Source organism: Staurois parvus, unplaced genomic scaffold, assembly GCF_062004578.1.
Source record: "Staurois parvus isolate SC_StPar_1 unplaced genomic scaffold, SC_StPar_1.0 ptg000092l, whole genome shotgun sequence".
NCBI lineage: Eukaryota > Metazoa > Chordata > Amphibia > Anura > Ranidae > Staurois > Staurois parvus.
The window spans coordinates 156,956-301,134 of record NW_028317888.1 but is presented as its reverse complement, the minus strand read 5'-3'; the positions used below and the strand labels follow the sequence as shown (position 1 = coordinate 301,134).

The following is a 144,179-nucleotide window of genomic DNA, read 5'->3' as shown; positions in this document are numbered from 1 at the left end:
CTCCCATCTCCTGAGACTGCACTCAGTGACTTGGGTCTGAGACACTACAGACATATCCCTCCACCCGGCACAGCCAGCAGATAACAGAGCAAGGAACCCTGGGAGAATTGTTCTGTCAGAGATCTTACTGGACCCGAACATGGGGGAGAAGATCCAAATCACATGTCCCAGGAGCCTAGGTCAAATAATGCTGCCAGCTGAACCCCAGAACCTCCATAAATCCAGTCTAGATACATAAATTGTGTCTGCAGCACAGAGAAGGAAGATTATCTGAGAGAAATCCAGGAATACAGGACGGGGAACACAGCTCAGGAAAGTGACCAGGGGATTACAGGCTGGGTGTAAATAGAAAATACCATCTTATTACCTCCTCTGCTGCCACTTCCAACAATGTCTCCTCTCTGCTTCATACCACATGGAACTTCCTGTCTTTATTCCAGATGACTTCCTGTTTGTACCTGACATCACTTCCTGTCTGTACCTGACATCACTTCCTGTCTGTGTTCCAGAACTTCCTGTCTAGGTATAAGTGAGATCACCATCTTGTGGAGTTCAGAGGAACTGCAGCCCCCAGAAACATCTCATAATAACCATTCCTGCATTGTATCTACCTTACAGGGATACTACAGAAGTTTAAAAATAACTAAAAAAGTAAGAAAAAATAAATATGGCCCTTATGCAACAAGCAGTTTAACAAAGATATTTTATTACACATAGAGAAGTCTTAAAGACACAGAACAGAAGATAACAATAAAGGTACACATAATAAAACAGATCTTTTGGGTAAAGAAGATGTAGAAATAAGCCCTAAAGTATAAAAATATCTATCAATCCACTGATAATGAAGATGTTAGACATAAATGACAAGGATGTAATGGTCACAGAGGAATGGTGGTGGAGATCTCTCACAGTAAGAACACTTCCTTGAATGGTTCTATAAATAAAGAATGAATCCTGGAGGGAATAAAGCTGTAAAGCAATAAATAATATATAAACTGGGCCATCCACTTCATCCATAAAGACATTGTGATTGAAGATCTTCTAGATCACATAGAAGGAGGACTCATCCATGATTTCATACATTTGTTTGGAAGGATAGAACAATCCTCAGAAGGGAACATGTAGGATGACAGGAAAGGCTCCTGACTGGTGAGATCCTCCAAACATAATGATGACATCCATGAACTGGAGCGAGCTCGTTGGGGTGATAAAGCCAATCTGGAAACACTGTGTAGACGTTCTCCAAGAACTCAGCACACTCCAGGTGTGGAGAAAGTCTCCAGGTGGGTTTAGCCTGTCATTTATCATAGGTAGAAATGTCCACACATGGACTTCCACAGGGACCCCAAGACTACATATATAACTTGGAGGTACTTGTAACATGGAATATATAACTTGTAGTGTCCCCAGGTCTCCAGGTGGGTTTAGTCTGTAATTAATAATGCACAAATGCCCATATATATGGATTTCTACAGGGACCACCAAAACCATTCTGCATAGCTTGGATGTCACCAATATTACTAGGAGCCCATAAAGCAGATGACTATATAAATATATAAAAGTCCAATCACTGTCATGGAACTTTAGATTAAAGGAACTTCGTTCCAGTCACACCATTCATTTTTTACACGTAAGGACCAAGTTGGTGTTGGTGAATAACTAGTAAAAAATAGGAGCATGGAGGAGGGGAGAGGGGGAATAGAAGAAGCAGGAAAACAAAGAGATCTTAGTCAAGGAGGGGGTATAGGAAGGGAACGGGTTGGGGAGGGAGGTTCTCCACAAATGGGGTAGAAAACAATATACTAGAATAAGAGCAGGATGGATAAACAATAGATGAAAGTGACTATAAAATTGTTAACCTTTCCAAGGTGATTCGTTTTCTTTCTAAGAGTTTGAGGTTTTGCTCTGTTATGAAAGGTTCGAGCTTGGAAGCAGTTAAAGATTTCTATTTATTTACCAGTAAGTTTGTCTTGAAAGCATTACATTCCACAAACAATAGACAAGATGATCCTTTAATGGACTGATAAAAGATTGGCCCCATCTCTCCAGAAAGGAGTACAGAGCTTTAGGAGATGTTGTTGCCCGATGACAGGAAAGTCATGTAGAGGATATTGAAGATGATTTAGCTGACATGGCTTTAGAACTGGTGGAGGAAATTCAGAGATACGAGAATGGTGAGGAACACATGGTCCTGTCCAGAGTAGATGATGAGGGGTTTTATGTTAAATCTTTTTCTTTTCCCCCTTGTTGGCAGTAGCTGGAGTTCAGTGTTCTGTGGCTGCAGTTACCAGAGAATTAAAAATGGTGAATTTTGGAAAGATGGCATATGATAATCTTATTTTTTTTTTTATTTAAATATTTATTATTAATTTTCACAGAAATAACAATAGAAAAAAGATAACAAAAAGACATTTTCATCTCTATCATCATAAATATACGATTATTTCTTATAATTTCAATAACCCCCCTCTTAAAACCTTGACCCCCCCCCCCACTCTGCATTTCCATGTCTTGTATCCAAAGCAAGCATATCCTACCCGATTATTCTCTATGACGTTCTACTTTTCACTTTCTCATACTTGTTACAAAATTTTCCCATTTTTCCCATTTCGCGAGATAAATCTCCAGCTTATCTTCCTGTATATAATATGTCTTCTCCATCTCCCTAGTCCAGTTTACTCTCTCTATCCATTCCTCCTCTTTCGGTATTTCATTTTTCTTCCAATATTTGGGGATCAGGCTTTTTGCTGCGTTCAAATAGTACCCTAAACCTAATTTCTTATATTTACTAACTGATAGCTCTGAGCTATGTAACAGGCACATCCCAGGGTCTAACCCAGCAATGGGCAAACTACGGCCCGCGGGCCGTATACGGCCCGGCGGACCTTTTAATCCAGCCCACGGAGCTGGCTCCTCTCACAGTCCGCCCTGAAGACCGGTGTAGCATGAAAATCTGTCTCCTATGAGGATCTGTCCCTCTCGACGTATCTGCGTATGTGCTGGAGATCGCCGATCGGCTGCTAATGCCTGAAACTGGCACATGCGCAGATACGTCGAGGGGGACAGATCCTCATAGGAGACAGATTTTCATGCTACACCGGAACAGCGCGGGAAGACGGTGAGAGGAACGCACGGAGCAAAGGTAAGTGAATTGACACAGGGGGGTCTTGGGAACTTAATATGGGGGATGAATTACTATATGGGGGATGAATTACTATGGGGAATGAATTACTATATGGGGGATGAATTACTATATGGGGGATGAATTACTATGGGGAATGAATTACTATATGGGGGATGAATTACTATATGGGGGATGAATTACTATAGGGGGGATGAATTACTATATGGGGGATGAATTACTATGGGGGATGAATTACTATAGGGGGGATGAATTACTATGGGGGATGAATTACTATGGGGGATGAATTACTATATGGGGGATGAATTACTATGGGGGATGAATTACTATATGGGGGATGAATTACTATGTGGGGGATGAATTACTATATGGGGGATGAATTACTATAGGGGGGATGAATTACTATATGGGGGATGAATTACTATGGGGGATGAATTACTATGGGGGATGAATTACTATATGGGGGATGAATTACTATGGGGGATGAATTACTATATGGGGGATGAATTACTATGTGGGGGATGAATTACTATATGGGGGATGAATTACTATATGGGGAATGAATTACTATATGGGGGATGAATTACTATGGGGGATGAATTACTATATGGGGGATGAATTACTATGGGGGATGAATTACTATATGGGGGATGAATTACTATGGGGGATGAATTACTATATGGGGGATGAATTACTATGGGGGATGAATTACTATATGGGGGATGAATTACTATATGGGGGATGAATTACTATGGGGGATGAATTACTATATGGGGGATGAATTACTATGGGGGATGAATTACTATATGAGGGATGAATTACTATATGGGGGATGAATTACTATGGGGGATGAATTACTATGGGGGATGAATTACTATATGGGGGATTAATTACTATGCTTACTATGGGGGAATATTACTATACTTACTATGGATGACACATACACATCATTCATCTACTCTTGGTCCGGCCCCCAGGTCCAATATATGAACCCATTGCGGCCCTCAAGTCAAAAAGTTTGCCCACCCCTGGTCTAACCCGATGTTCATTTCAATGATGTTCTCTATTAAATATATATATTTTTTTCCAGAATATTTGAATCTTTGGACATTCCCACCAAATATGATAAACTGTCCCCACTTCACCGCACTCTCGCCAACACCGCTGTGATTTCTCCACACTTATCTTACCCTCCACACTCGGAACAATGTGCCATCTTGTCAAACATTTATAATTTAATTCCACATCCCTCAAACTTACATTTCCGTGAACTAATCTATTTATTTTCTTCTGTTTTCCTTCATATAATACCACCCCCATGTCTCTTTCCCAATTCACAATGTGCAATGGTTTAGTGTTTGTGTCTAAATCTGTGAGGATTCCATATACTTTAGCTATTCCATGTTTCCCATCACCCCGTGTATCCAACAACCTTTCAAACAAATTCCAATCCTTTTTCGTTCTCAGGGGTTTTTTGAGATTTCCCCAAAAACGTTTTAATTGATAATAACGCCACTCATCTAGCCTTGTGAAAATATTTCCCTTTTCCTTTTCCAGCACTTTAAAGGTCTTCAATTTCCCATCCCCCATTATATCTCTGAGTTGGACATCCTCCTTTATAAACCATCTACCTGTTATCTCTTCTCTACCTGGTGGAAAAAATTCTGTGTTTCTTAGTGGCATAAGTATAGAATTAAATTCCCATTTCATATATTTGTGTATTTTATCCCATTCCCTTAATACATTTACAGTGTACAAACTTAAATCCTCCTTCAATCCTCTATATTGTGTCGGTAACCATATTATTCTATTCAATTTAGTTCCACTAAGTGTATTCTCAATTTTTACCCAACTTTTCCCCTCTAAATTGAACGTCCAGTCAAAGATTATCCCTAATATTACTGCTTTATAATATCTCTTTCTATCTGGAACTCCCAGACCACCCTTCTCTTTATCTCTACTTAATATTTCGTGGTACACCCTCGGTTTTTTCTTCCTCCAGATATATCCCGTTATCATTCTTTTTATTACTTTAAAAAAAACTTCCGGGAGTTTAATTGGTATCATTTGGAATCTGTATAAGATTTTTGGTACAATTATCATTTTTACCAAGTCTATACGTCCTAACCACAATGGGATTCCTCTCTCTAACGAGTTTAATTCCCCTTTTACTTCATTTAATAATGAAATATAGTTCAGCTTATACAAGTTTTTATATGACGCGCTGAGCCTTACTCCCAAATATTTTATATCTCTTTCTTTCCAAATAAAGGGAAATTCTTCTTGTATTTTTTCTTGTTCACTCTTTGGGATGTTTATGTTTAAGATCTCAGTTTTTGTTGGATTGATTTTTAAATTTGATAATTCTCCATATTCCTTCAGCAGTTTCATTAGATTTGGGAGTGTTATCCTGGGATTCCCCACATAAAACAGCAGATCATCAGCAAAAGCTGCCAGTTTATGTTCTACACTTCCTATCTGAATTCCCCTTATATCTCCATTTTTCCTTATTGTTGATAAAAGAGGCTCTAATGACATAACATATAATAAGGGGGACAAAGGGCAGCCCTGCCTTGTTCCATTTGACATCCCAATGGGCTCTGTTTTTTCCCCATTTACTATTACCACTGCAGAGGGTTTACTGTCCAGTTTTCCAATCCATTCCCTCATTCTACCTCCAATTCCCAGGTCTTCTAAGGTGTCCATCATGAAGCCCCAGTCTACTCTATCAAAGGCCTTTTCTGCGTCAATTGAAAGGGCCACCACCGGTATCTCCCCTTTTTTACTTCTCTGTATCAGCATCAGGGATCTCAGCCCATTGTCCCTGCCCTCTCTTCCTGGGACAAAGCCCACCTGATCTCCATGTATCCATTTAGGCATAAACTCCTTCAACCTATTCGCTAGGACCTTTGCATATATCTTGGTGTCTAAATTCAACAGTGAAATGGGCCTATAACTTGAACATTGCGAGACATCTTTCCCTTCTTTATGTAACAGTACTACATGAGCCTGCAAAGATTCTCACCTCATGTCCATCTCTCCTCCCAGGGCATTCATATATTTTTCCATTTTGGGGTTTAATATTTCACTAAATTTTTTATAGTACCCTGCTGTATAACCATCTGGTCCTGGACTCTTCCCCATCTCCATACTTTTTACTACTACCTTTATGTCTTCTTGTGTAATCTCTGCTTCAAGGGAATTTAGTTGGTCCTCTTTTATTTTCGGTAATCCCGCATTTTTTAGATAAATCTTCCTTTTTTCCCTTTTTTCCTTTTCCATATTATTTACTTCATCGTATGGGGTGATATTATACAACTTCCTGTAATAATCCACGAACATCTTTGCGATCTCTTTATTTGAGTGGACCAATTCTCCCTTGGGGCGCTTTATTTTGTCTATATAATTCCTATTTTTTTTTTTCCTTAAGGTTCTCATTAGATATTTTCCTGGCCTATCTCCCCATTTATAATTTTCACTTAACACTTTGTTATACACTCTCCTTCTCTCCTCTTCCATCAGAGTATCCAGTTCCTCTTTCTTTTTTGTTATCTTCTGCTTAATTTCTTTTAGCATTCTATTTTTGTGTAGCTGTTCTAGCTCTGATATATCCTTTAAGAACCTACTAATTTTTTCTCTTCTTTCTCTTTTGTTTCTTGCCCCAATTGCAATCAGAATTCCTCTTATATATGACTTGTGAGCCTCCCATACTGTTGCCTTAGACACATCCTCTGTCTCATTCTCTTTAAAGAATCTCTCAATTTCCTTCCCAATCCTCTGTGCAATATCTTTGTCCATGAGAAGTGCTTCATTCAGCCTCCAACCTACCCCTTCTGTTGTCCTCTTTCCCCATCCCATCCTCAATACAACAGGGGCATGATCCGAAAGCATCATTACTCCTATATCTGCTTTAACCATTGAGTCTATAAAGTGATGTTCTATCAATACATAGTCCAACCTTGAATACATCTGATGTGCATTTGAGAAGAATGTGTAGTCTCTATCTTTCATATGCAAGATTCTCCATGCATCTACCAATTGGCATTCATGGATCACCTTCTTTAATAGTCTCAAAGATCTACTCCCCTCTCGCTGCACTTTAGAATTTGTATCAATTTGTGGATCCATACAAAAATTAAAATCTCCCGCCACTATTATACAACCCTCTTTAAAATCCATCAACTTTTTTAACACACCCTTCAAGTACTCCTCTGGTTTTTTATTTGGACAGTATATATTAGCTACTGTGCACTCCACCCCTTGTAATTTACCCTTCAAAAACAAATATCTCCCCTCTGGGTCCACTTTTCTGTCCTTCAGTTCAAATCTTATATTTTTTCTGAACCCTATTGCCACCCCTTTAGCTCTCTTAATCGGGGAATCTGCATAATACCACGTTGGGTAATCTCTAGATTTCAGCTTCACCTTAGATTCTATCTCAAGATGTGTCTCCTGCAAAAAAGCCACCAAAACTGCTTGATGATGTAATTCCTTAAATAACCTAACTCTCTTCCCAGGACAATTTAACCCCTTTACATTATAAGTGATGACTTGTAAATCTTCCATCCTTTTTAAATCCTTCTTTTTTCCCTTCTAACTAGAGATCACATAACTATCCTCCTTCTCTTTACCCTTGCTTTTAATACCTCTCTCTATCCTGCAGAGTATTACCCTTATTATCCATTTCCCTCCCACCCTCACCTCCCCCCAACCCCCACCTTCCCTAACCCTCCCCCCCTGCCAGCTCCTCCCCCCCCTCCCTCCCGCCTCCCCACCCCCCCAGGCCTCCCATGCCTTTGGATCATATTCCACTTTTGATCTCTCTATAAGGGTTCGACTCTGCCCATGACCGCTTACCTCCCCCCCCTCCTCCCCAATGTCCCCTTATCTATTGATTCTCTATTTCCTCTTTTAACCAGCTGCCACTTTCCTGACCCACAAGTGTCCAACTCTCCCTCCTCCACTTCCCAACCAGATATCACTTGTCTCTGCAGTCCAAATTTGTCACAAAATTCTTCCATATCCTCCGGGAATCTTAAGGTAGCTGTAGTTCCATCCCTCCACCCAATTAAACTTAAGTCACGGCCCCATCTGTATTTCACACTTTGTTTTTTCATCTCTTTTAATTGGGGTTTCAGTGATCTCTTCCTTCTCAGAGTCTCTGCTGTGAAATCTGCAAAAATTTGGATATTTTATGATAATCTTATGGGAGAAGAATGTGTTACTTTGGAACAACTTAAGAACTGCCGTGACATTGTGATCAAGCCTGCCGACAAGGGTGGAGCCTTGTCATCATGGAGCGAGAAAAACATGTATTGATGCGTCAAAAGATTTTTAGATATAAGGAATGGTACACTAAGATAACATCCATCAACATGGAGAATGGTCAGAAGATCCTCTTTGATGTGGTTGAGGAACCTGTAACCTGTATTTTTTACCATAAATATAATTTGGATATTTTCTCTGGCAGTGGGGGGCTATCAGGTATGCTGTATGGGGCCCCGTGATATCTAACAGTGCCCCTGGGTGTATGCTTGTGTCTGTGCCACCTGTATAGTTAGGAAGAACAATAACGTCTGTAGCAATTGTACATACAGAGATGGACGCGGTCATCCATCTTGCTAAAGATCCTCCATCTTGTATCATTCTCTCTCCCTCCAATCCCCGTCCCTCAGGAATGTGGTCTGTGTGTATGCTGAGTTCACAAGGCATCAGGCCCAGCTGGACAGCTTCATGGTTATAAACCCCAATTAGCCTGGGCCCAGTATGTCTGTGAGACTCTTATTTGGAGGTGATCGTAAAGCTATAAACCAGTCCTTCACTGGACATGAAAGACATTCCGAGATAACAGTAAAACATACATCCTATTTAAAAGCACTTTTCCCTACAATTTCATGTCTTAAGATAGAAAATACTTACGATGAAACCAAGCATATATTCAGAGAGGTCACTTTAATACAAGTCACCTGATACCTTACACCCCTAGTTAAAGTCTACAGGAGAGAAGAAAGCCATATAGTTCTAGCTGAAATAGTAAGATATGGCATATTTGATGTCTGGATATTCAGGATATCATTCTGCATATAAATCTACTAGTGGCTAGGCTGCTACATGCACCTAGGCAAGGTTATTGACCATGATATAACTTGGGAGGGATTTTGGTTCTAACTTGGGTCTCTGCCTAGACCCCCCTCCCCAAATGAGGCCATTGGCCCTTGGCTTCAGAGACACCCCCTGCTGGGGGACTACAAAATAGGCTGTCAGGCCTGAGAGAAGTAAGATGAAGAATTCTCCCTTTTTAACATCAGGAACCAACTTAGTAGAATGGTACCATTTTGCTCTGACACTTGATCTGCTTAAACCAAGGCTGACGGAAAGTCTTCTACCTCCCTAAACTTCTTTCTGTTATCTCTCTGTTGTGCTATTGCTCTCTGTATTTATATATATATATATACAGTTGCAAGAAAAAGTATGTGAACCCCTTGGGATTACGTGGAGTTTTGCATAAATTGGGCATAAAATGTGCTCTGAACATCATCTAAGTCACAACAATAGAAGAACACAGTCTGCTGAACATAATACTACACAAACATTAGATGTTGCCATGGTTTAATTGCACATAACATGTAAACATTCACAGTGCAGGGAGGAAAAAGTATGTGATCCTTTGGACTTAATAACTGGTTGACCCTCCTTTGGCAGCAATAACCTCAACCAAACATTTCCTGTAGTTGCAGATCAGACCTGCACAACGATCTGGAGTCATTTTGGACCACTCCTCTTCACAAAACTGTTTCAGTGTAGCAATATTCTTGGGATGTCTGGTGTGAATCGCTCTCTTAAGGTCATGCCACAGCATTTCAATCGGGTTGAGGTCAGGACTCTGACTGGGCCACTCCAGAAGGCGTATTCTGTGCTGTTGCAGCCATTGTTTTGTTGAATTACTTGTATGCTTTGGGTCATTGTCCTGTTGCATCCCCCATCCTCTGCGGAGCTTCAGTTGGCGGACAGATGGTCGTACGTTTTCCTGCAAAATGTCCTGATAAACTCTGGAATTCATTTTCCCAATGACAACAATCCGTCCAGGCCCTGAGGCAGCAAAGCAGCCCCAAACCATGATGCTCCCTCCGCCATGTTTCACAGTGGGGATGAGGTTTTGATGTCGGTGTGCTGCGCCTTTTTTTCTCCACAGATAGTGTTGTGTGTTCTTCCCAAACAACTCAATCTTGGTTTCATCTGTCCACAGTATATTTTGCCAGTAGTGCTGTGGAACATCCAGGTGCTCTTTTGCAAACTTCAAACGTGCTGCAATCTTCTTTTTGGACAGCAATGGCTTCCTCCGTGGTGTCCTCCCATGTACTCCATTCTTGTTTAATGTTTTCCTTATTGTAGATGTGTCAACAAAAATGTTAGCATGTGCCAGAGATTTCTGTAGGTCTTTAGCTGACACTCTGGGATTCTTCTTTACCTCATGCAGCATTCTGCGCTGTGCTCTTGCAGTCATTTTTACAGGACGACCACGCCTAGGGAGAGTAGCAACAGTGCTAAACCTTCTCCATTTGTAGACAGTCTGTCTTACCGTGGACACATGAACATCAAGGCTTTTGGAGATACTTTTGTAACCCTTTCCAGCTTCATGCAAGTCAACAATTCTTGATGGTAGGTCTTCTGAGAGCTCTTTTCTGCGAGGCATGGTTCACATCAGACAGTGCTTCTTGAAACCAGTAAACCCAAAACAGGTGTGTGTTTTTTAAGGGCAGGACAGCTGTCAGCAACACATCCAATATCATCACACTGATTGGAGTCAAGGTTGGCTCACTCCTGGCTGCAATTAGCTCTGGGAGAAGTCATTAAGCTAGGGCCTCACATACTTTTTCCTCCCTGCACTGTGAATGTTTACATGTTATGTGCAATTAAACCATGGCAACATCTAATGTTTGTGTAGTATTATGTTCAGCAGACTGTGTTCTTCTATGGTTGTGACTTAGATGACATTCAGAGCACATTTTATGCCCAATTCATGCAAAACTCCATGTAATCCCAAGGGGTTCACATACTTTTTCTTGCAACTGTATATATATATATATATATATATATAAAAATACAGTTGTGTTCAAAATAATAGCAGTCAGACATCACTAACCGGATCAATCACTGTTTTTGGTAGAAATGATATCTCTACATGGCAAATAATTTCCTAGCAGGTGTAGTAGAGTAATAGAAATCCCACAGACCCAACAGTCATGACATGCATGCTGCTGATTCTGTGTCATTGAATCACTCATTGAAAGGGGCGTGTTCAAAATAATAGCAGTGTGGAGTTCTATTAGTGAGGTCATTCATTCTTTGACAGAACAGGTGGCAATTATTGCCCTTATTTAAGGAAGGAAGGCAGCAAATGTTGTACATGCTGGTTACAGTGCATTTCTCTCTGAAATTCTGAGGAAAATGGGTCGTTCCAGACATTGTTCAGAAGAACAGCGTACCTTGATTAAAAAGTTGATTGGAGAGAGGAAAACATATAAAGAAGTGCAGAAAATGATCGGCTGCTCAGCTAAAATGATGGCAAATGCTTTAAAATGGCAACCAAAACCTGAAATATGTGGAAGAAAGCGAAAAACTACCATTGGAATGGATAGAAGAATAGCCAAAATGGCACGAACTCAGCCAACAATCAGCTCCAGGAAGATGAAAGAAGGTGTGACGTTCCCTGTGAGGACTGTTACAATTAGAAGACGCCGATGTGAAGCCAAGCTATCTGCAAGAAGTCCCCGCAAAGTCCCACTGTTGGGAAAAAGACATGTGCTGAAGAGGTTACAATCTGCCAAAGAGCACATTGACTGGCCTAAAGAGAAATGGGGCAACATTTTGTGGACTGATGAAAGTAAGATTGTTCTTTTTGGGTCTAGTGGGCGGAGACAGTTTGTCAGACGACCCCCAACACTGAATTCAAGCCACAGTACACTGTGAAGACAGTGAAGCATGGTGGTGCAAGCATCATGATATGGAGATGTTTCTCATACTACGGTGTTGGGCCTATTTATCGCATACCAGGGATCATGGATCAGTTTGAATACATCAGAATACTTGAAGAGGTCATGCTGCCTTATGCTGAAGAGGAAATGCCCTTGAAATGGGTGTTCCAACAAGACAACGACCCCAAACACACCAGTAAACGTGCAACATCTTGGTTCCAGACCAACAAGATGGACGTTATGGAGTGGCCAGCCCAATCCCCGGATCTTAATCCAGTAGAAAACTTGTGGGGTGACATCAAAAATGCCGTTTCTGAGGAATAACCAAGAAATAGAGAAGAACTGTGGAATGTGGTCCAATCATCCTGGGCTGGAATACCTGATCACAGGGGCCAGAAGTTGGGTGACTCCATGCAACACAGATGTACAGCAGTTCTCAGAAACAGTGCGACTACAACCAAATATTCATGAAGTCATTCAAAGGAAAGCAAAATCTTCAAATATTTCTCAGTTTATATAGTGAATGTTTGAGTTTGTAAAGAAGAATACAAACACTGCGATTTATTTGAACCGTCTAATATTCACTTTTCTTCCATTTTTTTAGAGGAACAACACAAATTTGATGTATTTTTCTTCATGTTGTGATTTGGAATAGAATGTGTCGTGTTCTCAATGCATTTGTGTGGATGGAAATAAAAGCTATTAGAAGGATTTTCAGCTTTATTCACTTTTTTCAACACACTGCTATTATTTTGAACACAACTGTGTTCCAACACAGTTATATATATTGGGTATATCTTTTTCTGTAAATATTTTTATTGCACCATTTTGACATTTTTAATTATAAATCCTGTTTTCTGAAAAGTGTTGAACTGTTTCTAAAGCTCTTTAATGCAAACTAAGAATCCCTGTCTCTGAAGAGCGCTACTGTGTGTTTTAAACTTCTGCATACATTTGCCTGCGGTGACAGTGTGTATACAGATGCTTATTCCAACATCACAGTGTTATTGCTAATATTGGCGAGTTTCCTCCTACTCTGTACAAAAGGTGGTGGTGGCAGTGTGAAGGGTTAATTGCGTAATTAACCTGACCCAGTAACAATCGCTCTGAGGTTGCGGTACATAGATTGTGGTCCATTGGCTGGAAAATCTTTGTGCAGGGTGCAGCTGAGCGTGGCATTGTTATGCACGTGACAGCGCGGTTTTAGATTGGCTAGTCCTTTGGTCACGAGTTGGGGAGAAGGGCTGGGGGTCTGACACTGTGACCGTCACAACTTCTTCTATGGATTACCTTGAACCTGTGCTATGTACCTTAATGTGTCTAGAAATTGGACATGTTTTCAACTGAAAATACAATTATTAGTAATATTTCCCCTGCAAATGAGGATCAGCTCCTCGGTGGAGAACAGCGATCTCGCCATGTCCAGATGTGGTCTGGAATTCCACAAAAGAACAATTCACAAAGCTAAAAAATAGACTTGCAAATTACCACTAAACTCTCCTAACTACACTCCCATCCACTCACACTCCCCACTACCACTTCCAGGTGTGTGCAAACATCCTTCCGCCAACATAATGACGTATTTCTGGTATGACAGCTGCTCCAGCGCCTCCTCCAACAGCCGTCTTGGCGTTTATTTGTGCACCATAGCAATTTTCCATGTGGCTCCATTGTGTATATGACATTCGCAAATATATGTTTGCGGCTCTATTGTGTATATGACATTGGTGAATGTATGCTTGCAGCTCTACTGTGTATATGACATTGGTGAATGTATGCTTGCAGCTCTACTGTGTATATAACATTGGTGAATGTATGCTTGCAGCTCTACTGTGTATATGACATTGGTGAATGTATGCTTGCAGCTCTACTGTGTATATGACATTGGTGAATGTATGCCTGCAGCTCTACTGTGTATATGACATTGGTGAATATATATTTGCCGGTAAAGGCACAAAGTCAACATAAATTGGGGGTCCAATGTATTACTGTTAAGAGGATTGTAGAACAAGAATAGCTAGATGCACATTGAACACGACCTATTCATTGGTAAATAACATGGTCTTGTGGTGCAATAGGGGGCTTTTGGTTGGTTAGTTTGGACATACGTGCACATGTGCGCTCTAACAAGCTAGATTTGGACGTATTATATCGCTCGCAAAATATAAGTGTTAGGGTTGCTAGTATATTGAACTTGAACATGGAATAACCCCCCCAAAAAATAAATAAACATAGTCCAAATGTTTATTGATCAAATACATGGTCCACATTTATTTGGACAGCAGAAACAAGTAGGTACATTCAATTTCTTGGTGGGACAAAAAAAAAGCAGGATTGATGTTGCTAAAATAGAACGGTCCTGCTTATAAGAGCTTACAATCTAAAAGATTATACTTCTAATGAACTGTGCTTTCACAGGTTACAGCAGAAAACAAACGATTAATATGAATCATGTAGTAGGCTTATCTATCCACAAAACAGGCTGCAGATCAAAAGATCAATATAAAAATACATACGTGCCAGAATAAAACACCTCCCACCTCCCCAAATCCCCCACACATACATTTCTCACCATGTTTGTCTGCAAACTGCATTTCAGTCTAAATAAAGCAAACTATAGCCAAGTGTAGATTTGGAAGAGCAGAGCAATGGACATGTGTTAGGATTACAATACAAAGATAATAAACACAATCATTGTACAATAACACACAAACACACCTTAGAAGGAAAAAAATGCAAAACATTTACAGCCCACATCAAAACACAGCGTGAGTGTGGCCTGGGGCAATTCACCACAATATCTCTTCCTCCCCAAACACAGCGTGAGTGTGGCCTGGGGCAATTCACCGCAATATCTCTTCCTCCCCCAAACCACCACAGACAAGGACTTGCAGAAAATAACGTGGCCTGTACAAGGAAAAATTTTGCCACTACTGCATCTTTTTACATAACATAGGCCACACCCACCACTGTCATTCATTGGGTCAGAGAAAGTGTTTGCACCTGATGAATCCTCTTCCCACCTGCGGTAACCCTTGGTATACAGGCCCCACAAATCAGAGTCAGAAAGAAAGCCACAGTGAAGTGTACCTGTGCAGCATACAACAGAACATTGAACAGGGATGTGAAAGGGAACCCTATTGGCAATATTTCTTGGCCCTATGGGCACAATTCACTGCAGATTATCGCATGAGTTAAGGCAGTCACATGACCACATCTCACATGCAATACTGAAAAAGGCCTTACACCGCGGTCACATCAAAGCCGATTTAGAAATTGTGCGACATACAGTGAAGATGCCTATTTCCTTGCAATTTGCAAGACATCTGACACAGATATCTATGCAAATCGTCACAAAAGTAGTACATGTACTACTATAGAAATCAGTGTCGGAAACGCACCCATGTGACCGCTCTAATAGCAGACAATAGGGTGCAACTTGGCATATGATTTGCAAGTCGATTTGTCATGCAAATCACATGCCAATTCGCACTCAATGTGACCGCTATTAAAGAGTTCATATTGGTGTGGTTCAAACTTGGCTGGAGCCACAACAATTTCTAAAGTAATGAATACACTACTTTTCATGCGCCTATCAGTGCCGCCTAACAGTGCTAGTCAGTGCCGCCTAACGGTGCCATATATCAGTGCTGCTTTTCAGTACCCATCAGTGATGCCTGTCAATGCCCATCAGTGTCACCTACCAGTGCCTCCTCATCAGTGCCCATCAGTGCCACCTATCAGTATCCATCAGTGCAGCCTATCAGTTCCCATCAGTGCAGTCTCGTTAGTGCACATCAGTGAAGGAGAAAATTCACTTAGTTACAAAATTCGATAACAAAAACAAAGAAAAAACGTTTTTTTCCCAAAATGTTCAGTGTTTTTTGGTTTAAGAAAAATAAAAAACCGAGGTGATTAAATACCACCAAAATAAAGCTCTGTCACAAAAAAAATGATAAAAATGTCATATGGGTACAGTGTTGCATGACCGCGCAATTGTCAAAGTGTGAGAGCGCTGAAAGCTGGAAATTGGCCTGGACAGGAAGGGGGCATACGTGCCCTGTAGGCTTGTGGCTAAAGGACTTGTCAAAGACCCTGTACTGTGGTTTTTTACACACTTTTTTTTTGTGAATTAGTAGCGGTACCATGTAGCGCATACTCATTCATGTAGGGGGATGCTGGGATCTGGGGGCCCCCTTGTTAAAGGGGGCTTCCAGATTCTGATAAGCCCCCCACCCGCAGACCCCCACAACTACCGGCCAGGGTTGTGGGGAAGAGGCCCTTGTCCCCATCAACAGGGGACAAGTGCTCTGGGGGGGGAGCCCCCCTGCCCCAAAGCACCCCCCCATGTTGAGGGCATGTGGCCTGGTATGGTTCAGGAGGGTGGGGCACTCGCTAATCCCCCCTTTCCTGACCTGCCGGGCTGCATGCTCGGATAAGGGTCTGGTATGGATTTTGGGGGGACCCCACACCATTTTTTTTTTACCCCTTAATATTCATACAGACCCGAAGGGCTTGTTATGGATGGGAGGGGGGACCCCACACTGTTTTTTTTTTTTTTTTATTGCAGACGTTTATTTTTAGATTCAGCTGTGAAAATAAATATTATCTAGACCTTCTAAATAAGTAAAATCATTACAGAAATAATTATAAAGGATAAGAAACAAAAAAAGAATCAATAGAACTAAGGAAATCAAATTAGATTACATGAAGATCTGCCTGGCTACAAATGGTGCTGGTTGTCACACACAGGAGACGTGACCGAGTGCCGGCTATCAGAGGACTCCACACACAGGAGACGTGACCGAGTGCCGGCTGTCAGAGGAATCCACACACAGGAGACGTGACCGAGTGCCGGCTGTCAGAGGACTCCACACACAGGAGACGTGACCGAGTGCCGGCTGTCAGAGGACTCGACACACAGGAGACGCGACCGAGTGCCGGCTGTCAGAGGAATCCACACACAGGAGACGCGACCGAGTGCCGGCTGTCAGAGGACTCCACACACAGGAGACGTGACCGAGTGCCGGCTGTCAGAGGACTCCACACACAGGAGACGCGACCGAGTGCCGGCTGTCAGAGGACTCCACACACAGGAGACGCGACCGAGTGCCGGCTGTCAGAGGACTCCACACACAGGAGACGTGACCGAGTGCCAGCTGTCAGAGGACTCCACACACAGGAGACGTGACCGAGTGCCGGCTGTCAGAGGAATCCACACACAGGAGACGTGACCGAGTGCCGGCTGTCAGAGGACTCCACACACAGGAGACGCGACCGAGTGCCGGCTGTCAGAGGACTCCACACACAGGAGACGTGACCGAGTGCCGGCTGTCAGAGGACTCCACACACAGGAGACGTGACCGAGTGCCGGCTGTCAGAGGAATCCACACACAGGAGACGTGACCGAGTGCCGGCTGTCAGAGGACTCCACACACAGGAGACGCGACCGAGTGCCGGCTGTCAGAGGACCCCACACACAGGAGACATGACCGAGTGCCGGCTGTCAGAGGACTCCACACACAGGAGATGCGACCGAGTGCCGGCTGTCAGAGGAATCCACACATAGGAGACGTGACCGAGTGCCGGCTGTCAGAGGACTCCACACACAGGAGACGTGACCGAGTGCCGGCTGTCAGAGGACTCCACACACAGGAGACGCCACCGAGTGCCGGCTGTCAGAGGACTCCACACACAGGAGACGTGACCGAGTGCCGGCTGTCAGAGGACTCCACACACAGGAGACGTGACCGAGTGCCGGCTGTCAGAGGACTCCACACACAGGAGACGCCACCGAGTGCCGGCTGTCAGAGGACTCCACACACAGGAGACGTGACCGAGTGCCGGCTGTCAGAGGACTCCACACACAGGAGACGCGACCGAGTGCCGGCTGTCAGAGGACTCCACACACAGGAGACGCGACCGAGTGCCGGCTGTCAGAGGACTCCACACACAGGAGACGTGACCGAGTGCCAGCTGTCAGAGGACTCCACACACAGGAGACGTGACCGAGTGCCGGCTGTCAGAGGAATCCACACACAGGAGACGTGACCGAGTGCCGGCTGTCAGAGGACTCCACACACAGGAGACGCGACCGAGTGCCGGCTGTCAGAGGACTCCACACACAGGAGACGTGACCGAGTGCCGGCTGTCAGAGGACTCCACACACAGGAGACGTGACCGAGTGCCGGCTGTCAGAGGAATCCACACACAGGAGACGTGACCGAGTGCCGGCTGTCAGAGGACTCCACACACAGGAGACGCGACCGAGTGCCGGCTGTCAGAGGACCCCACACACAGGAGACATGACCGAGTGCCGGCTGTCAGAGGACTCCACACACAGGAGATGCGACCGAGTGCCGGCTGTCAGAGGAATCCACACATAGGAGACGTGACCGAGTGCCGGCTGTCAGAGGACTCCACACACAGGAGACGTGACCGAGTGCCGGCTGTCAGAGGACTCCACACACAGGAGACGCCACCGAGTGCCGGCTGTCAGAGGACTCCACACACAGGAGACGTGACCGAGTGCCGGCTGTCAGAGGACTCCACACACAGGAGACGCGACCGAGTGCTGGCTGTCAGAGGACTCCACACACAGGAGACGTGACAGAGTGCCGGCTGTCAGAGGACTCCACACACAGGAGACGTGACCGAGTTCCGGCTGTCAGAGGACTCCACACACAGGAGACGCGACCGAGTGCCGACTGTCAGAGGACTCCACACTGAGATTTACTATTGAAGAGCGGCTAAAAAGCAAGCGCCCACAGAGGACGTCTAAAATGTGTTCTGCACATGCTCATTTATATCTGCCATAGACCATGGAAAAGCGTCTAGTTCTTCACTGTCACAACTTTCTTTGAAAAACTATTTTTTATACATTTTACAATTTTTTGGAAATGTCAGATATTGTTTAAAGTGAAGTCCTGATAATTGGGAAAGCAAATTTCGATGTGAACGTCTCTGCAGTGATTTTTCATGGTGTTAGACGTGCTTCTTAGCAAGTCTGCTTTGTGAGTCTGATTCCTGGTTAGTAAATTTGATTTGGCGTCTACTCGTTGATGCTTCTCTTTAGTAAATGTCTTTGCAGTCTAAAAGTAGACGGTCGCTATTAAAAGGTAGACGTTAGCACACGGAAATGTGCCTAGGCACAATAGTAAATCAGGGTCTTGATGTCTCATTAAAGAGAACCCGTCACCACAAAATGCGATCATACGGGGGATATTGGTTCCTTATATGTTGGCATTACAGTGAAAAAATGAAAGGTGCACCTAAACACCTAAAACCCCGCCCCCTAATCATTGAATTCCCACATACATACTAACCAATATTCCAACTGTGCCTACATACAAGATCATGGATTGCACCACACATTACATCACGCCATACATGCCAGAGTGAGAGCAATCATTCTCCATCCATGATTCAGGGTCACCTCTATATTAAGGACCCGGAAAGGCTTTTATAGCGCCCCCTAGGGGCCATTTCTGAGGACAACGTTTGTCATGGTTTCATCATCACACTATTGTAGGGCTGGGCGTGTTGGGTATCTAGTTACTCAGCACAACCTCCTTTGTTTCCTGTTTTTGGGTAAAATATTACATTTGTTCACTAGATGACACTAATTCCTATAAAACGTTGTGCCATCTAATGGCGGAATGCACATTTTCAGCTGTAAATGAATGGTTGGTTTATTATTGCAGCTTGGATGACCTTCTATCCTTCAGTGTGTTCTGTACTCACAAGTGATGAGGATGACCTCAGTGATGGAGATGAATCCATGCCTGATGAAGGGAACTAAGGGCTCCACTTATAGAACATTCATTGGACAGAAGAGACAAGTGTCCATCCAGACATGACAAATTCTGGACCTATGTGATTTAACACAGTGATTTCCTCTGATTGTCAGCTCCATCTAGTGGTCATAATGCAGTATGTTCCTGAAATACCTACATCAGTAAAAGTTGCAGAATATGAAATGATGGTCCCTATTTGGAGCCAATGATCACATGAAATAAAATGTGGCCAAAAGATGTCACAGCCGGGTGAATGCCGGTCACAGTTATTAAACTTTTATTTAATAGATCTATACGTGTTTGTGAAATCTCCCACCACAAAATGTACTCAGCCAATCACAGGGCAGGACTCCATTTTTATTCTTTTCCTGCTATCAATGGCCGACCCGGTCCCACACTTCATCCATGTTTTTGGGGACCTCTGATCTCCTTATGAACTGTTTCTTCCATGACAAAGATCAGCCATGGAGTATATCTGAGGTGTATATCAGGGTGTGCTTCTTCCCCACATGAGAGCTGGGATGTCCAGCAACATTCCCACACTCAAGGCACTAATACACCTCCAGGGTTGTGTGGGACCCCTGATGTACAGGAAGACAGGACTTCAGTGAAGAACATTTCCCTCACTCAGGACAGGAAAGTGTCTTCTTCACCGTGTGAGATCTCTGATGTCTGGAACGACTGGACTTGTCTGAAAAACATTTCCCGCACTCGGGACAGGTATAAAGCTTCTCCTCCATGTGAGATCTCTGATGCTTGTAAAGATGGGCCTTCTGTGAAAAACATTTCCCACACTCAGGACAAGAATATGGCCTCTCCCCCGTGTGAGATCGCTGATGTCTGGAAAGGTTTGACTTGTCTGAAAAACATTTCCCACACTCAGGACAGGAATACGGCTTCTCCCCCATGTGAGATCTTTGATGTGTGTAAAGAATGGACTTCTGTGAAAAACATTTCCCACACTCAGGACAAGAATATGGCCTCTCCCCTGTGTGAGATCGCTGATGTGTTTCAAGTTTTGATTTTTGTACAAAACATTTCCCACACTCAGGACAGGAATAAGGCTTCTCCCCCGTGTGAGATCTCTGATGTTTATGAAGACTGGACTTGTCTGAAAAATAGTTCTTGCACTCAGGACAAGAATAGGGCTTCTCCCCCGTGTGACATCTCTGATGGCTGGAAATATGGGACTTCTGTGAAAAACATTTCCCGCACTCAGGACAGGAATACGGCTTCTCCCCTGTGTGAGATCTCTGATGTTTGTGAAGATCGGACTTCTCTGAAAAACATTTCTCGCACTCAGGACAGGAATACGGCTTCTCCCCCGTGTGAGTTCTCTGATGTCTGTAAAAATTGGACTTCAGTGAAAAACATTTCCCGCACTCAAGACAGGAATACGGCTTCTCCCCTGTGTGAGATCTGTGATGTTTGTGAAGACTGGACTTCTGTGAAAAACATTTCCCGCACTCAGGACATGAATACGGCTTCTCCCCCGTGTGAGATCTCTGATGTATGTAAAGATCGAACTTCTGTGAAAAACATTTCCCACACTCAGGACATGAATATGACTTCTCCCCTGTGTGAGATCTTTGATGTATGTAAAGAGTGGACTTGACTGAAAAACATTTCCCGCACTCAGGACAGGAATACGGCATCTCCCCCGTGTGAGATCTTTTATGCACATTAAGTTTGGATTTACAATAGTAACATTTTCCGCACTCAGGACAGGAATACGGCTTTTCTCCCGTGTGAGATCTTTGATGCCTATTAAGATAAGATTTATAACGGAAACATTTCCCGCACTCAGTACAGGAGAAGCTCTTCCCTGTTGGAAGGCCGGCCTGGTCCTGCACCGTCTGAGGTTCCTCAGGATACGAGGAATCTGATGGTCCATCTACACTGGGTGGTGCCGGATGGACATTGGAGGGAGCCGGGTTTTCTCCTGGACTATACTGTGTGATGTCCTCATCTTCTACTTTCCAGTCTGGAGACAAAGTGAGACAATCCTCGGAGGTTTTCCTCATCTCCCGGCCATGGACTAAAATACAAAGACAAAGAGGATTACTAGACAGGAGCTGATTGGTTCCCCCAAACCAGGACTCCGCCCACATCAGGCAACTTGGTCTCTGAGGAGCTTACAAGTCCACCCTCAAGGGAACTAGGAAATGGCTCCTCTGATCTCCTACCAGGTCATTTCTTTATTCATGGACCTTAGTCAGAGAGTGAGGAAACAACCAGAACTGTCTTTTATAGGAGGGACAGTGATGAGGGGATTATAGGACGAGGGTCCCCACCCCCTCTATCACTCATCGCCATCTTCCCAACACAAGAAGTACTGCACTTCCTTATTTAGTCCATGATTTAGTCATGAAGAACAGCGGGGCTGAGCCCCACCAGAGGTCAGAGAGTGAGGATGGGGGGAGAACAACCAAGATGAAGACTGGACTGATCCTGAAGACCACCATCATTGGGGTATTGACTCCTCCCTCATTATCACTTTCTGTTTAAGGGTCCAAAGCTGGAGGATGTTATCACATTATTATCACCATGTAAAATTCTGTCCTCCAATCACATCATCCGATATAAAATGTCCAGCTGGGAGGAAATGGGGGGAACAAAAGAGAATCCATATTATGTGTATATATAGCAGTGGGGGGAGGGGGGAGAGCAGAAGCCAGGAGTATGTAATGTACAACATAGAGTATATAGTGCAGGGGTCAGGAGTATGTAATGTACAACATGGAGTATATAGTGCAGGGGTCAGGAGTATGTAATGTACAACATAGAGTACATAGTGCAGGGGTCAGGAGTATGTAATGTACAACACAGAGTATATAGTGCAGGGGTCAGGAGTATGTAATGTACAACACAGAGTATATAGTGCAGGGGTCAGGAGTATGTAATGTACAATATTGAGTATATAGTTCAGAGGTCAGGAGTATGTAATGTACAACATGGAGTATATAGTGCAGGGGTCAGGAGTATGTAATGTACAATATAGAGTATATAGTGCAGGGGTCAGGGGTATGTAATGTACAATATAAATTATACAGTGTAAGGGTCATGACTCATAATATTGGTATTCAGTAATCAGTAGAAGATTAAATGTTTACTGTAGACAAGTTGCAGAGATCCCACACCGCTGCCTCCCATCTCCTGAGACTGCACTCAGTGACTTGGGTCTGAGACACTACAGACATATCCCTCCACCCGGCACAGCCAGCAGACCACAGAGCAAAGAACCCTGGGAGAATTGTTCTGCCTGAGATCTTACTGGCCCAGACATGGGACAGAAGACCCAAAACACACACACCACAGGTGCCTAGGTCTAGTAACACTTATGGTGAAAATGAACATTTTGCTGCCAGCTGAACCCCAGAACCTCCATAAATCCAGTCTGGATACATAAATTGTGTCTGCAGCACAGAGAAGGAAGATTATCCGAGAGAAATCCAGGAATACAGGACGGGGAACACAGCTCAGGAAAGTGACCAGGGGATTACAGGCTGATATCACCCAGTCCCCGCCCTACTCTGGACCAATCAGTGAGCAGTATGGGTGGAGGAATGGATTTAGTGTTCATGACCCACCTGTGCTGATCTCTGTAGGAGTGTCCTCCTCTATAAATGTCCCCGTTATTCCATCCTCCTCCATAGACTGCTGATCATCCCTCACATACGCCTCTTCTTCTTCTGCTTTCACCTCAAATTCTATATCGATTGGATCTCCACTCTAAATCAAGGAAATGAGAGAGAATATCATCTGTAAAATATAAGGTCACATAAAATATCCACACATTGTCTCTATGAGTCCATGTTCTAGATGCTCCATCCCACCAACCTTGTAATAGTGAGGGATGGTGTGACCTTCCTGTGTGGAATCCCGGGAATACAGAGGACGGGGACATCTCTCTGGTGGGTTCCTGGTATTAGGTGGCTCCATCATCTCCTTGTGTCCTTCTGAAAACTCCTCCATCACTCCATACTCCTCATCCTCCTCTTTATACTCTTCTTTAACATCAATATTATCATCCCCGAGGATTCCACTCTGAAAGATATAATAAAACATTCATTGTAACAAACATGCTGTGTATAAATCACAACTACCAATAATTGTCATCATCTACCTGATGATGGTGAGGGATGGTGTGACCTTCCTGTGTGGAATCCCGGGAATACAGAGGACGGGGACATCTCTCTGGTGGGTTCCCATGACTGGATCCATCTGTAGGAAACACACACACTGACTGAATCCATTGTTTCTATGTGTTTATCAGATGATGGGGGATCTAGGTGGATCCTCCGTACTGCTCTCTCCTTTACAATAAAGTCTCCTCTTACCCGGTGATGTGAGGGGCGGCTGATTGTCCATCATGACGTCCTTGTAGAGATCCTTGTGTCCTTCTAAATACTCCCACTCCTCCATGGAGAAATAGACAGTGACACCCTGACACCTTATAGGAACCTGACACACACAATGATACAGTCACCATCCAGACACATCCCTTGTCTGTTACTGGAGAATGTCCCAGAATTCCCGGCACCGCTCACCTCTCCTGTCAGCAGCTCAGTGATCTCTCTGGTGACTTCTAGAATCTTCTTCTTCTTTCTCTCTTCTATCAGGGAGGGAGGTGGAGGCAATGTGATGTCATATGATCTCCAGACTTCACAGGAGGAAAACTCTACATCTGAACACAAATAATCACATCAAATGATATTCCCAGAATCCTCCTCACCTCTCCATTCAGGTCTCCATTTTATTAAAGCCCCACTTCAGGCTGAGGTATAATTCCCCCCCACAGGACCCCCACACTACGCAGGGTATAGGCTTGTTGCAGCATTCTGATGTCATTACATACAACGCAGGACCAACAGTCCCACTTTACATGTGAGGATACCAAGGGGCCCCACATCCTAAGAGCATCAGAAAAATGTCAGATGAAGGGACATTGGGGGGAGGAGCTGTGAGGTCAGTGTGATGTCATAGGATTCTCTGACTCTGAATGGAGGGACATTGGGAGGAGGAGCTGTGAGGTCAGTGTGATGTCATAGGATTCTCTGACTCTGGATGGAGGGACATTGGGGGGAGGAGTTGTGAGGTCAGTGTGATGTCATAGGACATATAGACTCTGGATGGAGGGACATTTGGATGGGGAGATTTGAGGGGTTCTCTATATGAGGCTCCCGTGCAAACCAAATCCTTGTTCCTGGGTGCGTCCTACCTCTCCTAAACTGAAGAGTGACCTTTGACCTTTACCATCCAGAAATCTGTCCGGAATCTGTGGAAGTAAGCTGTCATGTGATCAGGTGACGTGCGGAGGAACGGAGTGTAAATAGCAGACAATTGTCTCCAGAGCCCCTAATGGTGGGGATGGATTTGGCGGCGTGCTGGTGCCAAGTTTCCTCCCCCCAGGGTCACTGCAGGTGTGGAGAAAAGCTGTGTAAGAGGATATGGAGGAGAGATGAGGAGGAGATCCAGGAATCAGGAGAAAGGTCAGGGCAAGCAACAGACGAGCGCATCCAAGAGACCAAGCCGGGGTCACTACACAGAAAATCAATCCAAGGAAACAACAGGCAGGACGAGGAATAGCAAGAAGGAGCTGAGAGACAAATGAGAATATTGCTCAGCCAATGGGAGATGATCTCAGCATGACTTCCATCATGAAGGAGATGAGGGGGAGGGGAGGAAGTCACTGAAGGTGACCATAGATCCATGGAAATTCAGCTGGTTCAGCAGGGATCGCTCACATTTCCATCCATGTGTGGCCACTGCCGGATAAAAGCCACTCCCCCAGCGGCTATAGCCAATAGCTTCAGTGCTGATCCGTGTATTCTGAGAGCGGAGGAGTCCCCCCATTGTCAGAATACAAGAGTGCAGCGGGGAGGATTCCCCCATCCACCTCCAATGTGCGGATGGGGGAATCACTTCAGCTTTTTATGGTCATCCCGCTGGCTGAACGATAAAACTGAACCATGTAGGCCAGCTTTGGGGGCAAATATATTATCATCAACTCCTCCCCCTGAAGGGGTTCATCTACATATTACCTCCTCTGCCGCCAGATCCAGGAATGTCTCCTCTCTACTTCCTCATTCATGGAACTTCCTGTCTGTACCTGACATCACTTCCTGTCTGTACCTAACCTCACTTCCTGTCTGTACATGACATCACTTCCTGTCTGTCTTCCATAGAGACTTCCTGTCTGGGTAGAGATGAGATCACCACCTTGTGGAGCTCAGAGGAACTGCAGCCCCGAGAAGCGTCTGGTAGTGTGACCCAGGTGTAGGGGCAAGATGAGTTCCCCCATGAAGATGTGTGTCTCTGATGCATCTGCGCATGTCACGGTTTTTGGCAGCAGCAGATGATCGCTGATCACCATCCATAGCACAGAACTGCCACATCTAAGAAATTAAATATTATTAAATTTTATGATTATTATAATTATGAATTAACTAGTTAACAAAAGTAAGAAATTGCCATGAAGGGTTAATTCAAGAAGGTCGGATGCAGCAGTTTAGTAATCGATTGATTGTGACTGAAACTGTAACATGTGCAGATGTGTCCGGGACACACATCTTCATGGGGGACTCATCTTGCCGCTACACCGGCCTTGTGCTGGGTGTGTATGGACTGTAGATCCTTATAGAGGGGTCACCTCCACTCCCACCAAGGGGGACAGAAATATATGACTGCTCGGGGGAGGGGTTTTGGCTCCTTTGATTTTGCAGTAACATTGATTGCAGATTTAGTCCTGTAGAACATCTGGTATATGGATACAAAGCCCCCCAGCTGGGAGTAAAGGGTGGAAATGGCTGGTGACCCCCAGATTTGGGCAATGATGTCATCACTATAAATGGATAAAACCCGCGCTATGTGTAACAACTCCAAACCTACAAAAACCTTCTAGTGGACTGCTGCTGTAACAAAGGGAAGGATTCCCTGTCATCTAGAAGAGCATTATGTGTCACAGCGCTGTCCTATTGTGTGTGCACAGAAATCATCACAAATACACTACAAATATGTGGAGACATTCAGAGATAAAGAGCTCGGGGCTCCAAATCCTATTCTCTGCACATCCACTGCTTCCACTTTACACCCACTTCATTGGTCCTATGGGGTTTATCGATAAATGAAGGAAACTGAACCGTGTGCAAATCATCCACAACATAAAGTGCTTTGTGCTCAAGATGCTGCTCCCTGCACATCCACTGCTTCAACTTTACACCCACTTCATTCATCTCATCAGATTTGCTGCTATAGGAAATCATTTAAAATGATCATAAAAACAATTCTGCAGCTAATTGGCCACTAGGATTACTTTTACATGAAAGCCACCCACCAGCTAATAAACCAGCACTAGAATGATGCCTGTAGCTGCAAGCATCCTCCCGGTATAACCACTCCAAGTCCAGCGACGTTCCAGTACATTGCTGGTCCATGTTGGACATATATGTACCAGCAGAGAACACGGACATACGATGAATCAGGTCTGCGGACCAATATGACTGCAATTCATTCTTTTCTGTAATGTCCATGTTGGGGGTTCGGCCCAATAAGTTTTAATTTCATAAACGGTGATAGAGTTCCATGTGAATTGTGTGACAAGAGCTGAATTTGGGTGTCGCCATGTATTGTGGTGTATAAATTGCCTTGGCCCACAATTGGTACAAATCTTCTGTGAAGAACAGTGGAGGGGCTGAACACTAGTGCTGGCAGTGACCGGGCCGATCCGGCTAACACTGAGTATTGGGGACACTATACAAAGCCGGCACTAGTATAGTTCTGTTCATGATCAATATATTGATCCGTACAAACACTATACTAGTAATGGCAGTGATCAGCGACCTATAGCGTGAGTGCGACAGTGTGCGGCCAATCTAACGCCAGCTGACCCTGGCTGGGAGGGGCTTACTGACCCTGACACTATCTGATGTCACTAGTGGCAGGAATACATAGATCAGTGAAACATTCTATATACTGACACTGTACTAATGGCACTGGCTGGGTGACGGGGCCATCAAAGGGTTAAATGTGCTAATCTAACCTGTGTGTGTACAATGTAGTGGTGCTTTTACTCGGTGCCGTGTTCTCTCTTCTATCCCTGGACCGACCGGGGGGGGGCAGCAGGGGGTGCAGGCGCATTGACACTGGAAGCGATGCAGATTACGTCACTTTGCCAAGAGCTGCTGCTCGCCCACAAAATGCAGGTAAGTGGTTGGTAAGTAGGTAAAAAAAAAACCTTAAGAAAAATTTAAAACAAAATTCTCAATATGGTATTTAACTTTATTTTTTAATACTTGTATCAGAATAGTAGGATGTTACCATAGTAACCATTGTACTACTGTGGGGGGGAGGGGGGTGATCAGGGATTTTGTTTCCACACTTTTCTTTGCAGGAGAAATAATGGTGATTTCTCCGGCAATGCAAAGCTTGCTGTCAGAACCGAACTCATTCATCAACTGTCATCAGTGAGTAAGCTTTTTGACAGCTCAAGATTGTGATCTGTGATTGGCTGGAGCTGGTCACATGGTACAGGGTGCTGTGATTGGACCCATGTATCATGTGACAGCTGTGGGCCAATCATAGCTCACTAGGAGGAGAAGCAGAGCTGTTATGAATGAGATTGATTCATAATAACTGCTTACATTGGGATCACCTAGAGATCACATGATCACCGGGTCACAATCACTGGGATCTTCATTCCCCTGTATCCACCAGACACAGCAGTCGGGGGAGGGGAGCGCTGTGTGCCGGCTCGGGTGTGTGGTGTGCCCCCTGTGTTAGTACAGCCAGAGTGACGTACAAGTACATTGCTTTGCCTGTAGCTGCCGCCTGGCCACAGTACATTCACGTTTGGAGTAGCTCTTCATTCCATCCAGGGACTTCTACATAGCTTGGTGGAGTGGAGTTGTGCAGACTGACAAAAGGGGGTGCAGCCAAGTAGACAATGTGTGGGGGGATCCTGTGGCCCAACTCTGTCAAGATGTCTCCCATCACCTCATCTCTAGTTGGGATTGGCATTACACAGAAGTCACATGACTTGAAAGCTGCTCTTGGATGGACTATCAGTTATGGATGAGACCAGTTACATGCAATGTCCCCCAGAAAAGAAGGGGCCCTAATGGGCAAATTGTCTATCTGCTCCACACATACCACTTGGATCCAACTTGTTGCTCATTCACATGTCAGTGTTTTGGCAACAAGAGGTGGGGAGGGAATGAAGTGAGGAACAAGTGTCCACTGGGCACATAAATTCCATAGGCACACACGTCTAGAATCAGGCAGCTAAAGATCCTATGCTCCCCAACCAATCTCAGGGCAAGATGTTACACGGGGTGTAAAGCAAACTTAGTCTGGGTCCAGTTAGTCCAGCATAATGATAGTCCAAACAACAGAAGGCCTTCTTCTTATCTCCCAACCTTTCTGTGTCTCTAGCATTCCTTGGCAGGCTTACTGTGTGTAAGTTGTGTCCTGGTGTCACGCCTGGTGTCCTGGATATTACACACTTCTTGTATAGTGTGAGTCAATGAAGTAGCACAGGGAACATATTTGGACAGCAGTGTCAGTCTCTGGGGAGGTGAGTGTTCCATGCAGGAGTCTTGGCTAAAATCAGCACCCCAAAAAGACAAAAGCTAGCCGACACTTAGAGAACAAGCTGCAATATTGTGTGTTCCCATATTGGGGAACGTTAGCCTTGCCCACAGAGTCCACTGATAATTCTAAGCTCCCTTGGGGCAGCCAAATGGTTAGCAGATAATGGCCAACCGCTACATGTGCCAGAGAACTTGTGTGATGGGGAACAGCTAAAACTATTTGCAGGACAGACCACCAGGTGAAAGCAGCAGAAAGGCCAAAGAGTCTAACCACCAATGCCTCTGGAAGGGTCACCTTTTAGTTTTCTTTCTGAAGTGCTGCTTTTTTAGTGTTCGCTATTTGGAATTATTGGTAGCCATACTCAGAAAAGCACCTGTGTTGGATTCCCTACATGACCAAGCCACCATTATTACCCCAAATGCATTTCTGACAATTTGAAAGACACGTTCTGCTACTTTCCAAATAATGTTTATTACAAAAAACATACAAAATTAATGGGGAGGAGGAGGCTGTTGCTGCAGAGGGGGTGGGTGTGAGGGTTGGGGGGGTACAGTGTGTGGAGGGGCTTGGAAAGAGTGGTGGGGAGGGAGGGCTGGGGGAGAGGTTGAATGGGGGGAATGGAAGACAGGGAGAATGTGGGGAGGGGCATTTGAGGGCTGAGGAGAGTGGGCAGGATGTGGAAGGTAAGGGTGGAAACGGGATTGAGAGGAGGAGCATGTAGAAACAACGGGAGGGGGTGTGAAAGTGGGGGTGTGGTCAAGGGGCAAAGTGGAGTGTGAGGAAGGTGCAAAAGAGGGATCCATAGGGAAGGAGGCATACTGGTCTTCAGGTGGGGTTTCTTGAGGGGGCTGCTCCAGAGTGGGTAGTTCCAGATTCGGCACCTCCAAGACTTGTTCCTCTGCTGCTTCCCCGGCACTTTCTACAGGGGAACTCTGTGGCAACCTTGGCATTGACCCCAAACTACTACTGCACAGGGGTTGGGAGCCTCTGGCCGAAGGTGCATTTTGTTCAGCCCCTGCTTGACATAAGGCCCAGATATCATGACTAAGGTCCTGCAGCGCTGTAGTCTGCTCCCTGACCGAGGTGACAAGTCCAAGCAGGGCTTCATGTTGGAGCCCCAGTAACCTTTCTATATTATTGGATGCATTAGAAAGCCTCCTTTGCTCCCATAATCTTTCCATGTTGAACGACAGCCTTTCCCCAAGCTTGCGAAGGCGGCTGGGTCCAGGTGGACGGGGTGCTGAACCAGCTGCATCCAATGTTGGCTGCAAGGAGAAACAAACAAAAAAAAGAAAGCGCGTTTAACACACAGCATGACAGGGGGCTCATTTGACACCAAACCTGGGGCGGACTGACCATTGGGGAACTCGGGCACTGCTGGGGTCAGTAGGGGGCCCCATGAAATGTCCCTGGTACCTTTCATAGGCTTTTTTGGGTGTGGTTTGAGGGTGAGCGAGCACACAGGGGCCCCATGATCCCCTGTTGACCCGGGGCCCCATGAGTTGTCAGTCCGCCCCTGCACCAAACACTAGTTCATGTTCTTGTCCCACCCCTAGGACCAGGTATTGGTGAATGCCTTTCCCTGACACATTACACTGGATGAACATTTGACTGAAATTAATGATTTCTCATCTTTCCCCAGACTGATACCTTCCTGCTGATTTGTCACATGCACATCACTCCCTCCAGCTCCTGACTAAGCAAGGATTCGAAAAAAGTAAGTTACACATCATGTTGCCAAGTCCTGCCCAGCCAGGAACGGAGTTATACTCTAAATGGGTGACTCATTAGGGAGAACATCTTTAGCATCTCTTACCGGAGGTTCAGGCAACTCAGGTGGAGGTGACGGCATTTCACACAAGTTTGGAGTGCCTGAACTTCCCTGCACCACAAAACAAAAAAAACAATGCATGACATTTCCCAAATACACATTCAGCATGCATTTGTACATCCCCCACCCCATTACAGCAGTTCCTGTACCCCAACATCAGATGTAGATTCCTCTCCCACTCCAACAGCTGCGGCCTCCAGGGGCAAAAGATGATCTGCAAATAGAGTTCAAGATGATAATTAGTAACAGATACTAGTTAGGCTGTGTGACGGACAGCAGAAATATTCTTTTATTTTTGTGTTTTGTTTGTGGCCAAACAGTTAGCTTGTCTGCTTTGTCTACAATTTGGAGTTCTTGTGCCCCGCAGGAGGTGGGAAATGGGATTGATCTCAGCAGGGAGTGCAGACAGCATGGTCTTTTGTGGTTGTGAAAGGCCCGACCAGACCAGACCAGTTCTCACCGGGAGTTTGGGGTTTGGACAATTGAAAGGGCCATGCAATCTCTTGATGAATGAGAGAGCTAGAGAGAGGATGTCAGAGCCCCTCCTGGCCGAGCCCTAACTAGGAGATCCATTGAACTGTGCTTTGCTTTGTGCACTGCTGGGACTTGTAGTCCTATATTGCCTGTGTAGTCTTGAAGCTGCGGCCAAGACACACAACCCTCTGAAGACCCATGAGCTGTTGGTCCCCTGCTCTTGAGAGAAGCGCTGTGTGAGGTGTGAGCTGAGGACAGACCCCACAGCTAAGACCCTCGCTGTTGATCCTGGAAAGCTGACCCTGTCTGCTGATCGCTGGTTGTCCCTGGAAAGCTGACCCTGCTGCTGATTGCTGTGAGGGTCCCTGTCTACTCATCGCTGCTGTCCCTGGAAAGCTGACCAATGTGAGGGTCCCTGAACCGTGAGTGTTCCTGCACATTGTTTGCTGGTTGCCCCTGAAAACTTCCTGCTGTGAGTGCCCCTACAAGCTGCATGTGGCAGAGTGTGGAACTATCCTTATTGTGCACCCCATTGCCCTTGCCCAGACTGTCTTATGGTGTACCCATATCACCCCTGTCTGGACTGCCCCATTGTACGCCCATATTTCCCTTGCCTGGACTGCCCCATTGTATGCCCATATTTCCCCTTGCCTGGACTACCGCATTGAATTCCTATATTATCCTTGCCCAGACTGCCCTGTGGAACACCCCTATGCCCCTTGCCTGGACTGCCCCATTGAATACCTGAACTATTGCTTGCTTGAACGGCCCCTATTGTGTACCCGGAGTAATACTTGCCTGAACTGCCCCTATTGTGTACCCGGAGTAATACTTGCCTGAACTGCCCCATTGTGCACCCGGATTAATACTTGCCTGAACTGCCCCTATTGTGCACCCGGATTAATACTTGCCTGAACTGCCCTATTGTGTACCCGGATTAATACTTGTGTGAACTGCCCCTCTTGTGCACCCGGATTAATACTTGCCTGAACTGCCCCTATTGTGCACCCGGAGTAATACTTGCCTGAACTGCCCCTATTGTGTACCCGGATTAATACTTGTCTGAACTGCCCCTATTGTGTGCCTGGATTATTGTAGCTACCTGGACTGCCCCACTGAATGCTCGGATTATCGCTACCTGAATTGACCTATCGTGGGCCGGATTATCACTGTTTGGACTCCTTCCCCCTTTTTGGGTACCCGCCCGCTACCCTTGTTACCCTGATTGTCTCTCCTACTTCAATAAAACGTTGTGTGTTTATCATCCTCCGTGTGTTCTGTCCTGCCTACGCTTCCGTCACAGGCTGCATGTATGATGTGACATTTGTGACCAAGGTTTGAGGGATTGCTCATTGGTATGTTCTTCACCCAAGTTTATCCAGACAAATAGAACACTGGCAGCCACAGCCCAGGAGACTGGTAGGGAGTAGAAAGAGCCATGGTAAGGCTCAGGAGCAGGGGCCACAAGAATGAGGGGCCACCTTTCCTGCCAAACAAGGAGGCAGATGTTAGGATGGCTCCATTATGCCCATAGGCTACTGCACCCATTTTGACCATGGGCTTCAAACATTAAAGCAAAAGATATAACATTTGTCATTAAGGCAACATTCCAAAAAGGATTCAATAGGTTATAGAAGGGTCACCCAGGGAAAAAAATGGGTTGAATCAAATATAAATGTTCCCCAAAATATTTCCAAAGCCAAACGCATGTAAATGCACCCAAAAGAATTGTTGATATAACTGTTGATCTGAAGAGACCAAGAGCAATGCATCCAAAACTCCTTTAATCACTTTAAACCGCAGGTCTCCTGCAAACTCAATGTGAAAAAGAAAATAATGAACTCATGTGGCAGTCTCAGAGTTACTTGATCTTGTATCTGAAAACATTAAACAGCCTTTCCAGATGATTGGAAGCTGAGCTACAAAGGGCGGGACTACTCAATATTGAACCCTACGGACTAAGACTGGGATGTCATTGAAGTTCATGTGTGTGGAAAGGAAGTCATCCCAGCAGTGTTGGCAATATAGTGTATTTGTCAATGAACTATAGATTAGTCTTTATAATGCCTTTTGGGCTTTAGGTGCTTCAATCCTGAGATTCTCGGTGGATAACTCTGACAAAGGAATAGATCTTCCTGCTAGTCATGTGATGTGCCAAAACAAAGCAGTCTAATTATCGGCCCCAAGTTTACATGAGAGGCCCAAAGCATTAGTTAGGTTCCAGTTTTTTTGGGGGGAGGGGCACTGTAAAATGATTTGACTCTTTTCCTGGAATCAGGAAAATTAAATTGTGTTATATTATTTGGATCTGGTTGGGTTTTTGGACTCCGGGAAAATGGCCCCAAGAATACTCAGTCTTGGTATGTATTTGATTTGGCCTCTACATTTGGAGCAATAGGAGAATGGTCGCCGTCACTTGGAACTTGACAATTGGGTGAGTAGCTACATTTCTTGATGTTGACCTCAAGTTTTACTATGCTGAAGTCCCAGATCACATGATGAAACAAGTCAGGAGAGTAGCCCACTAGATATTACTGCCAGCAGGGTCAGCACGGCTTTTATAACCACTTGCCTATCCGGCACTTAGACCCCCTTCCTGCCCCGGACAATTTTCACCTTTCAGCGCTGTCACACTTTGAATGACAATTGTGGTCATGCAACACTGTACCCATATGACATTGTTATCATTTTATTCACACAAATAGTGGTTGCTTCTGGTGGTATTTAATCTCTGATGGGTGGTTTGTTTTTTGTACTATAAACAAAAAAAGAGCTAAAAATTTGAAATTAAAAAGTTTTTGTCTTTGTTTCTCTTTTTCAAACAGGTAATTTTTCTCCTTCACTGATGTGTGTCGATGAGGTGGCATGGATAGGCAGCACTGATGGGCACTGATAGGCAGCACTGATCTGCACCAATGATGGGCACTGACTGGCAGCACTGCTGGGCTCTGATCATCAGGTCAATGATCATCAGTGAGCTGGTGATTGGTGCTGATCTGTTCTCTGCCAATTGTCGGTTATCTGCAGTACTTTACTCCCACTGTGACAGCATGAGGAAAGTGCAGCTGATAACCGGCAACTGCATTTACCGGTGATCTGCCATGATCACGTGGTAAAAGGCCGCTGTGATTGGCCTTTTACCACATCATGTGATCAGCTGTGTCCGTAGGACACAGCGACCCCTGAGATGGCTGGGTGTGCACCCCCAGGGGCCTATGGGAGGGCGTGTTCTGGGAGGATGTTGTATGACGCCCTCCCCAGACTGTAGCCAAATGACAGCTACAGTGCAGGTGACAAGTGGTTAAACACTACTCTGGAAATCAGCATCCTTAAGGGGCCAATAAACTCATTGAATGGAAATGTAAACAATCATGAGCTCTTTTGGGCTTTATTTTTAACAAGGATTTGCCTGGAGACCTTAAAATGAGACTTACTGATTCCAAGTGAAGTGGAGGAATGCTGTCAGTTCTGCCACCCATAGTGGTGACCAAAGTGTGTTTGACCTTCCCTTTGTGTGGCTCAAACCTGAAGGTGAGCGGCACGATTGGGAGGTGATGGGTCCCTGTAGTGGATCATTTCCTGTATATTGAGCAGGCATGATATATGATGTCACTAAACACCAAACACATTGGATATTCTGGGACTGTCAGAGTTGAGCATGGTGACGTTGGTCAGATTACATGTATGTGTTTACATGCGTGGAATGTTTTTGTGTCTGGGAGAAGTTGTGAAGTTGCGAGGGCGAGTCTAATTTGGAACGCTCAGGAGGTGTCAGCTAGTTAGTGATGTTTGGAACTTTATTGCTCTCATCAGTTAGTTCCCCCATTTGGTTTGGTGGGGTTACCTGCTTTTCATGGTTCAGGGAAACTGGTCCCAGGACATTTGGCAGGGATTAGACACATTTCTGTGTGGTAACAGTTTTCCACACTGATTTCTCTAGGGGTTTGAGCGCAATACAGTGAGGAACCCCAAAGAAATCCAGCGTGTTGTGGAGATATATTTGTGTTCACACAGAGTTTAGCATTGGTTTGTTCTGCATTCCTAAGAGGATGCTCATTGGCTCATCCTGAGTGATTATGATTGTTGTAGACAAGCACATTAATACATACCCAGATCTTCCTCCATTCTTGGCTGCAGTGGGGGGAGCCGCTCCTCCTCCTCCTCCTCCTGCTGATGTTGTGCTGTGAATAGGACATTGACATGTGAGATGATTGATGTTCTAGCAGTCTGTTCAACATTACGGGGGGGGGGGGCATTCCCAATGAGTGCTTACCAGGAGGGAACATCTCTTCATCAGCGTATGTGTGATCTGGCTTGTCCTCTGATGGGCTGGCTGGGGCTGCCCCTGCCTCGGGATTGGCTACAACACAACACAAGACAAAATGAACAACAAATGGTAAATGTTAAAAAGATAACACAACTTTGAAGACACAATATGGACATGTGTGGTGTACTTACCACTCTGCCAGTCATCAGTATCTTCATGAGCCGTCACCCCAAAAATCGTGTTGAGACCAATGATTGGCAGAAGTGCCCGTTCTGCCTGAGACAGTTCCTGCAGATGGTCAGGGTCCACCCCATGCCTTGTAACATGCCCCTGCCGAGCCCACAGAGTCAGCTTCTCCTTTAAATTCCACCTCAGATCACGCATACGCTTCTTCACATTCTTGGGGTACCGGCGTACCATCCTGCCCACTGCATTTACGGCCACCGTGATTTCCTTCCACAGACGGTCCTTTGCTGCCTTACCGCTGCGGTAGGACCTGGGCCCCGAGATGCATTCAGCCCGTTCTACATAAGCAGCCACCATGGCCCAGATCTCATCATGGGAGAAGGGTGGAAAATTGGGCTGGGATTGGGCCTGGGCCTGGGACCTTCTGCCTCCCCTTGATGTCCCTTCTCCTGGGCTCAAAGGGGATACAGCAGCCCCAGGTGAGGTCCTCAACTTAGCTTCCGCCTTTTTTCTGAAGGAAGACTGGCCCCTTCTGCCACCAGTTTGTGACCCCTTCACACCACAGTCAGACCTCTGGTCCACCCTAGCCCTAATGGACCCCTGGGCCCCAGTAGCTCCCCTGGCATCATGGCCAAGGTGTGGCCCAGTGTCCCCCCTGGCACCATGGCTCCCCCTGGAAGCCTGGCCTTTTTGCCCCCTTGGGGGTGCCATGGGAGGAAACGTGGGCAGGGAGTCTGGCTGGATGCTGTTTGCAGCAGCAGTGGGTCCTAAGTGGTGGGATGTCCGTGTGTTAGTGTGGAAATCTGCAACAGAAAAAGGGACATAAGGGCAAGGGTCAGTTGTCTGGGTCAAAAGACTGGAAGAATTGCTCTGTCAGAGATTTTGCAAGACCAGGGCATGGGAAAGAAGGTCCAAGACCCAAATGCCAAGTCAAGCAACGTCTATGGTGAAAATCAACATTTTTCTGCCAGCTGAACCCCAGAACCTCCATAAATCCAGTCTAGATACATAAATTGTGTCTGCAGCACAGAGAAGGAAGATTATCCGAGAGAAATCCAGGAATACAGGACGGGGAACACAGCTCAGGAAAGTGACCAGGGGATTACAGGCTGATATCACCCAGTCCCCGCCCTACTCTGGACCAATCAGTGAGCAGTATGGGTGGAGGAATGGATTTAGTGTTCATGACCCACCTGTGCTGATCTCTGTAGGAGTGTCCTCCTCTATAAATGTCCCCGTTATTCCATCCTCCTCCATAGACTGCTGATCATCCCTCACATACGCCTCTTCTTCTTCTGCTTTCACCTCAAATTCTATATCGATTGGATCTCCACTCTAAATCAAGGAAATGACAGAAAATATCATCTGTAATTTATAAACTCACATTAAAAAATCCACAAATTGTCTTCATCAGTCCGAGTTCTAGATCCTCCATCCCACCGACCTTGCAATACTGAGGGATGGTGTGACCTTCCTGTGTGGAATCCCGGGAATACAGAGGACGGGGACATCTCTCTGGTGGGTTCCTGGTATTAGGTGGCTCCATCATATCCTTGTGTCCTTCTGAAAACTCCTCCATCACTCCATACTCCTCATCCTCCTCTTTATACTCTTCTTTAACATCAATATTATCATCCCCGAGGATTCCACTCTGAAAGATATAATAAAACATTCATTGTAACAAACATGCTGTGTATAAATCACAACTACCAATAATTGTCATCATCTACCTGATGATGGTGAGGGATGGTGTGACCTTCCTGTGTGGAATCCCGGGAATACAGAGGACGGGGACATCTCTCTGGTGGGTTCCTGTAGCTGGATGACTCCACCATGGTGTCCTGGTACAGATCTTTGTGTTATCTTAGAAGCTCTGACTCCTCCATCCCCCCATCCTCATCCTCCTCCTCTTTTATCTCTTTGTTAACCTCAACTTTAGGATCTCTCAGGTTTCCACTCTGAATATATAATAAAAATGACATCAATGGTAACAATGCAGATAATGTACAGATCCTAATGATACTATCAGTGATTGTTCCTCATCTACCTGATGATGGTGAGGGATGGTGTGACCTTCCTGTGTGGAATCCCGGGAATACAGAGGACGGGGACATCTCTCTGGGGGGTTCCTGGTATTAGGTGGCTCCATCATATCCTTGTGTCCTTCTGAAAACTCCTCCATCACTCCATACTCCTCATCCTCCTCTTTATACTCTTCTTTAACATCAATATTATCATCCCCGACGAATTCCACTCTGAAAGATATAATAAAACATTCATTGTAACAAACATGCTGTGTATAAATCACAACTACCAATAATTGTCAACGTGATGATGGTGAGGGATGGTGTGACCTTCCTGTGTGGAATCCCGGGAATACAGAGGACGGGGACATCTCTCTGGTGGGTTCCCATGACTGGATCCATCTGTAGGAAACACACACACTGACTGAATCCATTGTTTCTATGTGTTTATCAGATGATGGGGGATCTAGGTGGATCCTCCGTACTGCTCTCTCCTTTACAATAAAGTCTCCTCTTACCCGGTGATGTGAGGGGTGGCTGATTGCAAGTCCCTGATGAAGTCACATGACAGTGACGTAACGCGTAGGTCGGAGAACGGAATGTGGTGACGTCATTTCTGACATGAACGGCCACAGCCATATTGGTACACCCAGTACACCCATATCAGCACATGTGATTGGTGCGTTGTTTGATCTGTTCCCATGTAAGTCCTCATTTGTCTTTACAATAAATATGATTCATTTATAATATCACACTATGGAAGGACTTGTTCTTGTCTCCCTGGGAGTGCTGTGGGCCGGCTGTTCTTTCTGGTCCAACAATCCCCTGGCAGGAGTTCTGTGCACTGGTGGATTTCCGTGTCCAAAGGTGAAAGATCTATTACCACCGCTGAGCAGTATGGTACACCAGTGAGGGGATATCATCCCTACATCGCCATTTGGGATTCCACTTAAAGGGCCCCTGCAGGGAGTGTCCTGAAAGCCTTTTGGCCCCTTGGGGTCTGGGCACAGAGATGAGGAGGCAATGTAGCCGGTGTGGGATTCAACAATCATTTACCTATCCACGTTGTGGTTTGTTTTTTTATGTGTTTTTGTTGGACATTTTTGCATGGACTTTATGTCTTTTTTACAAATTTATTTCTTCATTGTGTTATTGTATTTGCGGTGCTCAGTAATACATTCATTTGGTGTTGCTGTGCGTTTATATCACCATTTCCTCTTTTATACTAGCCGCACTCTATATATGTTTGCCACATTTATTGATGGTATTTCTATGGTCACTTATTAGTCGGTTTATGTCACATGGCCTTTGGATGCACATTGTGGTGACTCTTTAGTTGCACGGTCACAATGTTTGGCCGCACTGTGCGTTGTTATTGTCATTCTTCTGTGATAAGTGGTTTGTACACTTTTCATATTAAGCTCTTCATTTTGTATTTTTCACATTTTGCTCCACTTTCTCATCAGTTGTATTCACGTTATGTCATGTATGTTGTGACGGACTCCTATGTCCCACTATTACTGGGATTGAGTTCAGATTTTATTTCTCCCGGATCATTTCCGTGCGTTTTGCCCGCGGTCACAATTTATTGTCTGTTACACCCTGTGGTCCTCATTTTGGACTTCTATGATTTCACCTTTCCCTTCACTCCCATATTCCTTCCATTTACTGATGATGTTCTGGTGTATTCTCTGTTGTCTTCTCATCTCATGATTTGTATTGGAATGTCTGCGGCATTATTGTGATTAGCGCAGCATCAATGTTCTGTCAGTTGTCTGTTACTAGTGGTATAGCCGGGTGTGCGCTGCGTCCCAATAGTCCCATCTTTTCTAGTAGCAGCGAAAAACGTTTTTTACAAATTTTTGCCCCCTACAACATTACTGTGTATATCTTTGACTCATGACAACTATCCAAAAACAGAAAAGGAAAAGGGAGGGGAGGAAAGTAACACAACACCTCCATAGAGTAGTCACTTGTATCATAACATCAACTACAATGACATCCCAGCTATGAGGAGATGACTCCCAGTCACCATAGAGCCACAGGATAATACACCTGGGCCAGCCCATCAAACACTTTGGGGGTATGAAAAAAGTAGGCCCAGCCAGTCATTGGAAGGCAGGTCTAAGGGTGTAAATATAGATAAAACAATCTAATATCTTATTCATCCCAACAATTTCAAAAAGGTATCTTACCAAAAAATGTTTATATTGGTGCTTAATTGATGGAACAAACGCACTTGTCCGGCGAGGAGACGACCACAACCGCAAAAGGGCACGGAATAAGGATTGTGCCACGAGGATCATAAATCTGATAACCTGTACGGATTACCAGCCCTGAAAGAATGGCACTGGGCGGCTGTGAACCGAGGCCTATGTAGTGCCCCAGGTGCGGCACGTCTGTGTCGTGACGCGTGACGTCACCGCGTCCGGCCATCAGTGATGACACCGGCCTGCTATGGCCATTCATGCTACATCACAGGCCTGCACAGGGAGGGACAGAAGGTCCCTACCAAGCCACGGAAGATTGGACCCTAGCAAGGATACACAAGGGACACCACGGGCACCCGGCCGCACATCAGGCCCAACCAAACGGCCCATCAGCCCAGTGAAAAAACAAAGGAGCAATAGCAGGTCCAGACCCCAGAGGCCAGGAGGGGAAACAGCAGCAGGATGCATACACATATAAAGATTGATAATCATACAGCAATGTGCTGCAACAGCGTAGTATACAGAGATAGAAACAAAATAAATATCATAATAAAGGTTACAAAATGGACATACGTTATAGCAAGGCTGGGAACTACATCGGTAGGGGAAGTAGCACACACAGCTGCAATGATTCCCACAATATAGGCACTGTATTTAAACAGTAACTTGAAGAAATTTACAGAAATATAAAGAGTTCATGGAAATGACAGAATTATAAAGGGATGACGGAAATGACAGAATTATAAAGGGATCACGGAAATGACAGAATTATAAAGGGATGACGGAAATGACAGAATTATAAAGGGATCACGGAAATGACAGAATTATAAAGGGATGACGGAAATGACTGAATTATAAAGGGTTCACGGAAATGACAGAATTATAAAGGGATGACGGAAATGACAGAATTATAAAGGGATCACGGAGATGACAGAATTATAAAGGGATCATGGAGATGACAGAATTATAAAGGGATGACGGAAATGACAGAATTATAAAGGGTTCACGGAAATGACAGAATTATAAAGGGATGACGGAAATGACAGAATTATAAAGGGATGACGGAAATGACAGAATTATAAAGGGTTCGTGGAAATGACAGAATTATAAAGGGATCGTGGAAATGACAGAATTATAAAGGGATCACGGAAATGACAGAATTATAAAGGGATGACGGAAATGACAGAATTATAAAGGGTTCGTGGAAATGACAGAATTATAAAGGGATCGTGGAAATGACAGAATTATAAAGGGATGACGGAAATGACAGAATTATAAAGGGATGACGGAAATGACAGAATTATAAAGGGTTCGTGGAAATGACAGAATTATAAAGGGATCGTGGAAATGACAGAATTATAAAGGGATCACGGAAATGACAGAATTATAAAGGGATCACAGAAATGACAGAATTATAAAGGGTTCGTGGAAATGACAGAATTATAAAGGGATCGTGGAAATGACAGAATTATAAAGGGATCGTGGAAATGACAGAATTATAAAGGGATCACGGAAATGACAGAATTATAAAGGGATCGTGGAAATGACAGAATTATAAAGGGATCGTGGAAATGACAGAATTATAAAGGCATGACGGAAATGACAGAATTATAAAGGGATGACGGAAATGACAGAATTATAAAGGGATGACGGAAATGACAGAATTATAAAGGGATGACGGAAATGACAGAATTATAAAGGGATGACGGAAATGACAGAATTATAAACGGAAATGACAGAATTATAAAGGGATGACGGAAATGACAGAATTATAAAGGGATGACGGAAATGACAAAATTATAAAGGGATCGCGGAAATGACAAAATTATAAAGGGATCACGGAAATGACAGAATTATAAAGGGATGACGGAAATGACAGAATTATAAAGGGATCGCGGAAATGACAGAATTATAAAGGGATCACGGAAATGACAGAATTATAAAGGGATGACGGAAATGACAGAATTATAAAGGGATCGCGGAAATGACAGAATTATAAAGGGATCGCGGAAATGACAGCATTATAAAGGGATGACGGAAATGACAGAATTATAAAGGGTTTGTGGAAATGACAGAATTATAAAGGGATCACGGAAATGACAGAATTATAAAGGGATCACGGAAATGACAGAATTATAAAGGGATCACGGAAATGACAGAATTATAAAGGGATCAGGGAAATGACAGAATTATAAAGGGATCACGGAAATGACAGAATTATAAAGGGATCACGGAAATGACAGAATTATAAAGGGATCACGGAAATGACAGAATTATAAAGGGTTCACGGAAATGACAGAATTATAAAGGGATGACGGAAATGAATGAATTATAAAGGGATGACGGAAATGACAGAATTATAAAGGGATCACGGAAATGACAGAATTATAAAGGGATCACGGAAATGACAGAATTATAAAGGGATCACGGAAATGACAGAATTATAAAGGGATCACGGAAATGACAGAATTATAAAGGGATGACGGAAATGACAGAATTATAAAGGGTTCGTGGAAATGACAGAATTATAAAGGGATCGTGGAAATGACAGAATTATAAAGGGATGACGGAAATGACAGAATTATAAAGGGATGACGGAAATGACAGAATTATAAAGGGTTCGTGGAAATGACAGAATTATAAAGGGATCGTGGAAATGACAGAATTATAAAGGGATGACGGAAATGACAGAATTATAAAGGGATGACGGAAATGACAGAATTATAAAGGGTTCGTGGAAATGACAGAATTATAAAGGGATCGTGGAAATGACAGAATTATAAAGGGATCACGGAAATGACAGAATTATAAAGGGATCACGGAAATGACAGAATTATAAAGGGTTCGTGGAAATGACAGAATTATAAAGGGATCGTGGAAATGACAGAATTATAAAGGGATGACGGAAATGACAGAATTATAAAGGGATCACGGAAATGACAGAATTATAAAGGGATTGCGGAAATGACAGAATTATAAAGGGATCGTGGAAATGACAGAATTATAAAGGGATCGTGGAAATGACAGAATTATAAAGGGATCGTGGAAATGACAGAATTATAAAGGCATGACGGAAATGACAGAATTATAAAGGGATGACGGAAATGACAGAATTATAAAGGGATGACGGAAATGACAGAATTATAAAGGGATGACGGAAATGACAGAATTATAAAGGGATGACGGAAATGACAGAATTATAAACGGAAATGACAGAATTATAAAGGGATGACGGAAATGACAGAATTATAAAGGGATGACGGAAATGACAAAATTATAAAGGGATCGCGGAAATGACAAAATTATAAAGGGATCACGGAAATGACAGAATTATAAAGGGATGACGGAAATGACAGAATTATAAAGGGATCGCGGAAATGACAGAATTATAAAGGGATCACGGAAATGACAGAATTATAAAGGGATGACGGAAATGACAGAATTATAAAGGGATCGCGGAAATGATAGAATTATAAAGGGATCGCGGAAATGACAGCATTATAAAGGGATCACGGAAATGACAGAATTATAAAGGGATGACGGAAATGACAGAATTATAAAGGGTTTGTGGAAATGACAGAATTATAAAGGGATCACGGAAATGACAGAATTATAAAGGGATCACGGAAATGACAGAATTATAAAGGGATCACGGAAATGACAGAATTATAAAGGGATCAGGGAAATGACAGAATTATAAAGGGATCACGGAAATGACAGAATTATAAAGGGATCACGGAAATGACAGAATTATAAAGGGATCACGGAAATGACAGAATTATAAAGGGTTCACGGAAATGACAGAATTATAAAGGGATGACGGAAATGAATGAATTATAAAGGGATGACGGAAATGAATGAATTATAAAGGGATGACGGAAATGACAGAATTATAAAGGGATCACGGAAATGACAGAATTATAAAGGGATCACGGAAATGACAGAATTATAAAGGGATCACGGAAATGACAGAATTATAAAGGGATCACGGAAATGACAGAATTATAAAGGGATGACGGAAATGACAGAATTATAAAGGGTTCGTGGAAATGACAGAATTATAAAGGGATCGTGGAAATGACAGAATTATAAAGGGATGACGGAAATGACAGAATTATAAAGGGATGACGGAAATGACAGAATTATAAAGGGTTCGTGGAAATGACAGAATTATAAAGGGATCGTGGAAATGACAGAATTATAAAGGGATCACGGAAATGACAGAATTATAAAGGGATGACGGAAATGACAGAATTATAAAGGGTTCGTGGAAATGACAGAATTATAAAGGGATCGTGGAAATGACAGAATTATAAAGGGATGACGGAAATGACAGAATTATAAAGGGATCACGGAAATGACAGAATTATAAAGGGATTGCGGAAATGACAGAATTATAAAGGGATCACGGAAATGACAGAATTATAAAGGGATCGTGGAAATGACAGAATTATAAAGGGATCGTGGAAATGACAGAATTATAAAGGCATGACGGAAATGACAGAATTATAAAGGGATGACGGAAATGACAGAATTATAAAGGGATGACGGAAATGACAGAATTATAAAGGGATGACGGAAATGACAGAATTATAAAGGGATGACGGAAATGACAGAATTATAAACGGAAATGACAGAATTATAAAGGGATGACGGAAATGACAGAATTATAAAGGGATGACGGAAATGACAAAATTATAAAGGGATCGCGGAAATGACAAAATTATAAAGGGATCACGGAAATGACAGAATTATAAAGGGATGACGGAAATGACAGAATTATAAAGGGATCGCGGAAATGACAGAATTATAAAGGGATCACGGAAATGACAGAATTATAAAGGGATGACGGAAATGACAGAATTATAAAGGGATCACGGAAATGACAGAATTATAAAGGGATGACGGAAATGACAGAATTATAAAGGGATTGCGGAAATGACAGAATTATAAAGGGATCGCGGAAATGACAGCATTATAAAGGGATGACGGAAATGACAGAATTATAAAGGGATGACGGAAATGACAGAATTATAAAGGGTTTGTGGAAATGACAGAATTATAAAGGGATCACGGAAATGACAGAATTATAAAGGGATCACGGAAATGACAGAATTATAAAGGGATCACGGAAATGACAGAATTATAAAGGGATCAGGGAAATGACAGAATTATAAAGGGATCACGGAAATGACAGAATTATAAAGGGATCACGGAAATGACAGAATTATAAAGGGATCACGGAAATGACAGAATTATAAAGGGTTCACGGAAATGACAGAATTATAAAGGGATGACGGAAATGAATGAATTATAAAGGGATGACGGAAATGACAGAATTATAAAGGGATCACGGAAATGACAGAATTATAAAGGGATCACGGAAATGACAGAATTATAAAGGGATCACGGAAATGACAGAATTATAAAGGGATCACGGAAATGACAGAATTATAAAGGGATGACGAAAATGAATGAATTATAAAGGGATGACGGAAATGACAGAATTATAAAGGGATGACGGAAAGGACAGAATTATAAAGGGATCACGGAAATGACAGAATTATAAAGGGATCACGGAAATGACAGAATTATAAAGGGATCACGGAAATGACAGAATTATAAAGGGTTCACGGAAATGACAGAATTATAAAGGGATGACGGAAATGAATGAATTATAAAGGGATGACGGAAATGACAGAATTATAAAGGGATCACGGAAATGACAGAATTATAAAGGGATCACGGAAATGACAGAATTATAAAGGGATCACGGAAATGACAGAATTATAAAGGGATCACGGAAATGATAGAATTATAAAGGGATGACGAAAATGAATGAATTATAAAGGGATGACGGAAATGACAGAATTATAAAGGGATGACGGAGATGACAGAATTATAAAGGGATGACGGAAATGACAGAATTATAAAGGGATGACGGAGATGACAGAATTATAAAGGGATGACGGAAATGACAGAATTATAAAGGGATCACGGAAATGACAGAATTATAAAGGGATCACGGAAATGACAGAATTATAAAGGGTTCACAGAAATGACAGAATTATAAAGGGATCACGGAAATGACAGAATTATAAAGGGATCACGGAAATGACAGAATTATAAAGGGATCACGGAAATGACAAAATTATAAAGGGATTGCGGAAATGACAGAATTATAAAGGGATCGCGGAAATGACAGAATTATAAAGGGATCGCGGAAATGACAGCATTATAAAGGGATCACGGAAATGACAGAATTATAAAGGGTTTGTGGAAATGACAGAATTATAAAGGGATCACGGAAATGACAGAATTATAAAGGGATCACGGAAATGACAGCATTATAAAGGGATCACGGAAATGACAGAATTATAAAGGGTTTGTGGAAATGACAGAATTATAAAGGGATCACGGAAATGACAGAATTATAAAGGGATCACGGAAATGACAGAATTATAAAGGGATCACAGAAATGCAGTATATCATAATATGTTTCACGGAAGATTACTTACGTCTTTGAAGCCCAAATTTCTTACAAAATAGCAATGGAGGTCACTCAAAAAAGAATCCCTAATAATTGCTATAAATATCAGATACATTCAGTTCAATTGAAAATGGATCCAAAATTCAACACAGGACCCCCACATAACTCAGGGTAAAGCTTGGCATAAGCAATTCTGATGTCATTACATATGACAGGACAAACAGTCCCACTGTGCTAGTGAGAATAACAAGTACCTGCTGACATCCCAAGAACATCAGAAAAAAACAGATGGAGGGGCATTGGGGGGAGGAGCTGTGAGGTCAGTGTGATGTCATAGGATTCTCTGACTCTGGATGGAGGGACATTGGGGGGAGGAGCTGTGAGGTCAGTGTGATGTCATAGGACATATAGACTCTGGATGGAGGGACATTTGGATGCGGAGATTTGAGGGGTCCTCTATATGAGGCTCCCATGCAAACCAAATCTTTGTTCCTGGGTGTGTCCTACCTCTCGTGAAGAGTGACCTTTGACCTTTACCATCCAGAAATCTGTCCGGAATCTGTGGAAGTAAGCTGTCATGTGATCAGGTGACGTGCGGAGGAACGGAGTGTAAATAGCAGACAATTGTCTCCAGAGCCCCTAATGGTGGGGATGGATTTGGCGGCGTGCTGGTGCCAAGTTTCCTCCCCCCAGGGTCACTGCAGGTGTGGAGAAAAGCTGTGTAAGAGGATATGGAGGACAGATGAGGAGGAGATCCAGGAATCAGGGCAAGCAACAGACGAGCGCATCCAAGAGACCAAGCCGGGGTCACTACACAGAAAATCAATCCAAGGAAACAACAGGCAGGACGAGGAATAGCAAGAAGGAGCTGAGAGACAAGTGAGAATATTGCTCAGCCAATGGGAGATGATCTCAGCGGAGTCCCCCCATTGTCAGAATACAAGAGTGCAGCGGGGAGGATTCCCCCATCCACCTCCAATGTGTGGATGGGGGAATTGCTTCAGTTTTTATGGTCATCCCGCTGGCTGAACGATAAAACTGAACCATGTAGGCCAGCTTTGGGAGCAAATATATTATCATCAACTCCTCCCCCTGAAGGGGTTCATCTGGGTTCCCACACTATATATCTGTGTATCATCATCTGCTGGAGATAAAAGACGTCACAATGACTATGGAGGAAGAGGACGGACATGACTATGGAGGAAGAGGACGGACATGATGGGGGGTTACTGGGTGTAAATAGAACATAACATCTTATTACCTCCTCTGCTGCCACTTCTCCTCTCAGCTTCGCTTCCACACTGAAAGTCTTGTCTGTACCTGACATCACTTCCTGTCTGTTCCTGACATCACTTCCTGCCTGTACCTGACATCACTTCCTGTCTTCCATAGAGACTTCCTGTCTGGGTAGAAGTGAGATCCCCACCTTGTGGAGCTCAGAGGAACTGCAGCCCCGAGAAGCGTCTGGTAGTGTGACCCCGGCCTTGTGCTGGGTGTGTATGGACTGTAGATCCTTATAGAGGGGTCACCTCCACTCCCACCAAGGGGGACAGAAATATATGACTGCTTGGGGGAGGGGTTTTGGCCCCTTTGATTTTTCAGTAACATTGATTGCAGATTTAGTCCTGTAGAACATCTGGTATATGGATACAAAGCCCCCCAGCTGGGAGTAAAGGGTCCACAAGGTGCTGATCTCACCTATACTCACACAGGAAGTCTCTATGGAATGCAGACAGGAAGTGATGTCAGGGACAGACAGGAATTGATGTCAATCACAGAAAGGAAGTGATGTCAGGTACAGGCAGGAAGTGATGTCAGGTACAGACAGGAAGCAGAGAGAGACATTGGAGGAAGTGGCAGCAGAGGAGGTAATAAGATGTTATTTAATATTTACACCCAGTAACCCCCCATCATGTCCGTCCTCTTCCTCCATAGTCACGTCCGTCCTCTTCCCCCATAGTCACGTCCGTTCTCTTCCTCCATAGTCACGTCCGTCCTCTTCCTCCATAGTCACGTCCGTCCTCTTCCTCCATAGTCACTAGAGATGAGCGAATCGAACATGGCGAAGTGGAATTCGTTTTGAAGATTGGGAAATATTCGATTCGCGACAAATCCAAAAATTTGCAAACTTCGGATGCACGAATCGAATTTTCCCAAAAATGGCGGCGACATGTGTGGCGACGGAGCGGGGATCTCTGGGAAGGCGCGCAGACAAGGCGCGCTGACCCATAATGCATTCATTCATGACATGTGATCGCATTAGCCAATCAGCAGCCAGCCAGCCAGCACTGTGTAATGGTAGAGCTATAAATCGCGGCCATCTTAGAATTCTCCATTAGCCTCCGGTCATTCAAGAGAGACAGACCTGTCTGTATTGAGGGACAGAGTTAGGGCCACAGAGACTTTAGGGCCACAGAATCGTTACTCAGGGACACAGAATCGTTACTCAGGGACACAGAATTGTTACTCAGGGACACAGAATTGTTACTCAGGGACACAGAATCGTTACTCAGGGACAGACACAGAATTGTTACTCAGGGACACAGAATCGTTACTCGGGGACACAGAATTGTTACTCGGGGACACAGAATCGTTACTCAGGGACACAGAATTGTTACTCAGGGACACAGAATTGTTACTCAGGGAAAGACACAGAATTGTTACTCAGGGACAGACACAGAATTGTTACTCAGGGACACAGAATTGTTACTCAGGGACACAGAATTGTTACTGTGGGACACAGAATCGTTACTCAGGGACACAGAATTGTTACTCAGGGACACAGAATCGTTACTCAGGGACAGACACAGAATTGTTACTCAGGGACACAGAATTGTTACTCAGGGACACAGAATCGTTACTCAGGGACAGACACAGAATTGTTACTCAGGGACACAGAATTGTTACTCAGGGACACAGAATCGTTACTCAGGGACACAGAATCGTTACTCAGGGACACAGAATTGTTACTCAGGGACACAGAATCGTTACTCAGGGACAGACAGAGAATTGTTACTCAGGGACACAGAATTGTTACTCAGGGACACAGAATCGTAACTCAGGGACACATAATCGTTACTCAGGGGCACAGAATTGTTACTCAGGGACACAGAATTGTTACTCAGGGACAGACACAGAATTGTTACTCAGGGACACAGAATCGTTACTCAGGGACACAGAATCGTTACTGAGGGACACAGAATCGTTACTCAGGGACACAGAATCGTTACTCAGGGACACAGAACTGTTACTCAGGGACACAGAATTGTTACTCAGGGACACAGAATCGTTACTCAGGGACACAGAATCGTTACTCAGGGACACAGAATTGTTACTCAGGGACACAGAATCGTTACTCAGGGACAGACACATAATTGTTACTCAGGGACACAGAATTGTTACTCAGGGACACAGAATCGTTACTGTGGCAGAATTGTTACTCAGGGACACAGAATTGTTACTCAGGGACACAGAATCGTTACTGAGGGACACAGAATCGTTACTCAGGGACACAGATTTGTTACTCAGGGACACAGAATTGTTACTCAGGGACACAGAATCGTTACTCAGGGACAGACACAGAATTGTTACTCAGGGACACAGAATTGTTACTCAGGGACACAGAATCGTTACTCAGGGACACAGAATTGTTACTCAGGGACACAGAATTGTTACTCAGGACAGACACAGAATTGTTACTTAGGGACACAGAATTGTTACTCAGGGACACAGAATCGTTACTGAGGGACACAGAATCATTACTCAGGGACACAGAATTGTTACTCAGGGACACAGAATTGTTACTCAGGGACACAGAATCGTTACTCAGGGACACAGAATCGTTACTCAGGGACACAGAATTGTTACTTAGGGACACAGAATTGTTACTCAGGGACACAGGGATTACAATTGTTACTCAGGGACTGGGGTGCTTATTGAATTATAGAGTATGTCAGACAACACGCAGAGGAGTGGCAGAGGAGGCAATGTTTCAGGAGCGAGCAAACGTGGCAGCAGAGGAAGGGGTCGAGGCAGCACTAGTCGCAGCCAGAGGCCAGTGCTCCCGGTGTCATCCAGCGGTCGTGTCTCCACCGACAACCCTGCCGTCATCGATTGGTTGGCTCGGTCGTCTTCCTCTTCCCAGGTCACCTCTGACACCTACAGCCAACGGTCGGTGGGTACGTCAGACACAACCGTTAGTTGGCATGGCCCGGGAGCAAGCCCACTGAAATCACGTGTCCTCTACCTGCCCCTGTCCTTTGGTGTTCCCTCACCAAGCGAAGTATCGCATGCTGTGGGCTCAGCCCCACTGTACAGTGAGGAAGAGCTAACAGAGGGCGGTCAGGAACGAGAGGAGACATCCGCCTCTTCAGCAGCCAGGCGAAGAAGTACTGGCGAGGAGAGTGGCTCGGTAGCCGGTCTAGACAGGTCTGTCTCCTGACCCACACGCAGCCGAGGGGGCTAGTAGTGACGCGGAGACCCTAATTGATGATGATGAGGCTGATCGCACTTGGCAGCCTCGTCGTCATCAGGCTATTGCTTCCGCATCATCAGGAGAAGAGGGTGCCAGCTTGCCAGCGAGCAAAACAGTCGGTGGGTTGCCCAGGAGGCAGCAGGGTCGCAGCAGTGTCAGTGGAGGCAAACGGCCACGGAGTAGAGCACCAGCTCCACTGCAGCCTACCACCACGGCCAGTAGTGGTGCCGGTGTGCACGGAGGAAGTAGCAGTCAGCCAATGAGGAGTAGCGGGGGCAAAGTTTCCTACTCAGCGGTGTGTCAATTTTTCGTGGAAGTAAACGTAGCCGTATGTCGACTATGTGGCCAGAAAGTCAAGCGTGGCCAGGGGGCCCATGTTGGGACTACAGCGTTGCGTCAGCATATGCAGCGTCGCCATTCGGTGGCCTGGTAAAACCGTGATAAAGATACGGCGGTTCTGCCTGCCCCAGCCCCCGCTCCATCACCCGCTCCGTTACTTGCTCCGTCACCCGACGTGAATCGCCCTCTATCAGCCAGTCAAGGCTCCAACACCTCTGCTGAGGCGAGTTGTCGCTCGTTGGCATCTTCCGCTCGTTCAGATGCTCCTTCTCCTGCTACTCCTCTTCACGGATTCCGTCAGCAGTCTTTATTGGAATCCGTTTCCAAGAGACAACAGTTTGCGAGCACGCACCCGACGGTGCAAAAGCTGAACGTCCTCCTGTCCAAGTTGCTGGTGCTGCAGTCCCTCCCTTTCCAAGTGGTGGACTCAGCACCTTTCCGAGAAATGATGGCTTGTGCCGCGCCGCGGTGGAGAGTGCCAAGCCGGCATTTCTTCGCCAAAAAGGCAGTGCCAGCCCTGCATTCACATGTAGAAGAGATGGTGGGCCAGTCTTTGAGCATGTCGGTCTCTGCCAAAGTGCACGGCAGCGCCGACGTGTGGAGCTGTAACTACGGTCAGGGACAGTACATGTCATTTACGGCCCACTGTGTGAACGTGGTGCCGGCACAGCCGCACCAGCAACTTGCCTCCACGTTTGCACATCCTTGGTCCAGCAAAGATGTCCGCCTCTACCACCTCTTCTTCCGCCGTGTCCTCAGCCGCCACCCCCGTGCCAAGTCCCATGCCCCAAACATGTTATTATTTTTAACATAGGCCTCTGTATGGCCTTCAATTTAAGCTGCTTACGCTTCGCCACTCTGCCATGGGCCCCTGTACCGCCTCCTCTTGCTGCTGCCAGGTCCAGAGTGTGTCATGGGTCCCTGTACGGCCTCCCATTGCTGCTGTCTCCATCGCCACACTCTGCCATGTGCCACTTTCATGTCTTCTCACACTGCTGGTGGGTTCCATTTTGTCATAGGGTGCTGTATGGCCTCCCATTGCTGCTGCCAGGCCCGTAATCTGCCATGGGCCCCCGTACCGACTCCTCATGCTGCTGCCAGGCCCGTAATCTGTCATGGGCCCCTGTACCGCCTCCTCATGCTGCTGCCAGGTCCAGAGTGTCTCATGGGTCCCTGTACGGCCTCCCATTGCTGCTGTCTCCATCGCCACACTCTGCCATGTGCCACTTTCAGGTCTCCTCACACTGCTGGTGGGTTCCATTTTGTCATAGGGTGCTGTATGGCCTCCCATTGCTGCTGCCAGGCCCGTAATCTGCCATGGGCCCCCGTACCGACTCCTCACGCTGCTGCCAGGCCCGTAATCTGTCATGGGCCCCTGTACCGCCTCCTCATGCTGCTGCCAGGTCCAGAGTGTGTCATGGGTCCCTCTACGGCCTCCCATTGCTGCTGTCTCCATCGCCACGCTCTGCCATGTGCCACTTTCAGGTCTCCTCACACTGCTGGTGGGTTCCATTTTGTCATAGGGTGCTGTATGGCCTCCCATTGCTGCTGCCAGGCCCGTAATCTGCCATGGGCCCCCGTACCGACTCCTCATGCTGCTGCCAGGCCCGTAATCTGTCATGGGCCCCTGTACCGCCTCCTCATGCTGCTGCCAGGTCCAGAGTGTCTCATGGGTCCCTGTACGGCCTCCCATTGCTGCTGTCTCCATCGCCACACTCTGCCATGTGCCACTTTCATGTCTCCTCACACTGCTGGTGGGTTCCATTTTGTCATAGGGTGCTGTATGGCCTCCCATTGCTGCTGCCAGGCCCGTAATCTGCCATGGGCCCCCGTACCGACTCCTCACGCTGCTGCCAGGCCCGTAATCTGTCATGGGCCCCTGTACCGCCTCCTCATGCTGCTGCCAGGTCCAGAGTGTGTCATGGGTCCCTGTATGGCCTCCCATTGCTGCTGTCTCCATCGCCACACTCTGCCATGTGCCACTTTCAGGTCTCCTCACACTGCTGGTGGGTTCCATTTTGTCATAGGGTACTGTATGGCCTCCCATTGCTGCTGCCAGGCCCGTAATCTGCCATGGGCCCCCGTACCGACTCCTCATGCTGCTGCCAGGCCCGTAATTTGTCATGGGCCCCTGTACCGCCTCCTCATGCTGCTGCCAGGTCCAGAGTGTGTCATGGGTCCCTGTACGGCCTCCCATTGCTGCTGTCTCTATCGCCACACTCTGCCATGTGCCACTTTCAGGTCTCCTCACACTTCTGGTGGGTTCCATTTTGTCATAGGGTGCTGTATGGCCTCCCATTGCTGCTGCCTCCACCGCCACACTGTGGCTCCACACTCTGGTTTTGGCCCCGTGACTGCCCAAATGAGTGAAGTGTGCGGTGATTCTAAGATCGACGGCACTCATCTGCATGTCATACTGACTGACAGTATTATTTCTCTTCCCCAGCAGACTCCAAGGGCATTTAAATTAAAGGTACAGTGTTCTGCACTAATATAAAGTCTCTCTGAAGCCTAGAAACACCCTTTTTATAAGTTAAATTCGCAGCGAATTTATTCGACTCGAATCAAATTTATTCCGCGAATTCGGCGAATCAGCCGAATCGAATTTTTGAATACTTCGCTCATCTCTAATAGTCACGTCCGTCCTCTTCCTCCATAGTCGTGTCCGTCCTCTTCCTCCATAGTCACGTCCGTCCGTCCTCTTCCTCCATAGTCACGTCCGTCCTCTTCCTCCATAGTCATGTCCGTCCTCTTCCTCCATAGTCACTGTGACGTCTTTTATCTCCAGCAGATGATGATACACACATATATAGTGTGGGAACCCAGATGAACCCCTTCAGGGGCAGAACATTCCCCCACTTCTGGGGCCGGAACATTCTCCTCATTGTGGAGATAAATTCTTGTAATATGGTCCTCTAAACAAACAGCACTGACAATAAATAGACAAGACAAGGACCATCCTGACCATACATGGCCTACAAAGGGCAATGATGACACTACACAGGCAGCCAATGGGCAATCATTACACTATGCAGCCAACACAATGATGGAGTGCCGGGGTCAGGAGTATGGAGCATAGAGCCCCTTACATTGCTGCTCAGGAGGAAGGAAACATTCCTTTGTAACAAAAAATATATATAAATCTGAGGCTCTTTTAGGAATGTTTTCGGCTTTCAAAAATGAAAGGGGCTTTATAGCGACTAAAAAGTTTAATATGTATAAAATTGTGCTGTTTATCTCCTCCTCCCCTCCCCGCCTGTCTCCAGCACCGCACCCGGGGACTAGCAGGGAGAGGAGAGACCTTGCAGTGTAATGAGCACCGATTGGCTGCTCATCAGAAAAGGGGAGTGTCCAGCTTATCCTTTATCCCTTTCACTGCCAGAACTGTTTTTGCATGTTTAAAATAATAATTTTAGGCCTAAACATGATACAAAACCCCAAAATATCGATTTTATGAAAGTAGAGACTTTAGAGAAGAAAATAGGGGCAGTTCTAATTTTTTATGTCACAAAATATTATCCAAAGTCTAGGAAATGTCAAATTTCAGTAAAATATACACTTGTTAAGTTCAGGGTACAAAAAAAGGAATAAATGACCCATTTATGTGTAAAAATATAAAAGCCGAGGTTGCAGCGAGTAAATAGATATCCAACATGTCAAACCTTAAGTTGTGTGTGCTGAAATGGTGACAACCTTTAGTCCCCGGTATTATCTATAGGGGACACATTTATAGCCCCTTCTAGGTCATCAGTATAGAGTACGGAGGAGGTCTGCTCCTAGAATTATCCTCTCATTCTGGTGTGACCGGCGATATGTAACGTGTATCACAATCAATGTTATCACGTGTAGGCGCTCCAGCGTGTGCTCTTATGTTTGGGTGTGCATATATGTGGGGGTGGGGGAGGCCTTAAAATTTTTTAAAGGGAGGAGTTATGTACTTGGTTGTAACTTTAATTGTTTACAATTAAAACATTTTTAAGTAAAAACATTGTTACTTAAGGGGACAAAGTCCTCTATGAGATGACTTTTGATGACAGGTTCTCTTTATTGAGACATCCAGGGTCTAAAGGACCCCCAATGTCTCCCCTGTACTCCATTGGATGTAATGTAGTGCACATCGCATCGCATTACATTCTTTGCCGGCCTCGATGGTCTGGAAATCTGTCATAATGTCACTTCTGGGTCAGGACAAGAAGGGAGTGAACGTGTCCGCTCTCCTCCATCCCCTCTACCCTCCGACACCCGCTGACCCGGGCCCACAGATGGGCAAGCAGAGCCGGGGAAGCAGAGTAGGTACAGGAGAGGATCACACACACGGGGTGGCAGAGGCTGGCACCTGAAAGGAGAGCCCTGCGGCTTGCCCTCAGCAGGGATAAAGAATAAAAACAATACTTGCCCGGCCCCCAGAACTACATGTCCCGGGCGTCGGGTGATGTAAAGTGACCATCCCTGCATGATGAGCCGACATTGACCTCACAGCACTGCCTCAGAGCAAACTAGTCATAGGAAGGATCAGATTTATCATTCCTTGTCTGCAGATCTAATACTCATCAAAACCAGTTCAGAGACCAAACAAACCCAACAGAGAAAAGGGGCCCCGGACCTCAAAATTGTAGTAAACACTAAACAGTCCAAACTAAATGTCTTCCCATGGGGGGAGTAGTACTTCAATGTCCAGCAACCCTCCTATTCCCCCCTCACATCCACATCCTATTATTGTGTGACCAATACCATCCAAATCATTCTTACTTTCATTTCCCAAAGTTATCCGTCTACAAGGAGACCTGTATAGATCACATGATGGCACCAATGAGGATGGAGGAGGACCGGAGTCACATGACTGAGAAGATACTAAACCTCACCCTGGAGATCATCTACCTGCTGACCGGAGAGGTGAGGAGGATTCTGGGAGGTCACATGACATCACTCTCATCTCTATTAATAAAACACAGACCTGACCGGAGAGGTGAGGAGGATTCTGGGAGGTCACATGACATCCCTCTTATCTCTATTAATAAAACACAGACCTGACCGGAGAGGTGAGGAGGATTCTGGGAGGTCACATGACATCACTCTGATCTCTATTAATAAAACACAGACCTGACCAGAGAGGTGAGGAGGATTCTGGGAGTCTAACATGATATTCCTATTGGTTCCTCAATACAGAGATTTCCTCTTCTGAAGTCAGGTGATCATATGACCATCACAGTGCCTACATGTGACTCCCTAAACCCTGAGAGACACAACATGCAGAAGATTCTAGAAGTCACCAAGAAGATGATGGAGCTGCTGACAGGAGAGGTGAGCGGTGCCGGGAATTCTGGGATATTATCCAATCACTGATAGTATCATTAGGATCTGTACATTATCTGCATTGTTACCATTGATGGCATTTTTATTATATATTCAGAGTGGAAACCTGAGAGATCCTAAAGTTGAGGTTAAAGAAGAGATAAAAGAGGAGGAGGATGAGGATGGGGGGATGGAGGAGTCAGAGCTTCTAGAAGAACACAAAGATCTGTACCAGGACACCATGGTGGAGTCATCCAGCTACAGGAACCCACCAGAGAGATGTCCCCGTCCTCTGTATTCCCGGGATTCCACACAGGAAGGTCACACCATCCCTCACTGTTACAAGGTTGGTGGGATGGAGAATCTAGAACATGAGCTTGTGGAGACAATGTGTGGATTTTTATGTGACCTTAAATTTTACAGATGATATTTTCTCTCATTTCCTTGATTTAGAGTGGAGATCCAATCGATATAGAATTTGAGGTGAAAGCAGAAGAAGAAGAGGCGTATGTGAGGGATGATCAGCAGTCTATGGAGGAGGATGGAATAACGGGGACATTTATAGAGGAGGACACTCCTACAGAGATCAGCACAGGTGGGTCATGAACACTAAATCCATTCCTCCACCCATACTGCTCACTGATTGGTCCAGAGTAGAGTCAACACTTGGCAATATCAGTCTGTAAGACACAATTTATGTAACTAGACTGGATTTTTGGAGATTCTGGGGTTCAGCTGGCTGCAAAATGTTACGTTTTCACCATTAGCATTAACCTAGGCACCTGGGACATGTACTTTGGGTCTCCGGCCCCATATCTGGTTCTAGCAAGATCTCTGACAGAACATTTCTCCCAGGGTTCCTTGCTCTGTGGTCTGCTGGCTGTGCCGGGTGGAGGGATATGTCTGTAGTGTCTCAGACCCAAGTCACTGAGTGCAGTCTCAGGAGATGGGAGGCACCGGTGTGGGACCTCTGCAACTTGTCTACAGTAAACATTTAAGCTTCCACTGATTGCTGAATACCAATATTATGAGTCCTGACCCTTACACTGTATAATTTATTTTGTACATTCCATACTCCTGACCCCTGCACTATATACTCCATGTTGTACATTACATACTCCTGACCCCTGCACTATATATTCTATATTGTACATTACATACTCCTGACCCCTGCACTATATACTCCATGTTGTACATTACATACTCCTGACCCCTGCACTATATACTCTATGTTGTACATTACATACTCCTGACCCCTGCACTATATACTCTGTTGTACATTACATACTCCTGACCCCTGCACTATATACTCTGTTATACATTACATACTCCTGACCCCTGCACTATATACTCTATGTTGTACATTACATACTCCTGACCCCTGCACTATATACTCTATGTTGTACATTACATACTCCTGACCCCTGCACTATATACTCTATGTTGTACATTACATCCTCCTGGCCCCTGCACTATATACTCTGTTGTACATTACATAGTTTTGTTTTCTGCTCCCCCCTCCCCCCACTGCTATATATACACATAATATGGATTCTCATTGTTCCCCCCATTTCCTACCAGCTGGACATTTTATATCGGATGATGTGATTGGAGCACAGACTTTTACATGGTGATAATAATGTGATAACATCCTCCAACTTTGGACCCTTAAACAGAAAGTGATAATGAGGGAGGAGTCTATACCCCAATGATGGTGGTCTTCAGGATGAGGGAGGAGTCAATACCCCAATGATGGTGGTCTTCAGGATCAGTCCAGTCTTCATCTTGGTTGTTCTCCCCCCATCCTCACTCTCTGACCTCTGGTGGGGCTCAGCCCTGCTGTTCTTCATGACTAAATCATGGAGTAAATAAGGAAGTGCAGTACTTCTTGTGTTGGGAAGATGGCGATGAGTGATAGAGGGGGTGGGGACCCTCGTCCTATAATCCCCTCATCACTGTCCCTCCTATAAAAGACAGTTCTGGTTGTTTCCTCACTCTCTGACTAAGGTCCATGAATAAAGAAATGACCTGGTAGGAGATCAGAGGAGCCATTTCCTAGTTCCCTTGAGGGTGGAATTGTAAGCTCCTCAGAGACCAAGCTGCCCGATGTGGGCGGAGTCCTGGTTTGGGGGAACCAATCAGCTCCTGTCTAGTAATCCTCTTTGTCTTTGTATTTTAGTCCATGGCCGGGAGATGAGGAAAACCTCCGAGGATTGTCTCACTTTGTCTCCAGACTGGAAAATAGAAGATGAGGACATCACACAGTATAGTCCAGGAGAAAACCCGGCTCCCTCCAATGTCCATCCGGCACCACCCAGTGTAGATGGACCATCGGATTCCTCGTATCCTGAGGAACCTCAGACTGTGCGAGACCGGACCGGCCTTCCAACAGGGAAGAGCTTCTCCTGCATTGAGTGTGGGAAGAGATTGCAATCTAAATCTGGTCTTAATGTGCATGAAAGATCTCACACGGGGGAGAAGCCGTATTCCTGTCCTGAGTGCGGGAAATGTTTTTCAGACAAGTCCAATCTTTACAAACATCAGAGATCTCATACGGGGGAAAAGCCATATTCCTGTTCTGAGTGTGGGAAATGTTTTTCAGTGAAGTCCAGTCTTTTCACACATCAGAGATCTCACACGGGGGACAAGCCGTATTCCTGTACTAAGTGTGGGAAATGTTTTTCAGTGAAGTCCAGTCTTTTCACACATCAAAGATCTCACACAGGGGACAAGCCGTATTCCTGTTTTGAGTGTGGGAAATGTTTTTCCCAGACATCCCATCTTTACAAACATCAGAGATCTCACACGGGGGAGAAGCCGTATTCCTGTCCTGAGTGCAGGAAATGTTTTTCAGATAAGTATCATCTTTCCAGACATCAGAGGTCTCACACGGGGGAGATTCCATATCCCTGTCCTGGGTGCGGGAAATGTTTTTCACAGAAGTCTGAACTGTACATACATCAGAGATCTCACACGGGGGAGAAGTTGTATTCCTGTTCTGAGTGTGGGAAATGTTTTACACAGAAGTCACATCTTTACATACATCAGAGATCTCACACAGGGGAGAAACCATATTCCTCTCCTGAGTGCGGGAAATGTTTTTCAGTTAAGTCCCATCTTTACACACATCAGAGATCTCACACAGGGGAGAAGCCACTTTCCTGTTCTGAGTGCGGTAAATGTTTTTCAGATAAGTCCAATCTTTACTTACATCAGAGGTCTCACACGGGGAGAAGCCATATTCCTGCCCTGAATGTGGGAAATGTTTTTCGCAGAAGTCCCATCTTTCCAGACATCAGAGATTTTACACAGGGAGAAGCCACTTTCCTGTCCTGAGTGAGGGAAATGTACCTCACTGAAGTCCTATCTTCCTGTACATCAGAGGTCCCACACAACCCTGGACGTGTATTAGTGCCTTGAGTGTGGGAAATGTTGGTGGACATCCCAGTTCTCATGTGGGGAAGAAGCACACCCTGATATACACCTCAGATATACTCCATGGCTGATCTTCATCATGGAAGGTACATTAGACCAGGAGATCAGAGGCCCCTAGAGATGTAGAAGAAGCAGGAGATCAGAGGTCCCCAGAGAAATGGATGAAGTGGTGGAAGAAGCAGTAGACCAGGAGATCAGAGGCCCCCAGAGACATAAATGAAGTGGAGGAAGAAGCAGTACACCAGGAGATCAGAGGCCCCCAGAGACATGGATGAAGTGGTGGAAGAAGCAGTAGACCAGAAGATCAGAGGCCCCCAGAGACATGGATAAAGTGGTGGAAGAAGCAGTAGACCAGGAGATCAAAGGTCCCCAGAGACAAAGATGAAGTGGTGGAAGAAGCAAGTAATCATAGGTCTCCAGAGACATGGATGAAGTTGTGGAAGAAGCAGGAGATCAGAGGCCCCCAGAGACATGGATGAAGTGGTGGAAGAAGCAGGAGATCAGAGGTCTCCAGAGACATGGATGAAGTGGTGGAAGAAGCAGGAGATCAGAGGCCCCCAGAGACATGGATGAAGTGGTGGAAGAAGCAGTAGACCAGGAGATCAGAGGTCCCCAAAGACATGGATGAAGTGGTGGAAGAAGCAGGAGACCAGAGGTGCCCAGAGACATGGATGAAGTGGTGGAAGAAGCAGGAGATCAGAGGCCCCCAGAGACATGGATGAAGTGCTGGAAGAAGCAGTAGACCAGGAGACCAGAGGTGCCCAGAGACATGGATGAAGTGGTGGAAGAAGCAGGAGATCAGAGGCCCCCAGAGACATGGATGAAGTGCTGGAAGAAGCAGTAGACCAGGAGATCAGAGGCCCCCAGAGACATGGATGAAGTGGTGGAAGAAGCAGTAGTCCAGGAGATCAGAGGTCCCCAGAGACATGGATGAAGTGGTCACAATACAATAGTACGATGGAAATCTATCAATCTCTTATGTTTCACCATAAATTGAAAAAATAAAGCAAGTGTGAAGCCAAAAACAATGAATTGTGTGGTTCTCCGATTATGAGGGAAATGACAGATGTGGATGCCACCAACACTTCTCCATGATGAAGCACACAGCACTTCAGGGTACAACACCGGGGGGGGGCTTCCCAGAATCCTATGACCCCCAATTCAGAGGGATCACCCAGCACTTGTCTATCAATCCAAGATCTCCAGCTTTCCTCCAACCCCCATCTCAGAGGATGGCAGTGCTGCGTCCCATCAGATCGCTGTGCAGATAGACTGTGATATAGTAGAAAAGACACTCTCCATGGTGTCATCAAACACCAATTAATACATTTTGGCTGAAATTTATGATGAAATTTGTTTTTTTATTGTTTAATAGCAAAAAGTCCAAAATATTTTTTTTTCTCAAAATTGTCGTCTTTTTTTAGAGCACAAAAAATAAAACATGCACAGGTGATCAAATACCACCGAAAGAAAGATCCAATTGTGGGCAAAAAAGGATGTAAATTTCATTTGGGTGCAGCGTAGCATGACCGTGCAATTGTCAGTGAAGTTAACACAGTGCCGTATCACAAGAAAATGGCCTGGTCAGGAAGGGGGGGGGGGTGGTAAATCCTCCAGAGGGGATAATGTGGTAAATGGCCTTGTCAGGGAGGGGGGTAAATCCTCTGGAGGGGTTAATGTAGTAAATGGCCTGGTCAGGAAGGGGTATAAATCCTCCGGAGGGGGGGTTAATGTGGTAAATGGCCTTGTCAGTAAGGGGGGGGGGTGTGAGGGAGGGTAGGCAGGACAGAACACACAAAGCAGAGGGCAAACATTTAAAGCTTTATTAAAAGAGACAAAAATCACTCAATGGGGAGTAGTGGAGAGAGAGAGAGCCCAGAATACTTTGTAATTCAGCCCCGATGGGCAAAGTTAAAGTCTCTACAGCAGTTTGTAGTCCAACAGGGAGGTAAGAGGCAGTTCATAAACAGGTCAGATAACACAGGAGAGGCATACATGCAGAGCTGGTGTGATAGTCCCAGATAGAGCTGGCAGCGTCTCAGGCAGAGCTGATGTGATAGTCCCAGATAGAGCTGGTGTGATAGTCCCAGATAGAGCTGGCAGCGTCTCGGGCAGAGCTGATGTGATAGTCCCAGATAGAGCTGGTGTGGTAAGCTCAGGCAGAGCTGAGGTGATAGTCCCAGATAGAGCTGGCAGCATCTCAGACAGAGCTGGTGTGATAGTCCCAGATAGAGCTGGCAGCGTCTCAGGCAGAGCTGGTGTGATAGTCCCAGATAGAGCTGATGTGATAGTCCCAGATAGAGCTGGCGGCATCTCAGGCAGAGCTGATGTGATAGTCCCAGATAGAGCTCTCAGCGTCTCAGGCAGAGCTGGTGTGATTGTCCCAGATAGAGCTGGCGGCATCTCAGGCAGAGCTGATGTGATAGTCCCAGATAGAGCTCTCAGCGTCTCAGGCAGAGCTGGTGTGATAGTCCCAGATAGAGCTGGCAGTGTCCCAGATAGAGCTGGCAGTGACTCAGGCACAGCTGATGTGATAGTCCCAGATAGAGCTGGCAGCGTCTCAGGAAGAGCTGATGTGATAGTCCCAGATAGAGCTGGTGTGATAGTCCCAGATAGAGCTGGTGTGATAGTCCCAGATAGAGCTGGTGTGATAGTCCCAGATAGAGCTGGCAGCGTCTCAGGCAGAGCTGGTGTGATAGTCCCAGATAGAGCTGGCAGTGTCTCAGGCAGAGCTGGTGTGATAGTCCCAGATAGAGCTGGTGTGATAGTCCCAGATAGAGCTGGCAGCGTCTCAGGCAGAGCTGATGTGATAGTCCCAGATAGAGCTGGCAGTGTCTCAGGCAGAGCTGATGTGATAGTCCCAGATAGAGCTGGCAGCGTCTCAGGCAGAGCTGGTGTGATAGTCCCAGATAGAGCTGGCAGTGTCCCAGATAGAGCTGGCAGTGTCTCAGGCAGAGCTGGTGTGGTAAGCTCATGTAGAGCTGATGCGGCTTCTGGGGTCCCCCTTCCTCCAATGGGGCTCAGGCAGAGCCTGGACCACTAGAGTCCAGCTACAGTTGGACCCCTCAGTGGCTGCACAGCAGAATGGCTCATCAGGAGAGACCAACACTGACCTCTTAAACCCCCTGAGCAGGATGAGAGGTGGAGGGGGGTCATTAGCAGGATGACAATGGAGGGACTACCTTAATTGAGTTTAGGGACATTTTGGATGACAATGGAGAGAATGGACAGGAACAGAACTACAGTAATTGAATTTGTAGCTGTAAACAGGAGGACAGTGGGGAGGATATTATATTTAGGCAAAAGACTGGACAGGATGGACAAGGAAACACAATAATTGGATTTGTAGCTGTAAAAGGGATAACAATGGGGAGGATACACTAATTGAATTTGGGACCTTTTGTGGAGGGGACACATTAATTGCAGCTAGGGGCCTTTGGCACACAGGAGTAGAATACTAATTGGAGGATGCTCTTCCTATGGCCAGGAGGGATTAAAGGAACAAGGAATTAATAACTGGGCTGGCAGAGAACTCGTGACACTCAGGATCATTATTCAGGAATTAATAATTGGCCGGGGCCCCTATACCGTGATGGGGGGTAAATCCTCAGAAGGTGGAGGGGTTAATGTGGTAAATGGCATGGCCAGGAAGGGGGGCAAATCCTCAGAAGGTGGAGGGGTTGATGGGGTAAATGGCTTGGTCAGGAAGAGGAGGGTAAATCCTCTGGAGGGGGAGGGGTTAATGTGGTAAATGGCTTGGTCAGGAAGAGGAGGGTAAATCCTCTGGAGGGGGAGGGGTTAATGTGGTAAATGGCTTTGTCAGGAAGAGGAGGGTAAATCCTCTGGAGGGGGAGGGGTTAATGTGGTAAATGGCCTGGTCAGGAAGAGGGGGTAATTCCTCCAGAGGGTGAGGGGTTAATGTGGTAAATGGCCTGGTCAGGAAGGGGGGGGTAAATCCTCTGGAAGGGGAGGAGTTGATGTGGTAAATGACCTGGTCAGGAAGGGGGGGGGGTAAATCCTCTGGAGGGGTTAATGTGGTAAATGGCCTGGTCAGGAAGGTGGGGTAAATCCTCTGGAGGGGGAGGGGTTAATGTGGTAAATGGCCTGGTCAGGAAGGTGGGGTAAATGCTCTGGAGGGGGAGGGGTTAATGTGGTAAATGGACTTACAATGAAAAGATGACAATCAAGCTCTTCATATCATATAAACAACTCGCATTCCAGAATCCAAGATGGCGGCAGTGGGATCACGTATGTGTAGGGTCATGTGTTCCATGTTTGCCCCGGAGAGGAAGAGTCGTAGTCTGTACATGGAGTCCTAGCGTGGTTTATTTCCTTCTCATGGATGAAGTGTGGGACCGGGTCGGAGTATATTTTGTGGTGGGAGATGTCACACTTGGAGGTCTGTTCCATAAAACAATGAGCTGAAGGAATGTGAGCCGTGTTCACCCAGCTGGGACGGGTTTTGGCCGTATTTTATTTCACATCATCATTGGCTCCATCTAGTGGCCATATTATTGTATTGCACTATTTTTACATCAGGAGGTATTTCAGGGAAGATACAGCATTATGGCCACTAGATGGAGCTGATGATTATAGGAAATCACTTTAACCTCTTAAGGTGGAACTTCACTCTCCCAATCAGCATTGACTATTTCTAGTCCTTACACTGCTAGCATCCGTATATAGATAGGAAAGTAGATCATATTTACTTGTTTTGAATGTTTTTTTTTTACATATTGTTACTCACTTCCTGGTTTCCTGCCTAGGAAAATGATGTCATACACTCCAACAGTCTTCGGAAGGGGAGGGAGGGTTCTCCGCTCAGCCAATGCCTAAGCTAAGGGCTGATGGATTCCAGGAAGTAAATGCTACAGGAATCATCTGCCCTTACTCAAGATGGCTACTGACAGAAATGCTGGGGTGATGTTTTTCAAAATGATTTCTCAGCAAAATAAATCCTGAAGACACGGAGGGATGGATGGATGGATGGATGGATGGGGGAGTTTGCTTTGAATATTACCAATGAATTAAATAGTATTTTTGGTGTGTGGTGTTCAGATGAAGTGCAGATCCATTTTAACCGCTTGTCAACTGCGTATAACTGAATGACGGCTACAGCATGGTTGTCCAGTCCTGGGAGGGCAACATATGATGTCCTCACAGAGACGCACCCTTGGGGCGTGCACCCGGTGATCTCTGCATCCTACGGACACTGCTGATCATGTGATGTGGTAAAAAGCCAATCACAGCGGCCTTTTAGCACGTGATCAGCTGTGTCCAATGACAGCAGATCACCGGGAAATGCAGTTGCTGGTTATTGGCTGCACTTTCCTCACACTGTCACAGCATGAGGAAAGTACTGGCAATAACCGGCAATTGTCAGAGGATGGATCGGCACCGATCATCAGTAGTGCCTACCAGCTGTGCCCAGCAGTGCCTAGTAGTGCCATCCACCTGTGCCCAGCAGAGCCACCCATCAGTGCTGCCCAGTAGTACCACCCATCAGTACCCATCAGTCAGTGTCGCCTATCAGTGCCCATCATTGTTGCATATCAGTGCCGCCCATCAGTGCTGCCTATCAGTGCAGCCTTATCAACGCACATCAGTGAAGGAGAAAACTTACCTGTTTATAAAATTTTATAATAGAAACAAAGAAAACGTTTTTCAAATGTTTTGCTCTTTTTTTCTTTATAGCGCAACAAATAAAACATCCAGCAGCAATTAAATACCACCAAAAGAAATCTCTATCTGTCTCAAAAAATGATAACAATTTCATATGGGTACAGTGTTGCATGACCGCTCAATTGTCATTCAAAGTGCAACAGCGCTGAAAGCTGAAAATTGGCCTGGGCAGGAAGGGGGTATAAGTGCCCAGTAGGGAGGGGTTATTTTTTGCTATTTGGCACTACGCTACTTGGTAATTGCTCAGTCATGCAACAATTTGTGCAAATTATATATATAGAATTTGTTTCACATAAATGGAGCTTTGTTTTGGTGTTATTTGATGCCCACTGAGGTTTTTATTTTTTATTATATAAATGAAAAAAATGAACATTTAAGAAACCCCCCAATATTTTCTGTTATAAAACATCCAAAAGGAAAAAAAATTTTTCCTTATAAATTTCAGCCAAAATGTATTCTGCTACGTCTTTGGTAAAAATAAATCCTAGTTTTTTTGAAGTTGGCAGTTTTGGTCCCAATTTTTGGGAAAATAAAGAAATTAAATATTTTTTCACGTTTTTTTCTACAAACTCACCAGCGCAGTACAGCGTCATCACGTGACTGATGTGGTGGTGATCAGGGACCTGACTGGTGACAGTATGATAACAAACAGAACCAAAAAAAAACAATAAAAACATTTTCAATTTATTAAACTTTTTTTCCCTCAGAGTAGTGTCCATAGCAGCACTGCACTACTCTGGGGGGGATCAGGGATTCTCTTTACAATGATGATCACCGTGTCAGCAATGCTTTATACAGAGTGTCATTCATGACAGCTGTGATTACTAGTGATCTGTGATTGGCTACCACTACATGACATAGTAGAGGGTGCTGTGACTGGCCCAGGTACCATGTGATAGCTGTGGGCCAATCACAGCTCACTAGTATCAGAATGAGATTCATTCATAGCATGTTTGGTGACATTGTGATCCTGATATTAGCACAATGCTGTATCCAGGGTACACTTCAGTACAGAATCATTATCATCGGATTATTATACAGGATTTATAGAGTGACAACAGTCTGCGCAGCGCTTTACAACATGATGGAAGACAGTACAGCTACAATACAATTTGGTACAGAAGGAATCAGGGGGCCGGCTCGTGGGAGCTTACAATCTAAGAGGGAGGGTGAAGTGATACAAAGGTCATAACTGGGCAATGGGCCGATGGAGGAACTAAAACACAGTGTATTCATTAGAAGCAGGAGAGGCTTCTTTACAGAGAAGGATTTCAGGGATCCTCTAAAGGTGGATAGAGTAGGAGATAGTCGGACAGATTGGGGTAGGGAGTACCATAGGATGGGAGAGGCTCAGGAGAAGTCCTGGAGGTGAGCATGGAAGGCAGTGAAAAGGGAGCCAGAGAGCAGGAGGTCTTGAGAGGACTGAAGGGAGCGGTTTGGTTGGTGTTTTGAGACCAGGTTGGTGATGGAGCTGGGGGCAGAGTTGTGGATGGTTTTGTAAGTTGTTAGTATTTTGAATTTGATTCATTGGGTGAGCAGAAGCCAGTGGAGAGGACAATTCAGCAGAAGAGGCCATAGAGGAAGAGGAGGGGGAGGGGGTGGAGCAGACAGATGTGGCAGAATCACCACCAGGTTTTTGGAGGCATGGTGGTGGAACAAGCTCCAGAACTGAACCCTGTCCTGCATCCTTCCCAGCTGCTAGCAGAGTCACCCAGTGTGCCGTGACGGATATGTAACATCCCTGACTGTGCCTGCTGGACCACGTGTCAGTAATGTGGACCTTGCTGCTGACCTCCTTGTCCAACAAGGCCAAAACATGACCTTCCACATGATGGTACAGAGCTGGAATGGCCTTGCATGAAACAAATTGTCTTTTCGGAACCTGTCACTGTGATACAGCACATTCTGCAAATTCCCGGAAGGGGGAAGAGTCCACCAGATGGAAAGGCAGCAGTTGTAACGCAGCAATTTGGCCAGGATAGAATGTGGATGGGTGGGACAGTCTATTTTTCACGGTTCAGCAAATGGGGTAGTGAAATGTTCCTGCTGAAATCAACAGGTGGTGTCCTGCTGTCAGATGGGCCACCCACTGCTGTACCATCACTCCTCTCAGTGGAGGCTGTTGAGAAGACCTGACGTTTTACAGTAGAGATCCCAGATGAGGAGCAAGGAGAAGTCTGCACTTTTTCTGGGTCTTTCAGGTGCTGTTACCAGCGGGCTGCATGGCAGCTCATCCTACGTCTTGTCAAGCATGTGGTGCCCAAGTGGCTGGTGTTTTGGCCACGCTTGGTCTGCTTCAGTCAAAGACTGCAAACAGCAATGCTGCACATGTGTTGAAGAAAGCCCCCACCAGAGAACTTGTGGAAGTCTGCCTGGAGTCAGCAGCGCCCCCCACCTGTGGAGCTCTGTCATGGGATGCCATTGGTTGGCTGCCCTTATGCCTGTCCCTGGAGGACCTCCTGCCTTGTTGGAGTTCTGCCTCCTCCTCACTGTCCTCCTCTGTTCTCTCAGGCACCCAAGTATGGTCAGTGACCTCATCATCCCCATCCTCCTCATCAATGGGGCCAACTTGGCAGTGTGCTGCGGCTGGGGGAACAGGACTGACAATTTCTTTTCCCTCACTGGCGCCCCCTCTCTCTAGGCTCACGTCACTCCTTTCCTCATCCTGGGACCCAACATCACAGCATTCAGATTGCTGCACATCCTCCAGCAGCATGGGACTGACACTATGATCCAATCATTCTGGTGACTCCTCCATGCATGATGGTGGGGCTACGGAAGGAGCAGCTGTGGTGGACAAGGAGCCGGAGGAACAGGACACTTTGGCAGCTGTGGTGGAAGGCAAAATAGTATGAGCCTGGATGACAGAGGATGAGGATGACTGACTTATCCACTCCACCACTTCTTCTGCATGTTGTGGTTCAATAATACGGCCAGCACTTTGGCCAATCATGGCTCTCCCTGAGAACTCACCTGTTATTGGCCAAAGCATTGCACCTGACCACAGGTCAGGTGCAATGTTTTGGCCAATCACAAAGCATGTTTTACATTGTTTGGGCACGCGGGCAAACTTCCTGCATAATGGTGAACACTCAAACAGTTAATGTTCGAGTCGATCTTATGTTTGACTTGAACCGTCAGCCCATCCCAACTCAAAATATTATTCTCTGTGGATCTACTGCTTCCACTTTACACCTACTTCAATTGATCTTGTGTTGTTTGCCAGTAAATTAAGAATACTGAACAATATGCAAATCCATATACAACAAAGTGTTTTGTGCTCAAGATGCAGTTCCCTGCAGATCTACTGCTTCCACTTTACACTGACTTCATGTAGCACTACCTCAGAAGGAGCTGAATGTTGCCCCCGTTTTCCCTTTGCTTTGCCCCACACAAGGCAAACACACACACTTCTGCTCGTTGTCTCCAATGACCAGTCTAGGGGATGTTTTGTGTTTGGAGTTTATTGTAGAACTGGGGATAGGGATGGGGAATGTAGTCGGATCCTCCAGAATCAGAACTCTTCACACTGAGGACATCTAGCTGATCTCTTAGTAGAACACTTGTGAAGTCTCGGCTGACAGTAGATAGCAGACTTCTCAGTAACAAATAGCAGCAAGTAGTTGTAGGAGAGCCAAGTCCCATTAGCAGTAGCAATACTTGGACAAGCTCTGCAGAACACTAGGCAGGGCTCCCTTTCTCAGACCCAGGCTGACTATCAAGCACCAGAGGGGTAACAAGCACACAGAGCCCCCCAGATCTCTCAGAGTTTGCACTCACAGGTCCAAGGACAGAATGGTTGCCTCCTTCCAATCTTCCAAGCCACTCTCTCCAGTGATACCAGACAGAGCTTTGGCAGACAGCTCCCCTCAGTCAGCTTACTGTAGAATCAGGGTCACTCTCTCTAACTTCAGGCCCTCAGGTCACCCACCCGAGGCCACATAACAGCAAGTGCCAGGCGAGGCAGCCTGGCTGGTGCAATCCTCTCCGAGGAAAGACACTGAACCCATGTGCTCTCAGAGTATAAATACCACTCCCAGCATGCAATGGGGCCACCCTCCCCTGCAATTGGCCAGGACTGTATCCATATTCATGCTGGTCATTTGTCTAGCCAATTCCCATGTTCTGGAAGACTCTCATAGCTTCCTGAAGGCAGGAAGAACTCAGACAAACTCCAACAGAACCAGAGCAGCATGAGCAGACCTGACTAATCAATCACAGCTCTCTGTAAATCAGAATACCCGACTGAATTTACCTGACAGCCTCTCTGGTGAGCAGAGAAACACAGCTATGCTTTACCTGACTACACATCCTAGACCTGACCAGGAGGGGGCGCTACATTCATTCATCTCATCAGATTTGCTGCTATAGGAAATCATCTCAAATCCTGTGCAAATCCATGGAGACAGACAATATTGTGTGCTCAGCATAGTGTTCTCTGCAAGTCCACCGCTTCCACTTTGCAGCTACTTCAATCCACTTATTTTACTCCAAAAATCCACCAATCAGTGAAAAGTTGATAAGGTGCGAAAGTGCTCCGCCCTCCAAATTGTGTGGGCTGTAGTGTAGCCACGCCTTCTTCCACCTCTTGTACACGGGATGGTGAGGGCGCCCCCTAGTAGTGCTTCCCCCTCATCACACCAATAGGACTCCCAGCTTTTCAGCTCCCAGAGTCAGAAACATCCTTCACACTCTCCTCATCTCCGATGGTAAAGGAACCGGATCCTCCTCGCTCACTCCTGCAAGTCTGCTGCGGGTTCTGTCAGTCTCCCTCCTAGACTCCGCCTCCAACCGCCATTCCAGCAGGAGCTCCGCCTCTAAATACACACTCAGGGAGGAGAGAAAGGGGAACCCGACATCGTGTGACACCTTTTATTACATGGAAATATGAAAATCAACGGGACTAATGCAATCACATTTACTGCAAAATCAATGGAGCCAAAATGTGTCCCCCGAGCAGTCATATATTTCTGTCCCCCTTGGTGGGAGTGGAGGTGACCCCTCTATAAGGATCTACAGTCCATACACACCCAGCACAAGGCCGGGGTCACACTACCAGACGCTTCTCGGGGCTGCAGTTCCTCTGAGCTCCACAAGGTGGGGATCTCACTTCTACCCAGACAGGAAGTCTCTATGGAAGACAGACAGGAAGTGATGTCAGGTAGAGACAGGAAGTGATGTCAGGTACAGACAGGAAGTGATGTTAGGTACAGGCAGGACGTATAGAGGAGACCTTGGTGGAAGTAGCAGCAGAGGAGGTAATACGATGTTATTTTCTATTTACACCCAGTAACCCCCGTCATGTCTGTCCTCTGACTTCTACCCAGACAGGAAGTTCCATGAATAAGGAAGTAGAGAGGAGACATTCCTGGATCTGGCGGCAGAGGAGGTAATACGTAGATGAACCCCTTCAGGGGGAGGAGTTGATGATAATATATTTGCTCCCAAAGCTGGCCTACATGGTTCAGTTTTATCGTTCAGCCAGCGGGATGACCATAAAACCTGAAGTGATTCCCCCATCCACACATTGGAGGTGGATGGGGGAATCCTCCCCGCTGCACTCTTGTATTCTGACAATGGGGGGACTCCTCCGCTCTCAGAATACACAGATCAGCACTCAAGCTATTGGCTGCAGCCGCTGGGGGAGTGGCTTTTATCCGGCAGTGGCCACACATGGATGGAAATGTGAGCGATCCCTGCTGAACCAGCTGAATTTCCATGGATCTATGGTCACCTTCAGTGACTTCCTCCCCTCCCCCTCATCTCCTTCATGATGGAGACTATTGTCTGCTATTTACACTCCGTTCCTCCGCACGTCACCTGATCACATGACAGCTTACTTCCACAGATTCCGGACAGATGTCTGGATGGTAAAGGTCAAAGTTCACTCTTCAGTTTAGGAGAGGTAGGACGCACCCAGGAACAAGGATTTGGTTTGTAGAGGAGCCTCATATAGAGGACCCCTCAAATCTCCCCATCCAAATGTCCCTCCATCCAGAGTCTATATCTCCTATGACATCACACTGACCTCACAGCTCCTCCTCCCAATGTCCCTCCATCCAGAATCAGAGAATCCTATGACATCACACTGACCTCACAGCTCCTCCTCCCAATGTCCCTCTATCCAGAGTCAGAGAATCCTATGACATCACACTGACCTCACAGCTCCTCCTCCCAATGTCCCTCCATCCAGAGTCAGAAAATCCTATGACATCACACTGACCTCACAGCTCCTCCTCCCAATGTCCCTCCATTCAGAATCAGAGAATCCTATGACATCACACTGACCTCACAGCTCCTCCTCCCAATGTCCCTCCATCTGACATTTTTCTGATGCTCTTAGGATGTGGGGCCCCTTGGTATCCTCACATGTAAAGTGGGACTATTGGTCCTGCGTTGTATGTAATGACATCAGAATGCTGCAACAAGCCTATACCCTGCGTGGTGTGGGGGTCCTGTGGGGGGAATTATACCTCAGCCTGAAGTGGGGCTTTAATAAAATGGAGACCTGAATGGAGAGGTGAGGAGGATTCTGGGAATATCATTTGATGTGACTCTTTGTGTTCAGATGTAGAGTTTTCCTCCTGTGAAGTCTGGAGATCATATGACATCACATTGCCTCCACCTCCCTCCCTGATAGAAGAGAGAAAGAAGAAGAAGATTCTAGAAGTCACCAGAGAGATCACTGAGCTGCTGACAGGAGAGGTGAGCGGTGCCGGGAATTCTGGGACATTCTCCAGTAACAGACAAGGGATGTGTCTGGATGGTGACTGTATCATTGTGTGTGTCAGGTTCCTATAAGGTGTCAGGGTGTCACTGTCTATTTCTCCATGGAGGAGTGGGAGTATTTAGAAGGACACAAGGATCTCTACAAGGACGTCATGATGGACAATCAGCCGCCCCTCACATCACCGGGTAAGAGGAGACTTTATTGTAAAGGAGAGAGCAGTACGGAGGATCCACCTAGATCCCCCATCATCTGATAAACACATAGAAACAATGGATTCAGTCAGTGTGTGTGTTTCCTACAGATGGATCCAGTCATGGGAACCCACCAGAGAGATGTCCCCGTCCTCTGTATTCCCGGGATTCCACACAGGAAGGTCACACCATCCCTCACCATCATCAGGTAGATGATGACAATTATTGGTAGTTGTGATTTATACACAGCATGTTTGTTACAATGAATGTTTTATTATATCTTTCAGAGTGGAATCCTCGGGGATGATAATATTGATGTTAAAGAAGAGTATAAAGAGGAGGATGAGGAGTATGGAGTGATGGAGGAGTTTTCAGAAAGACACAAGGATATGATGGAGCCACCTAATACCAGGAACCCACCAGAGAGATGTCCCCGTCCTCTGGATTCCCAGGATTCCACACAGGAAGGTCACACCATCCCTCACCATCATCAGGTAGATGATGACAATTATTGGTAGTTGTGATTTATACACAGCATGTTTGTTACAATGAATGTTTTATTATATCTTTCAGAGTGGAATCCTCGGGGATGAGAATATTGATGTTAAAGAAGAGTATAAAGAGGATGATGAGGAGTATGGAGTGATGGAGGAGTTTTCAGAAGGACACAAGGATATGATGGAGCCACCTAATACCAGGAACCCACCAGAGAGATGTCCCCGTCCTCTGTATTCCTGGGATTCCACACAGGAAGATCACACCATCCCTCATTGTTACAAGGTTGGTGGGATGGAGCATCTAGAACATGGATTCATAGAGACAATGTGTGGAGTTTTTATGTGATGTAACAATATTAACGCTTATGTCTTACAGATGTTATTTTCTTTTCTTCCATTGATTTAGGGTGAAGATCTGATAGATATAAAAGTTGAGGTGAAAGCAGAAGAAGAAGAGGCGTATGTGAGGGATGATCAGCAGTCTATGGAGGAGGATGGAATAACGGGGACATTTATAGAGGAGGACACTCCTACAGAGATCAGCACAGGTGGGTCATGAACACTAAATCCATTCCTCCACCCATACTGCTCACTGATTGGTCCAGAGTAGGGCGGGGACTGGGTGATATCAGCCTGTAATCCCCTGGTCACTTTCCTGAGCTGTGTTCCCCGTCCTGTATTCCTGGATTTCTCTCGGATAATGATCTTCCTTCTCTGTGCTGCAGACACAATTTATGTCTCTAGACTGGATTTATGGAGGTTCTGGGGTTCAGCTGGCAGCAAAATGTTGATTTTTACTCTAAGCATTGCATAATGTAGGCACCCAGGACATGTGACTGGGGTCTCCTGCCTTGTGCCTGACTCCTCCAGGGGACCTTCTCTGTTATCTGCTGGCTGTGCCGGGTGGAGGGATATGTCTGTAGTGTCTCAGCCCCAAGTCACTGAGTGCAGTCTCAGGAGATGGGAGGCAGCGGTGTGGGATCTCTGCAACTTGTCTACAGTAAACATTTAATCTTCCACTGATTACTGAATACCAATATTATAAGTCCTGACCCTTACACTGTATAATTTATAGAAAAAAATATGCAGCGCTAAAAAACATATATCTTATAAAGGTAAGTATAACCATACAGTTGCAAGAAAAAGTATGTGAACCCCTTGGGATTACGTGGAGTTTTGCATGAATTGGGCATAAAATGTGCTCTGAACATCATCTAAGTCACAACCATAGAAGAACACAGTCTGCTGAACATAATACTACACAAACATTAGATGTTGCCATGGTTTAATTGCTAATAATATGTAAACATTCACAGTGCAGGGAGGAAAAAGTATGTGAGGCCCTAGCTTAATGACTTCTCCCAGAGCTAATTGGAGCCAGGAGTGAGCCAACCTTGACTCCAATCAGTGTGATGATATTGGATGTGTTGCTGACAGCTGTCCTGCCCTTAAAAAACACACACACCTGTTTTGGGTTTACTGGTTTCAAGAAGCACTGTCTGATGTGAACCATGCCTCGCAGAAAAGAGCTCTCAGAAGACCTACCATCAAGAATTGTTGACCTGCATGAAGCTGGAAAGGGTTACAAAAGTATCTCCAAAAGCCTTGATGTTCATGTGTCCACGGTAAGACAGACTGTCTACAAATGGAGAAAGTTTAGCACTGTTGCTACTCTCCCTAGGCGTGGTCGTCCTGTAAAAATGACTGCAAGAGCACAGCGCAGAATGCTGCATGAGGTAAAGAAGAATTCCAGAGTGTCAGCTAAAGACCTACAGAAATCTCTGGCACATGCTAACATTTTTGTTGACACATCTACAATAAGGAAAACATTGAACAAGAATGGAGTACATGGGAGGACACCACGGAGGAAGCCATTGCTGGCCAAAAAGAATATTGCAGCGTGTTTGAAGTTTGCAAAAGAGCACCTGGATGTTCCACAGCACTACTGGCAGAATATACTGTGGACAGATGAAACCAAGATTGAGTTGTTTGGGAAGAACACACAACACTATGTGTGGAGAAAAAAAGGCACAGCACACCAACATCAAAACCTCATCCCCACTGTGAAACATGGCGGAGGGAGCATCATGGTTTGGGGCTGCCTCAGGGCCTGGAGGGATTGTTGTCATTGATGGGAAAATGAATTCCAGAGTTTATCAAGACATTTTGCAGGAAAACGTACGACCATCTGTCCGCCAACTGAAGCTTTGCAGAGGATGGGTGATGCAACAGGAAAATGACCCAAAGCATACACGTAATTCAAGAAAATAATGGCTGCAACAGCACAGAATACGCCTTCTGGAGTGGCCCAGTCAGAGTCCTGACCTCAACCCGATTGAAATGCTGTGGCATGACCTTAAGAGAACGATTCACACCAGACATCCCAAGAATATTGCTACACTGAAACAGTTTTGTGAAGAGGAGTGGTCCAAAATGACTCCAGATCGTTGTGCAGGTCTGATCTGCAACTACAGGAAACGTTTGGTTGAGGTTATTGCTGCCAAAGGAGGGTCAACCAGTTATTAAGGCCAAAGGTTCACATACTTTTTCCTCCCTGCACTGTGAATGTTTACATGTTATGTGCAATTAAACCATGGCAACATCTAATGTTTGTGTAGTATTATGTTCAGCAGACTGTGTTCTTCTATTGTTGTGACTTAGATGACATTCAGACATTTTATGCCCAATTCATGCAAAACTCCACGTAATCCCAAGGGGTTCACATACTTTTTCTTGCAGCTGTAAGTGGCCGCTGATATGAGCGCAAAATGGTGCAAATTACATCTTGGCTTGATTATTGCGAGCCTCACAAGGTGGAGCCATTTAGGAGTGTGGAGTCAATGCTTAGAGCTGCCTGATGAGTCTGTGAGCAGAGTGAGACCCCCGAGTGTGAGTTATCATCTTGAGTGTCCACTGCTGAGCCTGATGACCCCGTAGCCTCGGACCAGATCCGATGACCCCATCATAAGAATATACATATAATGCGCATATTATATGTACTTCTGGTAAGTGCATCACCTCACCAGATCTTGGCACCAGTATTGATGGTCATGAAGCACGGATCACCTTGCATGATGGACATCATTATTTTGTGATTGGACTCACTAGGACTGTCATGTTATTACTGTTATGTCATTCATAGATGTATTTCCACTGCACTACTTTTGCGCTCATATCAGCGCCCACTTATAATATACGGTTATACTTACCTTTATTTTTTAATTTTGTATTAACAATTTTTATTAGTTTTCACATATATATATATAGTGGGGCAAAAAAGTATTTAGTCCGCCACCAATTGTGCAAGTTCTCCCACTTACAAAGATGAGAGAGGCCTGTAATTGGCATCATAGGGAGACCTCAACTATGAGAGACAAAATGAGAAAACAAATCCAGACAATCTCATTGGCTGATCTGGAAAGAATTTATTTGCAAATTATGGTGGAAAATAAGTATTTGGTCACCTACAAACAAGCAAGATTTCTGGCTCTCACAGACCTGTACCTTCTTCTTTAAGAGGCTCCTCTGTCCTGCACTCATTAGCTGTATCAATGGCACCTGTTTGAACTTGTTATCAGTATAAAAGACACCTGTCCACAACCTCAAACAGTCACACTTCAAACTCCACTATGGTGAAGACCAAAGAGCTGTCGAAGGACACCAGAAACAAAATTTTAGACCTGCCCCAGGCTGGGAAGACTGAATCTGCAATAGGCAAGCAGCTTGGTGTGAACAAATCAACTGTGGGAGCAATAATTAGAAAATGGAAGACATACAAGACCACTGATAATCTCCCTCGATCTGGGGCTCCACGCAAGATCTCACCCCGTGGGGTCAAAATGATCACAAGAACGGTGAGCAAAAATCCCAGGACCACAAGGGGGGACCTAGTGAATGACCTGCAGAGAGCTGGGACCAACGTAACAAAGGCTACCATCAGTAACACACTACGCCGCCAGGGACTCAGATCCTGCAGTGCCAGACGTGTCCCCCTGCTTAAGCCAGTACATGTCGGGGCCCGTCTGAAGTTTGCTAGAGAGCATTTGGATGATCCAGAAGAGGATTGGGAGAATGTAATATGGTCAGATGAAACCAAAATAGAACTGTTTGGTAGAAACACAACTCGTCATGTTTGGAGGAGAGAGAATGCTGAGTTGCATCCAAAGAACACCATACCTACTGTGAAGCATGGGGGTGGCAACATCATGCTTTGGAGCTGTTTCTCCGCAAAGGGACCAGGACGACTAATCCATGTACAGGACAGAATGAATGGGGCCATGTATCGTGAGATTTTGAGTGCAAACCTCCTTCCATCAGCAAGGGCATTGAATATGAAACGTGGCTGGGTCTTCCAACATGACTATGATCCCAAACATACGAAGAAGTGGCTTTGTAAGAAGCATTTCAAGGTCCTGGAGTGGCCTAGCCAGTCTCCAGATCTCAACCCCATAGAAAACCTTTGGAGGGAGTTGAAAGTCTGTGTTGCCCAGTGACAGCCCCAAAACATCACTGCTCTAGAGGAGATCTGCATGGAGGATGGGTCAACATACCAGCAACAGTGTGTGCCAACCTTGTGAAGACTTCCAGGAAACGTCTGACCTCTGTCATTGCCAACAAAGGATATATAACAAAGTATTGACATGAACTTTTCATATTCACCAAATACTTATTTTCCACCATAATTTGCAAATAAATTCTTTCCAGATCAGCCAATGTGATTGTCTGGATTTGTTTTCTCATTTTGTCTCTCATAGTTGAGGTCTCCCTATGATGCCAATTACAGGCCTCTCTCATCTTTGTAAGTGGGAGAACTTGTACAATTGGTGGTGACTAAATACTTTTTTGCCCCACTGTGTATATATATACATGCAGACATAGTGTCACATAGCAACAGTGAGGAGGCCATCAAAACCGTACATTTGGAGAAAGGTGGGAGGAAGTGAAATTATCCCATGGGTGCCACACTGCCTCGAACACAGCAATCGAACAGGCATGTAGAGCAGTCAGGTACTCCATCTGTCTCACATCAGCAATAATTTTAAACAGAGTTGGCATCGAAGGAGGTATAGAGGATAGCCAACACATAGGAATGCTTCTTCTAGACGCTGTCAGGATATGTGTGGTGAGTTTCCTGGCCATTTTGGGAAGACCTGGGAATGGCAGACTCAATAAAAAGTACAGAGGTTCAAAGGGAAGGGAGGTATGCAATAGCAATTGTAAAAAGGACAAAACCTCTTCCCAAAAGGGAACGATGGATCCACACGTCCAAAAAATGTGGAAGAGAGAGCCAAGGTCTTTCCCGCAACGCCAGCAAGCGGAAGAAGCATTCGGATTAAAGGCATGGATTACATCAGGAGTTTTGTACCACAGCATCATCATTTTGTATGTATTTTCCTTATAAACCACACAGACAGAAGATTTACATGAGTTTTCCCAAATTTTCCTCCACTGCATCAGATCAATGTCACATTGTAAAAACTGGGACCACTTGCGCATGTAGTGGTGAGTGTCATTAGAGAGGGGGGAGGCATCCATAAGAAGTTTATATGTATTACAAATTAAGCCCCTTTGATGTGGACCCTGTATGCACAGACGCTCAAAGGGAGTGGGTTTCCCAATAGTCAATGTGGGGGACATGGTAGAGAAAAAGTGGCATATCTGGAGGTAGATATATAAGTGTTGGGAAGGTAGATCCTTTTTCTGGAGGTAAGCGAATGGATGCAGCCTCCGAGTCACGGGTGTACTAAATGACGTAGTTGGAAGAGGTTACCTGTGACCCAAGGGAGCACCCGGGACACGGCCAAACTGTCTGGAAGGCTGGGGTTGAAGAGGACATTAGTCAGTGCGGAGCAATCCGATGTCAATGCAAACCTAGTCTTACATTTCTGCCAGATACTCATGGAGAATTGCATGGGGCCAAGGAAAAAATGATGGATAGGGACAAGGTCCACCACCGAGGTCAACCAGAGGAGAGAGCAAGAATGAGTCAGAGTCAATTGTAAGGACTAGATCTCAGTCCACAGGTTGGGAGGGTTATAAGACCACAATGCGAGGAAGCGGAGATGAGTAGCATAGTAATAGATCACGATATCCGGTGCCCCTAGGCCTCCCCTAGAGCGCAGAGAGAGTAGTACACTACGTGCAATTCTATGTCGCTTATTATGCCAGATGAAATGTAGAAAGGATTTCTGGAGGGAGTGTAGTCTGGACATAGGAACAGGAATGGGGAGGGTCGCAAATAAGTACAGAAGTTTGGGCAGTACAGTCATTTTTATGACATTGATGCGTCCCAGGAAGGATATGGGAAGGGTATCCCAAAATTTCAAGGAGCGAGAAATAGCTGTAAATAAGGGGGGGAAATTGGCGTCATATATAGAATCGTAGGAGGAAGTGAGACTAGTACCCAAGTATTTTAGAGAATGAGTGCACCATCAATAAGGGAAGGATTCCTGGAGAGACGTGAGAACAGCTGGTGGGATATGAAGTGGAAGTGCTTCAGTTTTGGAAGTATTAACCTTGTAACCCGAGAGAGTCCCAAACTGACATCAAATGTTTTGCAGTACTGGAAGAGAGATTTGGGGATTCGAGAGTGTAAGGAGGATATCATCCACAAATAGAGATAGTTTGTATTCATGGCCATGGGATAATATCCCTTGTATGTCGGGGTGAGACCGAATTGCAATAGCCAAAGGTTCCAAGCAGAGGATAAACAATAGAGGGGAGAGTGGACATCCCTGTCGCGTACCATTCGACATCTGGAAGGAGGGGAGAGAAAGGAGGCCAATCTGACCTGTGAGGAAGGATAAGAATAAAGAGCTTCTAAAGCTGCCACGAAGGGGCCACGGAAGCCAAACTTCTCCAAGACCATAAACATATAAGGCCAGCTGAGGCGGTCGAAAGCTTTTTGGGCATCTAAGCTCAATAAAATGGTGGGCGTAGCAGACAGATTAACCAAGTCAACCAGGTTGATGGATCTCCTAGTATTGTCCACTGCATGTCTGGCAGGAATAAAGCCTACTTGGTCTCTGTGTATGAGCTTGGAGATGAGCCTGGACAGCCTATTGGCTAGGATTTTAGTAAAAATTTTGTAATCGGAATTAAGTAGGGCAATAGGACGGTAATTATCTAAAATAGAGTGATCTTTGTCCGGTTTGGGAATTACGGAAATGTATGCACGAGAAAAGTCAGCCTGGGGAGTAATACCCTTGAAAAAATCCTGATAGAGAGAGAGAAGATGTGGAGCCAGGATACCAATGAAAGTCTTGTAGTAAGAGTAGGGAAGTCCATCTGGTCCCGGCGATTTGCGTGAGGGGAGATGTTTGACTGTATCAAATAGTTCCTCAGAGGAAATGTCAGCATTAAGGGCCGAGATGTCAGAGGGCGATAGCTTCGGCAATAGTAGAGGATTAAAAAACCTATCGAAAGAAGTCTCTGTGAGGGGAGGATGGAGATCTGGGGTCAAACATTTGTAAAGGGACTCGTAATAGGAGCCAAAAAGGGAGACCATTACATGGGGGTCATAAGTAGGGTCCCCATTCGGTTGGATGAGATGGTCCGGCAGTGTAGAGGGAGTTTGGGCTTTGAGTCTAATAACGAGCATGCAGTGAGGTTTGTTGGAAACATCATAGAACTTCTGCTTGACCCAGAGAAGAGATTTAGTGGACTTACAGGCATCAAGAGCCTTGATTCGGTCACGGAGAGAGGTCACTTTACGCAGCCCAGAAATAGACGGTTTTGCGAGAAGTCTACGTTCAGCCAAAGTTAACTGGCGGACTAGGGTAGTCCTGGCACTCTCTGAGAATTTCTTCAGGCGAGAGCCCATGGAGATACACAGACCTCGAAATACCGCCTTGTGGGCTTCCCATACGGTTGAGTTGGATGGTACAGAGCTTACATTGTGGTGGAAATACATGTCAAGTCCCTGTGAAAGCTCAGCACGGAGATGTTCCGTGGTTAAAAAGGTTTCATTAAGGCGCCAATGACCCACCTTAGGCCTAACACTAGGGAAAAAGAGATTTAAGGTCAAGGAGGCATGATCAGACCATGTGATAGGGTTGATATCAGAGGAAACCAGAAGGGGGAGCAGAGGAGCTGAAATAAAAAAGTGATCTAGGCGTGAATAACTATGATGAGGAGTGGAGTAAAAGGTGAATTGTTTGTGAAGGGGGTGCCGGATCCGCCATGCATCAAAGAGGCAATGTTCCCTGATCAGCTTACGAAAAGATTTCGAAGAGGAACATTGCCGCTTCGAGGGAGTAGACTCAAAAAGAGCCTTCCTATCTTTATGTGCTGAGAGGATTAAGTTAAAATCACCCCCTATAATCATGTGTGGAGTAGGGAAGGAACCTAATTTGGCGAGTGTTTGTGTCAGAAACTGTAACTGACCTGAGTTAGGGGCATATAAGTTCATCAAGATAAGAGGAGTATCACCAAGTGTACATTCTAAAATAATGAAGCGACCATGGTGGTCGACCCTGGAGGAAACGACCCGAAGGGAGCAATGTGTCCGAATCAAAATTGTCACTCCAGCCTTCCCAGATGGGTCAAAGACCGAGTAGGATTGGGAAAAAAACCTTGAGGCAAAACGAAAGGAGCCTGTTGATTTAAAATGGGTCTCCTGGAAAAAAATAATGTCTGCTCCTGAAGATCGGAATTCCTTCAAAGCCATTAACTGCTTCTGAGCGGAATTAAGGCCTTTGACATTATATGACATAAGTCGCAAAGCCATCACAAAATAACAATAGATATAGCATGTGTACCAGCAGGAAAGGTAAATGGAAAACCATCGATGAAACTAAACAAAAAACAAATGACATTAATAGATAAACCGGAAACACAACAGTAAAAGACATAGATATCCGTGAGGATATACACTTGGGAAAAACAACTATACCCAAGTCGTCCAGGCCAGTGGCTGGACGGGATCGGGGGCAACACGACAACCGAACATAACAGTCGTCAAACCCAGCCAGAAAATCAGAGCAAATGAAAGCACCCAGCAAGGGCTCAGCCAGGGAAAAAAAAAGGGGGGGTAGGGAAGGGGGGTGGGGGGGAGAGAAGGGAAGGGAAGAAGGGAGGGAATAAAGGACAACCCCGAAGTATCTGCAGGAGAACACTCTAGAAGAGCATCAGGTAGGCTCATCTCTGGAATGAGGACAAGGACATTGTGGAGTATGTGAAAAACGCTTCCGGCCCCTACAAACTGGTGTCCAAATCTTGTTGGGAGTAACAGAAGGGCGAGATGGAGTAGGCGGTGATGAGGAGGCGTCTTCTGGTAGAGGAGGTAGTCCCAATTGCTTCAGAAAGGAGTCCGCCTCTAAGAGATCACGTAGAATAACTTGGGAATTGTCTTTGGAGACAACCAGCTTGAAGGGAAATCCCCAGCGATAAGGGACACAGTGGTGTTGAAGGTGCGTGGTGATTGGTTTCAGTGCCCGCCATTTGGCCAGGGTGATTGGAGAAAGATCACAAAAGAGCTGGAGCTTGTCCCCTTTAAATTCCAAGGAAGGCTTGTTGCATACGGAGGCTAGCAAGGCTTCTTTGCTTTCAAAAAAATGAAAGCGGACGATGACGTCATGAGGTCTGGAACCATCAGCAGGTCTAGGGCCTAGTGATCGGTGGGCCCTGTCCATGCGCCAATCTGCTTCTGGGACCATGGGGGCGGTTGCGATGAAAAAGGATAAGAGATGTCGGCGGAGTTGGGAATCGGCAATAGATTCAGACATACCGCGAATACGGATGTTCTGCCGACGTTCCCGGTTTTCCAAATCTTCTTGTTGGAGCTGGATTTGTGACCTGGTGTGTTTCAGATACGCGTTATCTTCTTCTAAGACATGGACGTATTGCACCAATTCATCAAATTTGTTCTCCAATTGATCCGCACGCTCACCGATCTGAGGTATTTCCCCTCGAAGATCCAAAGCCAATTTGCCCACTTCGGTGGATATAGAGGCGGTAATGTTGCGTAAAAAAACTTGAAGTTTTTCCTCAAACTCAAACACCGTGAGAGAAGATGAGGAGTGAGGAGTGGAAGGAACAGTGGGAGGATGGCTCAACGAAGGGTGTTCAATTGCCCCCCCTACCAGTGTCAGGGGCTTGGGATCCTTCATCTGGGGGTTAGGAGACCGTGGGGATGCAGGGGATGCTGGCTGCACTGTAGAGCTGGTGGCTGCAGTACCTCCGGCCGCCACTGGGGGCCCGGAGCTCGTTCTCCGGGTCTCAGCTGTAATAGAGGCTGGGGATTGCGGCCTGGTGAGGAACCGCTACAGCAGGGATGGCCGCGGGTCACTCGGCGGTGGGGAGGGGGGCTTCCAGTGCCCAATATTGCCCATTGTCTCTCTCCCCTTATCGTGGGGGCCGGGTGCAGAGCTGAGGTGACTCACCCAGGGATGCTCGGAGGCCGACGCTGCGCCATGGGTGAGTCGCTAAGGCCAGGGAAGCAGGGAGCCTCAGAGGAACGCGGCCATCACCTGTCCTGGTCACGCATGCGCCCCCCTTACCTTTATAAGATATATGTTTTTAGCGCTGCATATTTATTTCTATTTATCATTTTAAGGTGTTGAGGTTTTACCTTTATATGCTGGCTGCTTTTTTTCCACTTTTAATATTGCTCTCACATTTACACTTTATATATACTGTATAATTTATATTTGTAACGGAACCGGACCCCAAATGCGCTAGTCTATTTCCGTTAGACTCTCGCTTCCCTGTCCGAACATTATCCACGGACACCACCGCTGACCATACAGGAAATAGACAGCACCAGACTCTTCTTAAGACAGGAAGTGAGACTGCTTTATTTTAACACAAACACAAGATATACACAGGGCGGGGAAATACAACCAGTAACAGGAAACACATCAGCAGGCCGTCCCATCAGGGGGAAGGGCTGCTGGAAACACCCCCCACCAAACCAAGACACACCATAGAACAATGAGATACACCATGTGGCAGTAGACAATACACACACAATAGAACAATGGGATACTCCCAGTGGCAGTAGACAATACACACACAATAGAACAATGGGATACTCCCAGTGGCAGTAGACAATACACACACAATAGAACAATGGGATACACCATGTGGCAGTAGACAATACACACACAATAGAACAATGGGATACTCCCAGTGGCAGTAGACAATACACAGGCAATAGAACAATGGGATACACCATGTGGCAGTAGACAATACATGAACACATACATCCCATAATAGTTTGCTGGCAAGGAAGACACAATAGAACAATGGAGAAACCACATGGCAGTAAACAATGAACAACCCCCGCACCCCACCTATACATGTCTACACAATACTAGGACATTCCACCCTGTACCCCTAACAGGCACAGGGTGATTTACACATAAGAGGGATATGGGGAGCTGCAGCAGGGGTCTACCCACCACTCCAAAGGAGGCTGTGCCCCCCACCCAAAGTCACTCCCCTCACAATATTGTACATTACATACTCCTGACCCCTGCACTATATACTCTGTATTGTACATTACATACTCCTGACCCCTGCACCATATACTCTATATTGTACATTACATACTCCTGACCCCTGCACTATATACTCTGTTGTACATTACATACTCCTGACCCCTGCACTATATACTCTATGTTGAACATTACATACTCCTGACCCCTGCACTATATACTCTGTTGTACATTACATACTCCTGACCCCTGCACTATATACTCTATGTTGCACATTACATACTCCTGACCCCTGCACTATATACTCTATGTTGTACATTACATACTCCTGACCCCTGCACTATATACTCTATGCTGTACATTACATCCTCCTGACCCCGGCACTATATACTCTATGTTGTACATTACATACTCCTGACCCCTGCACTATATACTCTATGTTGTACATTACATACTCCTGATCCCTGCACTATATACTCTATGTTGTACATTACATACTCCTGACCCCTGCACTATATACTCTATGTTGTACATTCCATAGTCCTGACTTCTGCTCTCCCCCCTCCCCCACTGCTATATATACACATAATATGGATTCTCTTTTGTTCCCCCCATTTCCTCCCAGCTGGACATTTTATATCGGATGATGTGATTGGAGCACAGACTTTTACATGGTGATAATAATGTGATAACATCCTCCAACTTTGGACCCTTAAACAGAAAGTGATAATGAGGGAGGAGCCAATACCCCAATGATGGTGGTCTTCAGGATCAGTCCAGTCTTCATCTTGGTTGTTCTCCCCCATCCTCACTCTCTGACCTCTGGTGGGGCTCAGCCCCGCTGTTCTTCATGACTAAATCATGGACTAAATAAGGAAGTGCAGTACTTCTTGTGTTGGGAAGATGGCGATGAGTGATAGAGGGGGTGGGGACCCTCGTCCTATAATCCCCTCATCACTGTCCCTCCTATAAAAGGCAGTTCTGGTTGTTTCCTCACTCTCTGACTAAGGTCCATGAATAAAGAAATGAACTGGTAGGAGATCAGAGGAGCCATTTCCTAGTTCCCTTGAGGGTGGAATTGTAAGCTCCTCAGATACCAAGCTGCCTGATGTGGGCGGAGTCCTGGTTTGGGGGAACCAATCAGCTCCTGTCTAATAATCCTCTTTGTCTTTTAGTCCATGGCCGGGAGATGAGGAAAACCTCCGAGGATTGTCTCACTTTGACTCCAGACTGGAAAGTAGAAGATGAGGACATCACACAGTCTAGTCCAGGAGAAAACCCGGCTCCCTCCAATGTCCATCCGGCACCACCCAGTGTAGATGGACCATCGGATTCCTCGTATCCTGAGGAACCTCAGACTGTGCGGGACCGGGCCGGCCTTCCAACAGGGAAGAGGTTATCCTGTACTGAGTGCGGGAAGAGGTTCCATTCTACATACCATCTTAATGTGCATAATAGAACCCACACGGGAGAGAAGCCGTATTCCTGTCCTGAGTGTGGGGAATGTTTTTCACAGAAGTCCAATCTTTATAGACATCAGCAATTTCATACAGGTGAGAAGCCGTATTCCTGTCCTGACTGTGGCAAATGCTTTTCATTGAAGTCCAGCCTTTACAGACATCAGAGATCTCACACAAGGGAGAGAAGCCGTATTCCTGTCCTGACTGCGGGAAATGTTTTTCAGTGAAGTCCCATCTTTACACACATCAAAGATCTCACACTGGGGAAAAGCCATATTCTTGTCCTGAGTGTGGAAAATGTTTTTTAGATAAGTCCCATCTTTACAGACATCAGAGAACTCACATGGGGGTGAAGCCACTTTCCTGTCCTGAGTGAGGGAAATGTTCCCCACTGAAGTCCTGTCTTCCTGTACATCTGGGATTATAAAGAGGTAGACAGATCAGACAGGGGTCAGTACCCCTAGGGGATGGAATGGGGGGAGGGCTATGGCAGATGATAAGAAGGTTCCCATGTTACAAACAACCAGTGGAATTGGTAGCATTTGTAGGAAAATAAAAAATACACAAAATCCGTGTGAACAAGGTGTCAGTGAATGAACAAGGTGTTGGTGAATGGACAAGGTGTCAGTGAATGAAAGTGTTTGTTCCCCAATGCCAGAAGTGTGCCCAGCACAATAGGTGAGTTGGAAGGTTTGGTGCATGAAGAGAACTAGGATTGGATTGGTATTGCTGAATCTTGGCTTCATTCTTCACATGACTGGGCCATTCATATTCCTGGCTAGGTTCTCTTTCGGAGAGACGGGGGAAATAGGAAAGGGGGTGGTGTCTGTCTCTATGTGAGAAGTGATCTCAGAGCGAGTGTGAAAGAGGACCTAGTTGATGGAGAGTGTGATGAGGCTGAAGTATTATGGGTGGAGCTGCACATGGGGGGCGTACTACAAAGGTCATCATTGGAGTTTGTTATAGGCCTCCCAGTGTTAATGAGGAGGTGGAGACTCAGCTCCTCCCACAGATGGAAAGAGATGCAAGGACTGTCACAGTGATAATAATGGGGGATGGCAACTACCCAGAAAGTGACTGGAGTAATGGTACTGCAGGAACAGTTAAAGGGCAAAAATATATAAACCTACTACAGGACAATTTTATGGTCCAGTTCATAGAGGCCCCAACTAGGAATGATGCTCTGCTGGACTTGGTCATCTCAAACCATGCAGAGCTTATTACGAATGTCCATATAAAAGAACATCTGGGTAGCAGTGACCATAACATGATTTCATTTATTGTTAGCTGTAAACAGCGAGCACATACGAGAAAATAAAAACGCTCAACTTTAAGAGAGCTAATTTTCCGAGAGCTGCTCTCCAAGACTTAGACTGGGAGGGAATTCTGGCATCGATGAACACAAACCAGAAATGGGAGTTCTTCAAAAAGCCTGTATGTGACCACACTGCAAAATATATTCCCATGGACAACAAGTATAAAAGGCTACAAATCCAACCTATGTGGCTAACGGCCAAAGTTACAAAAGCTATAGATAATAAGAAAAGAGCTTTTATTAGATATAACAATGAAGGAACGCGATCATCGTTTACACATTACAAAGAATAGAACAGAAGATGCAAAAAGGAAATAAAGGTGCAAAAACTGAAAACAAACAACAGAAAGATATCAGGACGACCCCAAAACATTCCTCCAATATATGAATAGTAGAAAGGTCCGGTCCCAGCATGTAGGCCCTTTACAGAACCATCTAGAGGGGGGGGGACAAAGAGAAGGACAATGTATGAAATCCCTTCTTCAGCTCTGTGTATACAAAGAAGTATGGGGGGGCTCTTGTCCATAATGGGGGGTGGTACTGACACCCCCCAGATGATCCACATTGGCTCACAATTGATATGATCCAGAAATATTTAGACAGAATAAAGGTGAATAAAGCCCCTGGACCGGATGGCAGACACCCACGGGGCCTTAAAGGATTCAGCTCTGTCATCTCACAGCCATTGTTTCTCATTGTTAGGGACTCTTTAATGACTGGCATAGTACCACTGGATTGGTGTAAGGCCAATGTGGGGCCAATATTTATAAAGGGGTCAAAATATTTCCTAAGTAATTATAGAGCTGTTAGTGTCACTTCTATAGTTGGGAAGATACTGGAGAGTTTAACCCCTCCCCCTCCTGAGGTTCACCCCCCTTAATGACCACGCCTCTTTTTGCTTTTGCCGCTGCACTAGTTCAACTGATAATTGCGCGGTCATGCAATGCTGCACCCAAATGAAATTTATGTCCTTTTTTTCACACAAATAGAGCTTTCTTTCAGAGGTATTTGATCACCTGTGCGCTTTTTATTTTTTGCGCTATAAACAAAAAAAAACCAAAAATTTTGAAAAAAAAACAATATTTTTTACTTTTGGCTATAAAAAATATATAGTAAACTCAAAGTTAGTTATAAATTTAGGCCAAAATGTATTCTGCTCCATGTTTTTGCTAAAAAAAATCCCAATAAGTGTATATTGATTGCTTTGTGTGATGTTATAGTTTCTACAAACTATGGGAGAGATAATGGAATTTACACCATTTTTTACTATACAGCGCTGCACTAGTGTTACTGACAATTGCGCGGTCATGCAATACGGTACATAAATGAACATGTAACTAAACTCTTCTTTAAACATAGATGAATCTATCCCAATATACAATAAAATAAAAAAATAAATTGTAAAATAAAAATCCCAAAAAATTATATATCAAACTAAATGTCCCAAAATATAAAAGTCCAAAATGTCTCTGTAAAGATGTCTTTCCAAATTCCAAAGCAAACTCGTATCATCTTTAATCATCCAGTATGGAAATTCCAAAATTCTTTGTGAACCTCAAAAAAATAATCTTCTGATAGTGTATTACCTTTAAACTGAACATACATGTAAAATAGTGAAAGAACCGTGTATCATGCCAACTGCATACCGTGAGCTCACACGTGAAGAAACAATTCCTCTACCAATATATCAATCTCTGAATATGTAAATACACTCGTGACAAGAATCAGAAGAGTGACCATTCCAAGTCCAAACCATGAAACGTGATCACCTCCAAATAGTGAGAATGGAGAATAACCCAAATCTCTAATAGTGAGCTCTACAAACTCAATAATAGTGAACAATAAAGTGCTCTCCTCCAACTGGTGCAACAATGGATCATTCCCCTCTGGAAATAAATCCCAGGCTTTCAGGGGATAGTCGCACTCTCCAGGCTTCCTAATGTTCCTGTTGGCACTCTTCCATATTCCTCATCAGGTGAGATAGGAGACAATCAGCGCTATATAGTAACAGAAGTCAATATTTATTGAATATCTTACATTACAATTGAAGAATATCAGCTTCCAGCATTCAGAACAGCTCAGGTGTAGTCCTATGTATAGAGAACCGCATGTTCCCACTTCCAAAATGGCCACCACCACACTTCCGGTTTTGCGTGAGTTCTTCAGACGTTGCGAGTTCTTCAGACGTTGCGTGTGCTGACGCGTTTCGTCACTTCCTGGACTTTTTCACAAGGGATCAAGATGTCTGAGAGGCGGTTCTTTATATTCTGTCCCACATCAAGGGCAAGAAATCGAATCCGCCATCTTACTATATGGAAAAACGGCGGCATGTATATCTTTATTCCCATTCCCTATACGAGCACTGCAATCCCTATATGAGCACTGCAATCCCTATACGAGCACTGCAATCCCTATATGAACACTGCGATCCCTATACGAGAACTGCAATCCCTATACGAGCACTGCAATCCCTATACGAACACTGCGATCCCTATATGAACACTGCAATCCCTATACGAGAACTGCAATCCCTATACGAGCACTGCAATCCCTGTACGAACACTGCAATCCCTATACGAACACTGCAATCCCTGTACGAACACTGCAATCCCTGTACGAACACTGCAATCCCTATATGAGCACTGCAATCCCTATACGAGCACTGCAATCCCTATATGAGCACTGCAATCCCTATACGAACACTGCAATCGCTATACGAGCACTGCAATCCCTATACGAACACTGCAATCGCTATACGAGCACTGCAATCCCTATACGAACACTGCAATCCCTATACGAACACTGCAATCCCTATACGAACACTGCAATCCCTATACAAACACTGCAATCCCAATACGAGCACTGCAATCCCTATACGAACACTGCAATCCCTATACGAACACTGCAATCCCTATACGAACACTGCAATCCCTATACGAACACTGCAATCCCTATACAAACACTGCAATCCCAATACAAGCACTGCAATCCCTATATGAGCACTGCAATCCCTATACGAACACTGCAATCCCTATACGAGCACTGCAATCCCTATACGAACACTGAAATCCCTATACAAACACTGCAATCCCTATACGAGCACTGCAATCCCTGTACAAACACTGCAATCCCTATACGAACACTGCAATCCCTGTACAAACACTGCAATCCCTATATGAACACTGCAATCCCTGTACGAACACTGCAATCCCTATACGAGCACTACAATCCCTATACGAACACTGCAATCCCTATACGAGCACTGCAATCCCTATACGAGCACTGCAATCCCTATACGAACACTACAATCCCTATACGAACACTGCAATCCCTATACGAACACTATAATCCATATACAAACACTGCAATCCCTATACGAGCACTGCAATCCCTATACGAACACTACAATCCCTATACGAACACTGCAATCCCTATACGAACACTATAATCCCTATATGAACACTGCAATCCCTATACGAGCACTGCAATCCCTATACGAACACTACAATCCCTATACGAACACTGCAATCCCTATACGAACACTATAATCCCTATACGAACACTGCAATCCCTATACGAACACTGCAATCCCTATACGAACACTGCAATCCCTGTACAAACACTGCAATCCCTATACGAGCACTGCAATCCCTATATGAACACTGCAATCCCTATACGAACACTGCAATCCCTATACTAGCACTGCAATCCCTATACGAACACTGCAATCCCTATACAAACACTGCAATCCCTATACAAACACTGCAATCACACAGCATCTATACTAGAACCATATAACTGTGTACCTATACTGTAACATAAACTCCATCTTAATGACCCCCCCACTCCCCCTAACAGGTACACGCCCCCATACCTGATCTAAATCCCCATGTAATTAAAATGCTAAAAAGGATCAACATATACTGTGAATCCAACTAAATAGTAGCAATGTATATACACCCTTCTTATATAATATATAAATATATAACAGACCGATATTCAATACAATGACAATCTTATACCCCCTATGGTAATGACTCCCTCTACTGGTCAATCTATGCATTCCCAGATCAATACATTCTACATCTACTCACACACAAACTAAACCTAATCCATATCCCCCAAACTATCTCATAAAAAGTATGATAAATATGATATATAATAAAATACATTAAATAAAATATATGAATAAAATCAACCCCTAAAAAACACTAACAGTTAATATAAAATCTACCAAATACATAAACGTTTTTACTGTTTTGCATGTATGTTCAGTATAAAGGTAATACACTATCAGAAGTTTATTTTTTTGAGGTTCACAAAGAATTGTGGAATTTCCATACTGGATGATTAAAGATGATATGAGTTTGCTTTGGAATTTGGAAAGATATCTTTACAGAGACATTTTGGACATTTATTTTTTGGGACATTTAGTTTGATATATAATTTTTTGGGATATTCATTTTAATTTACAATTTATTTTATTTATTTTATTGTAAATTGTATTTATGTATTATTTTATTGTATATTGGGATAGATTCATCTATGTTTAAAGAAGAGTTTAGTTACATGTACACATACTTTCAAGGGTGAAAGTTTACTTTTCTTTTGGGTATAGTAGATATTTTTGAAGGTGATAAGGTGCGGAATTCTGTTTATTGATTATTGTGTAAGTAAATTAAATTTGCAACCTTTTTTTCACACAAATAGTTTTCCCTTAGTGGTCATTGATCACCTGTGCACTTCTTATTTTCCGCTCTATAAACAAAAAAAGACCAAAATTTTTTAATAAAAACAATATTTTCTCATTTATGTCATAACAAATATCAAAAAAATTAAATTTCATCTTAAATTTAGGCCAAGATGTATTCTGCTCCATGTTTTTGTTAAAAACATTCCCAATAAGTGTATATTGATTGCTTTGTGAAAGTTATAGCGTCTACAAACTATGGTATAGATAATGGAATTTACACAGCTTTTACTTTGACTCCTCATCACATTTCTTGAGGAGCTAAAATACCAGAGGAGTACAAACACCCCCAAATGACCCCTTTTCAGAAAGTAGACACCCTAAGCTATCTGCTGAGAGGCATATTGAGTCCATGGAAGATTTTTTTTTTTTCACAAGTTTTTGGAAATTTTTTTTTTACACAAAGTTGTAACTTAAATTATATATTTGTCACACAAGCCATGGGTATATGTGGAATTACACTCCAAAATACATTCTGCTACTTCTACCAAGTATGGGGGTACCACATGTGTGAGACTTTTTGGGAGCCTAGCCACATACAGGAGCCTGAAATCCAATGACTGCTTTGAAATCCCAAAGGTGTGGAACCTCCTCATTTCACTTCCTCACTACCTATCACAGTTTTGAAGGCCCTGAAATGTCAGGATAGCACCAGACCCCCCAAAATGACCCCTTTCTGGAAAGTAGACACCCTAAGGAATTTAAAAAGAGGCATGGTGAGTTTTTTGCTTATCTCATTTTTTTCCTACAAGGTTTTGAAATATAAAAAAAAAAGAAAAAAATTTTTTGTTTTTTTTATTCATTTTCCAAAAATATGTGGCAACAAACGAGATCTGCACAATACTCATCATGCTTATTATCAAATTCCTTGGGGTGTCTACTTTCCAAAAAGGGGTCATTTTGGGGGGTTTGGTGCTATCCTGGCATTTCAGGGCCTCCAAAACTGTGATAGGGAGTCAGGAAGTGTAATGAGGAAATAAAGCCCTTTAAAAGCCTGAAGGTGCTTATTGTATTTTGGGGTCCTGTACTTGGCTAGACTGCCAAAATGTCTCTCATATGTGGTACCCCCATACTCGGGAGAAGTAGCAGAATGTATTTTGGGGAGTAATTCCACATATACCCATGGCATGTGTGAGCAGTAAATCATTTAAGTGACAATTTTGTGTAAGAAAAAAAAAGTTTGTAATTTTTCAAAAACGTGTGATAAAAAATGATTTTGTCTATTGATTCAACATTCCACTCAGCAAATAGTTTGGGGTGTCTACTTTCCAAAAAGAGGTCATTTTTTGGGGGTGGGGGCATTCTATGCCCAGCATTAGAAGTTTATGCCACACATCACTCACTCTTCTACCCACCTGAAGACCAAGCCTTTTCTTACACTTTTTGGTCACATGAAAAAAATCTGTATTTTTTGCTAGAAAATTAATTTAAACCCCAAACATTATATATTTGTTTAAAGTAGACACCCTAGTGAATAAAATGGTGGGTGCTACAATTTTTCATGTCACAATGATTATTCAAATGCAAATTAAAAAAATACACTTTTTTTACTTTTAATGCACAAAAACACAATATGTTGGCCAATTATTTGGCAAAATATAAAAGATGATGACATGCCGAGTAAATAGATACCAAACATGACATGATTTAAAACTGCACATGCCCCGTGCAATGGTGACAAACTGCAAACATTTTTAACATCCATAGGCAACATTTTAAAAGCCTTTACAAGCCACCATTTTAGATCTACAGAGGAGGTCTAGTGTAAGAATTACTGCCCTTCATCTGACGTTCGTGGTGATACCTGACATGCATGGTGCAACCTCTGTTTACATACCAGTACAGGGTCAACACTCCTGCAAACAGGTGTGCACGTGCATGGGGGGGGCAAGGTTCTTTTTTATTATTTTGTTATTTTGATTTTTTCAATTATTTTTACACTGTCCCTTTAATTTTTTTTTAGCACTTTTAATGCTATAACAGGGAACACAAATATTCCCTATAACTTCAATGGGGAGAAATCTCGGGCCTATCAGACTCTGGATATCTCCTCTGCCCTTACATTATCTAATCAAACCAACATCGGTGATCAGATGCTTTCCCAGTTTACAAATGGCGCTGTTTATATCCTGCAAAACTGAAGTGATGAAATGCTCGTAGCTTCCGAATTCTTAGACTATAGAGATGATTGGCACCATTCTGGTCTCCAATCAGCTCTATGGTCAGCTGGCAGAAACACCGGCTGCATTCTCAGGTTCCCCTGATGGCACGGAACTGCCCGAGAAGGCCATGGAAGGCAGCGGGGGAGGGGGGGCATCATATCCTGCTGCTTGTAAAAGCAATCCTGCAGCTAATTAGCCATTAGGATTGCTTTTACATGAAAGTTGATTGCCGGCTGAAAAAAACAATAACAGGATGATGCCTGCAGCTGTAGGCATCATCCTGGTATAACCATTCAAAGTCCAGTGATGTACCAGTACATCGCTGGTCCTTGTTGGGTATATATACTATATTCTTTTTTTTATGCAGCCTGTGGACTGAATTAAAAAAGAGAAGAAATCTCTGCCAGTAAAAGTGTGTGGTATGCCCACCATTAGAATATACCGCCCTGCATCCACCCACTTCTAATGGTGGGCACACATTAGGTCACACGGTGCCACATGCGCCAGTTCCAAGATTGTACAAATGTCTAAATAGTGGCACACTTGAATAAAAATTGTCCACGTATAAGTGGTACCCCATATGGATAAATGATGACACCGAGTCCCAAACTATCTAGTCCAGCAATGGGCAAACTACGGCCCGCGGGCCGTATACGGCCCGGCGGACCTTTTAATCCGGCCTGCGGAGCTAGGCTCCTCTCACAGTCCGCCCTGAAGTCCCCAAGTCCCCCCTGTGTCAATTCACTTACCTTTGCTCTGCGCGTTCCTCTCGCCGTGTCCCGCGCCGTTCCGGTGTAGCATGAAAATCTGTCTCCTATGAGGATCTGTCCCCCTCGACGTATCTGTCCCCCTCGACACGGCGAGAGGAACGCGCGGAGCAAAGGTAAGTGAATTGACACAGGGGGGACTTGGGGACTTAATATGGGGGATGAATTAATATGGGGGATGAATTACTATGGGGGATGAATTACTATGGGGGATGAATTAATATGGGGGATGAATTACTATGGGGGATGAATTACTATGGGGGATGAATTACTATATGGGGATGAATTACTATGGGGGATGAATTACTATGGGGGATGTATTACTATATGGGGGATGAATTACTATGGGGGATGAATTACTATATGGGGGATGAATTACTATGGGGGATGAATTACTATGGGGGATGAATTACTATGGGGGATGAATTACTATATGGGGATGAATTACTATGGGGGATGAATTACTATGGGGGATGTATTACTATATGGGGGATGAATTACTATGGGGGATGAATTACTATATGGGGGATGAATTACTATGGGGGATGAATTACTATATGGGGGATGAATTACTATGGGGGATGAATTACTATGGGGGATGTATTACTATATGGGGGATGAATTACTATATGGGGGATGAATTACTATGGGGGATGAATTACTATGGGGGATGAATTACTATATGGGGGATGAATTACTATGGGGGATGAATTACTATATGGGGGATGAATTACTATGGGGGATGAATTACTATATGGAGGATGAATTACTATGGGGGATGAATTACTATATGGGGGATGAATTACTATGGGGGATGAATTACTATATGGGGGATGAATTACTATAGGGGGGATGAATTACTATATGGGGGATGAATTACTATATGGGGGATGAATTGCTATGGGGGATGAATTACTATAGGGGGGATGAATTAATATGGGGGATGAATTAATATGGGGGATGAATTACTATGGGGGATGAATTACTATATGGGGGATGAATTACTATGGGGGATGAATTACTATGGGGGATGAATTGCTATATAGGGGATGAATTACTATGGGGGATGAATTACTATATGGGGGCTGAAGTACTATGGGGGATGAATTACTATATGGGGGATGAATTACTATGGGGGAGGAATTACTATATGGGGGCTGAATTACTATAGGGGGGATGAATTACTATAGGGGGGATGAATTACTATATGGGGGATGAATTACTATGGGGGATGAATTACTATATGGGGGATGAATTACTATGGGGGATGAATTACTATAAGGGGGATTAATTACTATATGGGGGATGAATTACTATATGGGGGATGAATTACTATGGAGGATGAATTATTATATGGGGGATGAATTACTATATGGGGGATGAATTACTATGGGGGATGAATTACTATGGGGGATGAATTACTATATGGGGGATTAATTACTATGCTTACTATGGGGGAATATTACTATACTTACTATGGATGACACATACACATAATTCATCTACTCTTGGTCCGGCCCCCGGGTCCAATATATGAACCCATTGCGGCCCTCGAGTCAAAAAGTTTGCCCACCCCTGATCTAGCCACTGCTCCCCATGTAGTCTGGACATCCGGGGGGCTCCACGTGACTATCTTTTCCCTCATAAATCTGAAACTTATAAGTATAGCCTGTTGTCCTCTCACAGGTCTTCTACATCTTGACCCCATATCTGGCACGCTTGCTGGGGAGAATTGTTTGAATGCAAGGCAGCCAGAAAAATGAATCAGGGACTCATCAACGCAGATGTTTTGCTGAGTAGTATAGACATCTGCAAATTTTTGGCTAAGGTGATTTGCGAGGGGCTGAATTTTGTGGAGCCGATCAAATTCAGGGTCACCCCGAGGATGACAGAGTGTATTGTCATTGAAATGCTTAAAACACATTATACTCTCATATCTATGCCTGGCCATGGCAGCAGAGAACACGGCATATGATGAAACGGGTTTGTGGAACAATACAACCGCAATTCATTTCTTTTAGTAATGCCCATGTTAGGGGTTAGGCCCCCAAAAAATGTAAATTTGGAAACCGTATTGAGTTTCCATGCGAATGGTCTGGCAGGGTTTGAATTTGGGTTGGTGGCGATAAATTGTTGTGCATATAAATTGCTTTGATCCACAATCAACGCATACAGATATTCCATGAAAAACAGCTCCAAAAGTCAAGGGGAGGAGTTAAATTTGCTATTTCCATTCTGAATTCACCTGAATGGTTGGGCAGTGAATGGGGGAAGTACGGGTGCTGCAGAATTTGTGGGCTGTCAATCGGGATTTGCAAGCACATCTGGAAGGATACTAGCTCTATGGGCCTGTGTGCGAATTCTTGGTGGCAGCGGGACAATACTTATGCTCACCACCACACCGGCTTGTACTGGACTTATGGGACTCGCCACGTCACCAAGTCATACTGCAGTGCTAGTATTATTATTATACAGGATTTATAGAGCAAACAGCTTGCTCAGCGCTTTACAATATAAAGGGAGACAATACAGCAACAATACAGTTCAATACAAGAGGGTTAGGAGGGCCCTGATCCTGGTAGCTTACAATCTAAGAGGTATGTGAAAGACCAGGATGTACTAGGCCACTAGTGCTCGCCAGTTCACCAAAAGGTAGCGTGGCACTAGTACTGGCACTCTGCTGCATATGAGAGTCATCAAAATTTACCAGCAAGTGCTAACAGAGATCAGGCCTGATTCTGCGAACACTGCGGTTTTGTGTGCAATGTATCAAGTGATAGTGACTAGAGATGAGCGAAGTATTCAAAAATTCGATTCGGCTGATTCAGCGAATTCCAGGAAGAAATTCGATTCGATGCGAATTTATTCGCTACGAAGATGACTTATAAAAAGGGTTTCTAGGCTTCAGAGAGCCTTTATATTAGTGCAGAACACTGTACCTTTAATTTAAATGCCCTTGGAGATGAGGAAGGAGAAGGAGAAGGAGAAGGATAAGAAGAAGGAGAAGGAGAAGGATGAGAAGAAGGAGAAGGATGAGAAGAAGGAGAAGGAGAAGGATGAGAAGAAGGAGAAGGAGAAGGATGAGAAGAAGGAGAAGGAGAAGGATGAGAAGAAGGAGAAGGATGAGAAGAAGGAGAAGGAGAAGGATGAGAAGAACGAGAAGGAGAAGGATGAGAAGATGGAGAAGGAGAAGGATGAGAAGAAGGAGAAGGAGAAGGATGAGAAGAAGGAGAAGGATGAGAAGAAGGAGAAGGATGAGAAGAAGGAGAAGGATGAGAAGAAGGAGAAGGATGAGAAGAAGGATGAGAAGAAGGAGAAGGATGAGAAGAAGGATGAGAAGAAGGAGAAGGATGAGAAGAAGGAGAAGGAGAAGGATGAGAAGAAGGAGAAGGATGAGAAGAAGGAGAAGGATGAGAAGAAGGAGAAGGAGAAGCAGAAGGAGAAGGATGAGAAGAAGGAGAAGGAGAAGGATGAGAAGATGGAGAAGGAGAAGGATGAGAAGAAGGAGAAGGAGAAGGATGAGAAGAAGGAGAAGGAGAAGGATGAGAAGAAGGAGAAGGAGAAGGATGAGAAGAAGGAGAAGGATGAGAAGAAGGAGAAGGAGAAGGATGAGAAGAAGGAGAAGGATGAGAAGAAGGATGAGAAGAAGGAGAAGGATGAGAAGAAGGAGAAGGAGAAGGATGAGAAGAAGGAGAAGGATGAGAAGAAGGAGAAGGATGAGAAGAAGGACAGTTCTGTGACAGTTTCTGTCTATTTCTGACAGTTCTGGGACATTTACTCCATACAGCGGTTGAAACATTGTATCTATTTGTTTCCATAAATGGATCCATTTATGGAAACAAATAGATACAATGTTTCAACCGCTGTATGGAGTGAGTGTCCCAGAACTGTTAGAAATAGTCTATTTCTGACAGTTCTATGACATTCCCTCCATACAGCGGTTGAAACCGCTGTATGGAGTGAATGTCCCAGAACTGTCAGAAATAGTCTATTTCTGACAGTTCTGGGACACTCACTCCATACAGCGGTTGAAACATTGTATCTATTTTTTTCCATAAATGATATTCTGCAAATACACTTAGAGGAGCTCTGCAGATACACTTTTTGCCGGCTTGGAATTAATCTTATTTTCATCCTACTTCTTCTTCTTCTTCTTCATCCTCATCCTCATAAGAAGAAGAAGAGGATGAGGATGAAGAAGAAGAAGAAGAAGAAGTAGGATGAAAATAAGAATTCCAAACCGGCAAAAAGTGTATGTGCAGAGTTCCTCTATTTCTGACAGTTCTCTGACAGCTCCTTCACATGTACAGTGGTTGAAACATCTGTATCCTAAATGGAAACTAATAGATACAATGTTTCAACCGCTGTACATGTGAAGGAACTGTCTTAGAAATGTCAGAAATAGCGGAGCTCTCTGCAGGGACACTTTTGCCGGCTGATCGGGAAAATTTCGATTCGCGCACCCGAAGTAGGCAAAATTTCGGATTCGCCGCGAATCGAAATTTTTCTGAAATTCGTATCGAATTCCAGTTCGCCTGGTTCGATTCGCTCATCTCTAATAGTGACCTACTGACACTGCACTTGCTGGAGGAGAAGGGGGGGTAAGCGTAGGGGCTAAACGCAGGAGCTCAGGTCTCCTATCTCTAATAAAGGTTTTAGGTCTTAGGTCTCCTGTCTCTAACACAGGTTATAGGTCTCAGGTCACCTGTCTCTAACAAAGGTTTTAGGTCTTAGGTCTCCTGTCTCTAACACAGGTTATAGGTCTTAGGTCTCCAGTATCTAACAAAGGTTTTAGTTCTCAGGTCACCTGTCTCTAACAAAGGTTTTAGGTCTTAGGTCTCCCCTCTCAAACTAGCCATGTTTGTTTTCTTCCCAGGTATCTTCACTGCCCCAATAGAAGGCAGGTACTTCTTTAGTGCCATCTTGACTGGCTACAAAGATGAAAGGATTGAAGCTGTGCTCTCCAAATCCAACTTGGGCATTGCCAGGGTGGACTTTGAGGGCTACCAACCAGAAGGCCTGGAGAAGAAGCCCCTCATAGAAAACAAGACCACCACCAGCTCACTTGGGGTCTTCAATATTATTCTACAGCTGAGTGCGGGTGACACCGTCTGCATTGACCTGGTGACCGGAAAGTTGGCCCATTCTGATGAGCCTCTGACAGTGTTCAGTGGCATCTTCCTGTACGAGGGAGAAGTGGACTTCTAGGGGGACTTAAACTACTCAACCTGTTGATTTTTTTGTACAATAAGAAGGGCGAAACCTCTCTATGGTGAATTTTGAGTCATTTTTCTGTTGTTAATATTATCTGGGGCCAGAAGAGTAATGAGTGAGTGTCTGAGGACAATCCTGGAAGATAAGAAAATATTTACCCACCAAGGGACATCTTCCTGGATGAGGGGCCCGGCAGACATCTTGTATAAACATCCGCTCAGCAAGCCTATGAATGCACCTCACAAATCCAGCTATCCCCATTATAAACAACAGTACCAAGGCTATCCCAGCACAAAGTCACCGACACAAATTAAACAATCTTTATTGTATAAGACAAGATATATCAATGATGTGACTGGACAGACGAGTTACATGGAGTCAGTTGTGTTGTGTTTATTAAATGGGGTCAGATCAGACCTCCATCCACAATCAGAGGTGTCTGTTCCTTCACAATACATGACAATGATTTGTATCCTGGTGAATGGGTGTATGTGTGGGGGGGTGTCCGGGGTTGTGGCCAGCTTACTACTCAGGGTGTAACCATAGAGGTAGGCTGGGCCAAACAGATTTAAATTACAAATGGAGACCAAAAATTAATTGTCGATGGAGTGGTGAAGGATTAGAACTCCTGTCAGGTTTTTACTATCTGGGGCTCCTTTGAGAAATTTCCCTACGCTTCCTGTCCTCCTGACAACAATTTACCAATCAGGAAGTCAGGGAAACTCTACAAGGAATAAAAATCTGACAGGGGTCTAGTTTTCTTCTAAGCTACTAAGGTATTTTCCTTTCTTGTCCATTGAGGGACACAGGAGGCAGGTTATACTGCCGCATATGGGCAGGGTCATCTTCGCCACGCATGCTTTCAGGTGGAGCATGCTCATTGATGTCCACAGACCAGGTGGAGTTTGCAGTCATGTGAAAAGTCAAACACTAAGGCAGTTCCCCGACTTGGAGATGAACCTTCACTGAGTGAGGTAATTAAAGCACAAAGTTCCTCTGAAAAGTGACTTGTCTCATGATACTACATGCTGTATCTTGTATGTTGTATTAGGAGGGACGTGCTGAGCCTGTGCCCACTCCACCAGTCCAGTGTACCTCTGTTACCTCACTCCCAGTAACAGAATGGAGTTCCACCATGCACCTAGCATGGACCTCATGCATGCTCCTTCCTTCCCGTACCTCATGACCAGGACATAGATCTCTGTAATGTGGGTTTGGATCTTCTTTCCATTGGATGCCGGCCGCTAGAGAGGGAGCCAGACAATGAGCCCCTCGCTACCAGAGGACATGCCATCTTACCAGGTACCACACCTAACAATTGGCTGCTTGTAGCTTGTTCCTTCACTTGGTTACCCATAGCAACTATACTCCTCTCCTGGTCTTGCTGAGTTAACCCTTTTATAACAATGTTACTTTATAACCCACAGTGCGATACACACCCGTGTTCTTTAGATGCACCAGAACCAACATTATTCACCCCTTTGAATACCTTCAGACCAGGATCCTTCACTGAATGGGTTGCAGTGTACAGTTCAATATGAATAACATCTTTCCCCTAGCTATAACTATAGTAGTGTGGCTGCCCAGGCATACCTCTGTGAGGCAAGAGTCCATGGCATTGTTCATGGCTTGATGTCTCCAAAAGTCCCAGTGTCTTCAATGTGCTGCAGGGCTTGCACCAAATACCCGGGAACTGAGTTACAATAGGATTGGACACGAGCAAACACAAAACCTATAAGCCAGTCCTTGTGTAACCCCTTCTGCTCCCAGCAAGCTTCAGTTATTTGCTATTATCTTAAGTGGTTGGATGCTTCAGCTCTGAAGAAAAAAGTCTACTTTTTTTTTGCTAGCTTTCTAACTTTGTGGACTTTTCTTCTTGGTGACATCAGTGACGCTACACTAATGGAGTTTTCTTTCTTGTTGACAACAATCAAGGTTCCTTGGTTAGCTCAATCAAGGTTCCTTGGTGACATCAATCAATCAAGTATTCTTGGTGATACCAATCAAGGTTCCTTGGTGGCATCAATCAAGGTTTCTTGGTGACATCAGTCAAGTTTCCTTGGTGACCTCAATCAAGTTTCCTTGGTGACATCAGTCAATCAAGGTTTCTTGGTGACATCAATCAGTCTATCAAGGTTCTTTGGTGAACTCAGATGATCTCGATCAGCTATACTGATCAGTTTTTTCTCAGCACTAGCTTGTGAAGCTGGACCCTCCTGGACTGTACATGTAAGACTAGCCTGGAATGTAACCTTTGGGAACTGGGCTTTTCATTGTGGTGCTCTCCAGGCCAGGGTGTACTGTGTTAGTTAGCTGAGGAGTGCTTTTGGGTCCAGAGCTGTCCTGCAGTCACAGGTGCGACCCTGTCTTTGAAGACTCACTTAGTGAGCAGAGCCAGTTGTGATGAAGCATTGGGAAACTCCATGATGGCCACCATTTTAAATTTCCTGCCACTTTTTAACAGGGTAAGAGTTAAGGCCGAGGAATTGAGTGCTGATGACATTCACTGGGTGGAGCTTTGACTTCTCTTTCTCTCTATTCAACTTGGAGAAAGTATCATTCTGCCGTTGCTCTTGAAGCATCATGTGGATCTCCCTGCCTACACTTACTTGGTCACCCCCGGCCACGTGAAACCCTCAGCCCAAGCTGCCTGGTTTTATGAGACTTAAAACATTGCCTCACATTAGGCCTAGTTGAATTACCACTGTGCAAACACAACATGTCTTCACTAAGACAGCCAGGAATGTCCCACTGCCAAGGATGAACTCAGCTTATAGTCCTAGAGTGCTTCCTTCCCAGAAGGAATTGACACCTGTAATTCAGAACCTTGGACCCCTATTGTCACTGGATCATCTTTATTGCAGTCTACCAAAGCTCTCTAGTGTGTGGCCAAGGTATCCCCCATGTCTGCAGGGACCTCAGTCTCCACTTTGGACTTTCTGGCTGTTTTTGTTCAGATATCGATGGTTGGGGACATTGAAATCTCCTGAAGTGGACACAGATATACCGGGGATGTTTCAAACCTTATAGATGTACTACCCATCAACTGGAGAATCAGCCTCTTGTTCCAGGCCTTGGGCTTTTTAAAGGTCACTGTTGGGCAAGGTTGCTCATTTCCTTTAGGGCAGGAGTGTCAAACTGGCGGCCCTCCAGCTGTTGCAAAACTACAAGTCCCATCATGCTTCTGCCTTTGGGAGTCATGCTTGTAACTGTCAATCTTGCAATGCCTCATGGGACAAGATGTTTGGCAACAGTTGGAGGGTCACCAGTTTGACACCTGTGCTTTAGGGTTTTAATTCCTCCCTTTATAAGTCAGGATCATTCTCCCTCCCTCATCTTTCAGGGTGTGTAGGGTGCCAATGGATTACACTCATAATTTAGACTCCCTTTTTCAATTGTAACTCAGTCCTTGTCATCAACCCCTCATGCCTGGGAGACTAAACGTGGGGTGAAACATCCAAATGGTCTCTCTAGACCAAGTACTTCCAGATATTACCTATCTGCCTTTTTGTCTGAAAGGGGCAGTTTATTCCCTTCACCATGAAAGTCTTCACTTGCAGGGGTGTCCCCATGTCTGGGGATCCAATCTGTTTCCTGAGAACAGTTCCTGTCTCATCAAGCATCCCCTCCATGACTTGGTACTCTGACCTGAGCTCCACTGGAAATCCCTCACGTGTTGAAGAGTCTTCCCCTATGGAAAGGTCTGGGAGTTTTCCCTGTGGCAGGTCTAGTGGCCCAGTCCCTATGCTGTACTGCACTGAGAGTGTTACGTTTCACTATGCTGTCCTCCTTGGAGATAAGAATTTACCGTCTGGTTCTCTTCTGATTAAGTACCTGAAAGCTGTTGATTTCCCACCTGGCAGGAAGATTTAATTGCTGGATGGCCCTGTGCTCTCCACATTGTCAGCATTATTGCTGCTAGTTCCCCCAGCAGGTAGGGAGTCGGCCTGGAGAGATTTGTGGGACCTGGTCACTGGAGGTTAAGTTCTCATTTGATGACCGATGTGCAGTTCCTCCAGACTCCTTCCCTTGCTCCTGTTCCTAATCAGGTAGACAATCTAGGATCCCTTCCCCCTTCCCCTCTCCTCAGCTGAGGATGCTTTGTTGGACCATGCTCCCTGATTAGTTGTTGGCAGTTTTGCTTAGAGGCAATGATGGGTGTTTAGGCACATGGGTCCCTGTGCATCCTTATGACCTGCTGGTGTTTTGTGCACCATATGAGTTGCTCTCTATATCTTCTCTTTGCTTACCCCTGTGGAGGTGTCTTGGCACTTTCTCCTCTTCCAATCAAGCCCTTAGGTACCCTTATGGTTCTTTCCTACCAGCCTTCAAGAGCTGGCTGGCTGTCTAATATGAAGAATGGGACATTCTGGATAGTCTGTCTCTCTCTCTTTGATATGAAGGACGGGACATTCTGGGTAGTCTGTCTCTCTCTGACAGGAAGGACGGGACATTCTGGGTAGTCTGTCTTGGTCTCTAATATGAAGGACGGGACATTCTGGATAGTCTGTCTCTCTCTGATATGAAGGACGGGACATTCTGGGTAGTCTGACTCTCTCTAATAGGAACGATGGGAGATTCTGGATAGTCTGTCTTGGTCTCTGATATGAAGGACGGGACATTCTGGGATGTCTCTCTCTCTCTCTGATATGAAGGACGGGACATTCTGGGTAGTCTGTCTCTCTCTGATAGGAAGGACGGGACATTCTGGGTAGTCTGTCTCTCTCTGATAGGAAGGACGGGACATTCTGGGTAGTCTGTATCGGTCTCTGATATGAAGGATGGGAGATTCTGGGTAGTCTATCTCGGTCTCTGATATGAAGGATGGGACATTCTGGGTAGTCTGTCTCGGTCTCTGATATGAAGGACGGGACATTCTGGGTAGTCTGTATCGGTCTCTGATATGAAGGACGGGACACTCTGGCTAGTCTGTCTCTTTCTGATATGAAGGATGGGACATTCTGGGTAGTCTGTCTCTCTCTGATATGAAGGACGGGACATTCTGGGTAGTCTGTCTCTTTCTGATATGAAGGACGGGACATTCTGGGTAGTCTGTCTCTCTCTGATATGAAGGTCGGGACATTCTGGGTAGTCTGTCTCGGTCTCTGATATGAAGGATGGGACATTCCGGGTAGTCTGTCCCCTCTGATATGAAGGATGGGACATTCTGGGTAGTCTGTCTCTCTCTGATATGAAGGACAGGACATTCTGGGTAGTCTCTCTCTCTCTGATATAAGAGGTAGTCTGTCTGAATTTGGAGGTTTCTGTTTTATTATGTATACCTTTGTTGTTATCTCTGTTTCTTTAAGACTTTTCTATCTGTAGTAAAAAAACTTTTTTAAACAGTTGGTTGCATAAGAGTTAGGTTTATTGTTTCTTACTTTTTTTTAGTTGTTTTTGCACTTCCCTGATATCTCTGTAAGGTAATACAATGCAGGAATGGTTATTAGGGGACATTTCTCGGGGCTGCAGTTCCTCTGAACTCCACAAGATGGTGATCTCATTTTTACCCAGAAAGGACTTCTCTATGGAATACAGACAGGAAGTGATGTCAGGTACAGACAGGAAGTGATGTCTGGAACACACAGGAAGTCATCTGGAAAAAAAAAACAGGCTGTGCCATGCGGTGTGAAGGATATTGGAGACATTGGTGAACATGGCAGCAGAGGGGGTAATAAGATGTTATGTTCTATTTATACCCAGTAACCCCCCTTCATGTCCGTCCTCTTCCTCCGTAGTCACTGTGACGTCTTTTATCTCCAGCAGATAATACACACATGTTGATGATACAAATCAATATTTAGAAGGACACAAGGACCTCTACAAGTACGTCATGATGGACAATCAGCCGCCCCTCACATCACCGGGTAAGAGGAGACTTTATTGTAAAGGAGAGAGCAGTACGGAGGATCCACCTAGATCCCCCATCATCTGATAAACACATAGAAACAATGGATTCAGTCAGTGTGTGTGTTTCCTACAGATGGATCCAGTCATGGGAACCCACCAGAGAGATGTCCCCGTCCTCTGTATTCCCGGGATTCCACACAGGAAGGTCACACCATCCCTCACCATCATCAGGTAGATGATGACAATTATTGGTAGTTGTGATTTATACACAGCATGTTTGTTACAATGAATGTTTTATTATATCTTTCAGAGTGGAATCCTCGGGGATGATAATATTGATGTTAAAGAAGAGTATAAAGAGGAGGATGAGGAGTATGGAGTGATGGAGGAGTTTTCAGAAGGACATAAGGATATGATGGAGCCACCTAATACCAGGAACCCATCAGAGAGATGTCCCCGTCCTCTGTATTCCCGGGATTCCACACAGGAAGATCACACCATCCCTCCACATTATTATTATTATTATTATTACTACGAGTTTATATAGCGCCAAAGGGTTTGCTCAGCGCTGTACAATAGGGGGGGACAATACATGGCACAGTACAACAAAGACAGACAGCGTACGAGGGGTAAGAGGGCCCTACTCTTACGAGCTTACAATCTAGGAGGGAGGGGGTAAAGGTACAGTAGGAAGTGGCTGGGGGGGATGAAGTGGTAGGAGGAATGAGGGAGGATGGCCGTTAGGTGAGGGTGGGGTAGGCTTCCCTGAAGAGATGGGTTTTGAGGGAGCGCCTGAATGTGAATAGAGAAGGCGACAGTCTGATGGATTGGGGCAGTGAGTTCCAGAGGATGGGGGAGGACCTGGAGAAGTCCTGCAGTCGTGCATGGGAGGAGGAGACCAGGGAGCAGGATAGAAGGAGGTCCTGTGAGGAGCGAAGGGTACGGGTAGGGTGGTACCTGGTGATCAGATTGGTGAGGTAGTCAGGGGCAGTGTTGTGAACGGCTTTGTAGGTCAGGGTAAGGAGTTTAAATTTGATGCGTTGGGCAATCGGGAGCCAGTGGAGGGAGAGGCAGAGGGGGGTGGCAGAGGTGGAGCGGGTGGTAAGGTGGATGAGTCTGGCAGCTGAGTTCAGGATGGTCTGGAGCGGGGAGAGCCTGCACTTGGGTAGGCCAGTGAGGAGGGAGTTGCAGTAGTCAAGGCGTGAGATGATGAGGGAGTGTTAGGAGGGAACATTACAAGGTTGGTGGGAGGGAGAATCTAGAACATGGACTTGTGGAGATAATATGTGGATTTTTCATGTTAGCTTATATTTTTATATGTGAAATTTCTCATTTTCTTGATTTAGGATGAATATATAAAAGTTGAGGTGAAAGCAGAAGAAGAAGAGGCGTATGTGAGGGATGATCAGCAGTCTATGGAGGAGGATGGAATAACGGGGACATTTATAGAGGAGGACACTCCTACAGAGATCAGCACAGGTGGGTCATGAACACTAAATCCATTCCTCCACCTATACTGCTCACTGATTGGTCCAGAGTAGAGTCAACATTTGGCAATATCAGTCTGTACGACACAATTTATATATCTAGACTGGATTTTTTGGAGATTCTGGGGTTCAGCTGGCAGCAAAATGTTGATTTTCACCATTAGCGTTAACCTAGCCACCTGGGACATGTACTTTGGGTCTTTGGCCCCATATCTGGTTCTAGTAAGATCTCTGACAGAGCATTTCTCCCAGGGTTCCTTGCTCTGTGGTCTGCTGGCTGTGCCGGGTGGAGGGATATGTCTGTAGTGTCTCAGACCCAAGTCACTGAGTGCAGTCTCAGGAGATGGGAGGCAGCGGTGTGGGATCTCTGCAACTTGTCTACAGAAAATATTTAAGCTTCCACTGATTACTGAATACCAATATTATGAGTCCTGACCCTTACACTGTATAATTTATATTGTACATTACATCCTCCTGACCCCTGCACTATATACTCTATGTTGTACATTACATACTCCTGACCCCTGCACTATATACTCTGTTGTACATTACATACTCCTGACCCCTGCACTATATACTCTATGTTGTACATTACATACTCCTGACCCCTGCACTATATACACTGTGTTGTACATTACATACTCCTGACCCCTGCACTATATACTCTATGTTGTACATTACATACTCCTGACCCCTGCACTATATACTCTATGTTGTACATTACATACTCCTGACCCCTGCACTACATACTCTATGTTGTACATTACATCCTCCTGACCCCTGCACTATATACTCTATGTTGTACATTACATACTCCTGACCCCTGCACTATATACTCTATGTTGTACATTACATACTCCTGACCCCTGCACTATATACTCTATGTTGTACATTACATATTCCTGACCCCTGCACTATATACTCTGTTGTACATTACATACTCCTGACCCCTGCACTATATACTCTATGTTGTACATTACATCCTCCTGACCCCTGCACTATATACTCTGTTGTACATTACATACTCCTGACCCCTGCACTATATACTCTATGTTGTACATTACATACTCCTGACCCCTGCACTATATACTCTATGTTGTACATTACATACTCCTGACCCCTGCACTATATACTCTATGTTGTACATTCCACAGTCCTGACTTCTGCTCTCCCCCCTCCCCCCACTGCTATATATACACATAATATGGATTCTCTTTTGTTCCCCCCATTTCCTCCCAGCTGGACATTTTATATTGAATGATGTGATTGGAGCACAGACTTTTACATGGTGGTAATAATGTGATAACATCCTCCAACTTTGGACCCTTAAACAGAAAGTGATAATGAGGGAGGAGTCAATACCCCAATGATGGTGGTCTTCAGGATCAGTCCAGTCTTCATCTTGGTTGTTCTCCCCCCATCCTCACTCTCTGACCTCTGGTGGGGCTCAGCCCCGCTGTTCTTCATGTCTAAATCATGGACTAAATAAGGAAGTGCAGTACTTCTTGTGTTGGGAAGATGGCGATGAGTGATAGAGGGGGTGGGGACCCTCGTCCTATAATCCCCTCATCACTGTCCCTCCTATAAAAGACAGTTCTGGTTGTTTCCTCACTCTCTGACTAAGGTCCATGAATAAAGAAATGACCTGGTAGTAGATCAGAGGAGCCATTTCCTAGTTCCCTTGAGGGTGGAATTGTAAACTCCTCAGAGACCAAGCTGCCTGATGTGGGCGGAGTCCTGGTTTGGGGGAACCAATCAGCTCCTGTCTAGTAATCCTCTTTGTCTTTGTATTTTAGTCCATGGCCGGGAGATGAGGAAAACCTCCGAGGATTGTCTCACTTTGTCTCCAGACTGGAAAGTAGAAGATGAGGACATCACACAGTATAGTCCAGGAGAAAACCCGGCTCCCTCCAATGTCCATCCGGCACCACCCAGTGTAGATGGACCATCGGATTCCTCGTATCCTGAGGAACCTCAGACTGTGCGGGACCGGGCCGGCCTTCCAACAGGGAGGAGCTTCTCCTGTACTGAGTGCGGGAAATGTTTCCACTATAAATCCAAATTTAATGTGCATAAAAGATCTCACACAGGGGAGAAGCCTTATTCCTGTACTGAGTGCGGGAAATGTTTTTCAGCGAAGTCCAGGCTTTACACACATCAGAGATCTCGCACAGGGGAGAAGCCGTATTCCTGTACTGAGTGCGGGAAATGTTTTTCTCAAAAATCCAGTCTTAACAAACATCAGAGATCTCACACAGGGGAGAAGCCGTATTCCTGTCCTGAGTGCGGGAAATGTTTTGCACAAAAATACAGTCTTAACAAACATCAGAGATCTCACACGGGGGAGAAGCCGTATTCCTGTCCTGAGTGCGGGAAATGTTATTCTTTGAAATACCATCTTTACATACACCAGAAATCTCATACGGGGGAGAAGCCGTATTCCTGTATTGAGTGCGGGAAAAGTTTTTCAGTGAAGTCCTTTCTTTACACACATCAGAGATCTCACACAGGGGAGAAGCCGTATTCTTGTCCTGAGTGCGGGAAATGTTATTCAGTGAAGTCCGATCTTTACATACACCAGAAATCTCACACGGGGGAGAAGCCGTATTCCTGTCCTGAGTGCGGGAAATGTTTTTCAGTGAAGTCCTGGCTTTACACACATCAGAGATCTCACACGGGAGAGAAGCCATATTCTTGTCCTGAGTGCGGGAAAAGTTTTTCAAGGAAGTCCTTTCTTTACAGACATCAAAGATCTCACACGGGGGAGAAGCCGTATTCCTGTCCTGAGTGCAGGAAATGCTTTTCAGATAAGTGCAGTCTTCATGAACATCAGAGATCTCACACAGGGGAGAAGCCGTACTCTTGTCCTGAGTGCGGGAAATGTTTTTCACGGAAGTCTAGTCTTCACACACATCAGAGATCTCACACGGGGGAAAAGCCGTATTCCTGTCCTGAGTGCGGGAAACGTTTTTCAGAGAAATCCAATCTTCATAAACATGAGAGATCTCACACAGGGGAAAAGCCATATTCCTGTCCTGAGTGCGGAAAATGTTTTTCAGTGAAGTGCAATCTTAACAAACATCAGAGATCTCACACAGGAGAGAAGTTGTATTCCTGTGCTGAGTGCGGTAAATGTTTTTCACAGACCTCCAGTCTTTACAGACATCAGAGATTACACATGAGGGAGAAGCCACTTTCCTGTCGTGAGTGAGGGAAATGTTCCTCACTGAAGTCCTGTCTTCCTGTACATTAGGGGTCCCACACAGCCCTGGAGGTGTATTAGTGCCTTGAGTGCGGGAAATGTCTTCTAGATGAATGTTGCTGGACATCCCATCTCTCATGTGGGGAAGAAGCACACCCTGATATACACCTCAGATATACTCCATGGCTGATCTTCATCATGGAAGGAACAGTTCCTATGGAGATCCGAGGTCCCCAAAGACATGGATGAAGTGTGGGACCGGGTTGGCCATTGATGGCAGAAGATGTTTTCAATGTATTTTCCATGAATGGAAGACATTCCAGCAGCTCAGATGTGATCCTAATAACATTGGTTCCCCCATTCACACAGGAGGAATGGACATGAACTCTCACTGAGGGAATTGCTATACAAACATTCTATGAATAGACCCCCAAATGTCAGGAGACGTTTCTATAAAGACGGGAAGTATGGAGCAGAGAAATGAAGAGACCTCCCAGCAATGTTATTACCAGGCTGCAGCTAGGGGGAGCTCTAATGTCACCCCAGCAGAGGGATCCCATCTAGCCCACATTAACCCTCTCACTGCCAGAGCTGTTTCTGCGTGATTTTGCACACATGGGAAAATGCAGATTTTGGTCCTGAAGATGAGATAAACCCCCAAACATCTATTCTGTGACATCAGAGGCCCTGGAGAATAAAATGGTGGTGATTGTTAAGGTGTTCCCCGTACACAGATTCCCCTTCATATCCGCCTTTATTTCCTCCTTTCCCCCATTTTCTATGTTGGGATCTTTTCTACAATACTTTGTTATAATAATGGAACACGTTGTGTATTGTATTGTACACCAATAATAATGACTCCGCCCCCACATTCCAGACAAGGGATCTTCCTGACCAATCGGATTCCTTCCTTTACTATTTCCTGATTTTTATGCTTCAATCTTGTTAAATGTAAAATTATAATAAAACATTTATTGAAGAAAAACTATTGTGTGTGTCGGTGCAATGAGGGCAAACTTCAATATAGAACATTGCTCCTCGGTGACACCTCACACCCTTCAATAACGGCGCAGAGTGCGGGGGTCAGCAGTATATTATATACAGCCCACCATACAGAGTGCAGAGGGGGGCTGTAGTGTGCCCCCCCTCCTGATCCATACCAGGCCACATGTCCTCAACATGGGGGGCACCTTACCAGGGGGGATTTCCCCAGGCATAGCACCTTGTCACCTTGGCTGGTGGCTGTGCGGATCTGTGGGTGGGGGTCATATTGGATTCTGGAAACCCCCTTTAATAACAAGGGGCCCCCATATACCGTCCCCCCATGTGAATGAGTATGGGGTATATAGTACTTTGCCCAGGGATTTAGGGTTGATTCACATCACAGAAATACAGGTGGGATTAGTGTTCAACAGCTCCGTGGATTAGTGGTTATCACTGCTGCCTCACAATGCTAGGGTTGTTGGTTTGAATCCCAACCACAGCAATGAATTTGCATGATCTCTGTGTGACTACCCTAACATACATGTGCTGGTGGCAGCATCTTTGCTTTCTGTCTAAATGATCCCTAGAATGTGAATTAGAATGAGGCCTTGTCTGTTCAAACACCTTTAAAGTAGCGCCTTATGTGAATGTCAAACCATGGGATGAGATAAGGGCCTGGACTAATGATTGATTGGATAATGCTGGTTTACACTCTGCCCCCTTTTGGGAAGGTTTGTCAAACCAAGAGAAGAGTGAGAGAGAGAAAGAAAAGGATTAAAAAAAAAAATTAGTGAAATAATGGCATGGAGTCCCCCCCCCCCCAAATCCATAACAGACCCTTATCCGAGCATGCAGATACTGCATGCCTTCAAAGATTTATTTCCTTTCTTGACTTGCCTGCTTGGTTCACACTAGATGTGATTTAAAGTTGTGCTTTTTGTTGTCAATTTCACCGTGTTTTCTGTAGATTTACCAATGAGTTATTGCATTTTCAATTGTGTTTTGCATTGCGGTTTCTATTGTAGTCTATATGTGAAATCGCTACAAAATGCTGAAAAAGTTAGACAAGAACTACTTGTGAAATTGTGCTGCAGCAAATCGCTTACGTTAGGACAGTCACATCCACATTCATTAGATCCAATATCAGGTACATTTTCAATTCCCAAATCGCACCTGAAATCGGGCACCCTAGATGCGACTTGGAATGCGATTTGCATGCCCTGCGACTTACAAATTGCATGCCAAAGTGCACCTGATGTGACCGGGGGGCTAACACCACAGTCACATCTAATACGATTTGGAAATTGGGCAACTTGCAGTGAAGTCACATGATTTCAAAATCAGATTGGATGTGAATGGAGCCTATAGTGGACAATAGGGTGCGACTTGGCCTACGATTTTCAAGTCGCATATCATGCAAATCGCATGCCAAATTGCACCCGATGTGACTTGGGGCCACCCCAGTCACATCAAAGCAGATTTTGAAGTGGTGCGACTTACACTACGGTCACATCATGTGACTTACAGTGAAGTCACATGATTTCAAAGTCGGGGGAAATGCAGATTTCATGTGCAATTTGCAACACATCTGACACAGATCTCTCTGCAAATCGCATGAAACGTAGTGTATTCATTACTTTAGAAATTGTTGCGGCTCCAACCAAGTTTGAACTACACCAATATGAACGCTCTAATAGCGGTCACATTGAGTGCGACTTTGCATGCGATTTGCATGACATGCGACTTGCGAATCGTATGCCAAGTTGCACCCTATTGTCTGCTATTAGAGCAGTCACATGGGTGCGTTTCCGACACTGATTTCTATAGTAGTACATGTACTACTTTTGTGGCATTTGCATAGATATCTGTGTCAGATGTCTTGCAAATCGCAAGGAAATCAGCATCTTCATTGTAAGTCGCACAATTTCTAAATCGGCTTTGATGTGACCGCGGTGTAAGGCCTTTTTATGTTTGAATTCCTGAGTGTTTTTCCGATTTATGGGAAATGCCGCATACTAGCAAAAGTGAATTGACATTTTCAGTATTGCATGCGAGATGTGGTCATGTGACTGCCTTAACTCATGCGATAATCTGGAGTGAATTGTGCCCATAGGGCTAAGAAATATTGCCAATAGGGTTCCCTTTCACATTCCTGTTCAATGTTCTGTTGTATGCTGCACAGGTACACATCACTGTGGCTTTCTTTCTGACTCTGATTTGTGGGGCCTGTATACCAAGGGTTACCGCAGGTGGGAAGAGGATTCATCAGGTGCAAACACTTTCTCTGACCCAATGAATGACAGTGGTGGGTGTGGCCTACCTTATATAAGGAGATGCAGTTGTGGCTGATTTTTGCCTTGTACAGGCACATTATTTCTGCAAGTCCTTGTCTGTGGTGGTTTGAGGGGGAGATATTGTGGTGAATTGCTCCAGGCCACACTCACGCTGTGTTTTGATGTGGGCTGTAAATGATTTGCATGTTCTTCCTTCTAAGGTGTGTTTGTTTGTTATTGTACAATGATTGTGTTTATTATCTTTGCATTGTAATCCTAACACATGTCCATTGCTCTGCTCTTCCAAGTTTGCTTCATTTAGACTGAAATGCAGTTTTCAGACAAACCTGATAAGAAATGTATGTGTGGGGGATTTGGGGAGGTGGGAGGTGTTTTATTTTGGCACGTATGTATTTTTATATTGATATTTTGATCTGCAGCTTGTTTTGTGGATAGATAAGCCTACTACATGATTCATATTAACCATTTGTTTCCTGCTGTAACCTGTGAAAGCACAGTTCATTAGAAGTATTATCTTTTAGATTGTAAGCTCTTATGAGCATTACTGTTCTATTTTAGCAACATCAATCCTGCTTTTTTTTTCTCCAAGAAATTGAATGTACCTACTTGTTGTTGATGTCCAAATAAATGTGGAATGTGTATTTGATCAATAAACATTTGGACTATGTATTTTCTGAGGGATTATATCATGTTCTAGTACTCGCACCCCTAACACTTATTTTTGCTAGCTATATAATATGCCCAAATCTTCCGTGTTAGAGCGCACATGTTCAAGTATGTCCAAACTAACTAACCAAAAGCCCCCTATTGCACCACAGGACCATGTTCTGTACCAATAAATAGGTTGTGTTCAATGTGCAGCTAGCTATTCTTCTTCTACAATCCTCTTAACAGTAATAAAATGGGCCCCCAATTTATGTTGACTTTGGGCCTTTACCGGCAAATATATATCCACCAATGTCATATACACAGTATAGCTGCAAAGATACATTCACCAATGTCATATACACAATAGAGCCACAAACATACATTCACCAATGTCATATACACAGTATAGCTGCAAACATACATTCACCAATGTCATATACACAGTATAGCTGCAAGCATACATTCACCAATGTCATATACACAGTATAGCTGCAAACATACATTCACCAATGTCATATACACAGTATAGCTGCAAGCATACATTCACCAATGTCATATACACAGTATAGCTGCAAGCATACATTCACCAATGTCATATACACAGTATAGCTGCAAAAATGCATTCACCAATGTCATATACACAGTATAGCTGCAAGCAGGGTGGATTTTATTTAAATCAAACTGATTTAAATCACAATTTAAATCACTAGTCAGTGAGGCTTGATTTAAATCCTAGTTTTCTACATAAAGACTAATTCTTGCCGGTATAACTTTAATATGCAAGTAGATGAAGATTTTTAGAATAACAACTTTTCATTTTAGTTTTTTTATCCCCAGTTTAATAGGTTAATCATTCATATTTGAACAACTTTTCTGTTGTACTTAGGAAGGAGAAAAATAATCATTACCTTAACCCCTTCACGCCTAAGGGTAAAACAAATCTAAAGGCCTAAGCACAATTCTGCACCGTTGACATGTGATAGCAAAACTGTACATATCATCACAACTACTTTGCACATCCAGGTGGATTATACCTTGATTTTTTCAGGACAAATTGGGCTTTCATTTGGTGGTAAATGGTAATAGATATCTCCTGATTTTTTTTTTATTATCAAAGGAAAACTGGCCAAAAATAGTAAAAAAAATCCTTTTTTTTTTATTTAGCTATGTGTTTCTTGTTATGACCATGACCTACCACCAAAGAGCAACCCAAAATAAATTCTCCAGCTCTTGACGATCGCAGAAATACCATATATGTGTATGTTATTTGTTGTTTGTACCCGTAGTACAGCCCAGAAACCATAGTGCGCATTTTGTTTTTGTCTTTTTTTTTTTACCTAAAACACACTAACACTAACTGACACTGACATTAACACTAACTGACACTGATACCAATTTTTTTTAAATCCTGACCTTGACCTTTGACCTTGACCCTGACCTAAACACTAACCCTGGCACTGAACTAGATCAAACCTTGATCTAGGTATTTTTTTTATTTTTTCTTTTATTTTTTTAATATTTATTTATCTTTTTTTTTTTTTTTTACAAACTTTTTTTTTCTTCTCTCTGACAGGAGTTCGAGAGATACAATGTATCTCTCTTCTCCATTCATAGAGAGAGAGAGAAAAAAAAACAAGGGGGCCGGGCTGCACAGTGACTGATCACTGTGATAGCCAATCAGAGGCTATCACAGCGATCATGTGACCCGGGACCGGGAGTCCCGGGTCCCGATCATTAGAACGGGACCCGGTGCTCTCAGTGACACCGCGGTCTCGGTGCTGGGAGCACGCTGAGGGGCGCGCTCCCAACACAAAGACAGGTACGCAAATATGCGGCCCCACGGAAAAAAGCCCAGGTCCGTGAGGCCGCATATTTGTGTTACGTCGGCGTCAAGGGGTTAATAATAACAATTTATATAGATTTATTCAACTGAAACAATAACATTACAGGATATGTTATTTGCTGAAACAAACATCCATGTTTTTTAACTAATTTGGCTAAACAAAATATATATATTTGAAGAAACTTAGACTGTCAGCCCCTTCCTCCTCACACTTAGTTTCACTTTCTTCTTGTGCAGATCTATTCCACTCCAAACAATCAGAAAAATATTATTTCTATTCTATTCACTGAACTTCTAGAAACTTAGCACTGAAGGAGTTGATTCTGTATTCATAGGTTTGTAGAAGTTAGGATGAAGGTCTTTTTCTTAACTCTGTTCATGTTATAACATTTTTGCTGTGAAGAAGAGGCATGTGATCTCCGCTGAGTCAAATTCAGTTTTGAGAACTGCAAAAGTAAACCAACATCTGTGATAATATCTTGTAGGCAGAGAAACTGCCCAATAATCTTACAAAAACCTCCGGAAGAGCATGACATTGTGAATGGATTCATGGAATTTATTTACCAAACAAATTAAACATATACAGCCTTATTCTACAAAATTAAAAAACAAATCTTTATTTCATGATGGAATAACCTTTGGATGGTAATATATTTTCCTCAAAAAGCATTTTATTTTATATTCAGATATTTTTATTAGAAGATTTTTGAACATACAAAAACATTTGAAAACAGTGGTATAAAGCAGTTCACATTAATACAAGCAAAATATGCATTCAGAGAATGAGCTAACGGCACCTCACCATCTGGCCGAGGTACTATGCAAAGTTTTGGGTAAGGTACATGAGAGGTATGCTTCCTTATGTGAACCAGTTGGGACGTTAGTGGGTGTATTTAGGGGGAGTAGAAAGAGAAGAGAGAGGGGAGGAGGGGGGGGGTGAAGGCACCGTAGTTGTCAAGGTGATGTAGTACAAAGGGATGTTGTAATATCATTTTATTGAACAATTGGGATTCTGTAACCATCGAGTCCATTGGGTCTTGAATTTATAGTACGAGGAATTATGGAGTGCAGTGTTTCTCTCCATCTCGCAGGAGAAGTTAAGATCGGTCAATAGGCGGGACAGAGTAGGAGTGGTATTGGAACGCCAGAGCCTGGTGATGTTCAGTTTTGCAGCTGATAAGACATGTATAATAATAGTGCGTGAGGACAATAGCATTTTATTTTAAAAATTCCGATTTAAATTTAAAAAAATCAGATTTAAATAAAAAAAATCCTATATAAATCAAAAAAATCTGATTTTTTAAATTTTTTTTTAAAAAATCATTGATTTTTATCCACCCTGGCTGCAAGCATACATTCACCAATGTCATCTACACAGTATAGCTGCAAGCATACATTCACCAATGTCATATACACAGTATAGCTGCAAGCATACATTCACCAATGTCATATACACAGTATAGCTGCAAGCATACATTCACCAATGTCATATACACAGTATAGCTGCAAGCATACATTCACCAATGCCAAATCCACAATAGAACTGCAAACATATATTTGCGAATGTCATATACACAATGGAGCCGCATGTAAAATTGCTATGGTGCACAAATAAATGCCAAGACGGCTGTTGGAGGCACTAGAGCAGCTGTCATACTGGAAATACGTCATGACGTTGGCAGAAGGACGTTTGCACACACCCGGAAGTGTTAGTGGATGGGAGTGTGGTTAGGAGAGTTTAGTGGTAATTTGCAAGTCTATTTTTTAGTTTTGTAAATTGTTCTTTTGTGGAATTCCAGACCACATCTGGACATGGCGAGATCGCTGTTCTCCACCGAGGAGCTGATCCTCATTGGCCGGGGAAACATTACTAATAATGGTTGTATCTTCAGGAGGGAAAGTGTCCAATTCCTAGATCCATTGAGGTACATAGTAGAGGTTCAAGGTTCTTCCTAACTATACAGGTGGCACAGACACAAGCATACAGGGCCACTGTTAGATATCATGGGGCCCCATACAGCATACCTGACAGCCCCCCACCGCCAGAGAAAATATCCAAATTATATTTATGGTAAAAATACACTAAAAACATTATTAATGGACATAATCCCAACCATATTCCTGTGAAATCTAAAGGATAAAACTGTACTGAGTTCATAAATAAAGCTGTGTGTGTAATGGAGGTCTTGGGGCTCATTCACATGGGTGCTGTGGCCTGTAGCGTGGGAATCAGTGGTTGTTTTTGTGGCTATCGCCGTTTGCAGGCAACCTATGTTACACAATGGAAATGCTGCAGGTCATAATTTGACAAGCATATGGGTGCAGGTGTACAGCCCTGAACACAGACAGTGAGCATTCAGGGCCACTTCCCCATGCCTTCACACCTGTCAGATGACAACCTGTGTTCATACAGCTGCTGTTTCCCCATAGTGTAACAGGTGGCTCCAGCCACATGAACAACCCCCTCATTCATGCTGTACAGGACAGAGGACCTGTGTGAATGGGACATTTTTTACTTTTTTTTTCCTCAGCTCATTCATTTCAATGAGCTGACTAATGTGTGGGAACATGCAAAAATACTGCAGGCATGTTATTGTAAAAGTGTGTTGCACCTAACCGCACAGTAGTGTGGTGCCATGCGTTTTTGTGGCTGTGAATGCATCTGTGTTTACTAGACATGTGGAGGTGCAATTAAGTTTTCATCATGGTACCTGCGCACATCTGCAGAGGGTATTGCATTTCTTTGCTGTGCTGGACAATGCGTGCTCTTGCACGCGTTTCTGCACCACAAATGGTGTGAACAGATATAAGTGTGAAAATGTTTAACATCTGAAAATAGAATGTATGACATTCATTAGTAAATGCATCAGTTGTCTCATCATGTTGGAGAAACAGCAAAAAAACAATTCTAATCTCGGTGTACTAATTATGTTACATTCTAAGTATTCTCTTTTGCCAACAGGAAACCGCCAATGGTACAAAGCCCGCGCTTCTGCGCCATCTAGCGAACATATCCGGTATTGCACCTAAAAATGTGCCAGACGCGATTCCACATTTACTAATAGTAAAGTAGACGTTCATCAATGAGATTGCTAAACGCCACTCAGAGGACTGACAGGTCCTCATTGATTTAACTGAGTCTGCCTGAATGGTCAGAGTCTGCTGGTAGACTCACGTCTTAGTAAATCAGGGCCAATGTGTCCACAATCACCATGGAAATGATCAGATCAATGAAACGTTTGTCATAGACAGACCATCATGTGCCGATCATATACACAGACATTTGTATCACGGGAAACATACAAGAAGAAACATGTATGGAGAAAGACACGGGAAAGTCCCAATATGTGCATTCACCAATCACTCCTTCATTCCCGGTATACACACAATTCCATTGCTTCCATGTGTACACCATCAGTCACTCTTCTAGAATTGGGACATTTTATTACCACCCACCTCTTCAGTGATCCCCCACCATGCAAGTATTGTCCTCACCTTCAACTGTGGGCCTAATGAGTGCTTGGAACATTTGTCCACAAAGTAATCATAATCAACTTCCAAGTGTTTGTGAAATCTCCCACCACAAACTGTACTCAGCCAATCACAGGGCAGGACTCCATTTTTCTTTTTCTCCTGCCATCATTGGCCGACCCGGTCCCACACTTCATCCATGTTTTTGGGGGCCTCTGATCTCCTTAGGAACTGTTTCTTCCATGATGAAGATCAGCCATGGAGTATATCTGAGGTGTATATCAGGGTGTGCTTCTTCCCCACATGAGAGCTGGGATGTCCAGCAACATTCATCTAGAAGACATTTCCCACACTCAAGGCACTAATACGCCTCCAGGGTTGTGTGGGACCCCTGATGTACAGGAAGACAGGACTTCAGTGAGGAACATTTCCCTCATTAAGAAGTAGAAATCAGCTTCTCCCTGTGTGAGATCTCTGATGTTTGTAAAGCTAGGAGTTCTGTGAAAAACAGTTCCCGCACTCAGGACAGGAATACGGCTTCTCCCCCCGTATGAGATCTCTGATGTTTGTAAAGATTGGACTTGTCTAAAAAACATTTCCCGCACTCAAAACAGGAATATGGCTTCTCACCCGTGTGAGACCTTTCATGTGTGACAAGATCTGTTTTTGTGCAAAACATTTCCCTCACTCAGGACAGGAATATTGCTTCTCCCCCATGTGAGATCTTTGATGCTTGGAAAGATGGCACTTCACAGAAAAACATTTCCCACACTCAGGACAGGAATATGGCTTCTCCCCTGTGTGCATTCTCTGATGTGGATAAAGTTGGTACTTCTGTGCAAAACGTTTCCCGCACTCAGGACAGGAATACGGCTTCTCCCCCGTGTGAGATCTCTGATGCCTGGAAAGATGGAACTTCCATGAAAAACATTTCCCACACTCAGGACAGGAATACGGCTTCTCCCCCGTGTGCATTCTCTGATGTGTGTAAAGTTGGTACTTCTGTGCAAAATGTTTCCCGCACTCAGGACAGGAATATGGCTTCTCCCCCGTGTGAGATATCTGATGTTTGTAAAGATTGGACTTCTCTGCAAAACGTTTCCCGCACTCAGGACAGGAATATGGCTTCTCCCCCGTGTGAGATTTCTGATGTTTGTAGAGACTGGACGTCTGTGAAAAACATTTTGCGCACTCAGAACAGGAATACGGTTTCTCCCCTGTGTGCGATCTCTGATGTGTGTCAAGATGTGACTTATGTGAAAAACATTTCCCGCACTCAGGACAGGAATAGAACTTCTCTCCTGTGTGAGATCTCTGATGTTTGTAAAGACTGGACTTCTGTGAAAAACATTTCCCGCACTCAGGGCAGGAATATGGCTTATCCCCCGTGTGAGTTCTCTGATGCGTGTCAAGATGTGACTTATGAGAAAAACATTTCCCGCACTCAGGGCAGGAATACGGCTTCTCCCCCGTGTGAGATCTCTGATGGTTGTAAAGACTGCACTTCACTGAAAAACATTTTCCACACTCAGGACAGGAATACGGCTTCTCCCCCGTGTGAGATCTCTGATGTATGTCAAGATGGCACTTATGTGAAAAACATTTCCCACACTCTGGACAGGAATACGGCTTCTCCCCCGTGTGACATCTTTTATGCCTATTAAGTTGGGATTTATAATGGAAACCTTTCCCGCACTCAGTACAGGAGAACCTCTTCCCTGTTGGAAGGTCGGCCTGGTCCCGCACAGTCTGAGGTTCCTCAGGATACGAGGAATCCGATGGTCCATCTACACTGGGTGGTGCCGTATGGACATTGGAGGGAGCCGGGTTTTCTCCTGGACTATACTGTGTGATGTCCTCATCTTCTACTTTCCAGTCTGGAGACAAAGTGAGACAATCCTCGGAGGTTTTCCTCATCTCCCGGCCATGGACTAAAATACAAAGACAAAGAGGATTACTAGACAGGAGCTGATTGGTTCCCCCAAACCAGGACTCCGCCCACATCAGGCAGCTTGGTCTCTGAGGAGCTTACAATTCCACCCTCAAGGGAACTAGGAAATGGCTCCTCTGATCTCCTACCAGGTCATTTCTTTATTCATGGACCTTAGTCAGAGAGTGAGGAAACAACCAGAACTGTCTTTTATAGAAGGGACAGTGATGAGGGGATTATAGGACGAGGGTCCCCACCCCCTCTATCACTCATCGCCATCTTCCCCACACAAGAAGTACTGCACTTCCTTATTTAGTCCATGATTTAGTCATGATGAACAGTGGGGCTGAGCCACACCAGAGGTCAGAGAGTGAGGATGGGGGGAGAACAACCAAGATGAAGACTGGACTGATCCTGAAGACCACCATCATTGGGGTATTGACTCCTCCCTCATTATCACTTTCTGTTTAAGGGTCCAAAGTTGGAGGATGTTATCACATTATTATCACCATGTAAAAGTCTGTGCTCCAATCACATCATCCGATATAAAATGTCCAGCTGGGAGGAAATGGGTGTAAAAGAAGTAACGCCTATGTAATGTACAACTTATTATATAGGATACAAATGTTAGGACTATACAGTATCAGAAGGATGTAATGTACAACATAGAGTATATAGTGCAGGGGTCAGGAGTATGTAATGTACAACATGGAGTATATAGTGCAGGGGTCAGGAGTATGTAATGTACAACATAGAGTATATAGTGCAGGGGTCAGGACTATGTAATGTACAACATAGAGTATATAGTGCAGGGGTCAGGAGTATGTAATGTACAACATAGAGTATATAGTGAAGGGGTCAGGACTGTGTAATGTACAATATAAATGATACAGTGTAAGGGTCAGGACTGATAATATTGGTATTCAGTAATCAGTGGAAGATTAAATGTCTACATGAGACAAGTTGCAGAGATCCCACACCGCTGCCTCCCATCTCCTGAGACTGCACTCAGTGACTTGGGTCTGAGACACTACAGACATATCCCTCCACCCGGCACAGCCAGCAGACCACAGAGCAAGGAACCCTGGGAGAAATGTTCTGTCAGAGATCTTACTAGACCCGGGCATGGGGCAGAAGAAAGAAATCACTTGTCCAAGGTGCTTAGGTATCTTAACACTTGTGAAAATGAACATTTTTCTGCCAGCTGAACCCCAGAACCTCCATAAATCCAGTCTAGAGACATAAATTGTGTCTGCAGCACAGAGAAGGAAGATTATCCGAGAGAAATCCAGGAATACAGGACGGGGAACACAGCTCAGGAAAGTGACCAGGGGATTACAGGCTGATATCACCCAGTCCCCGCCCTACTCTGGACCAATCAGTGAGCAGTATGGGTGGAGGAATGGATTTAGTGTTCATGACCCACCTGTGCTGATCTCTGTAGGAGTGTCCTCCTCTATAAATGTCCCCGTTATTCCATCCTCCTCCATAGACTGCTGATCATCCCTCACATACGCCTCTTCTTCTTCTGCTTTCACCTCAAATTCTATATCGATTGGATCTCCACTCTAAATCAAGGAAATGAGAGAAAATATCATCTGTAAAATGTAAGATTTATGATTGTGACATCACACACAAAATCCACACATTGTCTTCATGAGTTCATGTTCTAGATCCTCCAGCCCACCAACCTTGCAATGGTGAGGGATGGTGTGACCTTCCTGTGTGGAATCCCAGGAATACAGAGGACGGGGACATCTCTCTGGGGGGTTCCTGGTATTAGGTGGCTCCATCATATCCTTGTGTCCTTCTGAAAACTCCTCCATCACTCCATACTCCTCATCCTCCTCTTTATACTCTTCTTTAACATCAATATTATCATCCCTGAGGATTCCACTCTGAAAGATATAATAAAACATTCATTGTAACAAACATGCTGTGTATAAATCACAACTACCAATAATTGTCATCATCTACCTGATGATGGTGAGGGATGGTGTGACCTTCCTGTGTGGAATCCCGGGAATACAGAGGACGGGGACATCTCTCTGGTGGGTTCCTGTAGCTGGATGACTCCACCATGGTGTCCTGGTACAGATCTTTGTGTTTCTTTAGAAGCTCTGACTCCTCCATCCCCCCATCCTCATCCTCCTCCTCTTTTATCTCTTCTTTAACCTCAACTTTAGGATCTCTCAGGTTTCCACTCTGAATATATAATAAAAATGCCATCAATGGTAACAATGCAGATAATGTACAGATCCTAATGATACTATCAGTGATTGTTCCTCATCTACCTGATGATGGTGAGGGATGGTGTGACCTTCCTGTGTGGAATCCCGGGAATACAGAGGACGGGGACATCTCTCTGGTGGGTTCCCATGACTGGATCCATCTGTAGGAAACACACACACTGACTGAATCCATTGTTTCTATGTGTTTATCAGATGATGGGGGATCTAGGTGGATCCTCCGTACTGCTCTCTCCTTTACAATAAAGTCTCCTCTTACCCGGTGATGTGAGGGGCGGCTGATTGTCCATCATGACGTCCTTGTAGAGATCCTTGTGTCCTTCTAAATACTCCCACTCCTCCATGGAGAAATAGACAGTGACACCCTGACACCTTATAGGAACCTGACACACACAATGATACAGTCACCATCCAGACACATCCCTTGTCTGTTACTGGAGAATGTCCCAGAATTCCCGGCACCGCTCACCTCTCCTGTCAGCAGCTCAGTGATCTCTCTGGTGACTTCTAGAATCTTCTTCTTCTTTCTCTCTTCTATCAGGGAGGGAGGTGGAGGCAATGTGATGTCATATGATCTCCAGACTTCACAGGAGGAAAACTCTACATCTGAACACAAATAGTCACATCAAATGATATTCCCAGAATCCTCCTCACCTCTCCATTCAGGTCTCCATTTTATTAAAGCCCCACTTTAGGCTGAGGTATGATTCCCCCCCACAGGACCCCCACACTACGCAGGGTATAGGCATGTTGCAGCATTCTGATGTCATAACATACAACGCAGGACCAACAGTCCCACTTTACATGTGAGGATACCAAGGGACCCCACATCCTAAGAGCATCAGAAAAATGTCAGATGGAGGGACATTGGGGGGAGGAGCTGTGAGGTCGGTGTGATGTCATAGGATTCTCTGACTCTGGATGGAGGGACATTGGGAGGAGGAGCTGTAAGGTCAGTGTGATGTCATAGGATTCTCTGACTCTGGATGGAGGACATTGGGAGGAGGAGCTGTGAGGTCAGTGTGATGTCATAGATTTCTCCATTCCCCGCCACTTATAAAAGTGATATAATCCATTAGTATAGACCAGTGGTCGGCAAGCCGCGGCTCGCGAGCCACATGCGGCTCTTTACAAACTGAAATGCGGCTCTCCTGTGTGCCGGGCGCCCGCTCCCCTCCCTCCTCTCGGGCGGGCGGGCGGGCGGCCGCCCGCCCCCCCCCCCTCCTCTCCTCCTCTCCCCTCCTCTCGGATGGCCGCCCCCCTCCCTCCTCTCGGGCGTCAGGACTCTGCAGCTATCAGGATGTAGGCGGGGCAGCCAGGATGTAGGCGGGGCAGCGTGACGAACTCTTCTCCTCTCACAGTCCGCCCTGAAGACCAGAACGGCGCGGGAATACGAGAGGAACGCGCGGAGCAAAGGTAAGTGAATTGACACGGGGGGGGACTTACTATATGGGGAATGAATTACTATATGGGGGACTTACTATATGGGGGATGAATTACTATATGGAGGACTTACTATATGGGGAATGAATTACTATATGGAGGACTTACTATATGGGGGATGAATTACTATATGGGGGACTTACTATATGGGGGATGAATTACTATATGGGGGACTTACTATATGGGGAATGAATTACTATATGGGGGACTTACTATATGGGGGATGAATTACTATATGGGGGACTTACTATATGGGGAATGAATTACTATATGGGGGACTTACTATATGGGGGACTTACTATATGGGGGACGAATTACTATATGGGGGACTTACTATATGGGGGATGAATTACTATATGGGGGACTTACTATATGGGGAATGAATTACTATATGGGGGACTTACTATATGGGGGATGAATTACTATATGGGGAATGAATTACTATGGGGGACTTACTATATGGGGGATGAATTACTATATGGGGGATGAATTACTATATGGGGGATGAATTACTATGGGGGGGATGAATTACTATGGGGGGGATGAATTACTATATGGGGGATGAATTACTATGGGGGATGAATTACTATATGGGGGATGAATTACTATATGGGGGATGAATTACTATATGGGGGATTAATTACTATATGGGAGATGTATTTTCAGTTTTAAAAATGTGGCTCTCAAAATAAATTTCAATCATGGTTTTGGCGAGATTTGGCTCAGTTGAAAAAAAAGGTTGCCCACCACTGGTATAGACTGATGAGGTGAGAAGGTGACACCTCTCCACAATGAGGAGAATGTTCCGGCCCCGGAAGTGGGGGAATGTTCTGCCCCTGAAGGGGTTAATCTGGGTTCCCACACTATATATGTGTGTATCATCATCTGCTGGAGATAAAAGACGTCACAGTGACTATGGAGGAAGAGGACGGACATGACTATGGAGGAAGAGGACGGACATGACTATGGAGGAAGAGGACGGACATGATGGGGGGTTACTGGGTGTAAATAGGAAATAACATCTTATTACCTCCTCTGCTGCCACTTCCAGCAACGTCTCCTCTCTGCTTCCTCCCAACTCAGCTCTCACCCGGAACGTCCTGTCTGTGCCTGACATCACTTCCTGTCTGTACCTGACATCACTTCCTGTCTGTCTTCCATAGAGACTTCCTGTCTGGGTAGAAGTGAGATCCCCACCTTGTGGAGCGCAGAGGAACTGCAGCCCGAGAAGCGTCTGGTAGTGTGACCCCGGCCTTGTGCTGGGTGTGTATGGACTGTAGATCCTTGTGTAGGGAGGAAATGACTCCTATCTGTGACTGCTGTAACCTGCTGACTGGCATCTCCTGTGAAATCTGACACTTGCACTGGATACACACAAGGCAGTCAGGGATTTCAGCCCCTCCCTTCTCCTCTCAGACTGTAATACAGAGAGAGCCAATCAGAAGAGGTATTAAAGGAGCCAATGACAGGGACTTTCTCAAGCAGGAGGTGCAGCTGCAAAGCATTGTGGGATATGCAGTCTTGAACAGAAATGGCCTGATAGGCTGATATGAGGGATGGAACTACAGAGACCAGCATGCTTAGTGAGAGCAGAGTGAAGGACTTCATCTTGTTTTTCCTGAGGGGAGGCAGTCTGCATGTGGCAGGAGACAGTCTGGACCTGGCAGAGAAGTGCTCAGGGTCAGTTCACTCCATGTTTAGGTATCTGCATCAGTCAGGGAACATCCAACCTGAGAGATGTGGCCTACAGTACAGTGCCTACACCGACAGTGTGAAGGGCTCATCGTGAGGTGACCACAGGAGCCGGTCATTTCCAGGACCATGGTTTGGGCCTTAGTCCCAGGATCTGGTGAGAGGGATTTTGCCCCCTGGCAGATGACAGGAACACGGCACACAGAGACATGACACTTCTCCCATACTCACCAGGCACTGGGTTGTGTAGATGGTCCTGCTATACAGACACAGTGTTTGCTTTGCTATACAAATCCTGCCACGGGATTACAATGATACTTTACCATAGGAGTGTAAGTGCACCAATGAAAGTGTCTCGCTGAAGACCCCAACATTCATCCTGTTACCAAGAGACTGAAGTTACTGGTGCCATACGGGCACGCGCATGCGTATTCAGGCCTCTAGATTGCATGGTGTGGGAGGGAATAGCTCTACCTTGGAAAGTAGCTATGAAGCATCAGTTGGGCGCAGTGTTTGCCTATTGGGCTTGTGGTGTCGGGGGTTAGAAGGGAGAAGTCTGACACCACAGAGAGTCATCCTTCTGCTCTCCTCCTGCTTGGACATCATAGAGCTGAGTTTAGTTTAGACCCACTTTGAGGGCGCCATGTAAGTGTTTCCTCTCCTCTTGGGGTTATTCACGGTTGGAATCCCCTGAAAGCAGCCTGAGTGTAAAAGTGAGTTATATTGCTTCCGGTCTCAGGATTTGCTGTTCTCTGGATTCACCGAACGTATACCTGTTGTTCATGTTTATTACTTCCCATAGAGGTCTTACAGTAAAGCTGATCTCTGTGTTTATTATACCGTGTGTGCTTTTCATTGGTCCTTGTACTTCACTATTGTCAGGGGTGCCAGTTGGGGCTGAGACAGTTCTTGGGGTTGGGAGGCAGAGTGGTGGAGTGAACAAACTTACCCCCTTTGGGGGGATCACTACACTTATAGAGGGGTCACCTCCACTCCCACCAAGGGGGGCAGAGATATATGACTGCCTAGTCCAGCCTTTCTCAGCCAGGGGTCCTCCAACGGGTTCTTGGGGTAAAGCTGCATATTTAGAGACTGACAAGCACTAGGCTTGCTCACCCTGATAGGACAAGAAATGGCCGCTGCCCCAGTCTATAACTGGCCTTCACAGCAAGGAGCACTTGAACGGGCAACGCATGTCACACAACAAAAGAGAAAAGTTCCCGGCTCAACTTGCCAGCCATCCTGCAAACAAACCGAATTACCCCGTCTAACAGTATGCGTTAAAAACGGGTTTAGTTAGCACACATTTGCAATCACATTGTAAGCTACAGAGCCACGTCACCGCACCCCAATATTCTGTAGTCCTAACTCTACAAACTAATTGAACCCCCCTAGTAGAGGCACATGTGTTTAATGGCTAGACCAAGGGCAGGTGGACCTGTGGGAGCCCACCCCTCTTTAACCACTCCAAGTTCAGACACTTTCCCCCCTTCCTGCCCAGGCCAATTTTCAGCTTTCAGCGCTGTCACACTTTGAATGACCATTGCGCAATCATGCAACACTGTACCCATATGATTTTTTTAGCATTTTTTGAGACAGATAAAACTTTATTTTGGTGGTATTTTTATTTTTTTGCTTTATAAATGCAAAAGTCCAAAAATTTTGAAAAAAAGTTTATTTCTTACAAAATTTTGCAAATAAATATTTCATCATACATCTTGGCCAAAATGTATTCCGTTATCTTTTTAGTAAAACAAAAAATAACCCAAATTAGTTTATAACCAAAAATTATAATTTTTAAAAAATATTTTAACATTTTTATTTTATTTTTTTATATTATTATTATTATTTTTTTTAACATACTGTCACCATGGTGACACTGTACTACCTGTGGGGGGTGATGAAGATTTTTTAAATTATTTTTTACACCGATTGCTTTTACACCCATAAAGAGGAATAATTTCGCCTTCTCTCTGGCTGCATTCTTGCAGCCATTGAGAAATACTGTGTGAGATGTGATTGGTCACAGCTTGTCACATGGTACAAGGCTGTTGTGAATAGCCCTGTACCATGTGACCTCTGTGATCATTTACAGATTTCACACGTAGTAAGCAATGATGTCAGAAGTGACATGTGATCACTGATTGGCCAATCAGTGATCACATGATCATGACCTCGCACAGAGGTCCCGTACAATGAACGGTGTTCCACTGTGTCTGGTGGACACAGCGGGCACCGGATTGTGGTGCTGCATGCTCCCAGGGAGCGCACACAAGCAGGGGGCGGGGAGGCCATTTATAAATGGCCACCCACCCCTGCACTGCCACCTTCCTGCCGTTTATATACACAGTGTGTCTCCTCCCCAACAATTCAACAGAACAAAAAATGTCCACTGCCCCAGTACCCTGATAGTCAGGAATCGTGTTTGTGTAGTTAGTGCCGGGACACGGCTAGGATTTTGGTTTTGAGGGTTTTGCCGTTACTTTGTGGAACATTGTACAGCACCTGTAATCAGCACCAATAAACACTGCACTGTTTGTCACTACATCACTGGACTGGTATCTGTCCCTGAAAGTGTGCCCATCCCAGGGAGCTTTGTACCCGCTACCCATCCCCAGTTCACGATTCAGAAACATTGAACTGCAATTTCCACTGATCTGACCAGTCTTCCAGCAACACCAAATCCTGTTCCATGTTACAGGTACCTCCAAGTTCTATATGTAGTCTCGGGGGTCCCTGTGGAAGTCCATGTGTGGACATTTCTACCTATGATAAATGACAGGCTAAACCCACCTGGAGACTTTCTCCACACCTTGATTGTGCTGAGTTCTTGGAGAACGTCTACACAGTGTTTCCAGATTGGCTTTATCACCCCAACGAGCTCGCTCCAGTTCATGGATGTCATCATTATGTTTGGAGGATCTCACCAGTCAGGAGCCTTTCCTGTCATCCTACATGTTCCCTTCTGAGGATTGTTCTATCCTTCCAAACAAATGTATGAAATCATGGATGAGTCCTCCTTCTATGTGATCTAGAAGATCTTCAATCACAATGTCTTTATGGATGAAGTGGATGGCCCAGTTTATATATTATTTATTGCTTTACAGCTTTATTCCCTCCAGGATTCATTCTTTATTTATAGAACCATTCAAGGAAGTGTTCTTACTGTGAGAGATCTCCACCACCATTCCTCTGTGACCATTACATCCTTGTCATTTATGTCCAACATCTTCATTATCAGTGGATTGATAGATATTTTTATACTTTAGGATGTATTTTTGCATTTTCTTCAACAAAAGGATCAGTTTTGGTGGTATCTGTTTTATTAACTATACATTTGTATTTTGTGTTCTGTGTTTTTAAGACTTTTCTATATGTAATAAAATATCTTTATTAAACATAAGAGCTATTTATTATTATTATTTATTATTTTTGAACTTCCCTGGTAGCCCTGTAAGGTAGATATTTTTATGTTTCTGCAGTTCTTCTGAAATCCACAAGGTGGTGATCTCACTTATACCTAAATAGAAGGTCTCTATGGAATACAGAAAGGAAATGATGTCAGGTACAAACAGGAAGTGATGTTGGGTAAAGACAGGAAGTCATCTGGAATAAAGACAGGAAGTTCCATATGGTAGAAACCAGCAAGGAGACGTTGGTGAAAGGGGCAACAGAGGAGGTAATAAGCTGTTATTTCCTATTTACACCCAGTAACCCCCCGTCATGTCTGTCCTCTTCCTCCATAGTCATGTCCGTCCTCTTCCTCCATAGTCACGTCCGTCCTCTTCCTCCACAGCCACATCCGTCCTCTTCCTCCATAGTCACTGTGACGTCTTTTATCTCCAGCAGATGATGATACACACATATATAGTGTGGGAACCCAGATGAACCCCTTCAGGGGCAGAACATTCCCCCACTTCCGGGGCCGGAACATTCTCCTCATTGTGGAGATAAATTCTAGTAATATGGTCCTCTAAGGGTTCTGATGGATGAAGGGGAGCTGAGGGGTCTCTTTTGGGGTACAGATAATGGAGAACTTTGGGGCCCCTTGGAGGATAGTGGATCCCAAGTTCTCTGAGGGGGTAGAGTAGCTGAAGGACTTTGGATCCTTGATAGGAGATCTCTGAGAGAAGAGGAGGTACAATGGCTCAGGGAGTCGCTGAGTTAGGGAGGGGGGCTGTTGGTCTATGATGGTCCTCCTACCTGAACTTACTTTCAAACCTCCTTACAGAACTCCAGCCATGAAAAGAAGACAACCTTCACCTTCTTACCATCTCACTGGTCAAATAATATTGTCCAAGTGGAATGAAGGTCAGTTCTTCACCCCTTGGTGGGCACTTGTTTCTAAAGGAGGTCTGTATGCTCAGCATAGACTGAACGGTAGTCAGGGGTCAGTGCTGAACATCTTCTGGAGACACTCCAATACCTCCCATGACACAGGCCCTGGCAGTGCCGGTGCTGGAATTCAGAGCCCCAGGAACCCACCACCACTCTGTACAATGTCCTGGGTATTACAGTATATTTGGGAACCAAAGGTCTTCCCCCTGTTGTCCCCCCTCCTACCCACACTGAGCTGCCATTGGAGGGAGGAGAACATAGTCCTCCCCCAAAGCCCTCTCTGCTCCACCAGCAGCATTCTCCTGCTATCCAATCCAATCCCTTCTCTTCCTGCAGAGAGTGACAGTGACGTCACTCCTGTCAGGCAGCAGGCTGCCGGAGATTGGAGCCTTGCAGCCGGATATCGGGCAATTATCCTGATTATCCAGCAACTCCAATCAAAAGTCATCAAGTTCATGATGACCCGACATTGACTTCACAGCACTGCCTCAGAGCAAACAAGTCATAGGAAGGATCATATTTATCATTCCCCCTTACATCAGTGTCCAGCGGAGTCCCCCCCCCTTACGTCAGTGTCCAGCGGAGTCCCCCCCTTACGTCAGTGTCCAGCGGAGTCCCCCCCTTACGTCAGTGTCCAGCGGAGTCCCCCCCTTACGTCAGTGTCCAGCGGAGTCCCCCCCTTACGTCAGTGTCGAGCGGAGTCCCCCCCCCTTACGTCAGTGTCGAGCGGAGTCCCCCCCCCCTTACGTCAGTGTCGAGCGGAGTCCCCCCCCCTTACGTCAGTGTCGAGCGGAGTCCCCCCCCCTTACGTCAGTGTCGAGCGGAGTCCCCCCCCTTACGTCAGTGTCGAGCGGAGTCCCCCCCCTTACGTCAGTGTCGAGCGGAGTCCCCCCCCCTTACGTCAGTGTCGAGCGGAGTCCCCCCCCCTTACGTCAGTGTCGAGCGGAGTCCCCCCCCCTTACGTCAGTGTCGAGCGGAGTCCCCCCCCCTTACGTCAGTGTCGAGCGGAGTCCCCCCCCCTTACGTCAGTGTCGAGCGGAGTCCCCCCCCCTTACGTCAGTGTCGAGCGGAGTCCCCCCCCCTTACGTCAGTGTCGAGCGGAGTCCCCCCCCCTTACGTCAGTGTCGAGCGGAGTCCCCCCCCCTTACGTCAGTGTCGAGCGGAGTCCCCCCCCCTTACGTCAGTGTCGAGCGGAGTCCCCCCCCCTTACGTCAGTGTCGAGCGGAGTCCCCCCCCCTTACGTCAGTGTCGAGCGGAGTCCCCCCCCCTTACGTCAGTGTCGAGCGGAGTCCCCCCCCTTACGTCAGTGTCGAGCGGAGTCCCCCCCCCTTACGTCAGTGTCGAGCGGAGTCCCCCCCCCTTACGTCAGTGTCGAGCGGAGTCCCCCCCCCTTACGTCAGTGTCGAGCGGAGTCCCCCCCCCTTACGTCAGTGTCGAGCGGAGTCCCCCCCCCTTACGTCAGTGTCGAGCGGAGTCCCCCCCCCTTACGTCAGTGTCGAGCGGAGTCCCCCCCCCTTACGTCAGTGTCGAGCGGAGTCCCCCCCCCTTACGTCAGTGTCGAGCGGAGTCCCCCCCCCTTACGTCAGTGTCGAGCGGAGTCCCCCCCCCTTACGTCAGTGTCGAGCGGAGTCCCCCCCCCTTACGTCAGTGTCGAGCGGAGTCCCCCCCCCTTACGTCAGTGTCGAGCGGAGTCCCCCCCCCTTACGTCAGTGTCGAGCGGAGTCCCCCCCCCTTACGTCAGTGTCGAGCGGAGTCCCCCCCCCTTACGTCAGTGTCGAGCGGAGTCCCCCCCCCTTACGTCAGTGTCGAGCGGAGTCCCCCCCCCTTACGTCAGTGTCGAGCGGAGTCCCCCCCCCTTACGTCAGTGTCGAGCGGAGTCCCCCCCCCTTACGTCAGTGTCGAGCGGAGTCCCCCCCCCTTACGTCAGTGTCGAGCGGAGTCCCCCCCCCTTACGTCAGTGTCGAGCGGAGTCCCCCCCCCTTACGTCAGTGTCGAGCGGAGTCCCCCCCCCTTACGTCAGTGTCGAGCGGAGTCCCCCCCCCTTACGTCAGTGTCGAGCGGAGTCCCCCCCCCTTACGTCAGTGTCGAGCGGAGTCCCCCCCCCTTACGTCAGTGTCGAGCGGAGTCCCCCCCCCTTACGTCAGTGTCGAGCGGAGTCCCCCCCCCTTACGTCAGTGTCGAGCGGAGTCCCCCCCCCTTACGTCAGTGTCGAGCGGAGTCCCCCCCCCTTACGTCAGTGTCGAGCGGAGTCCCCCCCCCTTACGTCAGTGTCGAGCGGAGTCCCCCCCCCTTACGTCAGTGTCGAGCGGAGTCCCCCCCCCTTACGTCAGTGTCGAGCGGAGTCCCCCCCCCTTACGTCAGTGTCGAGCGGAGTCCCCCCCCCTTACGTCAGTGTCGAGCGGAGTCCCCCCCCCTTACGTCAGTGTCGAGCGGAGTCCCCCCCCCTTACGTCAGTGTCGAGCGGAGTCCCCCCCCCTTACGTCAGTGTCGAGCGGAGTCCCCCCCCCTTACGTCAGTGTCGAGCGGAGTCCCCCCCCCTTACGTCAGTGTCGAGCGGAGTCCCCCCCCCTTACGTCAGTGTCGAGCGGAGTCCCCCCCCCTTACGTCAGTGTCGAGCGGAGTCCCCCCCCCTTACGTCAGTGTCGAGCGGAGTCCCCCCCCCTTACGTCAGTGTCGAGCGGAGTCCCCCCCCCTTACGTCAGTGTCGAGCGGAGTCCCCCCCCCTTACGTCAGTGTCGAGCGGAGTCCCCCCCCCTTACGTCAGTGTCGAGCGGAGTCCCCCCCCCTTACGTCAGTGTCGAGCGGAGTCCCCCCCCCTTACGTCAGTGTCGAGCGGAGTCCCCCCCCCTTACGTCAGTGTCGAGCGGAGTCCCCCCCCCTTACGTCAGTGTCGAGCGGAGTCCCCCCCCCTTACGTCAGTGTCGAGCGGAGTCCCCCCCCCTTACGTCAGTGTCGAGCGGAGTCCCCCCCCCTTACGTCAGTGTCGAGCGGAGTCCCCCCCCCTTACGTCAGTGTCGAGCGGAGTCCCCCCCCCTTACGTCAGTGTCGAGCGGAGTCCCCCCCCCTTACGTCAGTGTCGAGCGGAGTCCCCCCCCCTTACGTCAGTGTCGAGCGGAGTCCCCCCCCCCTTACGTCAGTGTCGAGCGGAGTCCCCCCCCCCTTACGTCAGTGTCGAGCGGAGTCCCCCCCCCTTACGTCAGTGTCGAGCGGAGTCCCCCCCCCTTACGTCAGTGTCGAGCGGAGTCCCCCCCCCTTACGTCAGTGTCGAGCGGAGTCCCCCCCCCTTACGTCAGTGTCGAGCGGAGTCCCCCCCCCTTACGTCAGTGTCGAGCGGAGTCCCCCCCCCTTACGTCAGTGTCGAGCGGAGTCCCCCCCCCTTACGTCAGTGTCGAGCGGAGTCCCCCCCCCTTACGTCAGTGTCGAGCGGAGTCCCCCCCCCCTTACGTCAGTGTCGAGCGGAGTCCCCCCCCCTTACGTCAGTGTCGAGCGGAGTCCCCCCCCCCTTACGTCAGAGCTCAGCGGAGTCCCTCCTCCCATACGTCAGAGCTCAGCGGAGTCCCCCCCCCCCCTTACGTCAGAGCTCAGCAGAGTCCCCCCCTTAGGTCAGAGCTCAGCTGCCAACTGGACATGGAATAGGGAAGTATGAAGCTCCTGGAAGAACAGGGAGGGGGGAGGTAGATAAGGAGAGAAGGGAAGGAGGTGGGGAAAGCTCCATGGTAGAGCAGAGATCGCTCACCCCCAGGCTGCTCTCTGCAGACTCAGACATCCCCAATTCTACAACCGGATGGATCTTCAAATTTCCCCCCCACGGGGCAGTCACAGAGCAGAGGGGCGGGAAGAGGCGGAGCAAAACAGAATCTCTCTCCTCCCCCGTCTATGCGGGGAGGGAGGGGGGAAGTGTGCTGTCTGAACAAGTGTCACAGACACTGAGCGTGCCCAGCTGCAGCCCGCCCCCCCCGGAGTCTACCAATCACTTTCTTCAGTAAGCCCTGCTGCTTGCCTGCAACAGGGATAAATGTAAGAAAACAACCAGCACGGCACCCGGAACTACATGTCCGGAGAGTCAGGAGATAGGATTTTTTTGATTGAAAAATATACTTTATTACAGAAGTATAAAAAAACACGATATTCGTAATCGGGGTACATCTCACCCTGTACTGCGACGCAGCGCACCACATTGCAATATAGTTCCAGGCATACAATAAATACATTCAATAAATACATTCACTCAGCGGTATGATGCCTGACGTGATGTGCGTGGCGAATGAATCCCCAGACCAACACGTCATGCATAACGCCGCTTACCCCGAGACCATAGCATGCTTAGAAAACATTTCCTACAATTACAAATCATGCAAGATACGATTGTTACAATTTACAATAAGCATTGGGTGTGTGGGGGGGGGGCGGGGAGGGGGAAAAGGGGACACAGGCCCAAAGCTTTATTGAAAGGACAAAGACACACAAGGGGGAGTAGGGGGAAGGGGAGATCTTCAGACGTCCTCTTCCTCAAAGTCCATCAAGGTATAGTCTCTGAGCAGACTGAGGATCAGTTTGCGGCAGCCCTCAATGGACATCCTCTCCCGCTGGTGGATGAGGCACTTCCTGGCCACCATAAAGCGTCCTTAAAACAACACAGCACCCTCCAGGCGCTGTCAATGTGTTCCAGAGTAAAATTCCACAGAAAAGTCCGTTCAACACCCCAAAGTGTGTGATGGTTCTCTGTGGCACAAAGTCCTTGAGTTCGGGTTCCAGGGCCCTCAACAGGTCCTGAGCAAAAGAGCACTCCCAGAAAACGTGCTGAGCCGTTTCCTCATGGATGATGCAGAAGGGGCAGTGCCTGTATCTGCTCAGGTCCTTGTGCCTGTTGGTGAGGATCTTTGAAGAAACGTTCCTCCAGACCACCTTGCAGGTGTCTGAAGGCAGGCCTGGAACCGACTCCAAAATGTCACTTGCTCTGATGAGCTTGTATATGGTCTTCGGTTTCCACAAGTCAGGCTTGACTCCCTGTAGCCCCAGCTCCTTGATAAACTTGAAGGTATCCAGGTAGTACCAAGGGGTGTCCCAGTTGTAGGGGATGGAACTGTCCCAATTGTCCCATCCGAGGGATCTCCAGAGAGGCAAAAGGAACAAGCGTGACATTGCGTTCCCGCCAGAATCCATAATCCTTTTAGGTAAGGTCCTGCGGATGCAGTTGCAGGCAAAGAACACCCTCAGTTGGGTTGCGATGTCAGGCACGCCCTTACCGCCCTTGAGGGGTTCCTTGAACATGACTGCCCGCTTCACTCTGTCCATCTTGGAGCCCCAGATGAAGTGAAACACCGCCCTGGTGATGGTCTTGCATGTGTTGACACGTGGGGGCCAGGCCTGGGCGAGGTACTGCAACACAGGGAGAATCTCATTGCGGAGTACCAGTGTCTTCCCTTCGATGGTAAGGTCTCTGAGGCTCCAAAGTCCAAACTTTTGTCGCATCTTTGACAGTCTCTCCTCCCAAGACTTCAGGGCTGCGCCCTCAGCACCAAACCAAACTCCCAGGATTTTCATGAAGTCTGTCTTGATGCCAAAGGGCATGGATGCAGAAGAAGGCAGGAACCACTTTCCAAAGAGCATGACCTCCGACTTCCCGCAGTTGACTTTTGCCCCCGAAGCTTGGCCGAAGTCCTGGCAGGTCTGGACGAGCAGGTCGATGGAGCGTTGGTTGGCACAGAACACCGTCACATCGTCCATGTAGAGCGAGCACTTCACTTCCCTTCTGTCTGGTCCCGGCGCGGTGATTCCCCCGATCTCTGGATTCTGCCTGATGCATTCCGCGAAGAGCTCTATACAGCAAACAAAAAGCAGAGGTGAGAGAGGGCAGCCTTGTCTGACCCCGGAGAGGACCGGGAAGGGGTCAGTTTTCCAGCCATTCACCTGCACCGTACTACAAATGTTGTTATACATCAGGTCAACATACACACAAAACATTTCCCCAAGACCAAACCTGCGCAGGGCTCTGCACATAAACCCATGGGAGATGCGGTCAAAGGCCTTTTCCTGATCAAGGCTGACCAGGGCCGCGTGCACACAGCGATCCTTGATGTATTGGACCGTGTCCCGGACGAGCGCTAGGCTGTCCGCAGTCCTGCGGCCAGGAATGCAGCAAGTCTGATCCGTGTGGATGATCTGTCCGATGACGGCCTTCAGTCTGTTGGCCAGAACTTTGGCGAGGATCTTGTAGTCCACGTTCAGGAGAGAGATGGGAGGCCAGTTTTTCAAATCACATCTCTCCCCCTTACGCTTGTACAGGGTCGTGATCATTCCCTCCCTCAACGAAGGAGGCATTCTGCCCTCCACCATCATCTCCTCGTACAGCTCGAGCAGGTCCGGGCCCACGAGGTCCCACAGCGCTACATAGAGCTCTGCTGGGAGACCGTTGCAGCCCGGGGTCCTGCCCCACCTAAAGGATTTAGCGGCAGAGTGCAGCTCCTCCAACGTCAGGGGGCATTGGTAGCCGACAAACCTGCAGGATTAATGGTGTTAGTGATACCTGACAAGAATCTGTCGTCTGTTGTCATGTTCGTTTCTTTGGGGGAATAGAGGTCGGTGTAGTAGTCGCTGACCACTTCCATCACAGCTTCTTTCCCCTTCTGGAGTGTTCCAGTCTTGTCGCGCAGCTCCGACAGGGGTGTGTGTCCTGAGTGGAGTTTCCTGAAAAAGAAAGAGTTACACTTCTCACCTTTCTCTAGATGATCCACACTGGCACTGGATTCTTCCTCAGAGTGCTTTTTCAAGCTCTTCCTGGTGTCCTCCAGGTCCTGCCTAACGTCCCAGCCACAGTGATGAAGGTCCTGCAGGGACTGCAGCTGACGTTGCAGTCTCCTGATTTCCCCCCTCCTGGCACACACTTGCTGGCGTCCCCTGGCCTGAAAGAAGCTGCGCAGCTTAACTTTCACAAACTCCCACCAGTCGCTTACCTTGGGAAAAAGAATCTTCTCCATCTGCCAGGCACCGTAGGCTTCCCTGAGCTCCTCCAGCAGTTCCTCATTTTCCAGCAGGGTGCAATTCAGCTTCCAGGAGCCTGGCCCTGTGGTCAGAGAAAAAGCAGGGGACCATGGAGAACCCACGGTGCCTGACTGTCCTAGAGGTGAGCACGAAGTCGATCCTGGAACGCACAGATCCATTGGGGCGGCTCCACGAGTAGTTCACTGAGCCACGTCCCACGGCATCCTGCAGGGAGACCTCCGCAATCACCTCCCGGAGCAGCTTCGAGGTGGCATCGAGTTTAGCGTACATGCTGGAGCTGCGCCCGTCCTCCTCTATCGGACAGTTAAAATCACCACCGATCACTACTGTTCTCGTTGTGAGGAGTTGCGCCCGCAGGGTCTGGAAAAGCTCCAGCTGCGCGTTCTTCTCTGGGGAGGCGTACACGTTGATGAGCCTAACTGGCTCTCCCGCCCACGAGCCGTCTATGACCAAGAGGTGGCCACAGACGAGCTCATGGACGGAGTCAACAGTGAAACGACCTCCCCTGACAAGAACCGCTACCCCTGCAGACTTGCAATCGCCACCCCCAGACCAGTAGGAGGGACCGTGGGTCCACTGGGAGGACAAATGAGTGTACCTCCTCAGGGGGGGAAGGACGCATTCCTGCATCATGTAGACATCGCTCTGCTGTGAGGAAAGAAAAGTCAGCACCGTCTGCCTCCTAGACGCATCCTTGATGCTCCTCACATTAATGGAAAAGATAGATATCTCAGCCATCATGGGAAGGAGATGAAGGGGTTAGTTGGCAGGGGCTGTACTTACCTCCCCTGGAGAGGGGGGGATCCTCTGCCGTCTCTGCAGCCTGACTAGTGCCCTGGCTCAGTCCTATCTGAGTGAGGACCTCGTTGAGGACCTTATTGAAGTCGGTGGAGAGGTCAGGCTCCGACTGGGTCAGAGCCATCTCTTCTTCCACCTCCTCCTCCTCCAGGGTGTCGAGGTCCTCCCCCACGGGGTCGGGACCAGCGGCATCCTGGAGGACAACAGGCCGTTTGGTGGAGGAGGAGGTGTCCTCCGCCGCCGGGCTGGCCTGCTCCTTCTTCCGGTTCCCCGCTGCAGAGCTGCTGGCGGGGGCAGGAGGGACAAGGGCCGGGAAATCCTCCTGTGAGGACAGGTCAGGGGGGGTGGAACAGGGCCAGGGAGGGGTTGAGCGGGGCCAGGGGGGGGAGGGGCAGGAGGGCCAGGGTCCGGGGGGGCGGCCTCCGACACCGGAGGGGTAGGGAGGGCTGGGGTGGAGGGAGGGGGTGGGGGGTTCCTCTTACCTTGGTCTTTCTGGGGTTTCGGTGGCGATGATCCAGCGGTGCCCTTGCTCAGAGCTCCCGCGTACGTTCTGCTTCTCTGGGGGCAGTCCTTGTAGACGTGCTCCGATCGTCCACAGAGGTTGCAGGCTTTGGACCTCGGACAGTCCTTGGTCTCATGGCCCGCAAACCGGCAGAACCTGCAAGAAAGCTCGTGGCAATCCTTACCCTCGTGCCCATGCTGGCCGCACCTGCGGCAGGTGTGGGGTTGGTCCGGGTAGTGCAGGATTCCTGTGGAGGCTCCCAGAGAGAAGCACGGTTGCAGGTGTTGGAGGTCTCCTGAGGATCAATCTCTCATCAACCTGCAAAACACAGACCACTTACCTATCCAGAAGCCGTTAGCGTCCAGTATCCGGACTGGGTCCTTCAGTACGATGCAGAACCTCTGTAGATAGGTGGCTATATCCTTTCCGGGGACATGAGGGTTCCTCATGGACACCGTAATCCACCTTTCATCCCTTTGAATGGGTGAGTTCGCAACAAAGTTGCGGAAAGGGGAATCGGGCCCAGAGGTCTTCACCATCTCCCAGTATCTTCTGCAGACCTGTAGAGATATAAAAGTAACGTAAAAAATTCCTCTCACGAAGGACTGCACCGACAGGGTCTCTGCCTTGCTGAATCCTTGCTCGAGGATCATCTTCTTGCCGAAGACTTCCGGGGTCATGTCCGGGACTCTGCCTTCCACTTCCTTCAGGCGCAGCACGACAGTCTGCTTCATCCAGGGCTCCAGGGAGGGGAGTCCTTCTGCAGGGCCGGTGCCTTCTGAGGTGGAGGGGGCTTCTTCCGGGGTCTTGGCAGGAGCAGCGGTCGGTGTCTTCTTGCTCGCTGTTTTCTTCCCCATCTTGTCGCCGAGGAGTTTTGAAGGCTTCCGAAGGTCTTGAGCGGCTTCCTCCTGCTTCCTCGGCGTCTTCACTCTTGCTTAGCCTTTGAAAAGGCTATTTGGCGTCTACTGCCCAGAGGTAGTAACGCAGAGTGGGGAGGGGGGAAGATCACAAACTCGTTCTGTGTGGGGGCTAAGCCTCAAACCCAATAGCAGCAGGCAGGTGAAGCCGAATTTAATTGACGATCCTACCAGGCCGAGTAGAGGGTGCCCCACACAGACCAAATGGCTGGGATAGATACAAGTGTTTCACAACGTCCTAGCTGGAAGCAGGGACACCCCTAAAGGCAAGGTCGATACTACACTTGATCTTAGCCAAAAGGCCGAGAAGCGATCAGGAGATAGGATTTGTAAATCCAAGTCCAAACAAAATGTGTTCCCATGGGGGCAGTAATTCTTCCATGTCCAGCAACCCTCCTATTCCCTCCTCACATCCACATCCTATTATTGTGTGACCAATACCATCCAAATCATTCTTACTTTCATTTCCCAAAGTTATCCGTCTACAAGGAGACCTGTATAGATCACATGATGGCACCAATGAGGATGGAGGAGGACCGGAGTCACATGACTAAGAAGATACTAAACCTCACCCTGGAGATCATCTACCTGCTGACCGGAGAGGTGAGGAGGATTCTGGGAGGTCACATGACATCACTCTCATCTCTATTAATAAAACAGAGACCTGACCGGAGAGGTGAGGAGGATTCTGGGAGGTCACATGACATCACTCTTATCTCTAATAATAACACACAGACCTGATCGGAGAGGTGAGGAGGATTCTGGGAGGTCACATGACATCACTCTCATCTCTATTAATAAAACAGAGACCTCACTGGAGAGGTAAGGAGGATTCTGGGAGGTCACATGACATCACTCCTACATCTATTAATAAAACACAGACCTTACTAGACAGGTGAGGAGGATTCTGGGAGTCTAACATGATATTCTTATTGGTTCCTCAATACAGAGGTTTCCTCTCCTGAAGTCAGGTGATCATATGACCATCACAGTGCCTCCATGTGACTCCCTAAACCCTGAGAGACACAACATGCAGAAGATTCTAGAAGTCACCAAGAAGATGATGGAGCTGCTGACAGGAGAGGTGAGCGGTGCCGGGAATTCTGGGACATTCTCCAGTAACAGACAAGGGATGTGTCTGGATGGTGACTGTATCATTGTGTGTGTCAGGTTCCTATAAGGTGTCAGGGTGTCACTGTCTATTTCTCCATGGAGGAGTGGGAGTATTTAGAAGGACACAAGGATCTCTACAAGGACGTCATGATGGACAATCAGCCGCCCCTCACATCACCGGGTAAGAGGAGACTTTATTGTAAAGGAGAGAGCAGTACGGAGGATCCACCTAGATCCCCCATCATCTGATAAACACATAGAAACTATGGATTCAGTCAGTGTGTGTGTTTCCTACAGATGGATCCAGTCATGGGAACCCACCAGAGAGATGTCCCCGTCCTCTGTATTCCCGGGATTCCACACAGGAAGGTCACACCATCCCTCACTGTTACAAGGTTGGTGGGATTGAGCATCTAGAACATGGACTTGTAATGATGTGTGGAGTTATTTTATGTGAGCTGACATTTTACAGATGATATTTTCTCTCATTTCCTTGATTTAGAGTGGAGATCCAATCGATATAGAATTTGAGGTGAAATCAGAAGAAGAAGAGGCGTATGTGAGGGAGGATCAGCAGTCTATGGAGGAGGATGGAATAACGGGGACATTTATAGAGGAGGACACTCCTACAGAGATCAGCACAGGTGGGTCATGAACACTAAATCCATTCCTCCACCCATACTGCTCACTGATTGGTCCAGAGTAGGGTGGGGACTGGGTGATATCAGCCTGTAATCCCCTGGTCACTTTCCTGAGCTGTGTTCCCCGTCCTGTATTCCTGGATTTCTCTCAGATAATCTTCCTTCTCTGTGCTGCAGACACAATTTATGTCTCTAGACTGGATTTATGGAGGTTCTGGGGTTCAGCTGGCAGCAAAATGTTAATTTTTCCTATAAGCATTACATAATGTAGACACCCAGGACATGTGACTGGGGTCTCCTGCCTTGTGCCTGACTCTTCCAGGGGACCTTCTCTGTTATCTGCTGGCTGTGCCGGGTGGAGGGATATGTCTGTAGTGTCTCAGACCCAAGTCACTGAGTGCAGTCTCAGGAGATGGGAGGCAAGCAACCCTTTAAGGACCTTTAATTACTGAATAACAATATCATCAGTCCTGACCCCTGCACTATATACTCTATGTTGTACATTATATAGTCCTGACTTCTGCTCTCCCTCCTCCCCACACTGCTATATATACACATAATATGGATTTTCTTTTGTTACACCCATTTCCTACCAGCTGGACATTTTCCAACTTTGGACCCTTAAACAGAAAGTGATAATGAGGGAGGAGTCAATACCCCAATGATGGTGGTCTTCAGGATCAGTCCAGTCTTCATCTTGGTTGTTCTCCCCCCATCCTCACTCTCTGACCTCTGGTGGGGCTCAGCCCCGCTGTTCTTCATGACTAAATAATGGACTAAATAAGGAAGTGCAGTACTTCTTGTGTTGGGAAGATGGTGATGAGTGATAGAGGGGGTGGGGACCCTCGTCCTATAATCCCCTCATCACTGTCCCTCCTATAAAAGACAGTTCTGGTTGTTTCCTCACTCTCTGACTAAGGTCCATGAATAAAGAAATGACCTGGTAGGAGATCAGAGGAGCCATTTCCTAGTTCCCTTGAGGGTGGAATTGTAAGCTCCTCAGAGACCAAGCTGCCTAATGTGGGTGGAGTCCTGGTTTGGGG

General features: G+C 45.8%; 3 protein-coding genes, 1 long non-coding RNA gene and 3 pseudogenes across 4 annotated transcripts; 2 read left to right on the top strand and 5 right to left on the bottom strand.

Annotated features, from left to right (window-relative positions):
• Positions 1-29,956: 29,956 nt before the first annotated feature.
• LOC149468094 (uncharacterized) lies at positions 29,957-31,794 on the bottom strand. Its single transcript, XR_016311786.1, has 3 exons — positions 31,485-31,794; positions 31,321-31,386; positions 29,957-30,769 (listed from the first exon to the last, which is right to left on the bottom strand). It is a non-coding gene; the product is annotated as an uncharacterized LOC149468094 (long non-coding RNA).
• Positions 31,795-35,907: 4,113 nt separating this feature from the next.
• On the bottom strand, positions 35,908-38,925 carry LOC149468093 (uncharacterized). Its single transcript, XM_089670665.1, has 5 exons — positions 38,851-38,925; positions 37,456-37,597; positions 36,268-37,065; positions 36,083-36,169; positions 35,908-35,990 (listed from the first exon to the last, which is right to left on the bottom strand). The coding sequence occupies exons 1-5, from the start codon at positions 38,923-38,925 to the stop codon at positions 35,908-35,910; spliced, it is 1,185 nt and encodes a 394-aa protein (XP_089526791.1).
• A 117-nt stretch (positions 38,926-39,042) lies between these two features.
• Positions 39,043-73,972, top strand: LOC149468092 (uncharacterized). The gene is made up of 5 exons (XM_089670663.1): positions 39,043-39,186; positions 57,545-57,686; positions 59,271-59,973; positions 73,419-73,623; positions 73,703-73,972. The coding sequence occupies exons 1-5, from the start codon at positions 39,043-39,045 to the stop codon at positions 73,970-73,972; spliced, it is 1,464 nt and encodes a 487-aa protein (XP_089526789.1).
• A 12,176-nt stretch (positions 73,973-86,148) lies between these two features.
• LOC149468091 (uncharacterized) lies at positions 86,149-111,280 on the top strand (annotated as a pseudogene).
• Positions 111,281-123,856: 12,576 nt separating this feature from the next.
• LOC149468090 (uncharacterized) lies at positions 123,857-127,250 on the bottom strand. The gene is made up of 3 exons (XM_089670662.1): positions 127,224-127,250; positions 124,133-124,339; positions 123,857-124,009 (listed from the first exon to the last, which is right to left on the bottom strand). The coding sequence occupies exons 1-3, from the start codon at positions 127,248-127,250 to the stop codon at positions 123,857-123,859; spliced, it is 387 nt and encodes a 128-aa protein (XP_089526788.1).
• A 9,406-nt stretch (positions 127,251-136,656) lies between these two features.
• On the bottom strand, positions 136,657-137,773 carry LOC149468089 (uncharacterized; annotated as a pseudogene).
• A 3,790-nt stretch (positions 137,774-141,563) lies between these two features.
• On the bottom strand, positions 141,564-141,696 carry LOC149468088 (U2 spliceosomal RNA; annotated as a pseudogene).
• Positions 141,697-144,179: the final 2,483 nt, after the last annotated feature.

What these genes read in the sequence shown, in the direction of transcription:
- LOC149468093 (XM_089670665.1), bottom strand. Translation starts at nt 38,925, where the DNA reads ATGGCTGTGGCCGTTCATGTCAGAAATGACGTCACCACATTCCGTTCT. An exon ending in TCCTACAGAGATCAGCACAG is followed by an intron (nt 37,066 to 37,455) that starts GTGGGTCATGAA and finishes TTTCTGTTGCAG; the next exon opens with ATTTCCACACTAACACACGG. An exon ending in TGAAGAGATGTTCCCTCCTG is followed by an intron (nt 35,991 to 36,082) that starts GTAAGCACTCAT and finishes TCCTATTCACAG; the next exon opens with CACAACATCAGCAGGAGGAG.
- LOC149468092 (XM_089670663.1), top strand. Translation starts at nt 39,043, where the DNA reads ATGGAAGGACTTGTTCTTGTCTCCCTGGGAGTGCTGTGGGCCGGCTGT. An exon ending in TACCACCGCTGAGCAGTATG is followed by an intron (nt 39,187 to 57,544) that starts GTACACCAGTGA and finishes TCCTTGATTTAG; the next exon opens with AGTGGAGATCCAATCGATAT. An exon ending in TCCTACAGAGATCAGCACAG is followed by an intron (nt 57,687 to 59,270) that starts GTGGGTCATGAA and finishes TTTGTATTTTAG; the next exon opens with TCCATGGCCGGGAGATGAGG.
- LOC149468090 (XM_089670662.1), bottom strand. Translation starts at nt 127,250, where the DNA reads ATGTCAGGCACAGACAGGACGTTCCGG. An exon ending in GCACAGACAGGACGTTCCGG is followed by an intron (nt 124,340 to 127,223) that starts GTGAGAGCTGAG and finishes TATATCTTTCAG; the next exon opens with AGTGGAATCCTCAGGGATGA. An exon ending in CCATCCCTCACCATTGCAAG is followed by an intron (nt 124,010 to 124,132) that starts GTTGGTGGGCTG and finishes TCCTTGATTTAG; the next exon opens with AGTGGAGATCCAATCGATAT.